This window comes from Peromyscus leucopus, chromosome 5 (genome assembly GCF_004664715.2).
Source record: "Peromyscus leucopus breed LL Stock chromosome 5, UCI_PerLeu_2.1, whole genome shotgun sequence".
In the NCBI taxonomy this organism is placed as follows: Eukaryota; Metazoa; Chordata; class Mammalia; order Rodentia; family Cricetidae; genus Peromyscus; species Peromyscus leucopus.
This window is the reverse complement of record NC_051067.1, coordinates 109,117,637-109,252,771: the sequence shown is the minus strand read 5'-3', so window position 1 is coordinate 109,252,771 and position 135,135 is coordinate 109,117,637. Positions and strand designations below refer to the sequence as shown.

At 40.5% G+C, this 135,135-nt stretch overlaps 2 protein-coding genes and 1 pseudogene across 2 annotated transcripts in view; 2 read left to right on the top strand and 1 right to left on the bottom strand.

The window, feature by feature from the left end:
• Nqo1 (NAD(P)H quinone dehydrogenase 1) overlaps positions 1 to 4,881 on the top strand; it is a 15,667-nt gene extending 10,786 nt beyond the window's left edge. Inside the window, exons 4-6 of the mRNA XM_028889220.2 lie at positions 92 to 205; positions 1,418 to 1,519; positions 3,983 to 4,881. Of these exons, the coding sequence (XP_028745053.2) occupies positions 92 to 205; positions 1,418 to 1,519; positions 3,983 to 4,288 (522 nt within the window). The 3' untranslated portion in view covers positions 4,289 to 4,881. The remainder of the gene's footprint in view (positions 1 to 91; positions 206 to 1,417; positions 1,520 to 3,982) is intronic.
• Positions 4,882 to 14,890: 10,009 nt separating this feature from the next.
• On the bottom strand, positions 14,891 to 106,601 carry Nfat5 (nuclear factor of activated T cells 5). The gene is made up of 12 exons (XM_037206478.1): positions 106,143 to 106,601; positions 104,335 to 104,388; positions 73,022 to 73,147; positions 60,191 to 60,801; positions 42,005 to 42,197; positions 41,827 to 41,879; positions 39,426 to 39,558; positions 33,917 to 34,000; positions 27,868 to 28,016; positions 24,422 to 26,945; positions 23,325 to 23,568; positions 14,891 to 22,843 (listed from the first exon to the last, which is right to left on the bottom strand). Exons 1-11 carry the CDS (start codon positions 106,213 to 106,215, stop codon positions 23,333 to 23,335), a joined length of 4,236 nt encoding a protein of 1,411 aa, XP_037062373.1. The 5' UTR covers positions 106,216 to 106,601; the 3' UTR covers positions 14,891 to 22,843; positions 23,325 to 23,332.
• On the top strand, positions 74,843 to 75,851 carry LOC114706730 (annotated as a pseudogene).
• Positions 106,602 to 135,135: the final 28,534 nt, after the last annotated feature.

Here is a 135,135-nt window from a genome sequence, read left to right as displayed (position 1 = left end):
GCCTGTGAGCTCTTCCTGGCCGGGGAGAAAGGGAGGGCAGGGGAGTGCCCTGAGCTGACCCCTTGGCTGTCTTCTGTCCTCTGTCCCACAGTTCCCGCTGCAGTGGTGTGGAGTGCCCGCCATTCTGAAAGGCTGGTTCGAGCGAGTGTTCGTCGCAGAGTTTGCCTACACATATGCCACCATGTATGACAAGGGACCTTTCCGGGTAGGTAAACATTGGTATTTCCTGGGTAGACTCTGCCCTGAGAGCACAGCTGGACTCTGAGTCCAGGGAGGGATGCACTGTACAGCTCTTATAAATCAAAAGATGTTTTGGATTTGATTTTTTTTTTTTTACATTTTCTTATTATTTTTGTATATGGGTGTTTTGCCTGCTGGTACGTCTGGGTACCATATGAGTGCAGTGCCCCAAGGAGTCCAGAAAAGGGCATCAGATCCCCTGGAACTGGAGTTACAAGACAGTTGTGAGTCACAGTGTGGGTGCTGGGCATTGAACCTGGCTTGACTGGACAGCAGTGAGTGCTCTTAACCCCTGCACCATCTCCCCAGTCCCCGTTATTTATTTATGTGGGAGGGGCCTCCGTGTGTACGTGGAGGTCAGAGGGTTGCAGACTGAGGGGTAAGACTCAGGTTGTCAGTCTTGGTGGCAAGCCCCTTCACCAGCTAAGCTACCCGACCAGCCCTAGGACTTTGTTTTTGAAGTATTCCAGGAAAAACAAACAAGTGAGTGGTGAGGGACCGATGAGCGCCGACGGCTAGGTAAAACCAGACTTTAAGATGTTTGGTGGACACTTCGTTGTGCTGTTTTTCTCTTCACGTTTGAGATTTTTCCATAGTACAAGTAAAATGAAAGTTTTACTGACATGGTGGTGGACACCTAAAATCCCATTTGGGAACTAGAGTCAGGAAGATCAGGAGTTCAAGGTCATCCTCAGCTCCATAGAGAGTTTAGGTCAGCCTAGGATACATGAGCTCCTGCCTGGAAAAATAAAATAAAATAACTAAAAAAGGCCTTTGTTGTTTGGAGGCCAAATAGTTGCCAAAAAATAAAATCTTGTGACTTTTTTATTTATTTAAATAAAAAAAATTGACACAGGGACTCACTGTGTAGACCAGGCTGGCCTCAAGCTCACAGATCCTCCTGCTTTTGCCTTCCGAGTGCTGGGCCACCATGCCGGGCCACCTCCTAATGTTTTCAGTGACTCTGTGGTTTGTGCCGCAGTCAGGGCTATCCACAGCCACGTGCCAGTCACAGCCACAATTGGAACTTGTGCAGAGTCACGCTGAGGCCGCAGCGGAGCTGAAGTCTGAAATAATAGCGCCAGTAGGATGGACTCAATCGGGCCTCTCCCTGGAGCCCTGTTCCTTAACTCACTGGGACCCAGGAGAGGAGGGTGATACTTGTTTTCTCTTTCAGAATAAGAAGGCCTTGCTTTCCATCACCACCGGGAGCAGCGGCTCCATGTACTCTGTTCAGGGTATCCACGGGGACATGAACGTCATCCTCTGGCCCATTCAGGTACCTCGTTGTCAGTGAACGTCCAGGGGAGTTTGTTAGCTGAGCATCCCTTGGAGTCCAAACCTCCAGACGGAAATGGCGAACTGACCTGAGGTGTGAGGCGGAAAGCCTGGCAATGACGTAGCAGCACCCAGGCTTCCTTCAGGAGCTTATGACATAGATGACCTAGGCCACTGGGGTACGGGGTCAGTCTCTCCTAACCAATGTGCACCCGCCCCTCAGCGTGTGGAGCCAAAGCCTTGGGCTCCCCAGTCTTCCTGGAATTGTATCTTCAGCTCCAGAACAACATTTTGTTTTTCCTTTTATTTATTTATTTATTTTAATTTATTTTATTTTTATTTTATGTGCATTGATGTTTTGTCTGCAGTATGTCTGTGTGAAGGTGTCAGATCTTGGAGTTACAGACAGTTGTTAGCTGTCATGAGGATGCTGGGTATTGAACTCGGGTCCTCTGGAAGAAGTCAGTGCTCTTAACCGCTGAGCCATCTCTCCAGCCCCATGTTTTTTGTTTGTTTGTTTTTGGTTTTTTTGGTTTTTCAAGACAAGGTTTCTCTGTGTAGCTTTGTGCCTGTCCTGGATCTCGCTCTGTAGACCAGTTCATTCAGCTTGTCTTAGGGGTGGGCATTGGGGTCATCGGACCCTGAGGATGCCGTCTTCTGAAGAAAGGGGATTGGAGAAGACAGCGAGTGAGGCAGGTGGTAGGAGGACCGTTTGTAAAGACGAGCGCATCATGCAGAGAGGCAGGAAAATGCACATCGACATGCCCTCCCTGGCAGAGCCATCGCCAAGGAGCAGCGCTTTCCCTAATGTAATAGAACTTCCGGCTCTTTTGGCAGAAGATTTGGCAGAGGATTCAGGTTGGCACAGTTCCAAGATTTTATTCATTCCTAGGAAAGCTCCACCAAGGAAGGCTGAATGGGGTGACAGAAAGGACGGGAGGCAGAAGGGAAGGGAAGGAACTGTGATATCTTCCCAGGGCTCCTCAGGTCGGACTGGACTGTCTCTCGCTGGCAAGCCCAGATCACCCTTTGACAAGATTTTAAAAAATTTAGCCAAGTAGTGGTAGGGCACACCTTTAATCCCAGCACTTGGGAGGCAGAGACAGGAGGATGCTGTGAGTTCGAGGCCAGCCTGGTCTACAGAGTGAGTTCCAGGACAGCCAGGGCTACACAAGAGAAACCCTGTCTCAAAAAACAAAAATGATTTTAAAACTTTAATTTAAATTTTATTTTATGAGTTTGGCCTGCATGTGTCTGTATACCGTGTGTATGCAGTGTCAGCAGAGGCCAGAAGAGGACATTGGATCTCCTGGAACAGGTGTTGCACCACCATGTGGGTTCTAGGAACCCAAACCCGTCTTCTGGAAGAGCAGCCAGTGCTCTTAACCACCGAGCCCTCTCTCCAGCTCCCAGACAGTTTTGTTTATTTATTTATTTTTTAAGATTTCTATTTGTTTATTTTATTGCTCTGTGTGGGTATGCTACATTTATGTAGGTGTCCGCAGAGGTCAGAAAAGGTCATCCATTCCTTAGAGCTGGAGTGACAGGTGGTTGTGAGTCACTCCACATGACTGCTGGGAACCAAGGTTGGGTTGTCTGAAAGAGCAGCAAATCTTTTTTTTTTTTTTTTTTTTTTTTTAATGCCAGATGCCATTTATTGAAGGAGGGAGGAGGTCTTAAATACAGGCTTACAGCACAATGGGAGAACCCCGAGGGCAGAAGTTAGCTACAGATGTTTTACAATCTTGCATCTAAGCTGTTAACGCCCATTATGCAGGATACACAGACAAGGAACTTCCCTTAAGCATCCAGGAGGGTGGAACCCTGCAGGGAATTAGCATAGGGAGGATATCAAGGTCAAGGTCAGCAAGCAAGGCAACAGTTACCCAAAATGGGGGCCAGGGCCCTACAGGTCCCCCTTTTACTAATAAATGAGCTTCTGACTTGAGTTGCGTGGGACGTCAGCAGGTCACCTTACCTGTCATGGAGACGCCTGCCCAGGCCACACAGGTGCTCTGTCTTAGGTTGGTGAGAGCCCCCCAGGCATTACCTGTAAGAGCAGCAAATCTTAATGATTGAGCCAGATCTCCAGCCCCTAGACCAACTTCTTCTTCTTCTTCTTCTTCTTCTTCTTCTTCTTCTTCTTCTTCTTCTTCTTCTTCTTCTTCTTCTTCTTCTCCAGCCTTTTTTTTTTTTCCTTAATAATTTATTTTGTTTTGTGTGCATTGGTGTTTTGCCTGCATGTATGTCTGTATGAGGGTGTCAGATACGGGAGTTACAGACAGTTGTGAGCTGTCATGTGGGTGCTGGGAATTGAACCCAGGTCCTCTGGAAGAACAGCCTCTTAACCCTCTTAACGGCTGAGCCATCTCTCCAGCCCCCAGACCCACTTCTGATGCTTGTTTATATAGTACAGCCTGCCAGACTGCTCCTGTGACTTAGCTCTGTGTTCTGTGTCTTGCAGAGCGGCACGCTGCATTTCTGTGGCTTCCAGGTCTTGGAACCCCAGCTGGTGTACAGTATTGGCCACACCCCACCAGTTGCTCGGAAGCTGATCCTGGAAGACTGGAAGAAGCGCCTGGAGACTATCTGGGACGAGAAGCCACTCTATTTTGCTCCAAGCAGCCTGTTTGATCTAAATTTTCAGGCAGGATTCTTACTGAAAAAAGAGGTTCAAGAAGAGCAGAAAAAGAATAAATTTGGCCTTTCTGTGGGCCATCACTTGGGCAAGTCCATTCCAGCTGACAACCAAATCAAAGCTGGAAAATAAGATTTTTTTTTTCCTGAACAGGTAGCTAAACCTAGTTATTTTTTCCAGCTTGTCTGACTTTCTTTTGTTTTTCCCTTTATTCCACAAAGATAGGAAAAGAAGTAGGCTCACTACATACATTTTTGGATAGTTCTATCATCGAGTGTATGGCTATGACTGCAGTATGACCGAAATCAGATTATGTGCCACAGGTTGCTTGGGATATGGAGCAGGAGGGCTGGAAGATACTCCTCTAGGTCATCTACACAATATAACCCCTTTCTTAGGGCTAGCCCTGGCTACATGGCATCTAACTCTCCAGAAATCTGTTTCTTTTAATTACCTCTCTGTGGTTTAGGGCAGAGGGGAATTGCACAAAGAAAATAATGGCTGAGGGACTGACTTGCTTAGCAGTTAGTAAGCTAAAGCCTGTTTATGAGACATCCTGGTTTCAATTACTGTGCACTGGCTGACATGCCTCCCAGGGGGCTTTCTCTCCAGCTCTTCTCGGTCTTGTACACAGCACACACATGTCCCTGGAAAATGAATACTAAAACAGGTCTCTGCCTCATTCTTCGAATTCATTTTTTGCAGAAATAAATGAACACACAAGGCATGGTGGTACAAGCCTTTAAGCACTTCAGTACTGAAAAAACAATAGCCCCCTACTGAGCCGGAGAGATGGCTCAGCCCTTAAGAACACTTGTTGCTCCTGCCCAGGACCTCGGTTCAGCTTCCAGCTAAGACACCTACGTAGAAGCTAACAGCTGTTTCTTACTCCAGTTCCAAAGGATCCAGTGCCCTCTTCTGGCCTCTGCAGGCACCGCAGGCACACAGTGCACAGACATACATATACATCCACACACATAAAATAAATCCTAAATGCCAAAATAAAACAAAAAATCATAGCCTTGCACCAAAACAGTCTCATCTATACAAATGTCTTGAAGGTTTTTCTATATTGTGAAATCAATGACATTCGTATTTTTAAAGATGTTTTATTTTTAATTATTTGTATTATAGGCATGTCTGCCTGAGGGTTTGTGGACACGTGAGTACAAGTGTCCACAGAGGTCCGAAGAGGGCCTTCAGTCACCCAGAGGTAGGGTTACAGGTGCCTGTAATCCCCTGGAAGTGGGTGCTAGAAACCACACTCAGGTCCTTTTCAAGAGCAGAAAGTGCTCTTTAGATCCTAAACGATCTCTAGAGCCCTGATGGTGACTTTCATTTTAAGAGAATATTTGGATCTCATGATTTGGGGGATAAAATGGGTCTTATTATTTATGGTGAATAATTTTAACACTGTGTGTGTGTGTGTGTGTGTGTTGTGTGTACACGTGTGTTGTGGAAGTAGCTAAAGAATAATCTCACAAAGGTGAAGCAAGCATTCTTCCCTTGAACTACACTCTCAGGTGCTCATTTTGGCATAACAATTTTGGCATGTATTTAATTTTTATTTAGGCATGTATGTACAGAGGTGAGTGTGGATGCCTATGGAGACTAGAAGATGGAGTCACAGCTCCTGGGGTTACAGGCATCTGGTTGTAAGCCACTTGATGCAGGTGTTCGGAATTGAACTCCATTTGGGCCCTCTGCTAGAGCAGCAAGGGCTCTTAAATGTTGAGGCATCTCTCTAGTCCCCACCCTACCTCATTTAAATTCTTGAAATGCGAGCTGGCCATGTTGACAGGGTTATGACTGTCATCTCAGCATTCAGGAGACTGAGGCAGGGGGTCAGAAATTTAAGGTCTCTCCAGCCCTAAAGATGGCTCAGAGGTTAAGAACACTGACTGTTCTTCCAGAGGTCCTGAGTTCAATTCCCAGAAACCACATGGTGACTCACAACCATCTGTAATGAGATCTGGTGCCCTCTTATGGCCCGCAGTCATACATGCAGGCAGAATGCTGTATATATAATAAATAAATCTTTAAAAAAAAATTTAAGGTCATCCTGAGCTACATAGTGAGTTTGAGGCCATCTCGAGCTACATGAGATCCTGTCTCTAGAAACAAAGAAATCTTTAGGTGCATCTCTTTCCACTGTGGGTGCAATTATTATAATATAAATTATAATAGTATACCCTCTTGTGACAGATGGCAAGAAAATATGCAAAGCTAGGTGGCCAAAAATTCTGCATACCTGATTTAGTGCTGGACGCTTTGGAATTTTTAGTGGGAATTCACTCCACCCATGACCTTGGGCTATCTGGTCATAGGCGGTGCTTCTTACCTGCCTATGTGACAGTTTAAAAGGGAGAAGAAAGGGGGTCTCACTCTTGGGTGGTGAACACCGGATCAGGCAGTGAGAAGCAGCATGTGATTGGTCCCCAGCTTTCCAAGGACTCTGCAACTGGATTTACCTTATCCCATTGAGGTTCTTGTTACAAGTGGTGCAAGCTAAGGGTACGAATAAATGACGTTCTAATTGAAGGCCGCTGGCCACAGGAGTGAATTCCCACTACTGGAATTCATTTCAACAAATAAACCCACTTCACTGGTACCAGTGGTACAGGCATCCAGGTTGATATACTCAGGGTTCTCTAAGAGGAACAGAACTTTAACAAAATGAATCCAGATAGATAAATAAAGGGGATTTATTGGGATGGTTTTCAGACTGTGGTCCAGCTACTCCAACAATAGCTGTCTAACAACAGAAGAACCAAGAATACAGTTGTTCAGTCCCCAAGGCTAGAGGTCTCAGCTGTTCTTCATATATGCCAGAATTCCAAAAAAAGTCAGCTCTAGTGCCAGTGAAGGAATGAATTTGCTGTGGAGAGTGAAGGCAAGGAAAGAAAAAGCTTCCTGCTTCCAAGTCCTTTATCTAGGCTACCAGCAGAAGGCGTGGCCCAGATTAAAAGTGGTTCTTCCCACCTCCAAGATCTGGAGTAAAAGTGCGTCTTCCCAGCTGGTTGGTGGTGGCACATGCCTTTAATCCTCACGTGTGGGAGGCAGAAGCAGAGGTCTCTGAGTTCCAGGCCAGCCTGGTCTATAGAGTGAGTTCTAGGAAAGCCAGGGCTACACAGAGAAACCCTGTCTCAAAAGATCAAAAAGAAAAAAAAAGTGCATTTTCCCATGTCAAAGGATTTAATTAAGAAAACATTCCCTCACAGGTGTATCCAGCCACTTGAGTTTTAGTTAATTCCAGATGTAATCAAGTTGACAACCAAGAATTGGCATCACATAGGCCAAAGGGGAATCTCTTAGGAAACCATTTTAGAGATTCAGAAACAAGTGGTGGCCAGGTGATGTAGACTGAGCTGGCCCAGAAAGGCTGTTTCACATTGAGTGGCCATGAAATCACCTGCACTTGGTACCTACATGGTGGAAGGGGGGAACGGACCCCTGAAAGCCATACTCTGACCACACACGCGCCATGCGCACATGCGCACACACACACACACACACACACACACACACACACGTGCAAACATACATGTGCAAACACACAAATAAATAATGTAATAGTGTTGTGTTTTGTTTTGAGACAAGGTTTCACTGTGTAGCCCTGGCTGTCCTGGAACTCACTCTGTAGACCAGGCTGTCCTGGAACTCACAGAGATCCATACCTCCCTCTGCCTCTCAAGTGCTGGGATTAAAGGCACCCACCTCTGTCCTGCTGTAATTATTTTAAGAGCATTAGGAAAGAAAGTGGTGTAGGAATTACAGCACACAGTGGAAATGGGGTCAATGGATGCCTGGGGGTGGGGGCAGTGTTTACTCTGACATACCCAACCAATCGGCCACTCTTCTGAGTGCTAAGCACATAGCAGTATGGGAACACCTACCCTTGCAGAATTGCTTTATTGTGGAAAATGACAGATACAGGAACAGGTATGCTGGGTGTTGAAAACGCTAGGAAGAAGAATTAGAAGGACAGAACTGGGGCTGAGGGACTGTTTCGTGCAGGCCAATAAAGAAAGCTGTCCATTAAGTTCATGCTTGTCAGATAAAGTGCTAAGTGAGACTGCATATCAGGATGTCTTTAATAAACTCCTGGGATAGGATCATGCAAATAAGGAACTGGAAGTCAGCTAGCAGCAGAAACAGAGGATGGGTCAGAACAAACAGGCCTGTGGGATCACTGCTGTAAGGAAAGTCCTGGGAGGCTTTTGAGCAAAGGTGTGCTAAGGCTTCTTTGAAAAGGGTAATTCTGTGGCCGAGTGGTGGTGGCGCATGTCTTTAATCCCAGCACTCGGGAGGCAGAGGCAGGCAGATCGCTGAGAGTTCAAGGCCAGCCTGGGCTACAGAGCAAGTTCCAAGATAGGCACCAAAGCTACACAGAGAAACTGTCTGTCTCAAAAAAAAAAAAAAAAAAAAAGTAATTCTGGTTGGTATGTGAACAATCAAGTGTGAGAGACTGGGGTGGACCAGATCAAAGGTCAGGGTTAACAGGATTTGATGATGGATCTGAATTAGGTGGGGTCCAAAACTACAAAGGTGTATTGGTGTAAGCAATTGAAAGGACAGAGATTCCATTTGCAAGGCTCTGAAAGGAGCATTTTGGGGTAGGGATGGGGAGTGGGAGGGGCGGGATTAGCATCTGCCTTCCCTCATGTTATGTTTGAGATTCTGAGACAACTGAAGTGAAGCTGTCGAGCAAACAGCAGGGTCCCAAGAACGTATGTGGAACTTAAGGAATTTATCAGCTAGGTACATGTAGGAACCTATGTCTTAAAATGGATGAAACTGGAGGCACTCTCCTAGAGCTGTGTATGGAGGCCTGCCGACCGATCTCTGAGGCTCTTCAATACTTGAGGTCAAGAGGAGTTTGAAAAGGGGTGGCCAGGGCTGGCACAAAAACACAGCTCTCCCCTCAAGATTATCCTAGTGCTGAACTGAGTGGCCATGCCTCGGGAACATGGATTTAGGTTATCTCAAATTCCCTGTTCCAGTGTGTAAGCACTTTCATAAAGTACAAACTTATAGATAAAATACATTGGTGGAGACATCAGAGAGGTGCGTTACAGCCAGGCAGAGGAGATGCTGTTTTCCTTGGGTTGGTAGAGAATAGGATTAATACATTCCAAACTTTGTTTGTTTGTTTGTTTAAATCTATGTGCTGTTTTTGTTTGTTTGTTTGTTTGTTTTTTGCCAATCTGACAATCTGGGAAGAGAGAACTCAATTGAGGAATTGCCTCCTTCAGATTGAGCTGTAGGGAAGTCTGGGGCATTTTGATTAATGATTGGTATGGGAGAGGGCCCAGCTCACTATGGGTGATTCCACCCATGGGCAGGTGTTCCTGGGTTGTATAATAAAGTTAGTTGAGCGAGCCAGTAAGCATCTTTCCTCCATGGCCTCTGCTTTAGTTCCTGCCCGAGCTGTCCTTCCTCTCCAGGGGGCTTTATTACAGCAACAGAAAGCAAACCAAGCCATTTGATGTCAAGATCTTTGATCTGACACAGAGGTGGGTAAGGAGTGGCTTTTTAGGGAGCTGAAGAAAGCCCAAGAGAAACTAATTGGCTCCGGACCTGCAGCATCCCAACTTTCCACGGTCACTGAATTGTTGGGTCTGGGGTCTCGAAACAATGGGGAACAGACTCACCAAAGTCTATTACACCAGAAGCAAACTTTATTCCCGAAAAATTAAAAAAAATAATAATTAAAGAAATAGAACATGGCAGGGCACAAAAGCTTATCCACTTCTGTTCATAACCACTCACCCACAGCTCTGTAAGTAAGCGTCAGATTCATTGTTTTGCCCCAGTGAATGCTGGAGGAATCATACATGCCAGGACCTTAGGTGGGGTGGATGTTGTTGACATCTTACCAAGGGAGGGGATTTTATTATTTATGTTTGTTTTAGAGAGATGTTGATTATAGATTTCTAGGTAGGGGAGAGAGAGAGTCATGCCATTTGAGTTAAGCATGGAAGTCAGCCATGACATGAACTGGATGGCAAAGGGGAGGGGAACTTCAGAGGCAGAGTAAGGAAGGCGGAGTATTAGGAAAAGTATGCTTAGGCTCTGGCCAGCATCTGGGAGAAGAGGGCAGGACAACAGAAGGAAAAGGTATACCTGGGTCAGGACTCAGAGAGGAGGCTGTGCTGGCTAGTTCTTACGTCATCTTACCACAGGCTAGAATCATTTTGGAAGAGGGAGCCTGAGAAAATTCCACCAGACTGGCCAGGAGGGAAGCCTGTGGTGCATTTTCTTGGTTAATGATTGATGCGGCACACCCAGCCCGTTGTGGGTGGGGTCACCTCAGGGCTGGTGGTCCTGGGTTCTGTTAGAAAGCAGTCTGAGCAAGCCATGACCAGCAAGCCAGTAAGCAGCACACCTTTGTGGTCTCTGCATCAGCTCCTGTATCCAGTTTCCTGTCCTGTTTGAGTTCTTGCCCTGACTTCTGGAACTGTGAACAAAATAAACCCTTTCCTCCTCCAAGTTACTTTTGGTCTGGTGTTTTATGACAGTAACAGAAACACTAACACACATGGTGTGGATTAAACAGAACCTGGCTCCTGAGGACTGCACTTCTTCTTTTTTTTTTTTTTTTTTTTTTTTTTTTTTTTTTTTTTTTTTTTTTTTTTTTTTTTAAGATTTATTTATTTATTATGTATACAGCATGCATGACTGCAGGCCAGGAGAGGGCACCAGATCTCGTTACAGATGGTTGTAAGCCACCATGTGGTTGCTGGGAATTGAACTCAGGACCTCTGGAGGAGCAGTCAGTGCTCTTAACCTCTGAGCCATCTCTCCTGCCCTGAATTCTTTGTCTTCTATTTAAAAAAATTTACACACCAATGGGATAACAGAGAGCCTTGGTGCTAACGACAATTAAAAGACTGTATCTTTTTTTAAAAGTTAATTTTATTCTTGAGGATTTCACACACATACAATGATGAAATATATCCACTCCAACTCCCCCTTCCAACTCCATCTCCAACAAGCCTCCCTCACAAACTTCCTGTCTTCTATTTTTGTGTCCAATTACTGCTATCTGTGTGGGGTGTGAGGCCTTCCACTGGAGCGTGAGGAATCTTCCAGTGGGTCCCCCTTCCCTCCCTCAGCAGCTATCAACTGCTAATAGCACCACAGTAAGGGGTGAGCCTGGAGAGTACCTCCCCCATCTCTGGTAGAACTTTGGCTGACTTAATCTTGTGCAAATAATCTTAGCTGCTGTGAGTTCATGGGTATGATTATCATGTCTTGGACTGGATCTTTCGATAAAGTAAAGGGAAAAGGTACCTAGCATATGAGACAATAGAACAGGGTGGCATCAGGACTAGTAAAGTTAATATTGTGTATTTACTGTGAACCAGGAACTAAGTTAACTAATACATATCAACTGGCTTAACTCCGGTGACAGCCCTAAAGGGACAGTCTCTTTTACAGAAAAACAAATTGGTAAATGGTTGTACAGTGAAGTATAGGGAGTCAAGGCTCCACACAGGACCAAACTTAAGAGCCCTTGTTTTTATTTTTACACTGATTTGTGTTTTGTGCATTCATGCCATGGTGATTTTGTGGCGGTCAGAGGACAACTTGACAAAGTCAGTCCTTAATTTCCATCTTTTTCTGGGCTCTGGGGATTGAGCTCGGGTTGTCAGGCTTATGAGACAATGAGTCTTGTTTTTGAAAGACTAATTATACTTATAACTATATGTGCATATGCATGTGTATAAACATACACATGGAGGTGCCTGCAGAGGCCAGAAGAGGTTGTCTGATCTCATGGAGTTGGAGTCACTTGCTCTGAGATAATCCTTCTGTACATGTGAATGTATTATTCTCATTGGCTAATAATAAAGCTGTTTGGCCTATAGCAAGGCAGGATAAAGTTAGGTGGGACAATCAAACTGAGGACTGGGATGAAGAAGGGCAGAGTTGGGAGAGATGTCATTGAGCTGCCCAAGAAGCAAGATGCTAGAGAACTAGTAAAGCCATGGGCCATATGGCAATACATAGATTAATAGAAATGGGTTAATTTAAATGCAAGAGTTAGTTAGTAATAAGCCTGAGCTACTGGCCAAGCACTCTGTAATTAATATATAAGCCTCTGTGTATTTATTTGGGACTGGGCAGTCAGGACAAAAAGCGTGCCGTTCAGAGTCACTGGCAGTTGTGAACTGCCTAATATGGGTGCTGGGAACCAAATTTAGGTCCCTCTGCAAAGCAGCAGGTGTTCTTAATGCTGAGCCATCCTTCCAGCTGCCTTTTCATTTTGGTTATTATACCTTTCCCGTGCTCTTTTAAGCTTATTAATGCCAAATTAACATTCTCTGATTTTATGTGTACATGTGTGGTGTTTGTACATCTGTGTGTGCATGTGTACATAGTGGTCTGGGAGTCCAGCTCCCATGGTTACTCAGAGAAAGACTTCTCAAGAGCAGGGAATAGAAAGATTTCTTATCTATAATAATTCACACATGATCTGAGGGTATTTCTCTTTTTCTCTCGTTCTAATTCTGTAGTTCTAAATCTTTAGTTCCAATTCTATTCCAAATCTTTGGTTCCAATTCTCCTTAGTTCCAATTCTCACACCTACTCTCACAATACTCCTCCCCCCCCCCCAGACAGGGTTTCTCTGTAGCTTTGGAGCCTGTCCTGGACTAGCGCTATAGACCAGGCTGGCCTCGAACTCACAGAGATCCGCCTGCCTCTGCCTGCCGAGTGCTAGGATTACAGGTGTGCGCCGCCGCCGTCACCACCCGGCTCACGATACTTCTTATGTTTCTTACACTTCTTCATCTCTCACACTTTTCTCTCTGCCCATTCAGCTACATCCCTCACTCAGCACACACACACTTGCACACATACACTTCACAGTGGCTCTCTATACAGCTCTACACAGGCCCCTTTCCATGCCAAACTCAGGACATTAATATGTTACATTTTCAGGGTCTGACCCATTCTCATAACACATGATAAATTCACAGTTTCTCTCAGGCTAGGAAGGTCATGTTGACTGGCCAGTGAGTAACACTTGGCCATGCACACAGCTCTTTCCCAGACAGACAGAAAGTGACATTCAGGACTTAACAATAACAGTTATTTGGCTGAACCCTACAACACAAACTGAGGCTGGGAGTATGTGCAAAAAGTCAATTACTTCAGAGGGTTGTGTCTACCAAAGTTGCTTCAAGTCTGACCTTGATTCAGCAAAAACCACGGGGAATTTGTCTTTGTGTATTTTCTGCAGGGGCAGCCCATCTATTTTGAATTTGTTCTTAAGGTCTTAGTTAAATGTGTAAAAGGCTGTTCTTTGTAACTTTCCTATGTCTGTTATGAAAAATATTCTAGTATTATTAGAATTATAAGCATAAGCAGAAATCATCTTCCTGACCATCCATAGTTATATGTGCCCAAAAGATGTAAAACACTACCAATGGGCTGTGGAAGTTCTTTTTAGGGAGGAGGTATTGTGGTAGCACATGAGAAAGTTACAGACAGCAAACAACCAGTTTCCATAGCCAGTGACCCCTCTGACTTTGCCTAGTGGGGTTTCCCAATAGAGTGTTATTCATCTGGTTAGGTCAACCTGTTGAATACTAGTTGTCACCCGCTGTATATTCCCACGGTCCTCAGCATGTGTACATGCAAGTACACCTACGTTTGTGTGTGGAGGGCAGAGGTTGACTTCAGGTGTCTGTTTTGATTGCTCTGCACCTTAATTCCTTAGTTAGGTTCTCTACTGAACCTGGAGCTCAGAGATTCAGATAGGTTGGCTGGTGAATGAGCTCTAGGGATGCACCTAGAGCTGTCTCTCCAGTGCTGGGGTTAGATGTATGCCACATCTAGCTTTTTCTCAGGTGGTAGGATCAACTCAGTTCTTCATCTACTGTCATACACGTTACTGGCTTGCCTTGAAATCACGGACTTGTGCCTGCTTCTGCCTCCTCTGTGCTGGGATTAAAGGCGTGTACCACATGTCCTGCTGAGGCAGTCTGAGGTTGTCCTTTACATACTATGTTCATAATACCCTTGTATCACCTATATTACTAATTTATTGTTCTTCTTTGATTCACCCTTTCCCTCATCATCTGGTTAGTGGACACATTAATTTTTTGAGATGCTAGGAACTGAAACCAGGGAATTGCACATGCTAAGAGAGTACTCTTATAAGCTACATGCTGAGTCCCTCACATATGAACCCTTAGAACTATCTGTGCATATCTCATGGGAGATCACAGAGATCTACCAGTAGCTACCTATACTTGGCACACTGTGATAAATACTAGTTCATACAAGCAGAAGCAACTAGCAGAATAGAGAGACTCTGTGTTATCTACGCACATATTCAATATGAACAACTAAAGAGAAATCTGGCCACACTAACATACTGAGTATTCTGCCAGGCAAAATGGTAAGTACAAAATAACAACTCAAAAAGTTCCTCTGGGGCTGGAGAGGTGGCTCAGTGGTTAAGAGCACTGGCTGCTCTTCCAGAGGACCCAGGTTCAATTCTCAGCACCCACATGGCAGCTAACAACTGTCTGTAACTCCAGTTCCCTGGGATCTGACATCTTCACACCAATGCACACTAAAGTTTAAAAAAAAAAAAAGTTTTTCTGCTTTCTATCACCTCCGTAATAATCTCAAGTCTTAGCCACTTCTCTCCACTGCAGATACACTCAGGCCAACAACACAAAGTCTGAGGAAAAAAGATGGCAACACACTACAAAATGAAAACTTTCAATGTTTTATTTTTGACTGCAGCTGTTTACAGAAATATAATTGCGAGTATACAAATGTTCCAATAGAAGCAAAATATCTTTTTAATATTTAACAAGTTATCACAGAGAGCTAAAAACATAGATGCAAATGAAAATTCCCCCAGAGAACAAACTGAGAATATCTGGTGTCAGTGCTCTGAAATTCCAACTATGAAGTCATATACACAAATGTCACTCTTACATCATTGCAGGACAATGCAAGAAGGCAGTCAGTGGTTGATCAGTGTGCTCAAGCAGATAAAATTAAATAAAAACTCAAAATGGCAGAATGGCAGCTAAATCACTTGAGAACAGGTTAATGAAATAGTCCAAATTACTCATTAGAACACAAAGTAAAAGAAAAGCGTGAAACTCAGTCAAGTTGCCAGGAAAGCGGCAATCCCTTGGAGCTTATCCTTGGAAGAAATAAGGTGAGCAGTCATCAGATAGAAGGAGTTAGTTCAATTGCGCTGCAGAAGGTCTCTAAGGAGTGAAATTGTGATCACTTCAGTGCAGGACAGTTCCTTTTTCTTTTCTTTCTCTGTCTCTCTCTCTCTGTACTGGGGATTGTACCCACCTTGGGTTCTAACTACCTAGCTCTAACTCCAGCCAGGACAAGTTTTATTGGTCACAGAAGTTTGATTCTAACCCCACTCTCATGCATCTGGGATTATGTGTGAGTGTAAGCTGTCCTGAGGTCACCCCTACAAACCATACATTACTCCTGGGGTGGGTTCTAGGTTGGGGGAGGACCGACATGAAAGAGCAAGTAGGGGTGACATGGCTGAATGCAGGATTTTTAAAGGAGGGATTATAAACTGGGGCTTGCATAAACTGTGTAGAATGCTCTGGGTCCAGGAACAGAGGCTGTAATCCAGCGGGGGTGAGGGTGGGGGTATACAGAGGGTATCTCTAGAACATCCCAACAGTTTGCCTACTTACTTTCCAGCACCAGTTTGTATAATAAGCCACTTAGCACTGCTAGTGTGGGACAGAGAGCAGTGATTCTCAGAAAACAAGTATTCATTTAGTTTTATTCTGAAAAGTGAATCTTTCATGAGTTAACTCATCAGTGATTTGTAAACAGTAGAAGGAAGATTAATGATAGAAGTGCTGAATTATAAAGGAAAAATATGAATAAATCTGCTTATTTGTTAGGATGCACACAACTGAGAAGAGAAAAATAGCCAGGTTATAAAATGCACTCTCTTATGTTATTGAGTATTTTTTCACCTGAAGCATGAGTTCCAAAGAGAACCATCACTCTACTGCAGCATTCAAATGCCAAGTAAGCTACTTGAAAAGAATCCTTATCTACTAAGAGAAGAAATCAACTAAGAGGTGTTATGTTGGCCTGGCCAGCCATCTGATTTACTATCTCAGATACAAGAAAAATTATACGGAATGGTAATTCTGTTCTGAGAGCTGGTCCAGCCAGAGCAAAACCGTGGTCTGCTGGTAAAGTAAGAGGAAATGAAGAGGAAGCTTGTATTACACTGCCCACAATGTACCCATATTATGCATAAACAGGAAACTGTAGCACCCATCAATTATTTTAGCTAAGTAAATGTCACACCAATTAAAGAAATACAGAACATTGCACCTATATATTGAAATCAGTCAGTTAATGTAAACTTTTTAGTCAGTGGTAGGAAAATGCCAAACTAAGTTAAATTAATTATTAGCAACTACACTGTATATACATAAGACATATGCATTCCTTATGCAGTACTGAGAATAAATCACCATTGTTGATAAATGATCACAGATTACTATGTAAGGCTGAATATATGTAAAGAAGGAATCTCTAAGAGTGAAAGTCTCTCACTTTCACTAAGCTATGAAACTCAGGTGCATTGGACTCACCTGAGGGCTTGGGTCAGACAGATTGCTGGGCCCAACTTCAGATTAATTCAGCAAGGCTGGGCTATTGCCCAAGAATGCACACCTCTAACTAGTTTCCTGCTCATACTGATGCTAGCTGCCGGGGTGGAGGACCATACTGGTTAACATAAACCACAGATAGAAACTATACATTGTAGCGTTCTTCTATAAGGTACATAAAACACACAAGAAAGGAAATGGTTCTAAGTAGCTCTCCAATCAGCCAGTCAATCACTTTACTATTCTAAAATGATCTGCTACAGTGTAGGCATTTCCTTCCACTACCTTTCCAAGTCTTAAAAGTCCTTTAGAAAATAGCAACTTCACACTTATTCCGAGTTACTTTAAAAAGCAGTCATCAAATACACCAAGCCAGCTATCCAAAATAAAAATGGATGCAGTACTCTGAATTTGGAATGATTAAAGTGCACAATAGGGTATTAAGAATATTGCATAAAAGTTTGCCATCTTCCGTCCAACGGTCACAAAAGTACTTCCATGGGAAACATAGCTCCACTCCAGTGTTTAAGTTACCACTGTCCTTAGTTTGTGGCTGATGGCCCTTTCTTCAGGTACCACCATTTGATACGGAGCTAGAACAGCAACAAAATGGACAAAACCAGGACACTCAATCCAACTGCATCTAACACTAAAGAAATTACCTTAGCTCTCCCAGGACTCAAATGACTTCTTCCTAATTTTTTTCTGATACTAAGCTTTCCAAGGCCAATTAACTAAAGTTCTGATAGAAAAGAAATATAATAAACTACTTTGTCATGTTTAATTAAAAAAAAAAAATCAACATTACCCCCAGGCCTTACAAAACCTATGTTTTAATGACTGCTTTTCACCCAGCTAATTAGGGTCAGAGAAGATGCTATAAGCAGTGTCTTCATAACATTTAACAAACACTTGTGTGCATGGAATCTTGCACACAGCCAAATTTTCATTACTGCTCTAATAAGACCCAGCTCTAATTGGTTGGGATGAGAAAATTGAAGAGTTGATTCATGTAAGCCTCAACAGCATACACTTACTCTCCAAGCAATTCTGCTAAAGCACTTTCTCTGTTATTTTCAAGTCAAAGGAACTAACAAAGTTTTCTTCTATTGTGACCAAGAAATGGAGAAAAGAATGGCCAAATGAAAAAGTCTAGGTTGGGACCTGTTAAAACCAGTTGTTCGTATATTTCTGGCAACAGTGGAAGGTGGAATTATAAGAAGGGTACACTGGCATGGTAAAAAAGGCACTTTTCCATACACATGTAATCTCTATATAAAATGCTAATGTAAAAAGTTGCCTGAAAGAACAAGAGCATTAAAAACAGAATTTTATTAATATACAAGGCTTAGAATGGCATGAAAACAGAGTTCAAAAGTAATGAGGGCACCAGGACAATTTACTAATGACACTGTAGAGAGTCAATCTCCTGCATCATGAATGCCACCTCCACTAATAGCTCTAGTAACAAAAGCAGGCAGACAGGGAAAGCTCTCAGTGTGTGATGGACCAGTGCTCATCCTCTTGCTAGTGTGGATACCCAGGTCCTTTTTCTCTCCCTTTTGGTGGTGCTAGGGATCAAATTCAGGGCCTTACACATGAGATGTAAACTCTGTACCCCTGAACCACACCCCTAGGCCTGAATTACTTCTCTAATACATATGCTGAATTAGTTTTTCTTTTTCATTGAGTCCCTCCACATAACCAAAAGCATGCAGCTATAAAAAGGAAATCTTGATTAGAGAAGGAACCTATGCTCCAGATGCAGAGTGAAGCTGCAAGGTCTCCCATAACTTTTAACTAATTAAAAATCAGGAAACAGGGATAACAGAAAATTTTACTAGGAAAATTCTCAGGCTAACCCCCGAGAATATGTACAACTATACTGAGTTTAGGAATCAGTCAGTCATTTTTCATTGTGGTTCTTATTTGCTGACAGATTCCATTTTTTGCAAACAAACATTTACAATGGCTTAAAAAGGCCAAAGGGACCCAGAGAAGGTGCTTCATCCCTCCAGGCCCAGTACTTGGGCAGCGTAGTGCAGCCTCATTGAAAACAAATAAAAACAAACATTCAAAAAGGTCAAAAGGAATTATTTTCATTCTAAAGGGACATGTGCACAATTTCTTCCTTCTATTTTTTTCTGGGTATATTAGCTAAAACTCTGGTAGGCAATAAACCTATGATAATGAGATTCTAAACTATAACTTACAATATTATATAAAGGTGGGGGGCAAGGAAGGATGGGAGAATGGGAGGGAGGGAAAGAGGCCTCTCATTAATACTGCTTTGATAACAAACAAAGCCCTTTAAACACTTGTTCTAAGAAGACAGGGTGGACATACCAAAATTGGCTAAATAAATAACATGATGTGAGAATTAGAAAAGCCTACAGCAAATTTTAGGAACAAATTATCTAAGCTGGGCAGTGGTGGCGCACACCTTTAATCCCAGCACTCAGGAGGCAGAGCAGGCGGATCTCAAGTTCAAGGCCAGCCTGGTCTACAGAGTGAATTCTAGGACAGCCAGGGCTACACAGAGAAACTCTGTCTCAAATCAAAAGATCTAATTGTCTGCTCCCTGGTGTGGAATGACAATAAGGAATAACAAGCACACATACATGCATGCACGCATGCTCACCCACAGAAAAGAGAGAGAGAGAGGGAGAGAGAGAGAGAGAGAGATAAGCTCCAAGCATTTCTATGAGTTGCTGAAAGCAAGAACTGAATGTAACAAAGGAATAAAATGTAGTTCACAGTTTATTTAGGTCCTTCTGCCAGATATAAATTTAATAAGTCCTGATTCCCAAGGTCTTTACTGGCTCACTGAGTCTTCCCACAGGCAGTTGTAACTGTAACAGGAACTGAGAAGCTGCATTCTTAGCACAAGTATCAACCACTGAGCTAACTCTTCAATAAGAAGACAAAGACTTCTTGTAACCAAATCATATATTCAGAACATTGTACTTAACACGGACCTTTAGGGGCAAGGAACATTTAACAATGTAAGAAAACAAATAAACTTCCATCATTATTGAACAGGAATATGGTAGCACAGCACAGCCCTTGTATAAATAACCACAGAAGTGATGAGACTAAAAATGAGGGGTTTTGCCTCCATCCACTCAAACCACTACAGTTCAGGTGATGTTCTGTTCTAAACTCAGACATTATAAAACAGAAATTGGTCCCAGTGACTTGGCATTGCCAATCAGCATTTTATAAGGATAAGCTTCTAGTACAGAACAAACAGAAGTCACCACACAAGCCAGACTTCTTGCTGCACTTCATCCATGGTGTGGTAGTAACATTTTAATTTGATTTTAATCAGATTTCCTGAGTCTCCTACATGATCTCAGAAAGTAACTCAGAAAACTCAGAAATAAATGTAGTTTTAAACGCTGACTCCTGTCTCTTCTAAGACCTGCTAGGTCTGCTTTCCATGATGCTCCAGACAACACGCTAGTGTCTGTTGTACATCTGAAAGCTGAAGCACTGAATTGTGTGGCTGACTCTTCTCGTAACCTGAACTATGCTGGGTGATTCTTCCCTGTAGGGAGTGGGGGAGAAGGGAGACATTGAGGAAAATACTTTTGGTTTAGAGAATTTATAAAGTAGTTCTGGATATTAAAAGATGGGAAAATGTTATTAAAATTACAAACATGGTATTTTTAGTGTCTTTATAAATAAAAGGCATAGGATACAGAAAGCCAATTAATAACAACAACAATAATAAAATATTAAATATATAGTGAACAAAGACAGAGTGGCTCATTCTTGTCAAACACCATTTGACACTAGCTCAGAAGATTCCTTGCTCTTTAACACCTTGCTGAGTGGAGATCCAGCAAACACACAGTATTGCCTTTAGCTCACTAGTAACATCAAGGAAATGCCTGATGGAATGGCTACAGATAAACAGGCCATTTGTTTCAAAAGGTACTTAAATACTCAATAAAGACATAACAAACCCCTCACTGTTATCAGACGCCACGTTGTGGTAGAACATCAGACAAACTCACAAATTTACCACAAAAATGTGTGGCAAAAAGAATAGTTTATATATGTATATATATATATATAAAAATTTCTATATTTATGCCAATGTACTCACTCAGTACAAATAGCAAAATAGTATACCATTTCCTAAATATAAAATATAGCTTTCCAAAAAAATGAAACACACATTAGATATAAACCATCCAAAACTTGAACGATTGAAAACTGTTTTCAAAATTAAATGACCAGAGTAGGTCTCTTTCTGGAAAGTTCCCTTCATATCGGCAAGAAGCCTGTACTACTGAAAACGTAATCCAATGCCTCTCAGAGAGAGAAAGGAAGGGTCAGGGCAGAGGAAGAAGAACAAAGAGAAAGCAAATGACAAGAACAATAGTCAAAGAACAAAGGAAGATCACAAAAGGGGGAATCTGACCATATGAACAAAACCAACACCACAGCTCCACACAGTTCAACAATTGTGTAGGACAGGAAGAGAAAAAAATGGAAAGAAATCTAAGGTTAAGGAAAAGAAACTACAAACTGGCTAATTTTTAGACACTTAAAGTAAGTAAAAGAAACAAACAGGATACCAAAACATATCAACACACAGAAGCCACACATGTTGGCCTTATGCTGCATTGACACTTTCCACATGCCAGAGATAAATGAGACATAAGCATGTGTCCAGATGTAGGCGGGAGTGAGAAGCAGGCACCACACTGGTGGCAAGAACACCCAAAACACTACAACTAATGCTACAAATGCAAGTTCTGGAGTGTATAATTTTGCTCTCTGTAGCTGTAACGTAAGTTAACTCTTCCTTTTAAATCAATGGTGTGACCCTGTAAAGCCCAAGGCTTGTGGGACCCATCAATTAAGTGACCACTTCAACTGTAAAGCACTGAGGTGACAAGTGAATTATCGTCACTGCAGCTCAGGGAGAAGTAGTAGTTTGAGAAATGTTTGCTTGCCTCATTTGTAAAGTGAAATTTTATACTGTTTTTTCATTAGAGGGAAAAATTTGAAGACTTCAGAACAGCACCGTTCATGGAAGAAAAAAAAAAGAGAGAGAGAGGGAGAATTGTTTTTTTCTCAGGAATCAATTCCCAATAATTCCTAAGAGTATTCCTGGCCCAGTGCTGCAGACTGCCAGGTCACTGGATCAATGTGGCTGCCTTCTCTAAATTACTACAGGGTCATAAAGCCAGGGGTATATTAACAGCTATCTAAAACTGAAGAGGAAAATGATACAGATGCATATAAAGTGGGAACACTAGCCTAACGCTGGGTAAGAAGAAAACAGACTCAAATGACTCTGTCAGTTTAAACTACTGAAGGTGAATATGAGAACATAGTGTCATATATTACTCCCTTCATTTTCATAGAACAAAGTATTTGTATGCAGTTATGGCTAAATCCCTTAGTAGAAATACAGAGAACTAACAACTCTCTAAAAATGACCTCAGTAACATTCCAGCTGTACCCAGTTTGAAAGCATGCCATCTGCATGTATGTGATGAGGAGTCCTCCTATCTGCAGAGTTCTCAATACAGCTTTTTTGTAAGTTATACCTTCAGCTTCTCCATGAAAACTGAAAGAAACTCCTTCACTTTGGCCAACATCCATGCTTTTTACATCAACAAAAATCACAGCCTTAGTCATTACTAAACTTTACTTTGTCCTAAGTCATTACTTGACTAAAATAATGTAGGAAAGAAAATAAGAATGTAAGTAAACATAACAAATATGATTTTCTAATAGCAATAATAACTGAGAGGCCCAGCCTTGCATTTAAAAAACTAGGACAAAAGCAACAATTCTGTCAGCTGGAAAAATCAAACAGATTCTCAGTCATCACTGTTACTAGAAACAAAAAGCACATTGGTGGCGAATTACTGCAACAGGCAGCATGGGTATGTTCTCACAGTCAGGAAATCTACCCATTTACTCCAATATAGTTCTTTAAACAGTTCAGTGATCTTCATAGAACCACAATTTCTCAGGACATCTTGGAATCATCATTACTTTCTTCATGGAATTTCTGTGGGGGAAAAAAAAAATCACTATTTCACTAGGGAAGAAAGGCATTTGTGAAGTGTCTTGTCACCTTAAATGATCCCAAAGGACACCGTGTATATAGGAAACCTTATCTATCATCTTCAGTCTCTCTTACTTTTTTGGTGGTGCTGGGTATTGAACCTATGGTCTCAAGTATGCTAGGCAAGTGCCCAACTTAGATATACCCAGCTTATTATTATTCTATAGGATTTCCTCTGTCTTACTCTCTTTTCTCTACTATGATTGAGTCTAGGGCCTTGTGCTAGCTGGATATTCTAAAGCAAAGAAGCTTCCAGCCAGAAGGAATGCCCAGTATTTCCTACATGACTTAAGCTATCATTCAGAGTGATGTGCTCAAAGTAATGTCCTATTTTAAAAGGGTAAAGTCTAAGCAATGCTATTAACCCAAATCTGTTATGAACAAATTAATACTTTTCACTAAGAAGCCAAAACGTAATACTTACGCATCTCATTAAAAGGAGCCAGTTAAATTGTTCCCTTGGCTTTGCAATGAAACAAGCAAATCTATCTTCTCCATGCTCTGACTGCTGTTCACAGAGGAGGCCAGTGGGGAAGTCTCTGGCATTTGCTGAGAAAGAAGTGTTGTCACAGAAGCCTGGCCCTCATTTTGTGTCTGGCCTGGCTGATTTATGGCCATCAGCTGATCTGGCAAGGTACCTGGTCCAGAGGTTAAAAGCTGACTGCAATCTATAGAGACAATGAAATCAGAAACATCTGATTAGGTAAGATTCATGAAAAAATACCTTTTAGTTGACAGAGGAAATCCACTCCTATGCTGATCTAGTACATTACTTAAGCCTAAGAAAATGGTTTTCACAGGATGACATTGGAGTTTATCTTGGGATTCCTCTAATTTATATAAAATTACTACTTAGGCTGGGTGTGGTGGAGCACACCTTTAATCTCAGCATTTGGGAAGCAGAGCAGGTAAACTTTTAGGTTCAAGGCCAGCCTGGCCTACACAGTGAGTTCCAGCATAACCACAGCTACATAGTAAGAACCTAATTCTAAATAAATAAAAATAATACTACTTAGGTATCATCCAACTCCTATGTAATTACTTGACATAACGTGAAAAACGGGTGTCTACCTATCTCCTTTAAAAAAATTAATTGGCTGAGATATTATCTGTCCTTATTTTATTTTCCTTTCAAATTAATAGCTTAAAATGGCAAATGTATTTTTATACACCACATTTACCCCTCCAAATATCTTTGTGAGGTATAAAAAATTATCTCCTTTTTTGGTTTCTGTTTCTAAGACAAGGTCTCACGTATCCTAGGCTGTCCTCAAACACACTACCAAGCCAGATGATTTTGAATTACTGATCTTCCTGTCTCTAACTCTGAAAGGCTAGGACTACAGGCATGTACCATCATGACTTGTCTAAAATGATCACTTTTGAAAATATGGAAATTTAGGCCCATGAAGGCCTCACTTTTCAGTTGGTGGAATTCTACTCTGCTCTTAAAATACTGTGCTTTGTGCTTCCTTATAATAATCTGAACATCAACTGAGTACCGAGAAGTTTGTTTCTTACTATTTTGAATGCCAAATAAGAACATTCCCGAAGTCTGTTGAGATGAGCCAGGAGAATTTTGTAGTTGGTTCATTGTGCCTCCTGTAGTGTTGTGAAATAAAGTAGCCTGTGACTGGGGTGAAGAAGTGGCTCCTTGGATTCCAGGTATGTTGTTCTGAGGAGAATAAAGAGGAGACTGTTGCATGTCCTGTTGGTTTATACTGGTCTGCAGTGCCGACATGGATGCCGGAGAGAGGAAGAGTGTTACTTGCTGCTCTTGAGAACTAGGTGACCCTTGTACCAACTGGATCTGAGAACTATGAAACAAGGAGGTCTGTGGTGACTCAGACTGCGTAGGACCTGGGTTCTGAAGTGAAGAAACTGTAGGCTGATTCTGAAATTGCATGGGCTGCTGATCTTGGTTCATTGGGGCCATATTACTTTGCTGGTGAAAAATTGACTGGTTCTGCTGCTCCTGACTAGCCATTGGGTTTTGGTTTGGGCTAAATATCATGTTTGGTGGTGGCTGCTTCTGAGATGCCATTGTAGCCATGGCATTCTGATTATTGAATAAAATGCTCTGCTGCTGCTGTTGCTGCTGCTGCTGTTGTTGTTGTTGTTGCTGCTGCTGCTGCTGCTGTTGCTGCTGCTCCTGAGATGGAGAGTTACTCTGCATGCCAACGATTGAGCGCTGTGTTTGGAAAATTGCTCCTTGCTGGCTTTGAGGCATTGGATTAGATGGAAGGGAGCCAAGGGCCACCTGAGGCTGAAATAAACCTTGCTGAGTGGATTGTGCCTGTTCCTGGGAAAGAATAGGGGTTGAGATGTGTGAAATTGGAGGCTGCTGTTGAAAAGCAGCTTGCTGCTCAGTGTTTGATGTTGACTGAAGTGGAGAAATTGAGTTCTGTGCTGCAAAAAATGAAATCTGTTCTTCTTGGGCTACTGTATTAGTTTGTAGATTATTCATAGAACTTTGGGAAAGAAATATGTTGGGTGATTGCTGGTCTTGTGGAACTGAAGAGCCTTGTAATACAGTGATGGTATTCTGTGAGTGAAACATTGAAGGCTGCAATTGTTCAGAGGATGCTGTGGAAGTCTGACTGTGGACAATAGGATTTGGACTGTGAAAAATTGAACCTTGAGTTTCCTGGGAAAGGTTCTGAGCATCAGCAATAGGATTTTGAGGATGAAAGAGTTGAGCCTGTGAATGAGAAGACTGCTGCAAAAAGTTCCCAGACTGAAGTGATATCATCTCATTCCCTTGCTGGAACAAGCTATTCCCTTGTTGCTGGGTACCACTATTCTGAACACTCATTATATTTTTTGTAGACGAAAAGAGGTTTACTTGAGGTTGGCTGTCTCCACTGTGCTGCATTTGAACCATGGTCTGAAAGACACTGTTCTGAATTTGTTTCGCCTGTGCTCCAGTTTCTTCTCCATCTCCTGAACTTGGTGCCTGAAACATAGTGGAGCCAGGGGTTGTAACCTGTGGCGTGGTGGTTGTGGAAGTTTCATTTCCAGAAACTGCAGGGGAAGAAGAGAACAACTCACACTGCATTTGCATGTCCTCGTTGGTAGGCAGTGCACCCATCATATGAGAAGGCTGCTGGTAAACTGGAGACTGCTGAAGGCTTCCATTTGCTGAAGCAGCTGAAGGAAACAGTTCGGCAGCTGCTTGGCAAATGCTCTGCTGCATCTCCATCACCATTGCAGCTGATGACTCCATCACTTGCTGTTGCTGCTGCTGCTGCTGCTGCTGCTGTTGCTGTTGCTGCTGATTAGACAGTGTGTTTTCAGTCGGTTGATGGACACTGTCAGCCCTCCCAGGTAGTAAGTTATCCGGTCTGGTGTGAACTACAGGCTCTGTTGAGGAAAACATTCCAGGGCTTACACTACCTTGAATTTGACTGACTTGGAAAATGTCTGCATTAAGCTGTTCTTGGACATTCTCATTACCATCTGGAGTAGAAAACAGCACAGAAGATAACTGCTGTTGTGCCTCTAAAACCTGCTGGACCAAGTCAACACTTCCACTGCTGCCACCAGCAGTGGCCCCTGTAAAACTTCCTGCTTGCAGATGTTGAATGGTACTCTGGAGCTGGCTCACACTATTTGGCGGTGGAAAAATATTTGATGAGATCTGCTGCTGTAACGTCTGTGCTTGTTCTTGCAGCGGGGACTGCTGCTGCTGCTGCTGCTGCGATGCCTCAGTCAACTGTGACAAATTAACCACGGTGCCATCTGACTGTAATGTATCTCGGGACTGAGCTTCTCTTGTCTGAAACTGTGTAGCCTGCTGCAGTAGTGCATCATTGCTGGGCAGCTGACTAGAAGCAGAAACTGCTGGAAAAGTCCCAGGCTGTGAGATATCCTGTGTTTGGATAGTTGTCAGGGTCTCTGGGTTGTATGCCTTGGGCTGAAGCTGCTGCTGACTTTCATTTTCAGAAGGTAAGTGGGAAGAGGATGGTGACGAAAAAGATGCATTTCCTGCTATGTTAGGAATAGTTTCTAAAGCTTGCTGAGTCGAACCAATTGTCTTTGTAGTCTGAAAAAGTCACAAACAATATGTACATATAAACATTAAGTAATCACATTTATTACTTCAAAAATGTTTCTACAAATGCACACAGAATAAATTTTCTACTCTACACTATCAACTAGAAGTTGTTATTAAGACTGATTTTCTATGACATAATTAATGTCTGACATTCAGTATCATAATCAGTTTTTGGTATGTTTAACAAGATTAAGAATAATAAGAGAACGTTAATCCTATTAATCCTATGGTTTGTGTGTAATCAAGTTTAAAACACTTCTATATTGTGGATCATCAGTAATATTGCAATGGGGAAAAACAACTGAAAGGGGGAATTAAAAAGAGAGCCGGGCGGTGGTGGCGCACGCCTTTAATCCCAGCACTCGGGAGGCAGAGCCAGGCGGATCTCTGTGAGTTCGAGGCCAGCCTGGGCTACCAAGTGAGCTCCAGGACAGGCGCAAAGCTACACAGAGAAACCCTGTCTCAAAAAACCAAAAAAAAAAAAAAAAAAATAGTAGAGAAGAAACCATAATCAAAATGTTTTTACCTCTGAAAATGCTAAAATCAATCAATTTTTGGGGCGGGGTCTTCTTTCTATGTAACCAGGTTGGCCTTGAACTTAGAGCCTTGGTACCTTAAGCCCCAAGACCAACTTACAATACCTTTATAAAAGTCCCTCATCTCACAGGTATTAATTCCTCCTCTTGTCAAAATGTGTATTGGAAGTTACTTTGCAAACAATTTTACTGAAATATAAAGCATTTGCTCTGAAGAGCAGAATTTAATTCCTAGCAACCACATGGTAGCTCACAACCATCTATAATGGGATCTGGTGCCCTCTTCTGGCCTGTAGTCATACATGCTGTATACATAATAAACGAATACATCTTAAAAAAAAAAAAGATATGGAGTACTAGTTAATATAACTCACCTGAAAAATAGGGGAAGATCTTTTCTCTGCTGTTACTTCCATTGGAGTAACATCTTCAGTCTTAATCATACTGCTTGACATGAGTGGAGTGATCAGGGCATTAGGAAGAATGTTTACTTTATCTAGGTTACAACCAGACGTTTTCATTGCTACATACGTAAAAAAAAAAAAAAATTGTAAATCATCAAAATAATCATAAAAACTGTTTACTATAAGCCATTGTTTAAATCTATTTTTTTGTTTGAAGTAGTCTCTATACAGTTTAGACTGGCCTCAAACTTGTCATCTTCCTGCTTCAACCCCCAAGAGCTCAAAGTATGGGTGTGCTGTATCACCATACCTGGCTTAAATGCCTATTATATTTACTTATTTACTTAAATTTCTATTTTTTGGTGCTATAATGTATGATGCATTTATCCCATTTTTGAGAGACTCTTGTGTAGTCCAGGCTGGCTTCAAACTAAATATGGAGTCTAGAATGACCTCAAATTTCTGACTCTCCTGCCTTTACTTGGCACTGCATGTGTAGGTCACTATGTCTGATAAACGCAAAGCCAATTATTGAGCCCAGGGTTAATGCATCATAGGTAGGCACTCTGCCTCCTCTGCTACATCCCCACCCCTACCTGGCTTGAAGATCCTTGGTATAGGCTGAGAAGGCATGCCAGGTAATCAAACCTTGAGACACCTGCAAGCTAGAGAGCGCCACCACTAAAGAAATGCCCCTGATTGTAGGTAAATAATAAACTGAAATGGTTCAACTATTAAGCTGTATCCCACAAGCCACATCTAAGTGTCCTGAGTTATATATACACAATGCAAAAAGGATCACATTTAGCTTATTTTAGCATACAGACTGGTAATCTCCAAGCATTCCAACCTTTTAAAGGCTATGACTACTGAAGTATCTCTCAAAAATTTAAGAAACTCGGCCGGGCAGTGGTGGGGCACGCCTTTAATCCCAACACTCGGGAGGCAGAGCCAGGCGGATCTCTGTGAGTTCGAGGCCAGCCTGGGCTACCAAGTGAGCTCCAGGAAAGGCGCAAAGCTACGCAGAGAAACCCTGTCTCGAAAAAACAAAAAACAAAAAACAAACAAAAAAAAAATAAGAAACTATCAAGTAATTTATAAATTTTTATTCACTGAATCAATGCTTTAGAAACTTGAACAATTAAAGGTGGTACATTACTAAATGCATTTCTCAACCACTTTTTACCTTTTATCACCTTCCACTTCCAATAGCTATCAATTTACAGCTAGGAGAGGCAATTACTACCTTCTCACTCTGTTTTTACCACCACTCCCTCCCACCCCGCCCCGTCCCACCCCCATCTTTGATTCTTTTCTTTTTACTTTTACTTGAGTTTGACATTGGTACTTTATGGAGGCTACTGTGATTGCTAATGGCAGTCTCTGAATTGATCATGCCGCTAAAGCCCAAGCAACAAGTTTGAGACTCTGGAAAAGAAATACAGGGGTTTTTTGGTTTGTTTTTTTCAAGACAGGGTTTCTCTGTGTAGCCCTGGCTGGCCTTGAACTCACAGAGATCTGCCTGCTTCTGCCTCCAAGAATGCTGGTACTAAAGCATGCGCCACCACTAGCCCAGCAGAAATACTGATTATTAAGATGGGTTTTACTAATATGCAGCTCATGCTGATATCTCAAACATTTCATCTTTCCTTCTCAGCCTCAGGGTGCTAGCATTACAGGTCACATGCCACTATGCCTAGCAGCTCACAAACTTCCAAATGTCATTATTTTCATTTTTATTCAGTTTATTTTTCAATTTCCTTTTGATATCCCTGCTCTTAAAAATATTTATTTTTACATATGTGTATGAGTATTCTGCCTGTTTGCAAGTATGTGTACCATGTACCCCTTGAAGGTCAGAAGAGGGCACTGGATCCTTGGAACTAGAGTTGTCATCTCTCTGGCCCCTTCCACTTTTTTTTTTTTTTTTTTTTGAGACAGTCTCATGTTTCCCAGGGTGGCTTAAACTCAAAGCCAAAGATCTGAACTTCTTCTTCTTCTTTTTTTTTTTTTTGTTGTTGTTTTTTCGAGACAGGGTTTCTCTGTGTAGCTTTGCGCCTTTCTTGAAACTCACGCTATAGCCCAGGCTGGCCTCAAACTCAGAGATCCGCCTGCCTCTGCTGGGATTAAAGGCGCCACCACCGCCCGGCTTGTTTTTGTTTTTGAGACAGGGTTTCCCTGTGTAGCCCTGGCTGTACTGGAATTCACTTTCTTTCTTTCTTTTTTTTTTTTTTCTAGTTCATATATTTTTTTAAATTTTATTTTATTTTATAATACCATTCAGTTCTACATATCAGCCACGGGTTCCCCTATTCTCCCCCCTCCCATCCTCTCCCCTTACCCCCAGCCCACCCCCCACTCCCACCTCCTCCAGGGCAAATCCTCCCCTGAGGACTGCAATCAACCTGGTAGACTCAGTCCAGGCAGGTCCAGTCCCTTCCTCCCAGACTGAGCCAAGTGTCCCTGCATAAGCTCCAGGTTTCAAACAGCCAACTCATGCAATGAGCACAGGACTTGGTCCCACTGCCTAGTTGCCTCCCAAACTGATCAAGCCAATCAACTGTCTCACCTATTCAGAGGGCCTGATCCAGCTGGGGGCCCCTCAGGCTTTGGTTCATAGTTCATGTGGAATTCACTTTCTTTATTAAAATTTTCTATTTTTACTCAGAATTACTTGTATTAATTATGGTCTAACTTTTTGTTAGAGAGCTCCAATACTTATCTTAATATTCACATCACTTTTCTTTTCTCATTTAAGTTGTGATTTTTCTTGGTTCATAATATGACAAATGACTTAAAAAATTATTTCAAGGCCACTTTGGATTTTGTATGGAGAACTGACTCCCTTAAACTGACTTGAGCAGATTTAACTTGCTCAGTCAGGTTCTGGTTTGCCTAAGTAACAGTGACAACTTAGTTCTATTTTGGGTTATCTGGTCTGGCCATTCCTAACTCTACCCAGATCTTGCTGTGATGCTGTCTACCTAGTGGAAGGTGCTTCCCTGGGCTATTGATGTCTTTGGAGAAGTAAGGAAAGCATTTCTCCTGAATGTTTTCTTTCTTTCTTCTTTTCTTTCCTTTTAAAACATAATTATGAGTTCTAGGTCAAAAACAGTATAACCTAAGTTTTCCCTGCTTCTCTCCTATATACTACTACTAAATAGCTTATAAATAAGTTACCTATCATAAAAATATTTGAAAAAGAAAAAAGTCATTGGAGTGACCAGGGACTTTGAAATGACTTCTCTGCTCAACAAGCACACTAGGAAAGTTTAGGAGCCTAGTACCTCCACCACACATGCGCAGCAACAGCAGAACCTGAAGGAGCCAGTAACCTAGTACCTCCACCTCGGCAGCACTGAGCCCACAGTAGACCTCAGGAGAGCTAGTGTACACCAAGCTATGCATATGAAGCAGCAAGTCAGTCTGCCTTCCAGAAATGGCAACAATGGATCCCAGTGCGTCCCTTGTGCCATGCCACACAAGAGCAAGTCAGTTCTCTCCATACTGATGATACATGCAAGCTCAGTATTTCCTTACCCTTAGGAAGCCCCAATGGCTGCTAGCATTCCACCCAAGTAGAACATCTAAGCTAGGAATCTTCTAACCCTCTACCTAGTGACAAAAGTCAGTGTCAGCTGACTAGAGCTGGGTGTGGCCCATGCTTTTAATCCCAGCACTTGGGAGGCAGAGGCAGGTAGGTAGATCTTTGTTGAGTTCTAGGCTGGCTTGGTCTACATAATAAGTTCTAGGACAGCCAGGGCTATGTAGAGAGACCCTGTCTCAAAATAACAAACAAAAAATGTCAGCTTGGTATCAGAAAGCCAACCAGTTCCATCCCAGTTTGTCACATGTACCCAGATGGAGTAGAGGCAACCCACATAGATGATTCTTACCCTAGCAACACCAGCAGTTATAGATTAGAAAGCCTTCTGTAACTGTGATACCAATCTCTCTCTCTCTCTCTCTCACACACACACACACACAATTTTTTTTTCAATTAAAAGGCTTGAATTATTACTAGTATTTTTCCTTTCCCAATTTCCAATGTGCGTGTACTGAGTTCTATAATGTTCTAGGAACTATTCTATGTTCTGAGGGTCCAGTGATGATTAGGATAAAAATGTATCCATTTCCTGAAAATTTTATTTCAGTGAGGAATAAAAAACTCAAAACATAAAGTCTGTGTTACCTAATGCTAATGGCTAGTAGGGTATCTTTTAAAACAACTCAGAAAAGCTGTAGACGGTAGATAATAAAGACATATTTCATTATTCCAATAATGAGGTAAACTTGGGAAGAACATTGCTATTGTCATTTATATGAAACTTTAGAAAAATAAGTTTTTAAAAAGTATGTTGTCAGCAAGTAGAATTCACATCAAATATAAATTTTATCTCAAGTATGAATGAACCAATTCCAGAAGTCTGATGCTTTCACATGGCCTCCATTGGCACCAGGCATACAAGTGGTGTACATACATACATTCAGGTAAAATACTCATACATATAAATCTAAAAAAATACAAATAAGTATGAGTGGAGATTTACAAGAAAGCTAAATGTGGTGGCATATGCTTGCAATCTAAGCTCCTGGGAGGTTGGGGCAGAAAGATCACAAGTTTGAGGTTAGTATGGGCTACAGAGCAAGACTCTATCTCAAAATTATTTCAAATCAAACCAGCCAGGCAGTGGTGGCATATGCCTTCAATCCCAGCACTTGGGAGGCAGAGGCAGGGGGGATCTCTGTGAGTTCGAGGCTACCCTAGTCTACAAATCAAGTTCCTGGACAGCCAGGACTATTATACAGAAAAACCCTTCTCAAAAAAGAAAAAAAAAATTTTTCCCCCAAATTAAACCAAAATGCTGAGGACATCTTGCTTAAATTTCAACTTCTGTCATTTACTATCTGTGTGACCCCCTACAGTTCATATTTCAGTATCAGTAACAAATATGATCTCTTTAAGAAGGAAGATTCACAATTGCTGCTTTACATTTTTTTTTTGAGCAGGGGGGTGGGGCTGGGGTTTGAGACAAGGTATCTCTGTGTAACAGCTCTGGCTGTCCTGGAACTTGCTCTGCAGGCGAGGCAGAGCAGGCAGAGATCAGCCTGCCTCTACCCCTTGAGTATTGGGATCAAAGGTGTGCACCACTGCCCGTAGGCTTTTGTTTTACTTTTTTGTGTGATTTATACACATTACTTTTAAGGGGTTTGGTTTTTTTTTTTTTTTTCCTATTTATGTATTTATCTGTGTGTATGTATGGGTACCCAAGTGCCACAGTATGTGTGAAGATAAGAGGACAACATTTAAGAGTTGGTTCTCTTCTTCCACCATGTGTGTTTTGGGGACTTAACCCAAGTCATTGCCTACTGGCAAGTGCCTTTATCCACCGAGCCATCCTGAAGGCCCTTAATGGTTTTTCTTTCTTTGAATTATATATATTTTTATGTACATTGGTGTTTTGTATACATGTATGTCTGTGTGAGGGAGTCTGATCCCTGGAAACAGGGATTAGACAGTTATGAGCTGCCATCTGGGTGCTGGGATGGAATCAGGTCCTCTGGAAGAAGAGTCAATGCTCTGAAGGGCTGAACCATCTCTCCAGTTTCCCTTGAGGTTTTTTGTTTTTTTCTAAACTGAAGAATTTAAAAACAAACTCCTCTACTCTAACATATTTGTTGTCATTTGATATAAGGTCTTGCTACATAGCTTATGGTGGTCTTGAACTCATGATTCCTTTGCCTCCCAAGTGTTAGGATTACAAATACACACCATCATGTTTGGTCCATTATGTTTTTGTTTAGTTTTTAAAGGGTATCAATATGCTAAATGAAGGAAAAATATCAAGTTGAAAAAGTCTCTGCATTAGTGAAGTTAAACATATCTATTTTATAATTTGGAAAACACCTTGCTAAGTACCACAATACATCAGAGAAAACAAAGCACTAACTAAGGTTTACTAGTGAACATATAACATAGGATGGCCAAATTAGTATCTGAGAAATATCAACTTGGTACCTTTCATGGCTTCTTCAAAAGAGCAAGGTCTTGCTGGACTAGATATCTCCTTTTTCACATTTACATTCAAAGCACCAGCTGCTGCTATTAAAAATAAAAGTCATACATTTATTTCAATTTATTGATCCTGGTAAAATACATATTCTAATACTCGTTAACTGGAATATTTTCTCAGCACATCATTGACTTACTTACTATAAATCCAAGGATGATGTAATTTTTTTATTGCCAGCAGACTACCCTCTAAAATATACTCATCTCCAAGTAGATAGAACAAATGATCACTTACCAAAACAGAAAAATTTAAGAATTCTTTTAACACCGTACATGTTGGTAACAAGAGATGAATGGAAGACTGACACCAAATATTAGACATTTAAAACTTAACACCCATATTAGAGCACTAGCAAGAAAAATATTTATCATTTACCTATATGAAAAAACATCTGTCAATATTTAAAGTAAATTAAAATATGCATGATGAACACACTACATCTCGTTACTAGCATTAACGGAGAACTCCAAGGCTACTATTAAATCTTCTATAACAGCTTTTAATTTAATGCACTGAAGAACACAGGTCATTTCTAAATAATGTTGAACTGCAAATGAATATTTGGCTTCAAATGGTAATTATTCTATGTTTCATGGATTCCCCTCCACCTTTTTTTGAGACAAGGGTTCCTTTCCTCTGATATGTTCTCTCCTCCCCACCCCCATCTCTTTTGGTTTTCCCAGACAGGGTTTCTCTGTAGCTTTGGAATCTACCCTGGAACTCACTCTGTAGACCAGGCTGGCCTTGAACTCACAGAGATCCACCTGCCTCAGCTTCCTGAGTACTGGGATTAAAGGGTGTGCCACCTCTGCCTGGCCTTTCCAGTGGTTCTCAACTTGTGGGCCACGACCTCACAGGGGTCACTTATCAGATATCCTGCATTCCAGGTATTTATGATTCATAACAGCAAAATTACAGTTATTAAGTATCAAAGAAGTAATTTTATGGGGGGGGGGTCACCACCACCTGAGGAACCGTATTAAAGGACCAAAGCATTAGGAAGTTTGAGAACTACTGTCCTAGTTAAAGCAGGAGGTCATGGATTTAGCTAGACTGCCTGGCTACCACCCAACAGATCTTCCTGCCTCTACCTCCCCAGTGCATATGGGTGCTGGGAACTGAACCTGGGATCTCTGCAAGAGCAACAAGTGCTCATATCCACTGTGTTGGCTAGTCTGATGTCAACTTGACACACAATCTAGAGTTATCTGAAAGAAGGGAACCTCAAGTGAGGAGAGGCCTTCACAACATCCAGTTATAAGGCATATTATTAATTAGTGACTGATGGGAGAGGGCCCAGCCCATTGTGAGTAGTTTCATCCCTGGGCTGGTGGTCCAAGGCAAACAAGTCAGTAAGCAGCACCCCTCCATGGCCTCTGCATCAGGTCCTGCCTCCAGGTTTCGGCCCTGTTTGAGTTTCTGTCCTGACTTCCTTCAGTGATGAACAGTGATACTGAAGTGTAAGCCAAAAAAAAACCCTTCTCCCCCAACTTCTGTTTTGGTCATGGTGTTTTGTTGCAGCAATAGAAACCCTAACTAAAGAACCACCGGCCCCTTTCTCCAGCATGCACCACTGTAGTCAACTTTTTGTTGTGTGGGCCCTGGTCATGAGGGTCCTTACCTGTGTGCAGCAAGTACTTCACTGATTGAACTACCTCCCTAGCCCATACTTTTTTTTTAATTCCCTTTCTTATATGGATGTGTGTGTTCAAGTATGTGTAGACAGATGTGCATATGTGTGCCCATTTGTGTAAGAGGCCAGAGGTAAACCTTAGGTATCTGTCCCTAGGAACCACTGATTTTGTCTATTAAGACAGGGTCTCTCATTGGCCTGCTTACTAATTAGGGTAGTTTGGCTGGCCAGCAAGTCTCAGGGACTCTCCCATCTCCAACTCACTGGCTCTGGTACTTACAAACTCACACCACCACAGCTGGAAAATGTGTTCCGGGAGCAGGGAGCAAACTCAGCATTCCATGCCCAAACACTTGAACACTACAGACTGAACTCTCAAATCTATTAAAAATGTTTTTAGGGGCTGGAGAGGTGGCTCAGAGGTTAAGAGCACCGGCTGCTCTTCCAGAGGTCCTGAGTTCAATCAATTCCCAGCAACCACATGGTGGCTCACAACCATCTGTAATGAGATCTGGTGCCCTCTTCTGGCCTGCAGGCATACATGCAGGCAGAAATGGTATACATAATAAATAAATAAATAAATAAATATTAAAAAAAAATGTTTTTAACGCAAGATGGTAATGAAATACACCTTTAATCCCAGAACTCAGGAGGCAGAGGCAGAGGCAGAGGCAGAGGCAGGTGGATCTCTGTGAATCCTGTCTTAAAAAATCAAAAGTTAAAAAAGAATTATTTATTTACTGTTTATATGCACACATACACATGTACAACAGCACATATGTGGAGGTCGAAGGACAACTTGTGGGAAGTGGTTCACTTCTACCACATGGGTCTCAGGGACTGAAGTTGGGCTGCTAGGCCGTTACGCACTGAGCAAGCTTGCTGGACCCAGTTACTTTTATCTAAAATGCATTCTAATTTCTATTTGTCAAGGCTCGTTTGTTTGGTTTTGAAGTACATTATTCCTATGTAGCTCAGGTTGGACTCAACTGGCAATCTTTTTTTCTTTTAAACATTTTTCTTTCTTTCTTTTTTTTTTTTTTAACATTTCTTTCTTTAATTTATTTTATTATGTGTATAGTGTTCTGTCTGCATGTATGCCTGCAGGATAGCAGAGGGCACCAGATCTCTTTACAGATGGTTGTGAGCCACCATGCGGTTGCTAGGAATTGAACTCAGAACTGGAAGAACAGCCAGTGCTCTTAACCACCTAGCCATCTCTCTAGCCCCTCAACTGGCAATCTTAATGCATTAGTCTCCTGAGTGTTGAGACTACAAAGTGGAATCACCTACTCTGGCTTTCAGTGCTTTAAGCATTTTTTTTTTTTCTTTTGGTTTTTCGAGACAGGGTTTCTCTGTGTGGCTTTGAGCCTTTCCTGGAACTCACTCGGTAGCACAGGCTGGCCTCGAACTCACAGAGATCCGCCTGCCTCTGCCTCCCAAGTGCTGGGATTAAAGGCGTGCGCCACCACCGCCAGGCCTAAGCATTTTTTTAAAAAATTATTAATAGTAAAAAATTATTATTAGTGCCGGGCAGTGGTGTGGCGCACACCTTGAATCCCAGCACTCAGGAGGCAGAGGCAGGCAATCTCTGTGAGCTCGAGGCCAGCCGGTCTACGAGTGAATCCAGGAAAGCATCAAAATACACAGAGAAACCTGTCTGGTGGGGTGGGTGGTGTATTAGTAGTAGTATGAAGAAGGTGGACATGTCATGACCCTCAATTAATTTATTTTACCTTTATAAACATATCCAAAATGAGATTTGAATTGGTTTCCTTTTTTTTTTTTTTTTGGTTTTTTGAGACAGGGTTTCTCTGTGTAGCTTTGCGCCTTTCCTGGAACTCACTCGGTAGCACAGGCTGGCCTCGAACTCACAGAGATCCGCCTGGCTCTGCCTCCCGAGTGCTGGGATTAAAGGCGTGCGCCACCACCACCCGGCCAAGATTTGAATTGGTTTACTTTTAATGAATTATTTCTCATAACAATATCAAGAGTTATTTCTAATTGAATAAAAAGACAAAATTGGGGACTGGAGAGATGGCTCACTGATTAAGAGCACTTGCTACTCTCATAGGGGACTCAAAGTCAGTTCCCAGAATCCACATGGCAGCTCCCAACTGACTATGTAACTCCAGTTCCAGGGGTCCCAACACCCAGGCCAGCAAGCTCCAATGATCTATTTGTCTTGTCTCCCCAGAGCTGGGATCACAAGTCTGTCTGGCTATTTATGGGTTCTAGGAATCAATTCAAGTTCCCATGCTTACGAGGCAAGCACTTTACTGACTGAACTATCTCCTCAGCTCTGCCTTGATTTATTGGAGCAGGAGCTTTCTTTCTCTATCACTTTTCCTCACCTTCTAGCTCACTGGGTCCTGAAGTATGTGGGAATAACATTATCAATCAACTGCAGATGCAGAACTTCATTCTGAAATAGCACTCATTAGAACAAACTGAGCCAATAATAACTACAGCAGAAACTGAGCCCCCAGGCAATGCAACAAGCCAGTAACTTTCATTTCCAAAAAGCTCTTCCCATTTCTATCAGAGGCTTTAATTCTTCAGGTAACTAAATAAAATAGGCAAATAACTCATAAGTCATGTTTCAGCTAAATATCGTCTATACTTTAAACATTTCAGTTGCTTTTGTGTTCTGATGTTGGAGTCCACTAGGTTTCCTGGTGGCTATACTCAGCACGACAGCATAAGAGGGTCTACCTACCTAAAGGGTCTACACTTGGCCGTACCTAGCTAGGGGGAGGTCCTTAGCCCCTCCCCTTGGCACTGTTATAAAAAGCCCTTTGGAATAAAGCTCTGGGCCGGTGGATAAAGATCTAGGCCCACTTGAGGCTATCCTGAGTTTCTCTGTTTCTCTCCCCTCTTTATTTCTAACTAAGTCTCTAATCCCTCATTGTCCCAGTCTCTGGGGTAAATAAACATGGGGGTTGGTCTCCCACACTCTGATCACCCCCCCCCCCCCCCCCCCCGCCCAGATAGGGATTCTCGGTTTTTCTAACTGTTCTGGCTATCCTGGAATGCAGAGATCTACCTGCTGGGATTAAAGGCACATGCCACCCTGATTTCTAAATCATGAAGTGCTTAAAATTATATTTGAAACATTATTACGGGAGGTGGTGGCTCATGCCTTTAATCTTAACATTCAGAAGACAGAGGCAGACAGCCTGGTCTACATAGAGTTCTAGGACAGCCAGGGCTGTTACACATAGAAACCCTGTCTCAAAAAACCAAACCAAACCAAACCAAACCAACAAACCCACCAAAACATTTATCATCAGTCTGATAGTTTTTGTGTTAATTATCATTTCAAGTTTCTCCTTTTCACCTTCTCAGAATGCACACTTAGGGCCAGAGGTATATAGTTTAGTGGTCAAGCATGTGGTTAGGATACTAAGGCCCTGGAATCAAACCCAATGTGATCAGGAGGAGGAGAAAAAAAAAAAAAAAAAAAAAAAAAGGCCTCATAATCCTGACAAACTAAAGTATTAGCAATTTCCAGCTGTGAGTTTCATCTTCTGCGTTTAAAAGGGACTCAATGACTAGTGAGGGGACTTCACTAGGAAGCAAGCTGTGACTAACTCTGGAGCACCTGAGCTCAAGCACTGTCAGCTTCTTTATTATTGAGAACAGTGGAAATGATTCTAAGAGTAACAGTAGTATCTTACAGCTGTATTTTTAGAAAATACTACCTATCTCCAAATCAAATTAGTAAAAATTCATACTTACAGTTGTCTGGATTTCAAACTTTTTCAAAGGACTAAAAATTAATTATTCATTTTAGTTTAGAATTTTTCATTTTGACATACCTGGGTCTGGAGTGTAAGTAAATGGCTGAACATCATGAGATCTTCCAGCATTGGTCACAACATATATTCCCACTGATACAGGCAAAGTTATATGTTGGTCATGATACGGGGGGACTTTCACAATAAGATGGTTCTAATTAGAGAAAAGTGTAAGAATCAGAAAGGAAGCCAATGTTTAAAAGAAAAAATAAGTATATTACCTGCTACCCGTACAGTTTTTAAAAGTTTGATTAGAAAAAATGCACTAGATTATTACAGCCTCAATCTGTAGATCTTCCTGCTTCATTCAAACCCCACATTCAGGGACTACAGGTGTAGGCCACTACACCAAGCAAAAAATGATGATTTGAAGGTTGATAGGCATCATGTCATTCATCTTAATATTTTTTCATGGTAAAGCCCAAATGTTTTACAACACATCACAAGGTCCCTGCTTGACCAACTTCATTTCATTCCTACTTTCCAAATGGCTTAATACACTATAGCTAATTGACCTTTTTTAAACTTAAATGTTGTCTATCCTTTTAATTACTAAACTCAGCTTTATTTTAGACTCGTTCTCTCCAACTGTAGTATTTTCATCTTCTCAAATGGCAAGTTTCTTACCCATACCCAGGTCTTACATACATATGCCACCTCCTCAGAAGTCTTCCCTTCCCTGCCCATTCTTTAGAAGCAGTATTCTTCCCCAACCCAATCACATTTATTTTCCTAACAGTACTTTTTAACCATCTCAAACAACAAAAAGTAGAAGGTCCACAAAGATATAGAGTGTTCTGCTCACAGTCTGTCAGGATAATAGTACCTACCTTACACAAGATGCACTCACGTCATTTGAAACATCTTGCCAGTCTGGCCTGTAAGTCTTACTCCTCCCCGCTCAACCTCTAAATGCTGGGTCTTACAGGTGTGTGTGCACCACCATGCCCTGCTCCAAAGTTCTGTTTATTTCAACACCTCTCTCTAATACTTCATTTTTGTTCTCCATTTAATACGAGTTCTAGGTCAATTCTCTACGATACCAGATCTTACTCTATTCTAAGAAAATGTTTCCCAGAAAGGCACTTCTCTCTCTCTCTGAAAGAAAATTTTTTTAGAAAAAAATGAGCAAGACCACAGAACCAATGACCTATCATGTTATGATTTAGTTTGTTTATAAACTCATTTGCAGAAAGTCCAAGACAGGGCCGGGGAGATGGCTCACCAGGTAAAAATGCTTGCTGAAAAAGCCTAATGACCTAGTTTGATCCCGGAACCCACAGAAATGTGGAAAGAAGAGAACTTACTCCACAGAGTTGTTCTTTGACTACTACATGCACACCCTGCCCACCCCCCCATACAATAGTAAGACAACAATAAATTCACAACTCTCTAAAGACCGCTGCATTACACCTGCCACACAAACCTGATAACCTGGATTTGATACCTGGATCATATGGAAGAACAGAGCCAAGTCCATAAATCTGTCCTGACTTATACACACACTATATGCTACGCGTGCTCTTATATACATCATATCTATTTTTAAATGTAAATTTAATTATTGGGCCGAGGATGGCTCAATTGGTAGAGTGCTTGCCTAGCACGCATGAAGCCCTGGGTTCCACCCCCGGTACTGTAGAAACCAGGCAGGTTTGTGGTCCCAGCACTTGGGAAGCAGAGGCAGCGAAGTTCACGGTTATCCTCAGCTATATAGCGAGTTCACAACCAGCCTAGACTACACAAGAAAAAAAAAGGGTGGGTGGGTGGGTAACATCCCATTTCTCAGAAGGGAAGGAAGAATAAACAAATGCATGGAAGAGGAGGAGAGAAAAATGATACAAGTGAGAGAGAAGAGGATGAGTAAAGGACGATAAAGGGGGAGAGAGGGAGGGTAAAGGGGAGAGAGAGTACTAAAATAGAGATTACATTAATCTAACCAGTATGTCAAATCCCAAAACATGTACATAGTGAGACCCTGTCTAAATTAGTAACAATAACAACAGAAAACCAAAACATGTTCACAGCACAAGAAAGTATTCTATGGAGTAATAAGGCTTCAATTACTAGTAAAACTAGGTACATAACAATTAAATTAGAACGAGGGGTTGAAGTGCCCTCAGAAAAAGCAGACTTTAGATCAAAGTTCACTTTTCCTTCTGGGACAATGAAATGAACTGACAAGTCTTCCATGGGTATCTATTACAAGCTTGGTATGGCAAGGATCCCACTTATTCCTGTCAATAGTGCTCTGGAGGACATTACTGCTGGTCATGGAGAATGGGGGTTACCTGATTATGTGACAGAAGAAATAAAATGTCAGAATTGGAAAGAACCTCAAGTAACTGAGTGAAGCTTTTCAAATAAAAATGAATTGCTCAGAATAAACAACAAAAATATTTAAAAAGTTTAAGTTACATACCTGATGAAATAATTCCATGTCTATTTCAGCTTCTGATTTCCAAGAGTTTTCATCTGATGGAAATAATAACAGTGATTTAAAATTTTTTGAACTTTCTCACTCTGTGGCTTTAGCTTTAACTGTATTTTTATAACAAGTGAAACATGGAACACTATCGACCAGTTATATGCCTACTTACCAGAAACATTTTCCTGAAAAATAACTTTAGTTCCTTTTAGAAAGTTCTTCCCAATTAAAAACACTTCTTCCTCTCCTTTTACTGAACAGCTATGCAAGCTTTTCTTTAAGATTTCAGGAACTCCTGCTGGCTGAGCTGTGGACATACATACATAAACATTCCATAAGAACAACCACCAACACTTAATTCTTATCTACAAACAACTTATATCATGAATCCAGTTTTATGAGTTGTTTCTGTTGATCACGAATTTTTTTTTATTACATTTTATTTACTTTAGACTGTGTGTTCACCTGTGTCTCTCTCTGTACATGCATGCATGTACACATGCCACAGTGGGTGGGTGGTCTGAGAACAACCTACAGGAGTCAGTTCTTTACTTCTACCATGTGGGTCCAGACTATCAAACTCAAGTTGTGAGGTTCAATTCCCAGCACCTACACGGCTCCAGTTCCAGGGGATCTGTTATCTTCTTCTGGTCTTTGTGGGCATCAGACACAATGTGGTAAACAGATATGCAGGCAAAAACAGCCATTTACACTAAGTAAAAATCAATTTTTTAAAAAAGATTTATGTATTATTTATAGTGGTCCTCCTCCATATATACCTGCTGGCTAGAAGAGGGCACCAGATCTTATTATACATGGTTGTCAGGCAACATCTAGTTGCTGGGAATTGAATTCACAACCTCTGTAAGAGCAGTCAGTGTTAACCTCTGCGCCATCTCACCAGTCCCTAAAAACCTATTTTTTAAAAAATTAGTGTTTGGGTTAGTGCCATGGCTCTGAAGACTTGATTAGAGTGCCAGAATCCACATGGCAGAAGCAGAGAATCCATTCCTACAAGCACCGTGGCACACATACATCTAAACACATAATACATATTCATACATACATACATACATACATACATACATACATACACAAACACACAATAAATAATAGGTGTAAAATTTGTGTGTTTGCTAAGTTAAAGGATACCTGTGGTAATTATTTGACAAAACTAGTACAATAAAAATAAAACAAAACAAAAAACCCAAAAAGAAAACAGGTCATAATACCTATAATAAGCTAACAGGAAATTCAACAACACGTTTTTTCTGTTTTGAAGTCAAATATGAGTTATAAAAAGCAGTGCCAAGTCAGGCCTATAATCCCAGCACTTAAGAGACTGAGTAAAGCTAGAAAGATGCTCAGTCGGTAAAGTGCCTACCACTCACATAAAAGTCAGTGTGGCAGCACATGCTGGAAGGTGGAGAAAGGAAGGTCCCTGGAACTCACTGGCCAGCCGCCCTAGACAAATCTATGAGCTTCAGGTTCTGTGAGAGGCCCAGTCTCAAAATAAGGTGGAGAGTGACTAAGGAAGACACAAGCTGTACACATGCACTTGTATCCATACTTGTCCATACCAACACAAACACACTCACACACACAAAACAAACAAACAAGAATCTGGATGATCTTCACACAGAGATAGTGTTTCTCTGTGTAGCCATGGCTAACCTGGAACTCTGTAGACCAGGTCGGCCTGGAATTCAAGAGATACACCTGCCTCTGCCTCCCCAGTTGCTGGGATTATTGCCCGAGTATGAATGACCTTTAATTGTAGGCTCCCTATCAAGATCCTACCCCCACCCCCCAAAAAGTCATAGAAAATAACCCAAGTAATCCACAGTAAAAACCTTGAGAAATAATAATGTATTAAAAATTCTCAGAGCTGGAAAGATGGCTAAACAGTTAAAAGCACTGGCTGCTCTTGCATAGGTCCAGGTTTGGTTCCCAGTACCATATGGTGACTCATAATTGTAATTCCAGTTATAGGGGATCTGATGTCCTCTTCTGACCTCCTCAGGCACCAGGCAGGCACATAATATACAAACAAACATGCAGGCAAAACATATATGCACATAATATAAAATTGACCTGTATTGATTAAACAAGGAAGAAATTTATTTATTGGTGTAATAATTAAAACTATAACAATAGTAAAAGGCACATAATACTATCATTGAACTTAAAGGGACACTTTTACATGTTTTCTATTTTTTTATTTTATTTTTTTGGTTTTTTTGTGTAGCCCTGGCTGTCCTGGAACTCTCTCTGTAGACCAGGCTGGTCTCAAACTCAGAGATCTGCCTGCCTCTGCCTCCCAAGTGCTGGGATTAAAGGCGTGTGCTGCACCCGCACCACCACCACCACCACCACCACCACCACCACCACCACCACCACCACCACCACCACCACCACCACCACCCAGCTTCATTTGTTTTCTTTCTATACTAAAGTTAGAGGTAAGAGTTTCATTTCTCATTCACAAGCACTGTGCTGTACTTGCTACTTGTAACAAGAAATGGACATGCCATTATTTACAAAGTTATTTACAAAGCTTGTTTCACTTTAATGTTCTAACACATGGTAAAGGTGCCTGGAAATCATGGGGGTTGGCAACTGCCTTCTGGCATCCTATCTATTTAAGTGACTTATTAGGGGGCACATTGCTGGGAAATATTTTAAAAACTACATTATCATTTATTTATTGTGTATCACAACTTGTGGGAGTCAGTCCTCTTGCCATGTGGGTTCCAGGGACCTGACTCATATCACAAGGCTTGACAACAAGTACTTTCACCTGCTGAGTCATCTTGACAGCCCTCAAATTACTTAAAATATTTTTTTAATTTACCTTAATTTTATGTGTTTTACCTGCATGTAAGTCTGTGTACCACATGCACGCACTGCCTATGGAGATGGAATGGAGCATCAGATTCCTGGGACTAGAATTCCAGACAGTTGTGAGCTACCCTGTGGGTGCTAGAAATCAAATCAAGGTCTTCTGGAAGAGCAACCAGCACTCTTAACTTCTGAGCCATCTCTCTAGCCTTTTTACATTTTTTTAAAGATTTATTTACTTTATGTATGAGTGCCCTACCTGCATGTATGACTTTATGCCAGAAAGGCATCAGATCCCACTATAAATGGTTGTGAGCCACCACATGGTTGCTGGGAATTGAACTCAGAACCTCTGGAAGAGCAGCCAGTCCTCATAGCTGCTGAGCCATCTCTCTAGCCCTTTTTAAGATCAGTATATATGATAACAGGAACCTATAAATAGCTAAGTACCTTTCCAATGTATTTTAATATTTTTATATTCTGAGATGGATTTCTAGTAGCTCAGGCTGTCCTTAACCTCAGTAAGGAGCTAAGGATGACTTGCAATCTGAGACATACCTTGTCTCTCAGAAGACAAGGCTGGCCTACACTCATGGCAGTCTTCTTGCTTCTACTCCTAGTTACTAGGATTACAGTTTGTGCCACCATATCCAGTTTACAACTGTTATTTTGGTTTTCTTTTGTTTTTTGGTCAAAGAGACAGTGACTTGTTATTTTCTCCAGTCTGTATTTTTAAAAAAATATTTATTTATTATGCATTGATGTGTGGTTCATGTCGGTTCTCATAGGGTATGTGCGGTCGTGCCACGGACTGTCCATGAGAAGATGAACTCCTAGATAGTGTTCAAATTCATTATACTGCATGAGTGTGTTTTTTGATGAGTGCTAGCTGCATGCAGCGGGGACATTGAAATTGTCGTGTTTTTCTCTATATGCTCTAAGGGGAAAAACCTGAACTTGAATGTCCTTTTCATTTGTAGTAGAGAACATTCAGGCTTGTAGACAAAGCTTCTAATCTCCAATGTAGACCATATGATATCGAAACCCCTTTCTCAGATGACTCATAGATATAAACCATATGCGGTTTCAAGCTTCTTCACTAGTGCTTTGATGCTTTCCAGCACGGAGGCATTAAGTGATTGCATTGTGGCTCGGGTTTTGACTACGATAAAATGTCTTTTGCAGAGAGTATCGACTAAATAGTTTTTCTATTGTGAGTTCATATGCACAATAGTGTGTCCTTGAGCGGTCGCCAGATGAAATTACACATCAACCACTCTTAACACATTTATGACAGAGACATTATGGAATTGTTGCTTAAGAATAAGTTATGACGCAAAGAGAGCTATTGAACAGACTATTTTCATATGTATCGCCTAGGATCATCTCTCTCACATTATCATGTAGTTAGCTACACGAGACTACTTGTCGTGTAGAGGGATGTGTATTTTAACAGTCATCTGTGAGAGTGGAAAGGCCATCTTTCACTTGTGATCATTAAACATGCATTAATAAAAACACAAATATCATGGACAACTATGATAGGACTGATTGCTCTTTCTTGGTAACCGTAGCAATTCTATATTCACGCTGCAGGCTAAAATCTAACATTAAGCATTCTTAGCAGCTTCAAGATTGCTAAAAAAGCAGTCGACCGAGTCTCCCCGAAAATTCACGAATAAAAATGTTAGTAATCGTGGCACTGTTACTGTCTTAAAATAGTACATACTTCTTGGGGTGAGGGACGGAAGAGTTTGAGACAGGATCTTTTTCGTGTAGCCCTGATCTGTCCTGTGAATTAGGTTCTAGCCGCGGCTGGCCAGAACTCAGAGATTCTCCTGCCTCCTGCTTCTGGATTAAAAGTGATGTGGGCAACGCACTGCCCAGCATAGCACATTAATAAACAAGTTTCTTCTCTTTAAATGCTGATTTTGCTAATTCTCTGAATATGTAATAGTCCATAAGGCCCCAAACTTTGACAAAGATAACAAGGATAAATTTTAAATATTCAAAGCTCTATCTATCAATCTTCATTTAAATGGAAAAAACAGTAAAAAAATAACAATAAAAATTATTATTTAAATGTGAGCATGAAGTAATGACTACAAGAGACTTTCTACTTTCTCGTGACATAATCTAAAATATATATCGTGCTGACGGCGAAGTTGCGCACAGGCTTCAATTTGCTTAGTCTTCTGCAGTCAGAACAGAGCGCGGAGTACGCTAATGAAGGTGGAAGCAGAGGCAGCGCGGCAGCGCTCGCAGATAGTGGCTAGGTGCCAAGAGGTGTGGGAGAGGCCGACGCGTGTAGCTTATCTTATTTCTAAGTTCTAAGGACCCACAGCCTGGTTACAGATGCAAGCTGAGGGCTAATCACATTAGAAAACACTGCTTATATAAAACCATAAGACAGAAAAGAGAGATGGCCTTTCACAATATCCTAGTCTTTCATTCATCTGGATACTCAGAATGATTTATATTCTTGATTAATACATAAAAATGCATTATAACATATATAAAATAAAAAATATGTAGGAGCTAGAGAGATTGGCTCAGAAGGTTTAAGTGGGTATTAAAGACTACTTTCTTGTTCTTCTATCATCGAGGTATTTTTGGGATTCGAGTTCAAGTCAAAGGTCAATTAGTGAAGGTTGAAGCTAAAACTCAACTCTTTGTGCTCTATACGCATGTCACAGGAGATTCAGCAGTAATCACTCTATTGCATGTCACTAGTACTACCTTGCGCATCATAGCATGCACATCTGAGAGCAAATCATACAACTCAACATGACAAGTGTATGATCATCGAACATATGGTAAACATGGGTATCTCAAAACTAGATGACCATGAGAGGCAAGAGCGAGCTAGCCTGGACTACATAGAGTCCATTGCTCGAGGAGTGGCAGACCATAGTGGTATGCAGACGAATCCTGTCTCAAAAAGATAAATGACCAATTAACTAAAGAATGCGCACTAAAAACTCGAACTCGAAAATTTCTACGAAAAGATTATAGATATCCTAAAAATTTGCCTTATGAGCAAAGATGGTGCACGAAAAGGTTAAGAAAAAAATCTGGAAGTCAAGAACTTTACCACTTGGCTTATTTTCATGCCAAGACGATAAGTTTGTTTATGTTCTTGTGTGGCCCAGTTTGGAAAAAGATCTTGAGATAATGTCAATGAGAAGAATGAAAAAAAATGCAGTCAGAGTTCACGACATCTGAGATTCGGTGCTGATGCCATGGATCCGAATTACGGTGAGTCGTGTAGAGCACGTGGTTCTGATAATAAGTGAGGGGAGATTGGCGAGCCAGAGGAGAAAGGGCAAGCAGGTACACGATGATGACAATACAACTACAAACCAATCATACATAGACACACTAACACAATTACCATCTACACACAATCATGATTCATGGCAATTATAATTGAAATATACACCAACAAAAATAAAAATAATCAAAAAGGAAAAATATTAATTCTCAATGCTGCTACATATTACCAGCTCACAATGACTGTTCATTTCTTTACATAGTTTGTGCTTGACTAATAAAAACAGAAATACAAGCTTGAAATCTAATTATTATAATTATCCATGGTAGGGCGTTTCCAATATCTATATTGTCTAACTAGCCAGTCTTTCTTGTCTGGCAGGTGATCGGGTATTATCGGCCGTTTTCTCTATACAGCCTCTATATTGTAGAATGATAGATATACAGACATAGTGCGATTCAGACGCACTACGGGAACAGTTGAATATATCGTGTATCTGCACACTAAAAAGCGCTTTGTCTAAATGGTAAATTTTCTCTCATAGGTCCCACTATAAACCCTATATTCAAACGAGTTTCCTGCTGAAATTGAACAAGTGATATACATGCACAGAACATTGAGAGCATCTCTAGTGTAGCCATTATTCAGCAAATTAAGGTCTCTACTCATTTAATAGTTAAGAGCATATTTAGAATACACAAAGTCCTGCCTGGGCAGTGGTGGCACACACCTTTAGAAACCGAGCACGTCTAGTAGAAGGCAAGGCTTGTGCGAGATCTTGGTGTAGTTCAAGGTGCATGGTGACGAAGGCATCTGCACAGAGTAACCAAAAATTCAGGACATGCTAGATGGCTACACAGAAAACGTTGTTCAATCAAAATCATGCAGGCGGCTGGTGGGCACAAGCGCTTTAGATGGCCCAGCACTCGGAGGTCTAGGGCAGCGTGTACTGCTGTAAATGAGATGGAGGCCAGCCTGGGCTACGTGCAGATGGATGGTTGAAAGACAACTGGCAAAGTTCTTCTATCAGTGAAGAGAAAGATTGTGTCCCCAGTGTGCTTCAAAAAAAAAAATCATCAAAATGTGAATTTGAGTCCACTATATTGTTTAAAAGTATGAAGAGGAAACTGCACTTGGGATGGCACAAAGGCAAGCAATCCCTGTGATCATCTAAGAGCAGAGCAAACGCTCTCAAAGAAACCTGTCTGGAAAAATCATAAAAAAGAAAAAAAAAAAAAAACACGACAGCCCAACACCTCGTAAAAACTAGGAATGAAGAATAAATAGTAAAGAACTGATCTTGAGTATTGAAGACTGAACTCAGGTACTTCACCAACACGAGAGCACACGTCCACGTACAATAAAGCTTATTTCTTGATAACAAAGGAGACTTGCGCATTCAGACATTAGGTGGCGACATCGCGCCGTGGCAGGAGAGCGGGGAGATCACTGTGAGATTTCAGGACGAGCCAAGGACTGATCATGGATAGACAACACTTTGGAACTGCGTCCCAATCAAGAAAATAATGGCGTAACGCGCGGGGAGCTGAAAATAGAAGGCCAAGCTCTCAAAATGAATAAATTTCACTAGAAGAATAATTGCGGGCGGATACTAAATAACTGCTATAGATAGGCTTCACTGATACTATTTATCTTTAGAATGATTCACTAAAGAGCTTAGATTCACATCTCTCTTACAATGAGTCCTAATCTCTGATAGAAAATGGAATGGGGAATAGCAATACCAATGTTCCTCACAGGTCCCATAGTAATTCTACCTACTCAGTGGGATCAGGCGAGCATAACCGATCACGACAATTGAGGATTTGATTACGCATCAGTATTATGCGACTCGCTACATATGAGCATATGATAATATTCGTATGAACTCTTAAGCAAATTGAGACTACTGTATACATGCAAGTTAAGCGAGAAAGGCTATCTTAGAGAATGTGAAGCAATAACTAACGATACAGAAACAAATAGCAAGTTCATTATGAATACACACTGTCGAACTCGAGGTCCACGTCATTGTGTTCGAAACAGATGTGGGTGCTCATGAGATGAGGAACTTGCATTCAGTTACGCGTATGATTAACTGGGATTGTATGAATCGCCGTCCTGTTGAGGCCATCTGCCTGTCTTCAGTAACTTATGCAAAATTGATATTAGTTTGCGCCTGGGCTGAGCGGCTCAGCTATTATGGTACACAGACATAGTTCGCTTGACTAGTTCACGTGAAAACTCTTCATAAATAAATATAAGTTCATTAGATAGAGATTGTATCAGATAAATAAAAATGCGCATCGAACCGATGTCTTGATTGGATAAAGAGGATAGGCTCGAAAGAAAAAGATTGTACAGAATATCAGGTGTACATGTCCTATGTATATCTCATGAGCTATTGAGAGCGATGTTGTGGCGCCAGTCTCGACTATCATACTAGGGAATAATTAAAGAAATAAGCGAAGTGTGTATCCTTTATGATCTCCTTTTAAGAATGGAATTATGTTTAATTGGTTGGCAACGAGTAAAGTTTAGAAATTGGTGCAAAGCTTTTTGTTGCTGGGTTTTTCGCTCTTGTTTTGAATATTTGTTCTTTTGGGTGTGAGGGTGTAACGCCGCTGAGGTGCCGCTGAGTTAATTATGGACTAATCACTAGTCCAGGGTCAGTGAGTACTCCATTCACCTATCATAGTGAGGCAATAGACTACATGTGAGTGGCTGTTGTATATATGTCTTGTTACGCATGTATCTACACATAGGATAAATGTTCTCGAACTGCTAATATTGATCGATATAATCTACTCATCTTTTGGAGAGAAAACAAATTATACAGATAATAATCGTCTAGCAGCCAATGGTTTGCACTAAGTTTAAACAGTTTGGCATACGAAGTAGAGAAGGCAGTTAACTGAACTAGCTATAGCTCAAGGGATTAGTGTTTGAATAGTAGTCGCTAGAAGGGACTCCTGTCTCCGAGTTGCTCGGTGTGTATATGTATGGTACTGCTTGTTGCACACGTAAGATGCCTAAGACTTGACCGACTGAATGTATGACAGAGTTTCAATTCGGTTGTCACATTGAGATGGCTTGCAGACATTGGTTCATAGTACAATGATAACTGATAAATACACACATTATGCTAACAGATAGAATAGTACTCGGGATTTCAGGTGTCTAGAAAGTTTTTAGTGCTATATAGCGATAGACATGAGTGTTAAAAATCGGTTGAAGCTCTTACAGATATTGTCATATATTAAGAGAGAGGTTTCTATAGTACAAGGGAATCTGAGATGTAATATATCAATTTATAATAATATTATTTTCTATCATCGTGAAGTCACATAAAGATTAATGAGAGAGAGTAGTTGTGACTGGAGGGTGGCTATAGAACTCAAAGAGCTCTTAGCTGCTGTTTGCAAGAATGGCACGAATCAATGGAATGGCTCATTCTCTCTTTCGCGGGGTGTACGGCCTAGACGGGTATTCATGGGAATTTTGTAGTACATTTTCTTCTTAATTCGCGAGACCAGTGCGACTGTCATATTGTGAGCGAAAACATCTGAATGCTACAACATATGATGCGCTTTCTTTCTCTGGTTTATATTCGTTTTGGAGACCAGGCTCGTAGGGCTCAAGGGAGTTTCTCTGCACTGAAGAGTCTTGTGCTTTCTCGCATGGAACTCCCGAGTGTGGTGTTAACAGGCGTGGGCGCTGGTCATGGCCACACTGACATCGAACAAAGTGTAAATGCATTTGTGCAAGGTATATTGCTTGTACAACCGATTGTTGAGAGAAATATATGTGCTGTGGTCTTATGTTTTTTTTATTTGAGACAGGTAGTCCTGGCTGGCCTGGAACTCTCTATGGAGACCATGCTGACACGTGCCGACTCATTGAGATATGCTTGTCTCTGACTCGAGACTTGGCTGAACAATTAAATAGTCATTTTAATGACTAGATGCTAGAAGAGACTGCTGCAGAGGAGTATTGCGTGAGCTCAGCTATAATTTTGTCGGAATACCTCTAGGTCAGTTTATATGTATCTAGGCTCAGCTATTTCGCTATATATAGCTCGCTGGGATGGAGATATTTGTTTTATGATCTTGCGAGAGTAGCTGCTGCAATCTTGTTAATCTATGTGGGTTTGCCGAGAGCTTCTAATCGATGTGCTGAACTCTTGTTATGATGTCGTAAAAACTAGTGGGCACCAGGCTATAAAACCCATGTACGTAAATATTAGCTACAGCGAATGTCCCATTCACCTAACAAAGTACAGCAGAAGTAGAAGTGAACATAGGTGGGGCTGCAGGAGAGATGAGACATCAAATAAAAGAACTGAGAAGGCTAAAGAAAATAAAAATCTATTGAGAAAGATGAATGAAAGATGAGAGAAGAGGAGACAATAGAATGGCCTTGAGGAACACGACAACAAGCATGAAAGCTGAGCTAGAGTAAGAAATGATGATGTCTAAAAGTGGGAGAGAGGGTTCATCATTACGAATAGGAGAAAAGGCAGAAAACAGGCACACTATAGGTTTTCAAAAGATATAGGGAAAAGATAACTCAGGCGATAATCTAGGTGTCATATGAATTAGGAAAAATAGGAGAGACACAAACAACCAATTCATATATGCGCTATGTAGATGTCAATGTCATCCTGGGAGTGTGGCCTGTGCTCAGCAGTTTGCCACAGACGTGGGAAAGAGCTAAGTGTCACAACAAATAGACCCCAACACAAAAAAACAAAAAACCCCACCAAGCTAACAGTTAATAGAAGTACCGCCTCTGACACTGAAAGACTGCGAATGCGCAGAGGTCCTTAGTTGCAATGGTATCCAAGTAAGGCGACAGCATAATATGGTGGCGTCAAAGATCATACAGTGGAGTCTGATGCGGTTCTGGCATATACAGTTGTGACGATAGTTGATACGTCGAACATCAAGATTATATTTAAACGAAAAAAAAAGCTATAATAACAGGAAAGTGAGGAGATGGTTAAGTATGAATAGGTGAGGGAAGGTATTGAGATAGGGGGGATGTGGACTATGTTGTGGTATGGGAGACGAGTTTAAAATGTGTCTGTGAAGTAAAAGTGTATTGCTGGACAAATCTGCTACCACTACCGGAAAACAAAGGAGGAAGATAATGATGAAGGAAAGGATGACAGATAATTGTTACTTTTCCAGAGAGAAGTGGATACTGCTCATATTTCTAATTAAAATTTTCTTAGGCATAACAGGCTCATGCTATAATTCAAAGCACATCAGGAGACTGAGGTCAAGGAGCGATGCAGACCATGTAATTCAAGCTGGCCTTGAGTATTATTCATATTGAGTTCCCTGGCTAGCTTATGGTGTTTAAGTAAATAGCACTCCAAAAAAACCACAAACAACCAGCTCAAACAAGAACAATAAAATCAAAATATTATCCTTAAGTACAGAAGTCTCTGCTATGGCTCCACACTAACATTTGTTCATTCCTATTATAGTCCCTGAAGGCTTAATAATCTTTATCCTTCTATTCCCGCTGAACTTTTTTTCTGTGTTCACAAATAATTACTTAAAAAATTGATAGGAAAATTCACATTCTCACTATGACACATGCACTCTACTTTTACAATTAATTTTTTGGATGGTTTGTGTGTTAGGGAAATGATCATGTGGGCACTGTGTGTGCCAATGGTGTGGGTGAATAGTGGAGGTCAGGAAAACAACTAATGTACGAGCTAGTTCTCTTGGGTATACTTGAGGAGAGCGCGGAATGAAATTTGCAGCTAGGCTTCAGTCTTCACACACTACTAAAATAAAATGAGGTACTCTGATCAACTGTCTGGAAAGTCCTTGCTGTTGTTTCTGTCTTTCTCACTGAGCCTCGGCTCGCCTCGTTGTCATGGTACCTAATCATCCTCAGAGCTCGGATAGACGTCATTCCTGGACAGTTATACAAGTAATGTAACAAAGTCGGGTTTGATACGGGCTTGACTCAAACTATCCTCTCAGTTCTCCTCACTTTTTAACGCGATAATGTCCACTAGGGGTGTGCTGGGGATCAAGCCTCTTCATTTAGCTGGAAACATAATTTCATCTGGGACTATGTTTGGGGCAATAGTCAAATCTTTAATTGACAATCATAAGCATGAACAGTCCAAAGGACAATATGCTCAACATAGGCGCTCTTCTTTACGCACAGTTCGTCTTCTTGTGTCCAAAAGTAGAAGTAGAAACAAACTGCGAGCAGGGCAAATGAAAACATCAAAAAAACAGTTTTAATAAAAGGTTCGTATTGCAAAGGAAAGAACACAGAAAGTAAAGAAAACTAACATGGGAGAAAATTACCGACCATTTTAGATGTTTCGAATAAGAATAGAGGAGACATGCTAGAGGAAAAGAACTCCACTAATAAGAAACAAAAAAGTATATATCGTTTTATAAATTGAGATGATAGAACAGCTGTTATGAGAAAATAGTATTTATCTGACATGAGAGAAGAGAAGCTGTCAGGACTCAGGGAAATTAGTAAAAAAAATTAGGTGGGATTGGAAGAGGAATACATTAATGCAATTGACCAGTTTTCAAACTGCAATTACGATATAAAAAACAAGGATAGTTAAAATCTACTATGTACGCATTAATATTAAGACACACATAGAGCAGAGGAATGTCTAGATTTTTGCAAAGGGCAAAAGAAAAAGAGCAAATCGGACAGAACTATGTAGCTAAAAGTGGCGTCAGTCACTGTGGAATAGAAGACAATCTAAATTCCAGCAAACTGGGAAGCAGTTTGTCGTTTCACAACCCTTTCTTCTCATTCATATGCACGATAGAGAGCAGGTTCCTACCGTGGGAAGGACTGGGTTCTAGATCCAACATAAGAAGGTATGAGTTCATTGATAAGTATAGGTAGCAAACCACTCTTGTTGGATTTCTCTACTTACGCGTCACGACTAAAATAGCGCGTGAAATGAGAGAGTAGCTCCTGAGTCAATAAATATAAATAAATATAGGATTAAGGCTAGGCTACGATCTTTTATTGGAGAAATGAAAGTTTATTTAAAGTATCATATACCGGGTGTAGCAAATGTTTTGTATTCCAGCTTATTTTGTATCATGATCTGACTGGATTATATGAGAACAATACAGCTACTCATATAGGAAATGTTAAAGTCTCCTTCTAGATTTGAGACATCGAGACAATCAGGTAACATAGTTGTATGGCGAAGAAATAAGACGTAAGATTTGTAATGGAGAATCGTGTAGTAAGTTCTTTGAGTTTTTTTGGCAGACAGGGTTCCTCAACCATATACCCCAGGCCAGTCTCTTCAGCCTGCGTCTTAGATGAGGACGGCCCTTATAGTGTCACCCCAACTACCTCAGAGCACATGCTTGGCTCTAGGACTATGTTTTAAGTATTTGTTTATAATATTAAGATGATATCCAAAATTGTGACGTAGAACTTCTAACTTCCACAGTGAAAATAATTATGCGCTTAAGTTGGATAAAACGAAGAATTATAACCGCCGATCGAATGAATATATCTAATAAAGAGAAGAACGAATAAAACAGAATCATTACAAAATTCAGTTCCTTTCCCCTTTGGAGACATACCATTGGCTAAATATTTAAATAAATTAATCGGTCATTTATTTGTTCTTAGATTACATAAAGTTTCAGTGCCCTATCTTATGATGCTTAAGTACTTATCACAAAACCAACATCGCCACATTCAAAGTAAAAATGTGAGATAACTTTCTTTTGTGAGTAAATAAAGGAGTATTAAAATCTATTGTTTGTTAGGGGTTTTTTGTATGTAATATGTCTTGGTTGTGGTTTGAGATTTTCTTTGCAAGACAAGTCTTTCTGTGAATCATAGTCTTATCTGTATACTGAGTCGCAACAAATGACATGTGTATTGTTTAATTCTAAAGGAATTCTGATAATAGCTCATAAACTATACAGGATGAAGGGTAGATTATTGAATCTACTTTTAAGAGCAGCAACACATATTCGCCGCATACAGAAAGTCATCCCACAAGCAAGGTTCACTTTGTAGCTTGGCTGGTCATATAACAACTGGCACTAACCATCAATGGTAAAGAAGCTGAGCAGGAACATGGAGCTGCTGAGGATAAGGTGTAAGCACTGACACAAATGTCACTAGATAAGTATCACAATCCGAGACCTTGCGTGCACTGAACATTTCACATGAGACTGTTGCCTCGAAGTGATAGGTAAACAGTGAAGGAAAATTAGAAAAAAGACGAAGGAACAGGCAAGACAAGACAAAACTTAGGAGCTCTTCTCGTAATGGACTTTTATATAAACGAATGAGCATAGGCCATCTTACGATATATGTCTGTACAGATCTAAAAGTAATCAAGAAAAGCATATAAACTAGACTATTGTGACTGAAGGCATCTTGCCTAAATCTTGTTAATTGGGCCTCTAGATGTCTATTGATATAGATAAGTATTATCTCAATGGGAAAAGTGCTGTAGTAGAAATAAAGTTGTAGACATAACTGTCAAGAAAATGTGTGTTATGTGTATGTTGTGATCTCTCTGAGTGAGACTTACAAAGTATAATTTTCCACGAAACTGATACTATAGACAGTAGAATGTGAAATTGACACATCAATTTAAATACATCATAGAGATATTCCCTGTGAATTCCACATATTACTATGGTACTCACTCACACTTCTTTTGTGATAAACTAATATAAAAAATGATACTACATTATATAAATGAGGGGAAGAGAAATAATGATTTTTGTAAAAACTACTTACCTGACAATCAAAATGTAGAATCTCCACTTACACAGTTAAAGCGGTCGAATAATAGACAATATTAATATACTAAGCTAAATTAATGAGTCTGGCAATGCAACTAAGACATTTATGATATATAATTAAAGCCTTGAAGATAGTATAGAATGATATGGTTTAGTTATACATCTACTTATCACTAATTAGATATAATTGTCAAAATACTTATAGTTATAGGATGTATGCTATGAATACATAATAGTAAATGAAAATAGATTTTAGATGAAGTACACGAAAGAACTTGAGATGATATGACCCAAATAAGTTTTTGTAAAGGGTGTTTACTATATTGATATGTGAGTACTTATAACTACGTAATTTCTTGAGCATTGTTGAAAGGCTAATGAAGACATGATTTCTATAAAACAAGTATCTTGTTTGGAATGAACATCTGTTGAATGAGTTGATATATATGCTAAAAAATATATATTTGATACATATATATCAGATATATATGTATCAAATATATATTTATATATACACACTAAAAAGATCACAAAGAATTAAATAATTTCTAAAATACTGAAAATAGTTCTGCTTTATTTTATTTTTTTGAGAGAACGCTCTTACCACACAGCTCAAATGACCTTGAACTCACTATAAGCCAGGCTTGTCAACCTCTCACAAGCCCATGGCCTCAGCCTCCCATGTGCTGAGCTTACACAAATTTACCACCTACCATGCCTGTTCTTGCAACTATATTCTAAAATTCCCTAGGTTTAAATGTAAAAATGGAAAACATGTATAATTACATCTACAGACATGTAAAACAATGAAAACATCAACTAATTCTTAGAAAAGTAGCAATTCAATTTATAAATTGTTAAGGTAAAACAGTTTAGAAAAAGGAAGCAAGTAGCAATTTATTACATGGGGAGTGGTTGATTGATTTTTGCAGGGCTGGGCATCAAAGCCAGGGCTTTCCTCATTTTAGAAAGGGACTCCATCACTGGAGTCTTACATCTAAATGACAACTACCATAGACAATGTGATGTGGCATGTTCTACTTAGAATGACATTCAGGTTCTGTGCTAGATATTCCTTCAGGTTGTCTATGTCATCAAAATAATTTTTACTACAAAAAGGCCTCGTATGACTTTCATATCCACATGATATCACATCTAAACTTATAGAACTTTAGAAGAAACAGGGCTGCTAAGTCTCAGGACATTAGCTGAAGAATTTAAGAATGATACAGTCAGCAATATTTACATATAAGCAGCTTTTTAAAAAGATGTTTCCTTAATAAGCTCTAACTTTTTAGTTGTAAAAGTAACTGTTTTTCTGTCCATCAGTTATCAAGACTTCTGGCATCATGAAGATAAATGAACTGCTATATGCAACACACTCGAAAGTTCATTTAATAAATATTTAGCATTATATAAACTTCAAATTATGTAACCTCATATTGAAGACTATATTACTTATCTCTCAAAACATTCAAAATTTCATGTTTCTAACATCTTTCTCATCATTGGAAAAAAAACAGGCAATTAGCTAGAACTACAGATTAAGAACAGTTGTCCATGTATTTTACATTTGGTTTCATCCTTTCCTCAATGTATTTCTCATAAATTCAAATTTTAAACTTCTTCATCATTTCCATATACTATTGTCAAATAATTTTCCATTACCTAAGAAGATGGGCATTTCTTCTGCTGCTTGATGGAGTTTCTGCTTCATGAATTATTTCATGAAAGTTTTGTCTTGACCAATGTCATTATACTTTCCCTGGTAACCTCAAATCATTTCTAAGATATATCTATCATACAAAAGCAGAAGCAGAAAAGATGTAGGTCAAGAAATCTTTTCAATCAGCAACAGTAAATCACTGTTTGACTTTGACTATCCCTAAGTCAAAACTTTACTGTTCTTAACTGGAAACTTTAATAATTATTTCAGTACAAATAGAAAAATATTTTCCTCTGAAACTTTATTAGGACCTTTTCCACCGCAGCCCAAAAAGCACACATTTATTGACATCCACACACTTTTCAGATCTGTTCTATCAGTCACACTTCCTTAGAGGACTTGGGGTGTTCACTGTGTTTCAGAGCCTTTTACCTACATTTTATAGTTGAATAAAATATTCCTTTTTCAATTTCTGGACTATTAAACTGTGACATATTAGGAAAGGCTGTATGCCATGTTTTCTTTTGGAAATTGCCTAATGTAGACTTTTTGAAACTGTAAAGCATTTAAATTATTTAACTGTATCATTCTAAAGGAATTTATTTATTTATTTATTTTAAAAGTATAAAGGAAAAAAAGGCTAAATTTTTTCAAATTAATTTTTAGGTTAGAATATAAGGAAATGAGTTTCATTATGGGATTTCAAACTTGTGAGTATAGACTTAACTAATTCTTGCTTAAATGACTGCTACTAATTTTAAGATGTACACAGGGGATCATTTACGGACATATTTAATATTTATTACGGCAAATATATTACTGAGTTGGATTTTTAATGTAACAGATCAAAGATGTCATCATGGAGTACACCAATCTATGCTTTTTTGGGGGGCAACAAGTGGGAATTGCAAGCGATCCTGGGTTACCTAAAGAACCATATTCTACCTCCTTAAAAACTAATTCTCAAAATCTAATGAGTTAAATTTTACTGAATATACTGTAGAAAATTTACTTTCAAAAGTCCAGCAACTAATTATTACAATTAAAATACTAAAGGAATCCTAAAGTAAATCACGTTAATCTGTATTATAGCATGGAATATTCTGTAACATAACCATTGAAATGGATTTGGTGAGTAGTGTACCAAGGGCACAGATGGAACAGAAAGCTTGAATATGCACCCATGATCCTGTTTCATCATCCTTCAAGTAAGAAACAGAATCGGGGGTTGGGGGGAATGATAAAAAGAGTAACAATTTTTAAAAAAATTCCTAAACTGGAACTATGTATCAAAGGAAAAAAAATTCAAACAAAGGAACCTATATGAGAATAGAGTCATCTTTGTTTTTTTCTTGTTTTCATCAAGTAAAGATGAAAAACAAAAATAAAACATAAAATTCTTTAAAAAAATATAATGGAATGAACCATATGAAATAAACTGCTACAAGAACAAATTAACTTCTGGAGAACATTTAAGTGTTTTAGCTAGCATCACCACACTATTACTTATTTCTGCAGGTAAATATATTTTTAAATCCTTTTAAAATAAGTCCATTTGAAGTTTAAAAGTTATTTCAAAACAGATTATCTTTTCTACTACACCTACTACTAAACATACCCATAATAAAATTCATTTGCTATAATCTACTGCTATTTTAAAATTATTTTTCTAGTAAAATTTGATTTTAAGTTGAAAATTTCATGTACTTCAAGGATAAAATTAGCATTTTTGCTTTATATGCAAATTTGAACTGAGAATTAAGAAAATTTGGGAATGATTTACGTTTTTGCTTTGCATAATGGTGATAGAACTTTAAAAAATGTGGATACCAACCCATTTCCAGCTTTTGAGTTGCCTTTGTTGTCCGTGGTAAGCTGAGAAAGCACATAGTGAGGTGCTTTGGCACTGTCGGCATCAAATATATCCATATTAGATTCTTCACAATCTCGTCGTTTGACCCCCGGCCTCTGCTTTGGATTTCGTTTTCGTGATTTACGAGGTACCTCAGTGTTATCATTGTAGGAACTGGTGCTCATGTTACTGAAGTTGGAGGGGGAATCCTCCATCCACATACTGCAGCTCTGCTCAGATTCCAATCCACACCCCTCATCCTGGCAGGACATCCGACTGTTATCCAGCAAGTCCTCAGGTGGTGGTGAGATGTACAAAACTGTGTGCCTCTTCGGGGTTGATGGATGCTGCTGAACTGTGTTACCGGTTAACTGCTTTTCACTTACCCCTCTGTTACTTACCCCCACGGCTGAGGAGCAGCTCTCCACTTGCATAGCCTTGCTGTCGGTGACTGAGGTAGAATAAATGGTAGGGCTGGAAGAGGTGGTAAAGGAGCTGCAAGCACCGCCCATGGAGGAAGAGGAGGGAGCTGAAGAAGCATCTGCAGTGTACAATCCAAGAGTAAATACACTATACATGTTTTCACCTATGCTGGCTAGCAGTCCCAATGAAAATGTGATTTGTGAACTGATTTGTTTTCCCCAAAACAAATAATTGGAATTTGGTTAAGTTTTAGAATATAAATGCTTTAAGCAATACAAAGCCTAAGAAATACAATTTTTAAAAAATGCCCAAATAGCATTTTTACTTTTGTTATAATTGATAAATTTTTAAAAATCTAATTTAGTGTTTTAAGCTGTAAAGCAAGAATAAAGCTTTTATTGCCTCAGCTGAATGTTCTGTTGAATTTTAATCATTTAAAAGTAATACAGAAAACCCCAATATGAAATATATGTTTGTGGTCCACATTCAATGCCAATTAAATAATTCATTATAGAATTTGAAAAGTGGGACTGTGCTTAGCCACAAAATATTAAAATAAGTTTCTAACCTATGAAGCAGAGAACTACAGGTCATTTTTAATGCAGACACTCCCTGCTTCAGAGGCAAATCCTGGAATAAAAATATGAGAAAATAAATGAGAAAAGAGCTTCTGATTATTCCAGATACCAATTATAAAATGAAAAATAAATAGAGGAAAAAAAAGATAATCAACTGAACTGGAGGCAAAATGGAACTGGTACCATCACTATAACTCACTGTAAAATCCATGAGAATAGAGGTGAGAAAGGTTTAATGGGAACATGCTTGGTTGTAGAAGATAAACAGGCTGCTCACTGAGAATCTCAAAGTTGGAAACAGCACATCAAAATCATGAGTAATAAAAAACATCCATCCTTTAAGAATGAATAAAAAGCAGAAAAGGGTGGCTACTAGATGGACTTTTCTTATAAAGTCTTATGTGCTCAAAAATTAGTTTCTTTCTATTAGCTCTCTTTTTAAAAAAGGCCTGCTAATTGTGTATGGTAGTGAATAGCAAATCGTACTGTCTAAAGCCTAACAAAAAATTAAGCATGAAAATTTCTAGAACACAAGAATTCCTATAAAAATATCTCAAATCATTTATCAAGTATGCATTGCAAAATTTAAGTAAGTCTCTGCAGAACAGACTGTGTGTCAATTAGCAGAAGCACTGAGAACACTTGTACTCTAGCCTTTAAAAGCATAAACTCAGACATATTAACACTGCTTAGGCTGGAGGTTACCTGTAATTCAAATTACTAATTTATCGTGTACAAGATATAATTGTACACATAAATAAAAATCGGTATGTGCTTAAATTTAATTTGTGTCTACAACCATTTATGCCACAGTTTTAAAACTGCACAATAAAAATTCAAATGTAATGCACCATTATTTAAATGTACCATTATTGAAATCATTCATTGTCAATTATAGAGCTAAAATGTAAGAAAGTCAGTGTTTAGATAATAAAAAGCTGTGCTACTAAATTAATTGAACCCAATTGAAAGCATGTATCAAAACATGTAAATTACTTGAAAGAATGACAACCACCCCCGAATTTTTCATTGTTGTCAAGGCTGAAGTCATGTTAGCTATCTGTAATGTGATCTACGTAATGCCACACTCAAAAATTTTCTCCCAACTACCATAAGTCAAAGAACCTGAAGGAGTTGATGATACCAGTTCCACTTTTTAGTTTGTATCCTGTCAAATGCAGTAGCTGAAATTAGAAAATTCAGTCACTTTTAAACTGCATTCCAATTTAAAGAAAAATTTATCAATTTTGTATCATGCATTAATGCAATGTTTTCTTGGTAAATAAATATTCTTAAAGATCTGTAAAAACTACAAAATCTAGATGCTAATGTCAATGACAGTTTAGGAGCCGATTTGTAGCCACTTTGGGTTTAAATACAGTTTTTTCTTTTCCTTTGGAAAATACTATGGTGCTCATTTTGGACCAAATAGAAAAGATATATCTAATGTTACTTCATCTGTTCCAACTATTGGCTATAATGAAACTAAAATCCGTGTTTGTGTGTGTCTATATTCTTGACTTTCAGAGAAATTCTTTAACAGCATGCATTATTTGCAGTGGATCACACAAAGCATGTAGCATGAATGCTGTGAACTTGTATTTTTCTAAAGCACTTACTCCTGCCCTCCTTTCTGAGTCTATCATGCGCACAAGAATGCAGAATACGAGCATCTCAGAGATCCCTGCTAAGGACAGAGGGAAAGTATATGTGCAAGGCCATAATGAAGTCAACCGCCAATTATATAGTTCTGATATTCTGATATATGTGTTTTGTTTTTTGATCCAGGGTTCCTGGCTTACAGCTCCAGAAACCTCCTAAATTGAATAGAGCAATAAGTATCTGTGGTTAAAATTTTGGCCTTTTGCTTCAGAATGATCAAGATGGGTTTTTTGTTGTTTTTGTTTTGTTTTTTTAAACAGTGTCTCTCTTGTTTTCTGGTTTTAATTTATAACAAGCATCTTTCAACCGCCTGAGACTGTATTAATAAGGTGGTTTGGGGGAAGTTGCTAAATAACACAAGATGGGAGGAGGGGCTGGGTGCCACAAGAATAAATTATGTCCTCAAGTCAAAGGGTTAGTGCTCACAGCCCCGTCCTCCCACTTACAGAGCCTGGAGATTAGGGAAATAAACAACACCAGAAATTTAGTCAATCATATCTATATAATGAAGTCTCTTCAAAAATTTTTTCTATATAAAAATTAAAACAGACTTAATTCAGGTATCCAGGAAAGGGAACAAGAACACACCATGTTCCAAGAAAGAGGCACAAATTCCCACTGGAGACTGAGGCTTCTACATCTTGTCCTATGCATCACCTCATTGGTCTATTCATTTCTGTGCTTTAAAATACTCTTTTTAAGATTTATTTATTTATTATGTATACAGTGTTCTGCCTGCACATATGCCTGCATACCTGAAGAGGGCACCAGATCCCATTAAAGATGGTTGTGAGCCACCATGTGGTTGCTGGGAATTGAACTCAGGACCCCTGAAAGAGCATACAGTGCTCCCAACCTCTGAGCCATCTCTCCAGCCCCCTAAAATACTCTTTGTAATGAATTAGAAAATGTGTTTCCTGAGTTCTCTTGAGTTGTTGTACTAGAAAATTAATTGAATTCAAAAAGGGGATCATGGAAAGTTCAATTATAAGCAGTCAGATGAATACTGAATTCTATTAAGTTAAACTGGCAAACAAGTTGGGTTGGAGATTTAAAAAGGATTTAGTATTTAAAATGCAAAATCCTTAGATTGTATAGGTACAGGAGTAGTACCTGATACAGGTAAACTACTGAGAGTTTAGAGATAACTATTTGCCCTTTACCTAGAGAGTACTACAACAGTCTTCCCTAAAAATATAATGTAATTACTTATATATTACTTATTTACATGTTAACCCTAAATTTACTATGAAAAAATTTCTTAATATTATTTCATTAAAATATAAAGATAAAAACAATGATAACAAGGACATTTTAGATTGCTAAACACTAACCTGTCAATTTCAAGCATTACTAGAACAGTAATACAGAATATTTCTGGGAATACTATAAATATTCTTAAATTACCTTTAAAGACCTTTCAGGCAATGATATAATCATTCAAAAACTTAATTGGCATTCTATAGAACTGAAGTGATAAGAAAAATTCTGCTTGTTTTTTTTTTTTTTTTTTTTTTTTTTGGTTTTTCGAGACAGGGTTTCTCTGTGTAGCTTTGCGCCTTTTCCTGGAACTGGTAGTCCAGGCTGGCCTCGAACTCACAGAGATCCTCCTGGCTCTGCCTCCCGAGTGCTGGGATTAAAGGCGTGCGCCACCACCGCCCGGCTCATGCATATTTTTTTCCATTTTGTTTTTTTTTTTCATTTTGGGGGCATGATTTGTTTGAAGCAGAGTCTTACTATGTATCTCTGGCTGGCCTGGAACTCAGAGACCTGCCTGCTCCTGCCTTTTCAGTGCTGGGATTAAAGGAATGTCACTACGCTCAGCTGTTTTGTTTTTTTGAGGCAGGCTATGTAGCCCATGTGGGCCTTGTATTCACAGCACTCTTCTTGCTGCATCCTCCTGAGTGCTGAGATTGCAGGTGTGCACTACCATCCTGGCCTTGTATATCATTCTTATTTGTAAGTTCCTATGAACAGAATATGGTAACTACTTCCCTGACCTGTTTTCAGTACAAAGACCGTATTTTTATGTTAGGAATGTTCAGTCTTTGTTAAATAGCTGCTTATTAAAAATACAGAACCCCCCCCCAATGTTTTAATAAATGCTTTTATCTCTTTTTAAAATGATTTATTTTTGCTCTGTGTTGGGTTTATGTGTACAGGTGTTTTGCCTGTCTGAATGGAATTGTACCATGTGCTTGCAGTGCCCACAGAGGTCAGAGGAGGGCACTGGGTTGCGTCAGACTGTAGTTATAGACTGTTGTGAGCCACCATGTGAGTGCTTAGGACTCAAACCCTGGTTCCCAGAAAAGCACTCTGCTTTTATTGTCTTATAGAGCAAAATAGCTACAATATATTTTCATGAATAATTACACAATTTTATTTGTTCCTTCAGTTGCTTACCCATCTTTTATAAGCATGGAAGTTTTTTCTAAACTTATTTACTCATCTAAGTAGTATGTGAATACATCTTTATTTTCTTTTGTGAAATAACTGCTTTTGAACTTAGCTTAATTTATATAAGCTAACTATTTTTCCATAAAACTTTCTGTGACCACAGAGAATATCACAAATAGGAAATATCCAGAGAAAAACTGACAATCTACAACTTATTAGTAAAAATTTATTATCTCAGAAGAATATATTAATTTTAAATTTTAAAAATGAAGGGAATCAGCCAGGCGGTGGTGGCACACGCCTTTAATCCCAGCACTTGGGACGCAGAGGTAGGTGAATCTATGTGAGTTCGAGGCTAGCCTGGTCTACAAAGCCAGTTCCAGAACAGCCAGGGCTGTTACACAGAGAAACCCTGTTTCAAAAATCAAATAAATAAAATAAAATAAAGAAAATGAAGGGAACCTGGGTATAGTGGCACATGCTTTTAATTCCAGAACTTAGGAGGCAGAGATAGGTAAACCTCTGTGAGTACAAGGACAGCCAAGGCTATGCAGAATGACTGTCTCAAAAAAACAAAAAACAAACCAAACAAAAAAGGAAACATCAGCTGGCAGTGGTGGCACACACCTTTAATCCCAACACTCAGGAGGCAGAGCCAGGTGGCTGTGAGTTCGAGGCCAGCCTGGTCTACAAAGCGAGATCCAGGACAGGTGCCAAAACTACACAGAGAAAAGCCTGTCTCAAAAAAATATCAAAAAAAAAAAAAAAAAAAAAAAAGTAAACATCAACATGTCTCCAGTGTCCTATAAGTTCTATTCTATTCTTTGCAAATTAAATGTCACCCATGATGATGAACTTGAACTGTCCATATGGCTCATTTTTCTTGTTATATTTCTATATTTACTTATTTTGTCTTATAGAGCAAAATAGTTACAATATATTTCGTGCATGCGTGCGTGTGTGTGTGTGTGTGTGTGTATGCTCACATGTCATTGCACACATGTAGAGGTCAGATAACAAATTGTGTGAGTCGGGTTCTCTTTGTCTGCTATGTGAGTTCCAGGGATCCAACTTAAGTTGTTGGGTATGGTAGCAAGTGTCTCTACTCACTGACCCATCTCACTGGCTCTCACTGGCTTCTTTGAATTGATGGAGGGAGTTAAGAGCACAGCTTAGTAGCAGAGCAATGCCTACCACTCATGAGGCCCTGGCTTCACTTCCCATTACAAAGAGAATGTCGACACATCACTAAAGGTCACTATGAATGTTCAAAGTACCTGGGATAAAAAAGATTGTCAGTTAAATATGCCAGCATATACATATATCTAATTTGTTAAGAAAAATAAAAACTAGATTTTAAGTTTTATCATATACAGAAACCTAAGTGTTATTTTATATATCCCTTGCTTAAACAACACTTTAAAATATTTGTACATTTTCAATTATCTATGCAAATTAATTGAATTTTCTAAAAGGTCCCTACAAAGGCCATGAACTTTTTGTAGTGTACTATGTAAGCCAATAGTGGAACAGAGAAGGAGGCAACTACTGCCTACTCAAAAATATTTCTGAAAAGCAACACAGGCACTTGGTACACACTTTCTGATCTATTACACACCAATGAAACTTAGTTATTCTTGATGAGGACCATTATTTGTCTTACTGGTAAATATCTTGTCTCATAAAAGTCATCAGATATAAGGACATATATATTTTCAGATCAAAGAAGAAAGACACAAGGTTTGTGTTGCCAAGAAACTGAAACACAGAAGACACAAAGTGGCTGCAAACCTGCTTTTTCAACACCTTACATGCCAACCTTCATTTTCTACTTTTCTTATTATAATATTAATGTAAAGTTTAACACTTTACAAACAGATTTAGTTTCAATCAGTATCAATCCACTATTTAGAAACAAAAAGAAAAGAAGAAAGAATGAAAGAAATAAGACTTAAGAAGAAGTCTGAAAACGAGACCGACCTATACCCTGGGTGAGATTGGATGGGTTAAGTGTCTCTGGTACTATTTGTCTTCACTACTGACAGACACTGTCACACAACCCACCACACGAAGCCTGTCTTTGAATGGCGAGGCTAGAATGCAAGTTAAGTGCATTAATAGAAAAACAACTAGCATCCCAGCATATAAAATAAGCAATCCAGATTACTTCACAAAAAAACAAAAAATTGTAGGACTGATCAATTTACATGTTTAAAAGTTTCAACTTCCCACATGTACTTTTCCGACCCAAAGTAAGTTTACATGCTATAATAATCAATATTTTAGGATAAACTTTAAAAATTAACATCAGATAAATGCATGTAAAGAAAAACTTTTTACCCAAAACTTTGGTTAACTCATATTCACCAATTTATTTTCCTGTTTATAAATGCAATCTAATCCATAAGCCAGAATGCTCTCTTTTATGTGGTTGTTTTAAACTTTTAGGCTGTGCCTTTACCCAAACATTCTTAAGAAGTAGAAGGAGCCAGGCAGTGGTGGTGCACGACTTTAGTCCTAGCTCTTGGGAGGCAGAGGCAGGAGGATCTACATACTAAGTTTCAGGACAGCCAAGACTGTTACACAGAGAAACTTTGTCTCGGGGGAAGGGGGGACGGAGAAGAAATAGGAGACATATTCTGAACAAAGCATTTAAGGCTATATATAACAAAGATCCTATCTCAAAACAAAACAAGAACATACCAACTATCTTTAATTTCTTTGTCACACCAAATGGCCACATACTTTCTTACAGCACCCTCTAAAAGTTACCAACTGGGGGTGGTAGCCCATGCCTATAATCTGAATTTTAGAGGCTGAGGAAGGAGGACTGCTATGAGTTAAATGCTAGCCTGGACTACATACCCTGAATCCAGGTATGCTGACAATACGCTGTAATCCCAGCTCTTGGAGGGTCAGGAAGGATCAGGAATTTGAGATCATCCTCTGCTACAAAGCTCAAGTTTATCTGAGATCTTCTCTCAAATAAATAAAAACACTAGGCCATCAGATGGCTTGGACAGGTTAAGGAACTTGCTGCCAAGCCTAATGATCTGAGTTTGATCCTAGGCCATACAAAATGAAAGAACTGACTCTGAAAAATTGTCCTCAAACCTTCACATGCACACTACAGAAAGTACATTCCTCAATAAACAAATAAATAAGCCAGGCGGTGGTGGCACACGCCTTTAATCCCAGCACTCAGGAGGCAGAGGCAGGCAGATCTCTGTGAGTTCACCTAACCTGGTCTACAGAGTGAGATCCAGCATAGGCACTAAAACTACACAGAGAAACCCTGTCTCAGGAAAAAAAAAAAAAAAAAAAAGGAATACATAATATTATAGAACAAAAAATTACCAAACAAAATAAACAAACCCAAACCAAACCAAAGTAGAACAGAATAAAAACCCTACACTGATTTAATAATGGAAATATACAACAGAGACTGTGTACATATGATGTATTCTGTGTGTGTGTGGGGGGGGTGTATTCACTTATGTGGGAATGTATGGAGACCAGCCAGGATAATCTTCCTCAATCACTTCTCCACTTTATTTTCTTTGAGACTTGTTTTGTGGTTATTTTTGCTTGTTTTTTTGTTTTGTTTTGATTTTTTTAAAAACTAAACCTGAAGCTTGCCATTTTTGACTAAACTGGATGGCCATGGAGCCTTTGAGAGATCCATCTGTCTTTGCACACACACACACACACCCCACCCAGTCAAGGTTACAGAAATGTACCAATGCAACAAGTTTTACATAGAGTCTGCAAATCTAAACTAAGGTCTTCAAGCACTATTACCATCCCTAGGCCTCAACAGAGATTCTATTGTATTCTGGAGTTCCAGGCTAGGTTTGTCTATATAGGGAACTGGAGATTCAAAATAAATACTAACAATGAAACCAATGAATTATACACTAATTATTAATTTTTGTCACTGAATTATAAAACCTATAGTTTTATCAATTCTTGGTATCTTTTTGTTGCTTTTTTGTTTTTGTTTTGAGACAGTCATCCTAAGTAGCTCAGGCTGGCCTCAAACTTAGCAGCCATCCTTGCAGGCAGGTATGGACTCTAGAAAGATTTTTAACTCAAATTCTTGAGCTATACAATGAACTGCACACTGGATGTAGTAGCACATACCTATAATCCCAGCACCCTAGAGGCAAAGGCAGGGGGAATCCCGCTGTTTGAAGACAATCTGTTCTAAATATAAACTAAGAAATATAATGCCCATCAAATATCCCCCAAATGAAAATAGACAAATTAATTTGCCTTTTTCCCCCCCTGAACTACTTTCCCCCCCATTTCTCAAATGCTGGTATTATAGGTATACTACCTGGTTTCTTTTTTCTTTCTTTCTTTCTTTTTATGTTGATTGATTGATTGTGCATTGGGGTTTTGCCTGCATGTATGTCTGTATGAAGGTGTCAAATCCCCTGGAACTGGAGTTTATATAGACAGTTGTGAACTGCCATGCGGGTGCTGGGAATTGAACCCCGGTCCTTTAGAAGAGCAGTCAGTGCTCTTAACCACTGGGACATCTCTCCAGCTACTACCTGGTTTCTTAAATTGAGATAATAAAGGTTAATACTGATTTCCATGAAAGATTTATTATTATAAACAAATCTCAGGATTTAAAACTCTAAATGTATAATTGAAAAATAATATTCGGTTGCTATAACTTTTATTTCTCTTGGTCAACTCATTTTGCTAATACTATTAATTCATTGACTTTTTTTTAAAAAAAGAAAATAGCCTCTGTCATAACTACTTTTTTATAAAATTTGCAACACTGTCTAAAATTTTCATTTCTGAATCTATCATTTATTGACATATAGAACTTCAAATTCTTAACTACTTTCCCAAGAGAATTCTTAAAAACAAGCAGGTGAACAAATTTCAAACTAATGAAAGGTTCTGACCTTGTCTTCATATAGGAGAGGAACTGTGCCTCCTGTCCTCATCTTCCCGCATCCTAACCCTGGGTCTCACAAAGCAAAAAGATACTACTGATGAGAGTATGTAAAGGAGTAATAGTACAAAGACCAAATCTTAACAATTTAAAAGGGGCTGAGAAACATCCTTTTACCCAGGATTCTGGATTCTGGATCAGCAGCATCACATTTATTTATGCCCTCAGTAATAAATGAGGAGAAAGAAAAATAAATCTGCATTGGTGAATCTGAGAAACACATTTTTAATAATTAATAAAGAATGTCATGAACACACATATTCCCAGTCTCTAAAATTTTTTAAAATTTAAACTGATTTAAAATTTGTGAAACACAAACCTTTATGGCAGAACTAGAAGTCTGTTCCCACCAGGCCCTCATACCTGATAGCAGCCAATCCAGCTCCTTCAAAACTCTGAAGAATTAACTATATCAAGAGTCATATCATTTTTATGCATTTCACATGTAAACAGCAAATGCTACAGATTTTTTGTTTTTAAAAAACATCAGATATTTAAATTAATGTGCATTTTCCTAGCTATCAAGCTTCTGGCCAAAAGGACATTGAGTAACTTGGTAATATATTCTCCGTTTTTCTCTTTGATAGTTGTATCACCAAGGCTATCAATCTGATAAGTAAAATTGTGACTCCAATGATGTCACATATAATAAATACTGATGTCCCTACAATTACTACTCTGTAATTGAAACTCGTATCTGTAACAGTATATAATAAAGGAGTCTTTTCTATTAATAAGACATCAGAAAATAAACTATATTGGTTACTAAAAAAAGTAGATATGCAAATTAAAAGATCATTAATTACTTGGATTTAGATCACAGAAACTTTCTGTGAGAAGAAAACTTTCAACGTTACCTTTTTATTCTCTTTACCATTTTTATAATGCCAATGATTTCAAGATAATTTACTGGGATGGAGATATGTTTTGGTGGTAGAGCACCTGCCTATCATGCATGAGGCCATGAGTTTAATCCCCAGCTCCACAAATGTGTATATATAAACACACACACACACACAGATAGCTTTAGAATATTTCCTTTGGTCACTTCTTTTATCTTCATGTTTCAACTCACAGCTTTTAATCTAATTTACCTGGAAAGACTTTCTCAACTATACAGGAAGTGAAATTTTTCATTAATGACCCCAAATCAAGGGCTTTAAATATTTATTCATTAGAATTTTTAAAACATGTGGCTATTTAAAGGAAAGTGTTCTTTTTCTAAACTTAGCTATCTTTTTTTTTTCAGCTTTTAAAAGGAACTGGATCTACTGAAAACAGATGTTAAAAAGCACAGAAGAAACAGACTTGTAGTTCTATGCAAATTCAAAATGTCCTTATAAAAACAATTTCAAGACACAAAAGAAATCAGTTAGTCAATTTCTACATGTGGATTTAAAGTGAAACAATACTTCTTTAAAATATTTTCTATTTTGTTTTATGATTCAATCTTTAAAAACCAGATTTAAAGCTCCAAATTAAAAAAAAAATATTAGAGTCACTTTAGAATCTGGTAGATATGAGAGATCATCTTACCAAATTGATCACTAAAAAGCTCACTAATTCACAGTTAAATCCACAGAAACTGTTAGAAAATGTCTGGCCACACATGAACAGTGAGGAGGGCCAATATTTCCTTATCATGTTTGAAGTTTTCCTGCGTTCAACCAAGAAGGCTTCATACTGCACTGTTTGGTTTGAGAAAGGTTGGTACACAAGGCTAATGGTATATAAATTAATGCATATATGAAATTAAACACCTGCTGCTAGAACACAGTACCAATACTGTCATTTAGACTCAGCCTTCCCTTTTGATTTCTCCTTGTGAATGTTTTGATAGACTTTAAATTCTATTTTAAAAGATGACATGTATCACAAGGCAAGAAACCTCTATAGCACAGATAAAACTTCAGAAAAGACATAATGTATTCATTTTTCTAAAGCAAATACATTTAGCAACCTATAATCCCAACTTTTTAAAGTATTATAGTTGGGCAAGCTAATATGGAAATCATTCACACTAATTTATAACTAATCAAGACTTTTTTCCTATTAGTTTAACTGTCATTTTTTATCGTAATTCAAAGTAGAAGTCTGAACCAATTTAACTGTAGTTACAAAGTGTATGATTTGAGAGCTGAGTAAAAATAAACTTAACAAATTTCAAACATTTTTAATGCTTTTCACTGATACAGGAGAATGTATTTAAATAAAAGATTGTATTCAATTTTGTGATTATTTTCCATAAATTTAAAATAAATCAGGCCATATGTATATTCAAGTGTAGGAAAAAGGTTATAGTTATATCCTTATAAACAGAAAAGAGACTTCAGAACTTGAGTCCTTTTTCAGATCATATAACATTTTTCCCTTTGGGCAAATCTTTAAAAATATTTGTTAAATAAAAGGTCAAATACAATTTTCTAACCATAGCTTGATATTTAACCTTTGTATGTGCACTCAACAAAGTCATTTTAAACTGGTTTCCATATTTGAAGACAAGGTCCATTTTAAGAGATAGCATTCTAATGTGCCAAATTAAAGATTTTATATATATTTTAAAAAAAAAATCACTGAAAATCTTTCCATTTAAAGGGTATAGTCTTCAAACTCTTCTAAAACAAACCCTCAAATCATACTCTTTTTGATATGAACTTTGCCAATACTGTTCATGTTGGCCAGATAATACGCTAGTTTTTGTTAATGAAGTAAAATGAAATGCATACCAGCAGCAACTACAGCTGGAGGAGGCGAGCCTGCCTCACCACCACTTGTCTGACTCATTGATGCTACAGAAGTTTCTCTAGGTGGAGGTAACTGTAACTCCTTTGGGAGAAGATCATAGACAGATTCTGTAGGGAGGAAAAAAAAATTGATGGAAGGTCAGTCAATATTGCTAATACATGTACATGAAATAAGTATCTTTTCTCTTTTGAGAATTATATATTCACAAAAACAACTGTATCATGAAGGTTGTGAACAGTTACTAGCAAGTATTTGTTCTTCTAGTATATAATTTTATTAAAAACCTGAAGAGTGAATTTTTCATTGGTTCTCTGATTTTGGTTTTTACTTTTACTCTTTGTTCAAGACAGTCTCTTATATTTAAAAATATAAGAAATATATTTTTAAAATTATCTAAAACTAAAATCATAATCCAAAAACTCACAAAGGTTTACAGACACAAACACATCAATTTAAATGCAAAGGCAAGGTGAAATCCACCTACAATCCTAACACAAACAGCCAAGGCAGGACCACAGGTTTGAGGCCAACTTGACTCAAAGTTAGTTCTAGACTAGCCTGGGCTATATAGGAAGATGCTATCTCCAAAAATAAAATAAAAACTACCCCCCTCAAAGAATGTTTCTGAGCTGGGCAGTGGTGAAGCACATCTTTAATCCCAGTACTAAGAAGGCAGGAACAGGTGGATCTCTGAGTTTGAGGCCAGTCTGGTCAATGGAGCAAGTTCCAGGACGGCCAGGGCTACTTACACAAAGAGACCCTGTTTTGCAAAACAAAAACAAACAAAAAAGTGTTTCTGAGAGAAAATGATCCCTCCAATATTGCAGACCAAACCCAGGGCCCTCAGGCATGCTGGGCAAGCACTTTACCACTAGACCCCTACTAAGACTTCTTATACAGAAGTAAAAACACTATAGGGAGATGGGTGGTAGTGGCACATGCCTTTAAACCCAGCACTTGGGAGACAGAGGCAGGTGGATCTCTGTGAGTTTGAAGGCCAGCTTGGTCTATCTATCTACAGAGCAAGTTCTAGGACAGGTTCAAAAGCTACTCAGAGAAACCCTGTCTCGAAAAAACAACAATATTATAGGGACTGTGTGGAATGTCAGAGGCTTTTTTTCAGGATGCTAAAAATGTTCCATAATCAGATTAAGGTGATGATATTCTGTAAATATACTAACAACTATTAATTTTATTATTTTAAATGTACTCTTGTGTGTGTGCATGTGCATGTGCAATTAAGTATTGTTGCTTAGAAAGAGAACTAGAGGCTGGGTGGCTCACACCTTTACATTTAACACAGAAGCAAAGGCAGGCAGATCTGTTAGTTGAGGCCAGCCTGGTCTATGGATCAAACTCCCTGCTAGACAAGGATACATAGTAAGAGGCTGTCTCAAAAACAAAACAAAACAAAATTAAACCAGGAAGAAAAGGAGCCTGGCTTAAGTATTGTCAGGTGTATGCTTAAGTAATTTTAAGCATTTTCAAATCCCAAGGCAGGAGGAATATTTAGGCCAGCTTGAGCTACACAGTTCCAGGCTGGCCTGGACTATAGAGTAAAATCTTGAGTAAAAAATCTAGAGTAAAATTCTCTCCTGATGGAAGAGTTTTTCAAGATGAATACGCTATGAAGGTTGTGGAAAACAGTACAGCTGTTGGGATCAAATGTAAAGACAGTGTTAAGTTTTGTTTTGTTTTGTTTTTATAAGATTTATTATATACACAGTATTCTGCCTGTAGGCCAGAAGAGAGCACCAGATCTCATTACAGATGGTTGTGAGCCATCATGTGGTTGCTGGGAATTGAACTCAGGACCTCTGGAAGAGCAGCCAGTGCACTTAACCTCTGAGCCCCAGTGTTATGTTTGAGGTAAAAAAATTAGTCCTTTCTAAACTTTATGAAGGCTCCAATAAGCAACTTCTTAATGTTGATTGACATGTTAGAATGACAGTCACAGATCTGTTGGCAGATGTTCATCCATTAGCAGACAGAGCAAGAAGAGAAGCATCCAACTTTAGATCTAACTCTGGCTGTAACACTCCTCTTAAACATCTTGCAGAGTGGCCATGTACACACGTACTCTAAGGTGCTGTTAAGACATTTTGGCTGCAGTTTCAAGTTAGGATCTTACAGTGTAAAAGAGGATGCACAGCTCTATATGTATTGACCCATTGGTTATTTCATATATTTATTGGGGCTATACCATTAAAGCCAGAAAGCTGCAAAGAAATAAATAGAAATGCTTCAGATGAAAGAAATGACTTGCTGTGGAGTAGTTAAAAAAACTGCAAAATATTTTAAGGATAAAGCTTTTGAACTAGAGCTCAGCTGGGTTGAAGAAATGAACTAAAGGAAGACATGAAATTGTTCTAAAAGATATAAGGAAGGAAGCAGAGAAACAGGCTGAGGAATCTTTGAAAGAAGAAGATGAATCAGATGATGACAATATGTAACATTTTCTTCACTCTCTCTTCTGTTTTACATTTCTGTGACAGCTCCATATGACTAGCACCATGGATCATATATACCCACTGATCAATTTTCAACAAATTTTTGTCTCATACACACATACACAAAAGTGGAGAAGCACAAGTGAGAATTATGGAAGAACAAGTATGGCTCCTAAAAATGTTCCTAATAAACTTCATGGACAAAATTGGCTTCTATTTGTGAGAAGAAAATTATGAAGCCCAAACAGCAAACAAGTTTTGTTGTTGTTGTTTTTTTTTTTTCTTGTTTGTTTTTGGCTCTCCTCCAGATCAGGAAAATGCTACATGCACAGTTATGCTTAACTTAGTAATTTTTAAGAGGGAGGGGAGGGGAGGGAAAAGAAAGAAGGAGGCAGGAGGTGGTGGCACATTTAATCCCAGCACTCAAGAGGCAGAGGCACATGGATTTCTGAGTTAGAGGCCAGCCAGGCCTACAGAGTGAGTTCCAGCTAGGGACAGAGAAACCCTGACTTGAAAACCCAAAAAAGTTCCTATGTACATGATGAAGAAATATCAACTTTCTACCAACCGTACCCAAGGATATAGGAAGGAGGTGGTCATTACATCAATAACTTGAATATTTCTAATTTGCAAATGACAAAGGTTTAAGAGGGATATATTCATCATTATAATTCATCACCGATAATGAAAAATTAGTGCAAACACATTCTGATCCCTTCCCTGGCTACATGAGCAGGCTGCTTGGTTCACTTGGTGACTTAGTTGGGAGACCACCCTGTGATACATGTTCCAGTATTGCAACACTAAGCCCAATACAAAATTTTTTCTCTAGCAGTCCTTTCTTGCTGCTTTTAGTTATGAGGGTTGAGCTGCTAACACAAGAAGCAGAGTCAATAAAAAAGCAAGAATGGCAGCTTGCAGGCCAGACTGCAAAAAGTGGCAAGGTAGCTGGCTGTTTGACAGCTGAAAAAGAAGGAGCTGAGGAGTTCCCAAAGATGGCCAGGTTAGGATGAAACAGAGAAAGCAGACAAAGAGCAAGAACAGAGGCTGAAGGATAGAAGGCTATATACTATCCAAGAGACATCCCAGACTGGGGTTATTGAAGACTTCCAGAGACTTGTCAAGCTTTTGGAACTGAGGGTCTCAGATACCTCAGGGTCTGGAGCTGTAAAACTGACAACTGTCAAGGGCTAAGGAATCTCCATATCTTGACATACCCAGAACTCAGCTTCTGCCAAGGGCTAAGGCATTCCAACTTCCTAGGCCTACAGAAGCACTGTAGCTTTACACTTTGTAGGGCTAAGGATCTTACCAGAGGTCTGCACAGGAGCTGTAACACTAGAGGGTGCCAAATGCTACTGCACTGGCCTGCCTGTGGCTACTTCTCTGCTGTCAAACACAGGTTTCTTCCTATCAAGGTAAGACAAAAGGTTCCCACAGTCTGACAACTGGTACAGGGCACAAAGAAAGAAAATCAGCAGAATGGGGAGAAGATTCAGAAGACTTAAGAATTTGCTGTAAGGGCCCAGACCCATCAGAAAAGGAGAAAGAATGAAATCAGCATTTTTAGGTACTCAAAACAAATTAATGTCTCTAGGTACAAAGACAACAATGTCAAAAATTTAGCTGGGCAGCGGTGGCGCATGACCTCAGCACTCAGGAGGCAGAAGCAGGTAGATCTCTGTGAGTTCCAGACCAGTCTGATCTACAGCGCTAGTTCCAGGACAATCAGTGCTATTACACAGAGAAACCCTGTCTCGAAAAGATGACCCAAAAAAAAAATTTTTTTTTTTTAAAATATGTAATGAAACAAAGGGGGAATGGTGATAAAATCTAGGACAGTAGAGTTTTCCTCTGATAAGAAACTTGGAGATAGGACAAGGAACAAAAAAAAAAAAAAAAAAAAAAAAACCAAACTGGATCAGACAATGGATTCATAGGTGTTTTTTTTTAAGGAGATCATCATTAAATAAACACATACAATAAAAAGTGGTATTAATGAATGGGGCACAGCTCACAGAGCAGATGTAGTTTAAATAGGAACATCTGTTCCTAAGAACTACATTATTATTAGTTTTTGGATTATTAGTCTCCACTTCACCTTTATTGACTTGAGAACTGGAATTCAATTGCTTTGGGGTTAGACTAAACACCAAAATTGTCAGAAAGTTCATTTCCTTTATAACATTTCTCAAGAATCTCCTCTGATTTACTTTCAGGTAATCAAGCTGAACACAACTAATATTGACTTATGCATATAAAGAAATGAAAAAGAAAAAAAAAAGCAGCTTCTGTGTGGTGTTTCTTGGCCAGGAGGCCATGCACATACATGTACATGTGCATACACACAAGTATTTTTGTTTGTCAGGCAAGTAACTAAATAAAAATACTTGTGCTAACAATGATATCAAGAAATTTACAGTCAAATGGATGGAACTAGAAAATATCATCCTGGGTGAGGTAACCCAGACTCAAAAAGACAAACATAGTATGTACTCACTCATAGGTGGATACCAGATGTGAGGGAAGGGATGGCCAGACTGCAACCCACAGCTCCAGAGAGGCTAGCTAACAAAGACCCTAGGAGGGACATATGGATGACCCAGCGAAGGAGAAGTGGATGAGATCTACATGAGCGGACTGGGTGTGTGGGGGTGGGGGTGGCAGAGGACAAGGAGTGGGGAATGAGAACATAGGGTAATGGGAGGGTCAAACTGGAACAGGGACAGAGTGGGAGGGCAGGGAGGGAGATACCATGATAGATGAAGACATGGGAAAAGGAAGAGCAAAGATGACATTTTGTGTTGAGAATGCTTTAAAAATACAACAATGAGAGATGGCTCCAATGGTTAAAGAGCTCTGGCTGCTCTTACAGGGGCCAGGGTTCAATTTCCAGAAACCACATGGTAGTTCAAAACAGACTATAACTCCAGTCCCAGGAATCCAATGCTCTCTTCTGGCCTCTGTAAGAACCAGGGAAACATGTGGTGCATAGACACACATAGCACGCAAAATACCATACACATAAAAATTTTAAAAGGCGTGAATTAATGCCCCAAACAGGTACTATTACACAAATAATAAAAGTTCCCTTGATTATCAGGTATAGACACTGTCTATAGCCATGCTATCTCCAATGCCCAATAATCAAGTATGGACACAAACTGAAAACTCCACTTGTAAACACTTTCATCTTGTTTTAAATATGAAAACAAAAACAAGACCCGACAGCCTTGTTTTTTGTTGTTGTTGTTGTTTGGTTTTTCGAGACAGGGTTTCTCTGTGTAGCTTTGCGCCTTTCCTGGAATTCGCTTTGGAGACCAGGCTGGCCTCGAACTCACAGAGATCTGCCTGGCTCTGCCTCCCGAGTGCTCCCACAGCCTTGTAAATATGACTACCATATGGCACAGAAAGTTTCCTTAATGCACCCCCTCCAAAAAGGCTTGGAAAATATTTGCCTTATTTTTCCCCTCCTCTGTTCACTGCCTCAATAAGCACGTGAAATCCCAAGCTAAGGTTTCACATCAGACATTCTACAACGAAGTCCTGACATCTCCAGTGTGCCAACTCAGTTCTGCACTGAGGAAACAGCATTATTTTTGTTTAAAAAACAAAAAACAAAAACACTTCAGCCTTGATAGTCATCACACTTGGCATCTCCGCTGGAAAAATGTACTGGCTGCAGGTCCACTGGATATTTTGTTTCTGAAAGATTATAGAGTTCCAAGAGTAACTGGTAGGCGATCCTTTGTTTTAATATATTTTTCTGTTCTGAAGTGTAAGCCAACTTACTCATTTGCTATCAAATATGTATTTATTCAAATTATTTTCCAGATTGTATTGTTTTCCCCAAACATATTAGTGTTTTAAGGTATTTAGGTAATATTCACTGTACACATTATACCAACTAGGGGAAAAAGGAAACTAGAGAGTTTCATAGACAGTATTCAGTTATTTAATTATCTGTTATTTTAGGACAGGGGATGTAGCTCAGTTGGTAGAGTAATTGCCTAGTGTACAGTCAATGCCCAAGGCAGCATAAACCTGGCCTAGTGACACACTCATGTAATTCCAGCACTCTGGAAGTAGAAACAGGAAATTCAGCAGTTTCAAGGTCATCCTTGGCTACTCATGGAGTTCAAAGCCAGTCTGGATTAGAAAACTACGTCCAAAAAAGACCACCAAAAAAAACAAACAAAAAAAAAAAACCTACACTTTAAATTTCCTATTATTTTGTATGGTTGGGGAAGGGGGATGTTATAGTACATTTAAAGAAAAAAAAAAAGTAGGGCTTCAAGATGGTAAATATACCACTTGCCTACCAAGCCTGGTGACCTGAGTTTGATCCTTGAAACCAACACAAAGGTGGAAAGAGATTGCTTACTCCACAGTTTTCCTCTGGCTTCCACATTGGCATTGTTGCACACACACATGCGCGCGCGCGCGTGCACGCGCACACGCACACACACACGCACACACACACACTCTCACTCACTCACTCACTCACTCATTCATATGCACACATCATGTACCACAAAATAAATTTTTAAAAAATGTAAACAGATGAAAATAGGAAAAGCAACAGGGGCAATAAAATAGAGAGAAAGGAACTTTAAGAATACAGAACCAGGGCTGGAGAGATGGCTCAGAGGTTAAGAGCATTGGCTGTTCTCCCAGAGGTCATGAGTTCAATTCCCAGCAACCACATGGTGGCTCACAACCATCCATAATGAGATCTGGTGCCCTCTTCTGACATGCAGGTGTATATGCAGACAGAACACTGTATACATAATAAATAAATAAATCTTAAAAAAAAAAAAAAAGAATACAGAACCAGACTGAAGAGATGGCTCAGTGGTTAAGAGCACTGGTTGCTCTTCCAGAAGACTGGGGGTTCAATTTCCAGCATCCACATGACAGCTCACAATTGTCTGTAACTCCTGTTCCAGGAGATCTGACACCCTCACACAGACATACACGCAGGCAAAATACCAATGCATATAAAGTAAAAATAAATAAATTTAGAAAAAAAGAATATAGAACCAAGCTGGGGCATAGTGGCACATGCCTTTAATTCCAACACTTGGGAGGCAGGGGCAAGCAGATCTCTGTGAGTTCAAGTCCAGCCTGGTCTACATAGTGAGTTCCAGGACAGTCACACTTACTACATAGTGAGACCCTGTCTTGAAGGGGGGTGGGGAAAGCCCTAAAGCCCCTAAACAAAACAAACAACAACAAAAATAAATAATCAAGAGCTGAGTGTGGTGGAACACTCCTTTAATCCCAGCACTCAGGAAGCAGAGGCAGGTGGATCTCTGTGAGTTTGAATTCAGCCTGGATCTGAGTCTTGATGATTTTGAGCTACCATGTTGATGCTGAGAACCAAACTAAGTCCCCTACAATAGCTGCAAATGATCTTAACCACTAAGTCACCTCTCCAGTTTGGTTTTCATATCTTAAGAAAAAACTAAACAATAACAAACTAAAAATATCAGAATTCCCAACCATTGGGAACTAAAACCCAAAGTGACTTTATTTTCCCTTATACTTAAAAAAATTATTTTAAATACATTTTACTTATGTGTGCATGTATACCTGTGGATGCTGTGGAGGCCAAAAGAGAGCACCAGCTACCCTAGAGCTAGAGTTATAAGAGATTGTGAGCCACCTGACAAGGGTGCTGGGACCCAAACTCTGGTCCTCTGAAAGAACAGCAAGTGTTCTTAACTACTGAGCCATCACTCCAGCCCCATTTTTTTCCTTTATATTTTCATGAAAAAAATTTTAACTAGGCCTTTTTTTCCCCAGATTTATTTATTTAATGTATATAGGTGTTTTGTCTGCACAGCTGAAGAGGGCATTGGATTCCATGGAACTACAGTTATATTTGGTTGTGAGCCACAGTGTGGACATTACCATTTGTATTTTGATGGCATTTGAGTTCCTCTCTTTTGGCTATTGTAAATAATGCTGCTATTCATAAGCTTTGAACATGTGTGTACACATATTTGGGGGTAGATAGAAGCAGTACCAGGAACTGAATCTAGGGCCTAGCACCTATTAGACCAAGTGCTCTACATCACTGAGACACTGAGCTATATCCCTAACCAGTCTATTTTTGAGACGGGGTCTTATTTTTTCCAGGCTGGCCTTAAATTTATTTATGCTGTAGCCTAGGCAGGCCTTGAACTTGTGATCTTCCTGTTTGGGCTCCTTAGCAGGTGATATATTAGGCCTGAGTCACCAGGCCTGGCTAATATGAGTACCAAATTTTAATGTTCTTAAGTATAAAAAGTTTTTTTTATACAGGGTGTCACGTAACCTAGTATGAAACTGTCCATGTGGCCAGATATGACCCTGAACTACTGATCCTCCTGCCTCTGCCTCCCAAATTCTGGGATTATGGATCTGAGCCACATTTGCTTTTTAATTAAAAAAAAAAGCCTTTATTGAATTCTTCAAAACTCTTCATGAACCTGCTAAGTCTATGAAAGTTTAATTCCTTTTTTAAAAAAACAGGAAGCATTTTTGTTCTTGTGTTGAAGATGATGGAAGTACTCATGACTATCACAGGTAGTTTCTTTTAAAATTTACCTGTGGCATAAGGTGTTTAATCAAGAAAATTGACATCTCGCATGACCAGAATCCGTGACGTTACATGGCTACGTAAGCGTGCAACGTGATCATGTGATCAACGCACATGCGTGGAGTAGTGACGTGACCTGGCCACGCCCCCAGCCGGTTTTTAAAGCGGAGCGCCATATTCCCGGCCCTCTTCTCCTCTTCCTCTTCTCCAAGCACGTGTCTCTCCCACAGGCCTGCGCACTCTCTATCCCTGTATCTCTAATAAACTCTTATAAGCGGAAAAAAAAAAAAAAAAAGAAAAGAAAATTGAGACCACTCATTGTTCTGGTCTTTAAGCATGAAAAGTTTCATTAGGAAAGAAATCTTTTGTCTTTCTTTCTGATTCCCACCCACACACACACACACATATTATTAAAAATAAATGAACTGCAACCCAAGTCCAGAATGAGCTTCATAGCTTCCTAATAAAAACTTAAGCATTAGGCCTGACGGTGGTGGTGCACACCTTTAGTCCCAGTACTTGGGAGACAGAGAGAGGCAGGAGGATGTTTGTGACTTTGAGGCCAGTCTGATGTACAGAGAGAGTTCCAGAATGGCCAGGTGTCTGGGGGGGTTGGGGGAGGTGCGACAAAAAACCTTAAACATTCAATCATGAATATTTTCTTCTATCATTAAATATTCTTTTTTTTTTTTTTTTTTTTTTTTTTGTCTTTTTGAGACAGGGTTTCTCTGTGTAGCTTTGCGCCATTCCTGGGACTCACTTGGTAGCCCAGGCTGGCCTCGAACTCACAGAGATCCTCCTGGCTCTGCCTCCCGAGTGCTGGGATTAAAGGCGTGCGCCACCACCGCCCGGCCATTAAATATTCTTTTAACAAATGATGTTTATTTAGTTTTGCTTGAGGAAGGGTTTGGTTACATATGTAGATCACACTGGCCTTAAACTCTGTTGCCTCAGCCTTAGTAATCCTGGGATTACAGATGTATCACTACACCCAATTAAATACATTTATAATAATCATAGTATTTAATCTAAGAAGGTTTATTACACAAAAGATGATAATGAAGATTCCCTTAAGATAAATAAGTCAATTATACCACGAAGAATTTTAATTAGCTAAATGAAACTATAATTATTATTATTATTATTATTATTATTAACATTATGAGTGTATACATGAAGTGTGCAAGAGTGTGCACAAGCCACATTGCCCATGTGGAGGTCAGAGGACAACTCTATAGTGCCAGTTCTCTCCTTCTACCTTTATATGGGTCCTCACAGGTCAATTCAGACTGCCAGGATTGTTTAGAAAATGCCCTTACCTGCTACTGAGCTATCGTGTGAGCCCAACAAACCTTTTTTGTTTTTGTTTGTTTGTTTGTTTGTTTGTTTTTTTCCCGAGACAGGGTTTCTCTGTGTAGCTTTGGAGCCTTTCCTGGAACTCACTCTGTAGACCAGGCTGGCCTCAAACTCACAGGGATCTGCATGCCTCAGCCTACCAAGTGCTGGAATTAAAGGAGCATGCCATTAAGCCCACTCCAACAAAACTTTTTAAAACAGCTATCTTAGTTATAAACACTCTCCCAATGAAATAGGAATCATGCTTAGATTTAGATGTTTAGATTTATACAACTAAAAAAAGTATAGATGAAGAATTTGAATTCAAATTTGTTCTGACTCCACAAAGTCTAAGAATGAAACTACAACACTAGATTACAAAATGATCTGGGTATGGTCTTACCTAATAACACACAAGTTATCTTATTTATGTACTCTATTCTCTATTCTCAAAGACACAAGCCTGCACCATTCACTGGGAAATACAACAGCAGAAGAAATTTAGAAACACAAGACAAAAAGTGTTCAGGAATAGTGATCACGATATACAAACTCTTGCATGATCAGCAGCATTACTCCTCACAGAAAATAACCACACTGTGTTCATTACAGTGATCTATAAGTTGTATTAAAAATGAATTAATAGTCCATTATGAAAGGATTGGCTGAGTAAATCTTGTTATTTAAACAATATAATACTTTGTAGCCACTGTAAATTGTAACAGATCTACATTTAATAGCAGCAGTAAGCTGCTACAACAGGATGTATTCTAGAATTCTATTCATGAGGCAACATATAAATGGAATAGAGGTATATACATGAAAGAATCATCATGAACTTATTAATGGTGGCCACTATCCAATTATAGCAGAATTTCATGTTGATTTATTTTTGTTTTGTACTTTCCCATATTTTAAAACACAGTGTAATATTGTATGTTTACAAATATATATGTACTTACATGTGCATATTTAAATTCTGACAGATCAAACATAAGGCAGTATCATCAGAGAAAAGTACAAAATCAGTGGTAAGAGGGTACTGTAGATCATACTTGTTATTCTCAACATGTCCAAGCTGAGGCAAGAGAACTACTGTGATTCTGAAATCACCTTAGCCTACAGTGGGAAAACTGTCAAAAAAGAGATGGAAGCCAGGTGGTGATAGCACATGCCTGGATGGATGGATGGATGGATGGATGGATGGATGGATGGATGGATGGATGGATGGGATAGGGGATGAAAGGAAAGGCAGGCTAGAAATGAAAATCAGTTGAGAGGGCTTGTTTATCATTCGCAAAGCCTGGGTTCAATCAAAAAAAAAAAAAAAAAAAAACCCTAAACTGAGATTATAGGGGTGGGCTAAATAGCGGCCCACCTTTATAATCTCAGCATTGTGGAGGTGAAGAACAAGGATCATAAATTCAAAGTCATGAGATCGTGTTTCAAAAAAGCAAAGCAACACAAGAACCAGTCCTACCACCACCACCAAAAAAGAAGGAAAGAAAGCAGAGAGAGGTAGGGAGAAAGGGAATAACTAAGAAAAAGATAAAATGTGAACTTGTGTCCTGAAACACTCCCATACTCTGCCCATACTGTTTTTCATCCAGTTTATAATGCCCGATCCATGGGGTTGGGGATTTAGCTCAGTGGTAGAGCGCTTGCCTAGCAAGTGCAAGGTCCTGGGTTCAGTCCTCAGCTCTGGAAAAAAAAAAAAAAAGAAAGAAAGAAAGAAAAAGAATGCCCGATCCTGGAAAAACTAACCACTCCTCTTCAACATTCCTAAACCCATAGCTTCAAGGTTGTGATGCAGAAAAATCAAAGCTTACACAGACTAGTACTTCTATGAATTCATGTCCTTCCTCCAAGCATCCTAGAAGCCTTTTATTAAAGGTATTGTCATCCTGTCAGCTTTCCCAGCAATTCTTTACAATGGTTCTTTGAAAGCCACGCTCCTGTCTGTCACTCATGGAGAAATCAGACCACGGGTCATGTTTTCAAACTTCCTTATTTTCATCTCTTTCCCTTTATCATCTAGCTAGCTGACTATTTTTGAGAGAAATTCTCATTGTGTATCCTTGGTTGGCCTTAACTCACTTCATAGACCAGGCTGCCTCAAACTCACAGAGATCCACCTATCTCAGTGGGATTAAAGGTAAGCATACACATGCATGACTATTATCTATCCCTTTAAATTCAAGAGAAGCACCAACTCTTAAATCCCAAATCTGTTTTTCCCTTAGGTGCCAAAACTTTCTTATATTTGTTTATCTGTTTGCTTTGTTTGTGGCACTGAGTGTTGAATTTAGCATCTTGTACACGCTAGGCAAGTGGTCTACCAACAAGATATATTCCCAGATCTCTTTTTTTTCTTTCTTTTTTCTTTTGACAAGGTCTTATTTTATCCCAGGTTGGCCTTGAACTAATTCTTAGACTAGGTAACTCTTAAATTTGATTGAGAACCTCATGCCTTGAACTCCAGAGTAGCTGGGACAACTAGACCTGCCCCATCTTTTTGTCATTCCTTTCATCAACTCCTTTACCCCAAAGATTCCTACTGATGTTGCTATTGCATTTTTCTACCTTCCCTTAGGGGCTTCTTGTCATAACTCTTCACAAATGCTTTTAGCAGTTAAGTTGTCTGTACTATCTGCCACTACTTCCTCTTCTCACATTTATCACTTAACTAACTAGGCTTTTGTTCATAATGCTGCAATCAAATCCCAATTGACTTATTTCTCACCTCTGACATAGAGGACTACTACTTTCAGAAATGTATTGGTAGCTAAAAGCATTTGCCACCCAGCCTGACGACTGGAATTTGATCCCCAGAACTGATACAGTAGAAAGAGGAAACAATTTTTTTAACCCCAGAACTCACACGGTAGAAAGAGAAAACTGATTTTTTTTTTTAAACAAGTTGTCTTCTACCTCCACATGTGTGCCATGGCATGCTTTCTTCCAAATATAACTTAAAAATATTTGTATGGTCAGGCGGTGGTGGCGAACATATTTAATCCCAGCACTCAAGAGACAAAGGTAGGCAGAACTCTGTGAGTTCAAGGCCAGCCCGGCCTACAAAGCACCTGCACACACATATGGACATACATTCACACAGATACACACAGACATAAATAATAATAATAATAATAATAATAATAATAAATCTTAAAAAAAAAAAAAGTGTCCTTGGATGTAGTGGCCTGTACCCTTAATCCCAGCACTTAGGAGGCAGAGGCAGGTGGATCTCTGAGTTTGAAGCTAGTCTGGTCTACAGAGTGAGTTCCAGGACAGCCAGAGCTAAACAAGTTAACCCTGTCTCAAAGTCCCCTCCCCCCAAAAAAAGAAAAGTGTCTTTGGGGTTAGAGAGATGTTACACATTTCTCTTCCAGAAGACTGAAATTTGGTTCCGAGCACTTATTATTAAAATTGGTTCCGAGCTCCAGGAAGATCTAGCATCTCTGACCTCTGCAAACATACACACATGTGCACATATCCCCAGACACACAAATAAAATTTAAAAAATTAAATCTTAACAAAAAAAGATTAAAAATGCTGGGTATGGTAACACACACCTTTAGTCTCAGCACTAGGGAGGCAGAGGCAGGTGGATCTCTGAGTCCAAAGACAGACAGGTCTACCTGGAGAGTTCCAGGACAGCCAGGGCTATACAAAGAAACCCTGTCTTAAGTAACCAATAGAAAAAAAATAAAATCTTAAGTGGAAAAAAGTCAGAGCTGTTAATTATATTTCCCCAGAATCAAATTTGATCTGAGTATCATCTAAAAAGTCATTAGATGACTTGTGGCTTGAGATTAAAACAATTTCTAACAATTTTGACATGGCACTAAACATACTTCTGTCATTTTGTACTATTTATTTATGCCAAGCTATATTTTCAGCACTGAGGTTTACAAAATCAAAATATCAGTCAGCTCTGAAAAACACTGAATATGGCTCTACATCTGTGGTATCAAACATTTAGCCAAGATTTAACTTTTATGTAAAGACAATCACATCCATCTCATTAATAAGCAAATATGCTTTTGTCCTTAATAAACAGTAAAATTATACATACATACATATATATACATATATATATATACACACTCCAAACAATTATTTTAGAATAAACCTATTTATTGATTTATTAACCATAAATGTTAGATCTGTATATTAACTTTATATACCTATGGTATGTGGGGTCATGTAAAAACTCCTCAGGCCTGAAAAGAGGTTATGAGTAGAAGTTTTAGAAGTCCTGATCTAAACAATCCTACTTGTTAATGCAAAGTAACTTCTCAAAACAAAATCAACTCATTTGGCAGATACACTAGAAACCAAATAGTTATAATTCCAACTCTTGGCAGTTTCAACTAACAAGTGATAAATTTCTGTGAACTTGTTAAAGTAGTCAAGTACAAAGAGGTTAAAGATCACTAGGAAGACTGAAGTAAATTCAGTAGTTAATTAATTATAGCTAAAATCAGCATCAAGAGGGGGAAATAGCTCTAATAAGAGACTAGGTTACAACAAAAATTTCTGGGCCAGCAAGCCTGACAACCTCAGTTTGATCCCCAGATGTCACATAAAAGGAAAGAACTGATTTCAAAAAGTTGTCCTCTGACTTCCACAGTGTGCCTCCCAACATTATGCACATAAAATAATAACAACAACTACTACTATAACAATAACTACTACTACTACTACTACTACTACTACTACTACTACTACTACTACCACTACTACCACTACTACTACTACTACTACTACTACTACTACATTAAGTAAATTCCAGTAAGCATGTATTCTTTTTCAGGGCATTTTGTTTGTAACAAGGTCTCATACAACTCAGACTGGTCTCAAACTGATAACATTGAACCCTTGATTTTCCTGTCCCAGCTGGGAATATAGGCATGCACCATTAAGCCTGGAAAGTTTATGCTCTTTCACTGTACAAAATGGAGTATTTTGGGGATTGGAAAGATGGCTCAGTAACTAAGAGCACTTGTTGTTCTTCCAGAAGAAGTAGGTTCAATTCCTAGCACTTACATGGCAGCTCATAACCATCTGTAACTCCAGTTCCAGAGATATGAAGCCTTCTTCTGGCTTCTGCACGTACTGTATGCACATGGTGCACAGGCTTACGTGCAGGCAAAACCATACATGTAGTAGTAGTACTACTACTACTAGTAGCAGCAGTAGTATCAGTATCAGTAGTAGTAGTGCTGCTACTGCTACTAATAATAATCTGTTGTTGTTTTCGAGACAGGGTTTCTCTCTGTAGTCTTAGCTGTCCTGGGACTCACTCTGTAGACCAGGCTGGCTTCAAACTCAAGAGATCCGCCTGCTTCTGCCTCCCAGAGTGCTGGGATTAAAGTTGTGCATCACCACCAACCCAACTAATAATAATTTTAATGGTGTATTTTCTTCCAATAATGAATTTATATCAGTTTACCATCTTTCCTTCTTATCTCTCTCATACTATATATATACCAGTTTGGGGACCAAACCAGTCTTAACTTGAATTCTCTGAGTTACTGGTGGCACAGGCCTCTGTATTCCTGGATACTCTAGAGGTAGAAACAGGAGCACTCAAGTTCAAGGCCTGACTGGGTTACACAGTGAGTTCTAGAAGAGCCTGGACAATTTAGTGAGGCTATCTCAAAGAAACAAGTAAAAGAAAAGGAAAGGTGGCATCTAAGCCAGAGGTAAGCACTTGCAACAGTTCCCAGGAACTGTGCCCACAATACAAGTGGTGAATTCAAGTTATTCATTTGGCAAATGTCATTTCATTTCAGCTCCCCCTTCACATATTTTACTGTAACATGGGAAGAAAGGACTAGGAAAAGGTCACATTTTTAAAAAGTTGACCAATAAAATAAAATTCTAACCTCTGTTCATTAACCCATGTATTCATATTTAGGAAGTGCATGCACACCCACACACAATGTTCAAATTATATCAAAACTCAAGAATTAATTTGGTTTGGAAAAAAAATACAACTAGAAAAAAATATATTTAAACCTGCAATTTTCTTTTCCTTTTTGTTTTTTTGTTTTGAGATAGGTCTCACTCAACAGCTGAGGCTCCCTGGAAACTCACTCTTAGGCCAAGCTGGTCTTAAACTTTCAATCCTACTGTTTCAGTCTCCTGAGTAGTTATATAAGCATATGCCACCAGATCTAGCCATTTATAAATTTAAATTAAGGAGAATTAAATACAGTTAAGTACACATTTAAAAAAACTGCTCTCCCCCACTGTTAATGAAAGTAGAACTGGAAACACCCTAAATGTAAAGGCAGTCAATGCAAGAGTGATAAATAGCCAGGCGATGGAGGTACACACCTTTTTAATACCAGCACTTGGGAGGCAGAGCCAGGCGGATCTCTGTGAGTTCAAGGTTAACCTGGTCTACAAAGCAAGATCCAGGACAGGCACCAAAACTACACAGAGAAACCCTGTCTTAAAAAACAAAAACAAAAACAAATCCCAGAAAAACAAAAAAAGGGTGATAATCAAACACATCATGATACAATGCAGTTGTTAGAAACAGATATTTGGACCACATCAAATGTCTACACTGTAACATACTGTTTAGCGAATCAGGCTATAAACAGTGTAAGATCATAAAAAAAAAAAAACCTAGAGTTGGAAAGATGACTAAGAGGTTAAGAGTACTTGAACCACATACAGCCCTTCCAGGGAATCAACTCTGGTTCCAATGTAACTCCAGCCCCAGGGGATCTGACATCTTCTGGCCTCCAATGACACCTGCACAAACATGCATATACCTCCACACACATGCACAAAACTCTGCCCCCCACACAAATAATGATTAAATATAAACTAAATCTTCTTTTAAAAACTTCTATTTAGTGGGTCTAGAGAGATGGCTTAGTGGTTAAGAGCACTGGCTTCTCTTCCAGAGGACCCAGGTTCAATTCCCAGCACCCAATGGCAGCTCACAACTGTCTGTAACTCCAGTTCCAAGGGATCCAACACACTCACACAGATATACATGCAGGCAAAATGCCAATGCACATGAAATAAAGATTTTTTTTTTTTTAAAGAAATCCTATTTAGCTAAACATAGCATAGTTTATGTGCCATCCCAGCGCTTGGGAGACAGAGGCAGGAGGATGGCTACAAGTTCAAAGTCAACCTGGTCTACACAGTTAGTTACAAGCCAGCTAGGACAACAAAAAAATATATAAAACAAGAAGCCAATGGTGGTACATGCCTTTAATCCTAGATAGAAGCAGGTGGAATTCTGTGAATTCAAGACCCGCCTGGTCTATAGAGTTCCAGGACAGCCAGGCTATAGAGAAACCCTGTCTCGGAAAACAAAAACAAACAAACAAACAAAAAAAAAATCCTTCTTATATACACAGAAAATATATGTGAGAAAAGATTTTTAAAGATTGTTTTGTTTTGTATTGAGACAGGGTCTCATTATGCAGCACTGGTTGGCTTAGACTTGCTTTGTAAACCAGGCTGGCCTCAGGTTCAGAGATCTCCCTGCCTCTGCCTCTCAAGTGCTAGGATTAAAAGTATATGCCAGTAACCAGGCGGTGGCACAGGCCTTTAATCCCAGCACTCAGGAGGCAGAGGCAGGTGGATCTCTGTGAGTTCGAGGCCAATCTGGGCTACAGAGTGAGTGCTAAGAAAGACGCAAAGCTACACAGAGAAACCCTGTCTCGAAAAACAAAACAGAACCAAACAAAAAGGTATATGCCAGCATGCTCAGCACATATAAAGGTTTATAATCTTACTTTTAGAATAAAAAATACAGCTAAGTTATACTCCATTTATGACTTAGAGGATGTTCAAACGTACAAAGAAAAAACAGCTTATAGAATTCAGTAATTTAGGAATAAAAACTGGAGCTGGAGAGATGGCTCAGAGGTTAAGAACACTGACTGCTCTTCCAGAGGTCCTGAGTTCAATTCCCAGCAACCACATGGTGGCTCACAACCATCTGTAATGAGATCTGGTGCCCTCTTCTGGCGTTCAGACATATATGCAGGCAGAACACTGTATATATAATAAATAAATCTTAAAAAAAAAAAAAAGAAAAAAAAACCAGTATATAGCTATTAATGATCAGAAATAAGAGAAAGGTATAAAATGAGCTATCTTAGAAAAGAGTTAACAGTAGTTATTTCTATGTGATAGGATTACATATTTTCTCTTTTACATTTTTATGCTTTATGATTTTAACAATGGCTTTTCTGCAATAAAACAAAATGCAAAACTCAAGAAACTGAAGCAGGAGGGCAGTTTCAAAAAACAAAACAAGACTGGAGATACAGCTCAGTGGTAGACTGCCTGCTTAGCATGCATAAGGCCCTAGGTTCAGTCTTCAGTACCAAAAAACAAAAACAAGTTCAATTCCTAGCAACCTTCCAGCCGCCGCCTGACCCCCCTTCAACCAAAAAAAAAGAAAAACACTTTTTAGGACTGGGAATATAGCTAAATGATAGATAGAGCACTTGCCTAGCCCCTCTAAGGTCCTAGGTTCAATTCCAAGCACGCACACACACACACAGCATTTAAAAGTTTAATTTGTTATAACCTGAAAAATAAGCTTCAAATTTTTGAAAGAATTTTCTGTAAAAAATATTAACCCGGGTCTAGAGAGGTGGCTCAGTGGTTAAGAGCACTGGCTGCTTTTCCAGAGGACCTGGGTTCAATCCCAGCACCCACATGGCAGCTTACAACTGTCTGTAACTTCAGTTCTAGGGGGCCTGACACCCTCATACCAACATACATGTAGGCAAAATACCAATGCATATAAAATAAAAACAAATAAATTATAAAAAGTGTGGTGGTGGCACATGCCTTTAATCCCAGCACTCGGAGACAGAGGCAGGAAGATATCTGTGAGTCCCAGGCCAGCCTGCTCTATAGGGCAAGTTCTAGGACAGCCAGAGCTACACAGAGAAACCCTGTCTTGAAAACAAACAAAGAATAACATATCCTAAAACAAACAAAAAGACTCTATTTCCTCTGAATAGATTCAACTTTTCTTCAAAATTCTCAGAGCAAAATAGATTTTCAAAAAATATTCATAGGTATTAGCACAATGTACAAACAAAATTTCACATATATCAGACACAGTAGCACATGCTATAATCTTAGTACTCAGGTGGCTAAAGCAGGACAATGAGTTAAGAGGCCAGCCTGAGCTAAAAAGTGAGGACCTGTCTCCGGAAAAAAAAAATTCATATAAACCCTCATATAAAATTATCTCATATAAACAACAATTAGTTTAATGTTTATATAAAACAAGCATTAAACCACCCAACAGTGCCCTTTAACCAAGCCCTTCAATGAATATAATTATATCAATTTAACATAACAATTATCCAAGGTCTTCATTAACCCCATCATGTCTAATTAATGATACAAAGATAAGTACAAGAACATCTTTTTGAGACTCAGTAGAGCTTAAAGTTTCCATAGCTACAGAAGTATATCTCACTTGACTAATGGAGATTTTTTTTTCTTTCTGGCTCACTGCCACAATTCTGTGACATTTACTGGATAACTGCAATCCTCCTGCTATTATTAAATATAAACATTTGCTTTCTACAAATCAACAAAATGAATCAACCATGCAATAGTGAAAAATATTATTTCATCCCATCTAAATGAAACTAATATACCTACTCATAAATTTTTCACAAAGTCATCTATCTGGCTTCTCAAATTTTAGTTTTGATTATTATGGATACAGCATAGTAGCCAAAGCTCATGCCTGCAATACCAGGAATTAGAAGGCAGAGGCAAGAGAATGGAAGTTTAAAGTCATCCTCAGTTACACAGTGAATTTGAGATCAGCCTTAAGGTACCTGAAACCCTGTCTGTCTCAAAGAGAAAGAGAGAATCAGCATGCCTCACTTAAATTTTAAAAATTATGAACATTTTTGTAGTAAAATATATATCAAATTTATACCATCTTAGCCATTTTTAAGTACATAATTTAATGGTAGTAAGTAATTAGTAATAATATACAAGCATAACTTTTAGCCATACGTTCTCTCTTTTTGTTTGGTTTATTTCACTTTGTATGTTTTTTGTTCGTTTTGGTTTTCTGAGACAGGGTCTCATGTAGCCAAGCCTGGCCCCAACTCACTATGTAGCCAAGGCTGACCTTGAACTTCTGATCCTCTAGCTTCCACCTTTTAAGTGCTGGGTTTATAGGTAGATTCCAAGACTGGCTTACTTTCTATGTTTTGAAAATTATTATACAATATGGGAAGTATCAAAATTTCACTTCGGTTTTAGGGTGAATAATACTCCACTGTTCTAACACATAACATACTTTGTTTAGCCGTCATATGTATTCATGGAGATTAGTTATTTCCATCTTTATTTTTTAATTTTGAGCCAGTCTCAATATGTAGTCCAGGTTGGCTTCAAATTCACAATTTTCTAGCCTGCTGAAATTACAGGTGTGTGCTACCTTCCCAGGCCTGTATGAGTGAATGAAGAAGGGGCTTGTGTATGCTTGGCAGGCACTGAGCTACATTCCCATCCTTCCCATCTTTTGACTACTGTAAAGAATGTTGCTAGCATACAAGTATCTGTTCTAAATCACTACTTTCATATCTAACTATGAGTAGAATAGATGGATTGTGTGAGAATTATGCTTAACCTGTTGAGGAACTGCCTGTTGTACATAGCAGCTACACCATTCTACATTTCCACAGTCAATGTATTTAACATTCCACAATCAATACTTTATTGTTAGAGCTAATCTTTTACAATAAAAAAAAAACAACCCACGTACATAAACCGTAGTTTTTATCATACTATTTCAACTTCTCCTGTATCTGTTATTCTTGTATGTGTACTAATATAATTCATATACTACACAAAAGTCACCCAAATTGAATAATGGCTTTTAATATAGTCCAAGTTTTTATAGCCATTATTAGAAATTACAAAACACTTTTATCACCCCTAAAAGACTCCCATATCTTTTCTGAACTATGTATGCCCCTATTCCTCACTCCCAACCCTTAGGAAACACTAATCTACATGTCTCTAGACTTACCTAACTTTTGTATAGTATTAGGAATGGGACTATATAATATGTAGTCTTTTGTGATTAACATGTTTTCAAGTCCACATTATAGTGAGTTCTTTATTTCTTTTTATGGTCAAATAATACTCCATTTTGTGGATATTCCAAATTTTGCTTACCCGTTTATCCATCAATTTATAGACATTTGGGTTTTTCTATACATTTTAGGCTATTTATGAGTAATGCTGCTATAAACATTTGTGTGTGGACATATGTATTTATTTCCCTTGGGTACATATCTAACACCACAATTTCTAGGTAATAGGGTAATTCCATGTGTTTTACTTTTTAAAGACTTATTCTTGCAGGTGGTGGTGCACGCCTTTAATCCCAGCACTCGGGAGGCAGAGCAAGGCAAATCTCTGAGTTCGAGGCCAGCCTGGGCTACCAAGTGAGTTCCAGGAAAGGTGCAAAGCTACATAGAGAAACCCTGTCTCAAAAAACAAAACAAACAAAAAGACTTATTCTTATTTCATGTGTATGAGTGTTTTGCCTACATGTATATCTGCATCACATGTGTGCCTGATGCCCTTGGAGGCCAGAGGAGGGTGTCAGATGCCCTGAACTGGAGCTGCGGATGGCAGTAAACTGCCATGTGGGTGCTGGGAAAGGAACCCATGTCTTCTGGAAGAGCAGCCAGTGCGCTCAATCACTGAGCCATCTCTCCAGAACCCACATTTTAACTTGCACGATTTTACATTCCCAGCAGTATATTGATCTCCACATGATCGTAAACAGTATTTTGTTGTTGTTGTCCTTTTGCTTCTTTGAGACAGGGTCTTACAATGTTACCCAGGCTGGTTTCAAACTCCTGGGCTCAAGGGATCTTTCTACCTCAGCCTCCTGTGTAACTGGGACTACAAGTATGTACCACAATGTTTGGCTCATCTTTTTGATCACAGCCATCCTAGCAAGGAAGAGAAGTATCTCTGGTGATTTTAATTATATTTCCCAATGTTAACGATGAACATCTTACATGCATTTATTAAGTGACTTATATAATTTTATTGTATGTTTTTATGCTAAAAGTTATGCTTAGTAATATTTATGAATTTTTTAATAATGCATATTTCCTTAAATATAGTTTACTAGCATTAAAGTCAGGGTGTTCTTAAATAAAGGTACATTTACTAGAACAAGAAGGATTTTGCTGCCTTAATATATAGAAATAGTTGTTCTAATCAATGAAACAAAGTAGTCAGACTTTACTCACTCTGCACTGATAAATGTTTGTCTCATTTGCCTGACATTTTTTTTTTAAATGATTCAATCCTATGGTGCAGCTCAGTGGTAGAGTATATGCCAAACTTGCAAGCATGAGGACTTTAATTCAATACTTGGAGCAATACAAAAAACATCAAGCAAAGGCTGTCGTGGTGTCCCACGCCTTTAATCCAGGCACTTGGGAGTCAGAGACAGGCAGATCTTAGTGAGTTCAAGGCCAGCCTGGTCTATAGAGGAAGTTCCAGGACATCCAGAGCTACACAAAGAAACTGTCTTGAAAAACCAAAAAACAAAAACAAAACCAAAAATCAAGTAAGTTCCTTCAGGTTACTCTCTTACTTCCAGACATGTATGCTATGGCACATGCCAGCCCACATGCATACACAATTAATTAATGTATAAAAGAAACAACATATTCCAAGACTTCTCATCACTACCCCATGTACATGATTGTGAAGAACAGCAATTTTTTAGTTTAAGCCTACATTTGGTTTATAGCCTCTGTCACAGGACACACATAAACATGTCCTATCTTATTAATTTGTAGAGATGACTGTAATGAAAACTTTAAATAAACATACTTGTATAATAAAGCCTCTATGGTCAAGCATGGTAGTGCATGCCTTTAATCCCAGCACTTGGGAGGCAGAGGCAGTTAGATCTTAGTGAGAGCAAGGCTAGCCTAGCCCAATAAAAACCAGAACAGCAAGAGCTACGTAGAGAGACTCTGTCTCGGAATAAATAAAGCCTCTATCAACAAACTTGTTTTCTCATAATGTTAAAAAAATCATTTTAATCTAACATCCTAACTAGTAATGTAGAATTTAGTATGTATGAATATTGATTAAAATTTGATTTTATTCAAAATCAGCATTTTCTACATAAAGTTAGGCCAAAGAACTCACATTCTATGCTGGAGTTGGTGCAAAGCACGCCTGGCTTTCACAAGGCCCTGAGTTTGATCCCCAGCACCACATAAAAGTAGCTTTGGGGACATAGGCCTGTAATCCCAGTACTTGGGAGATAAGACAGGAGAATCAGAATTAGATCAAGGTCATCTTCTATTATATAACAAGTTCAAGGCAAACCTGGACTGTAAGACTCCTGTTTCAAACACAACCCCTTCATACTGTTTTAAATTTATGAAAAGAAGCAATTTAGTAACTCCAAAGTAAGTACCCTGGGTGTTTTTAATGAAGAAAAGTACTGTGCTTTCCCTCAGGTAGGTTCTCAGGGCCACACTGAAATATTCTAATTCCTAACACAGAACTTTCAGGAAGTTCAGGAAACAAAATCAACCCCAGCAAGATACAGACTAATTCCTGAGGCTACTATTGTCACCCATCTCTTCTCAATTTCATTTTGTCTCTGAAACATACCAGCAGAAATAAGAAGCAGCAGAAAGAGATTCTATGATGTCATAAAAGTACTTCCAAAAAAATCAAGTGCCAGCCAGGCGTTGGCACACGCCTTTAATCCCAGCACTCGGGAGGCAGAGCCAGGCGGATCTCTGTGAGTTCGAGGCCAGCCTGGGCTACCAAGTGAGTCCCAGGAATGGCGCAAAGCTACACAGAGAAACCCTGTCTCGAAAAAAAACAAACAAAAAAAAGAAATCAAGTGCCCTGGGTCAGCAAGAATAACAGCTTGATGATGTGAGTCCCATCTCTGGAACCCATGGTGGAAAAAGAACCAACTCCAGAAAGTTGTCCCCCAATCTCACAAGTATGGTGAGCAATACATTCACATCTCACTTCATACACATAGACAATAATAAACAAAATTAAAACTGAGAGAGAGAAAAGTCTGGCTTCTGCTTTTCTTTTCCTTCTTTCCACTTCTAAGCATTATTATCAGCCAAGACAGAGTTTAACCTATAATATGCTACAACTACCTCTTAAAGATACTCACTGTACTGGCTGGTTTTTGTGTGTCAACTTAACACAAGCTAGAGTTATTAAAGGAAGGAGCCTCAGTTGAGGAAATGCCTCCATGAGATCCATCTATAAGGCATTTTCTCATTAAGTGATCAATGGAGGAGGGCCCAGCCCATGGTGGGTAGTGCCATCCCTGAGCTGGTGGTCCTGGGTTCTATAAGAAAGCAGACTGGGGGCTGGAGAGATGGTTCAGCGGTTAAGAGCACTGGCTGCTCTTCCAGAGGACTTGAACTTCCAGAGTTCAATTCTCAGCACCCATATAGCAGCTCATAATTGTCTGTAACTCCAGTTAAAAGATAGCGTACACACTCATGCAGGCAAAACACCAATGCACATAAATAAAATTTAAAGAAAAAAAGAAAAAAGAAAGCAGACTGAGCAAGTCGTGAGAAGTGAGCCAGTAAGCAGTTCCTCTCCATGGCCTCTGCATCACCTCCTGCCTTCTTTGAGTTCCTGTCTGAACTTCCCTCAGTGATGAACAGCAATGCTAATAACCTTTTCCTCTCCAAATGCTTTTTGGCCATAGTGTTTCATTGCAGCATTAGAAAACCCTAACTAAGACACTCACCTAAGACAACAAATGATTTGTTAATTGTGAACATTAAAATATTTCCCCAAAGTGGACATGGGCTCCTATCCCTAACCAAGAAGCTATCTTCAACTGACAACCACACAAAAACAAAAATCATCAATGGAGTCTCACTGAGTATGAAAAAAATTATTTTCAATAAATAAAATAAGCCAGGAGGTAGTGACACACGCCTTTAATCTCTGCACTTGGGAGGCAAAGGCAAGCAGATCTCTAGGTTTGAGGCTACCCTAGTCTACAGAATCAGTTTCAGGACAGCCAGGGCTACATACAAAGAAACCCTGCCTTGCCCCTGCCCCCCCCCCAAAAAAATAAATATTGCTGCAAGAGGATATTATGTTTCTACTGATTTCTATTGTGTAACAAGTTGAATTTCTTTCATTGCCTTATGGATGCTTCCTAAAGAATACTATATTGTTGTAATTCCCACGCTGGATAATTATAGCACTTGGGAGATAGAAACAAGAGGACAGGGAGTTCAAAGCCACCCTCTGAGACCAGCATTGGCTACCAAAAAACAAAACAAAAACAAAAACAAAAAACAAACAAAATCTTTCTCTAGAAACAAATGGGTAACAACAAAATACATGATTAACAAATCATTGGGAGAATGAATTAACAAGAAGCTGTCATGAACTAGTCAAGACTTCTGACATGTTTTAACATCATTATTTTCATAATGATGATATTTAATCTTTAGGTATGACCCAGATCAATAGAAACTAAATAAAAATTCAAAACAAAAGAAGAATCCAATAGTTTTTTTGTTTGTTTTCTGTTTTTTGTTTGTTTGTTTGTTTTGTTTTTCCTCTCTCTTTTTTCAAGATAGGGTTTCTCTGTATAGCTCTGGCTGTCCTGGAACTCAATCTCTAGACCAAGCTGGCTCTGAACTTAGAGATCTGCCTGCCTCTGCCTAAATGCTGGGATTAAAGGCATGAGCAACCACCACACTTTGACCTTTTTCTTAGTCTGTTTACTTTCATTTCTTAGGTGTCTGTTTGTACTGAACATTGGACCTAGAATCTTGAAAATACTGTACTAATGCTGTAATTCCTAGATCATCTTGAGACAATGTCTCATGAAGTTGCTCAGACTGGCCTTGTCATCTTCTGGCCTCAGCCTCAAAAGTCTACACTACCAGGTCTGGCTATTAGTTTTGTTTGGCAAACAAGATAAACCAAAACAAATGTTTTTCAGTAGAGAATGTCTAAGAAATGGTGACTTTTTCCTCCAGATGATTCTCAGCTTTAATAATGGAATTTGTACATAACTAGAAATCATGTTATTTTTTAATACATATATATTTTTTAATTATCTGGAATTTATTACCTAAGATGATCAACATTGTAAATATGTAAATATTAACATTCTTACAGACCTTTGGAAGGCATTCTTTGGTTTTGACTGATAACTGCATCTATCTGTACATACTTTAATGTAAACTCAGGATTGTACTAATGTAGTGCTACTTTCTGCTTTTCACTTAACATAAAATACATATGTATTATATACATTTCACACACACACACACACACACACACACACACACACACACACACACGCACACACACGAATGCTAGTGCTCATCAATTAAGAGCACTTCTGGCTCTTGTATCAGACAGGGGTTTGATTCCCAGCACCCACACCCACAGTTCCAGGAGCTCTCACATGCCCTATGGTCTCCTGGGTACTGCATGTACATGGTGGACATGCATCTAAGCAAGATATTAACACTTATAAAGTAAATCCTTTAAAAACAAAAATACAATTTTTTAAAGATTTATATATATTTTAAATTTATGTGTATATATACCATTATGTGAGGGAACCCTTTGAGGCCAAAAGACAGCACTGGATCTCCTGCAGTTGAGGTCATTTTAATACTTGTGCATTATTGTATTAATTAGTTAAGACCTTGTACCTATTGTCAGGCACTCATCACATTAATTAAAATCATGGTAGCAAGAAGGCTCAGCACTGTCTTAATAGGCAAGCTAAAAATCAAACTCTGCTGAATGGCAAGGATATTCTTTTAATCTATTTATCAAGTTTAATAATTCCCAATTTCAGGGTTTATAACTTGTTTTCTTAAAAACTTAAATTGGCTGCACATGGTGGGGACTACCTGTAATCCAAGCACTGAGAGGCTGAGGCAGAAGGACTGAAAGTTTAAAACAGGGAGAAGGAAGAGGAGTAGCAGCTGCAACAGCATGACTCTATAACTTATTATGTGACTCCAGGCAAGTCACTAAAAGTCCATATGCCTCCATTTCCTCATCTCTAAAGTGGGATAATTGCTATTTAACATCTCAGGGTTATACAAATTCTGTGAATCCACTGATCCACTAGGATGCAGTAGCTAGCAACAGCTCTAATCCCAGCACTCCAAAGCATGGGACAGGAAGACCAAAAGTTCAAGTTGTGAGACCCTGTCTCAAAAAAAGAAAGACGGCTGGGAGAAGATGGCTCAGTGGTTAATTAAAAGCACTGGCTGTTCTTCAAGAGAACCCAGATTCAATTCCCAGCAACAATATGGTGGCTAACAACCATCTGTAACTCCAGTTCCAGGGGATACAACTCCCTCTTCTGGCTGCCTTGTGCATTACATGCATGTGATGAACAAGACATTCACACAGGCAAACCACCCATCCACATAAAATAAAGACAAACATCTCAAAAAAACGCCAGCCTTTATTTAATCCCAGCACTCAGGAGGCAGAGTCAGGCAGATCTCTGTGAGTTTGAGGCCAGCCTGGTCTACAGAGTGAGATCCAGGACAGGTACCAAAACTACACAGAGAAACCCTGTCTACACACACACACACACACACACACACACACACACACACACACACACCAAAAAGAAAAAGAAAAAGAAAAAAAACAACCCAAAAAACAATTAGAAAGAGAAATGAATGAATTCAGTGGCTGCGGAAATGACTCTGTGGGAAAAGTGCTTTCTATGTAAGCATGAAGACCTAAGTTCATTCAGAGCCCTAGCACCCATATAAATAGTTACCTGTAACCCCAGCACCAGAGGGAGGCACAGACAGAAGGTTCCTTGGGGGCTTGCTAAATTAGTTAATTCCAGGCTCTGTGAGAAACTTCAACAGAAAGGCAGAGATAGACTGAGGAACCTCTGGGCTCTACATGGAGGGTACACACATGCATACACACATACATGCACACACACAAAAATAATTCAATGAATTATGGGGCCTGTAAGGTAGCTCAGCGGGTAAAGTAAAGGCACTTGCCAACAAGCCTGTCAACTTGAGTATGATCCCCAGGACCACATGATGGAAAGCAAGAACTGAATCCTGAAAACTGTCATCTGACCTCCACATGTGTACTATGGCACAGGTTTTTAAAGAATTCAGTGGCAAGCTCTTGACATACAGCCCTCTGCAGAGATTTATGTTCAACAATTTTTCCCACTGTGTGTGCATGCATGCTTGTGTGTGTGTAAGTTTCACATCCTGTAGCCAGGAACTCACTGGCTTTGTTTCCATCTCTGCACCCCTCCTGCCTCACCCACCTCACCTGCTGGGACTGCAATTTTGACACATATTACAAGATACTGATACACCAGAAGCATTGGTCTCCTAATATACTTCACCTTGCAAAGATGGCAAAGGAGAATCAAGAGAACGAAGAAATGAACTAGAATATACTCTTCTTAGAATAAAACAGAGTATTTAAAAAATTAATACAAAGCCATACATTGATGGCGCACACCTTTATTCCCAGCACTCAGGAGGCAGAGGCAAGCGGATCTCTGTGAGTTCCAGGTCAGACTGGTCTACAGAGTGAGTTCCATGACACTTAGGGCTGTTATACAGAGAAACTGTCTCGAAAAACCCAAAACAAACAAACAAAAAACACTTTTACACAACTTAAATCCAGCACTTGGGAGACAGAAGATGTGAGTTTGAGGCCAGCTTGGTCTACATATTGAGTTCCAGGACAGCCAAAGCTACATAGTAAAATTCAGTTTCCAAAAGAACAAAAAGCACAACAAAGCAAAACATCCCTTCTAAAAATGTCTCTCTGTAGTTTAAAAAAAATCCCCACACTGGTGCGCTTCTTATAGGTACAATGTAAGAGAAACTTTTATAAGCTCTAAATTATATTGTTAAAACAATATAGTTGGTGCTAAAGTTAAAAAACTAACTTTTAGGGGATTGGAAAGATGGCTCAGAAAAGCATTGGCTGCTCTTCCAGAGGACCCAAGTTTGATTCCTAGCACATACATGACAGTTCACAACCATCTGTAACTCCAGTCTCTGAAGATCTAACACTCTTTTCTGGTCTCTGTGAGCAGAAGGCACACACATGCTACACAGACATACAGGCAGGCAAAACACCCATACACATAAAAATAATCAAACAACAACAACAAAAATAAACAACAAGACAATCCTTAACATTTATAAAATACATCCTTAAATAATTAATACATTTCCCCTGTCTTTCTCCTACCTGATAATCTCTCTAATTATAATACTCCCTGCTAGGGCTATATAGCTCAGAACATTTGTCTCTCATTCTTGACCCAGGTTAGATCTGGGTCCAGTACTGCTGTGCATTGTCGCACATCCTGTAATTTCAGCACTCAAAGCAGAAGCAGGCAGAACTAAGTTTCAGGCCAGTCTGGTCTAAATAGGGAGATGTTCCAGAACAACGAAGAGCTACATAGTAAGACTTGTCCCAAAAAAACAAAAGTAAATAAAAAAAAAAAAATCCCCAGTACTGTCCAATAATAAAATAATTAATAAAGCCAAACACTATAACTAGGCACTTTAATACACATTAGTTAACTAAGGAGATACCTATGTTTTATAGAAGGAATAGTAAAGTTTAGAATAGTGAAATCACTTGCCCCAGGTCACCGAGCTGAAGAAGTTGCTAAACTGGTATTTAAACTAAGCTCAATTACAACACCCTCTTCCCCCATTGTATCTACAGGACTACCTGTACTCTGAGAGAAAAAAAAAGCTATATTCAAGACATAACAGAAATATCCAAGGCCCTTTTCAAAGAGGTCATAAATACTTGTTACTGGATACATGTATTTATTTCACAGTAGCACGTGGCTTTGGGTAAGGAGTACTGACGACAACACAGAAAGGATTGTTTCTGCTGCTGTTGACCTTCCCCCCACCCCAAGTCTCTTACTTTCAGTTTGTTTCCCATTTCTAAATAATGGAGAAATAATTAATATCCTTGCTATCTAAAACAAGACTCTAAAATTCAAAGATGCTAAGTGTAAAGTCTTAAAAAAAAAAAAAAAAAAAAAAAAAGAAAAGAAAGTAATTGTCATCTGTTTAAGGTACATAGCCTGTTAACTTTTTCCAGAACATTCTATGGGCTTTTTTTTTTCCAAGCATAGTTTAATTATCTTGATTACTTAGCTTTTTTCATTTTTAGATATGATGATATAGAAATCACATCTATAATTGGTAAATAAATTATATAACATTTTGTGCCAGGCGGGGGTGGTGGCGCAAGCCTTTAATCCCAGCACTTGGGAGGCAGAGCCAGGAGGATCTCTATGAGTTCGAGGCCAGCCTGGTCTACAGAGATCCAGGACGGGCTCCAAAACTACACAGAGAAATCCTGTCTCAAAAAACAAAAACAAACAACAAAGAAATTATATATCATTTTGAAATGCACAATATCCAAAAGTTTTCAATTTGGAACTTTCAAACTAAGTATGTGTTTGGTGTCACTGCTTTATTTATTAATTTATCATCTTTATGTTTGAACCTTTTCAAATTCAGTTTGTGTTAAAAGAAAAATTAACTGACATTCTAAAGTAGAACACCCAACACATAATTTTAAATGATTATGAGGGATTTCCCCAAGGCCTCTCAAAGCAGATACAATGGCCTACAAGCACTGCAAGTCCAACAACGCAATCCACTGAAACATTTAGCTGCTCTAAAAGAAGGATCAGGCTCCTTAGCAAAAAACTACATTGTGTGAGTCTGCAAAGTTTCCCACTTTTCCATTCCAACTCCATCTCAGAGGAAGCCTTTGCATACTGACACAATATGCTGTAAAACGGTACTTTGCTGACCTTCCAATAGTCCAGCTCTATGAAAATTCTGTGATGGGTGTAACTTCAGAGAATCTGAAAAACACAAAAAGCATTAAGTACTTTTTATGCTGAATGAGAAAAAATGCCAAGGATAGCATACATCTCTTATATAACTATTATGTATTTTTAAGAGTTTAAGCCCATATTAGTCTAGTTTATTTCCTGCAAAAGGAAGGTTGGGTTGCTTCTACACTGGTCTCTAAGCTAAACTTAGATTTTGATAAAGCATTTGTTTCATGGAAAATTATCTGACGATTACTGCCCAAATGGTGTTACTGTCTTGACTATTTTTAGCATCCAATTGTACCTCAGCCCTATTCTAAGGAACACCTCTTGATCTTTTCTTTTCCTTCTGACACTTCAAACTACAATATTTCTAAGCTATTTCAGGTAATATCTGAGAACCATCCTCAGGATAGTGTCTGCCAACTAAAGTCATCAGAGCAACGGACAATGGCCTAACAGTTACTAAGTGGGGCTCTGTGTACAAACTCAATAGTCTATAAAGTCAGCAGCACCTTCCAGGGTAAACCACATCCCTCTGATTCAATTAAACATGAATGCACTAATGTCAAGTTTAAGTCCCCTCCTGTCCCCTACCCACAAGAGGTGAAATTATCCAGTGGATTTGTAAAACTAAAAACAGAAGAAATGCTAGATTTCTCGGGCAAAGGGTTCACCATGGTATATGTTTTAAAATATAAATGAATCGTTAAGAACTTTTGCCCCCTCCCACTGGTATTAAGTGGTGATGAGTGCAAATGTGGGTATTTTGGGTTTAATACCCGTTGCAAAGGGAACCTGTTCTGACACATTCTTGTGGTGTCCAGTGTAGGAATTTAACCCCAGCAGAGATCACCTCAAGTGTTAATGTTTTAGATGCTGGGAATCCCCTGAAGGCCTTGGCCAAAAAATAGTTTTAAATGAGAAGCTCTGTTCATTGCCTCCTCTCTGCAAGAAGCCCTTGAACAGCAAAGAAGAGAAATTTCTCAAAGGGCAAGACTGTGCCCGAGCCTGGTACTCCAGGGAGAGGAATACAAGTAATCCAGAGAGGGCATCCCTATCTTTGTAAAAGAAGTAATTAGAATGCCACGGAGATGAAAAGAGAGAAGAAAAAAAAAAAAAAGAAAATTCGGGCCTTTTCCAGGCAAGAAGATGACGAGGAAAGGAAGAACGCCTGGTCGAGGGGGGCCGTCCCGACATGGGGAGGGAGTGGACTAGGCCGGAGCGGGGGGGGGGGGGGGGGGATAGGACGACCGCGCACAAACAAGCCGAAAGAGGGAGGAAAAAAATGGTGACCCCGGGCTCGGCAGCCACTTGGGACCACGCAGCCCGGCGTGGGGCAACTTTGCCGGGGAGGAGAGTCCGGCAGACGGGAGCCCCGGCGGCGCCCCGACCCCCCGCGCGGCCCCAGCACCGGGACCGGTGGGGTGATTGCCGAGCCGGGGGAGGACTGGGCCGGCAGCCCGCCCAGGGTGGCGGAGCCGGGAGCGGCCGACCGTCAGGTGGCGAACCTCGGGGGGCCGCGGGGGACTCGGGGGTGGAGGGGTGTGGGGGGAGCGCACCACCCGAGTCCCCGACCGCCCCGCGCCGCGCCGGGGAGGGGCCGCCGCTCGGCAGTTCCGAAATCACCCCTGGCCCTCCGGGGCGCCCCACGGCCGGCCCGGGACAACTCTGGAGAGGGGCGAGCCGGGCTGAGCCGGGTTCCGACGGGGACCCCCCCCACACCCCGGGACTCCGCGCGCCCGCGCTCCCCGCCCCCACGCCCCACCCCCCATCTGACTCACCTCGCGAGTACAGGGACTTGGGCGATTCCAGGTCTAGGTCCGCGCTGAGCAATGAGATGAAGTCCGAGGGCATCGCAGCTCGACCCAGCCCGGCCCGAGGGCAGCGGGAGGGGGGGAGCGGCGGTGGCGGCGGCACCTCCTCTCCGGGACCGCGGGCACCGAACCGGGGGCGGCGAGGCGCGGGCGGCAGCCGCTGCCTCCTTCTCCTCCTCCTCCTCCTCCTCGAGGGCAGTCACTTCCCACCCGGCCGAGCGACGAGAAGGGCGGCGTGGTGGAGAGCAGCTCTGCGGAGTAGAGACCTGACTCCCGGCGAGTCCAGAGAGAGAAGATGGTTCGGGGCGGCGGAGAGGAGAGGGAGAGAGCCAGAGGGTCCGTTTCGGGCTTCTCCTCAGCGCACACTGACGGCCGCCGCCACCGCCGCCGCCGCTGACAGGAATCTGAGCCCCGCCCCCTCGTGGGGCACTGCGCACGCGCGGCGGGGGGAACTCCAGCAGCCCGGAAGAGCCGAGGGGCCGCCGGAGGGCGGGCAGGCGCGCCGCGGAACAGCATCAACAAGGGCCTCGCTTCCTGCCGTCGCTCCCGCGGCCGCTGCTGATCCCGGGCTGGGAAAGGGCCCCGCCAGCCGCGAGGGAGGGAGGGAGGAGGGAGGGAGGCGGCCTGGCTTCTGGGGCCCCGAGGAGGGAAGAGATTTTTTTTGCCACGACCTGGTGGCGGCGAGCCTGAGGCGGCGGGCCCTGCCCCGTGGTGTACGCAGGAGGACACCGACCCTGGGGGACCTGGCTGTCTGCGAGCAGGGGAAAGACCTCCAGAGACTTGCTGCGACCCAAGGCCGGCAGGCTGGAGCTCGCACGGGGGAATGGAGTTCCATGGCTTGGACGGCAACCCAGCCCTTCGGGGGTTTTTCATAGCAGTTTCTGCAGTGAGCTGGCCAAGGACCATCAGACTCATTTTTAATTAAGAAAGGGCAGACCGTACTCTAATCACCACCACCACCCCGGGTTATCGAGTTTTTGGAGGGGTTTTTCGTTTGCTTGTGGATTTTTTGTTCTTGTTCATGTTGATTTTTTTCTTTTCTTTTTTGGTCCTCCCTGGCCTGAAGGAGCTCACTATGTAGACCAGGCTGGCCTCAGACTCACAGAGCTGTGATTGCCTCTGCCAGGCAGACACCACCATGCCCGGCTATTCGTTATTTTCATTAAAATAATTCCCCCAGGTTACCCACATCATATTTATGGCGACTGCATTTATTTATTTAGATACATGGTATCGCTAAGTAGGTCTAGGTGGCCTGGAGCTCACTATGTAGATTTAGACTGGCCTCAAATTTAGGGCAATCCTCCTGATTCGGCCTTCCGAATGCTTGTATCACCGGAGAGTACCACGAAACTGGCTTTGATCTTTTTAATTTTATTTATAATGATGTCTCTGGTAGTGAACGCCCAAATTTATTCAAGAGTGGAAAATAAAAGACAGTTTGAAAATTGGATCCTGTGAGTCCACCTGGCTGTTAGAGACAGAGAGAGAGACAGAGAAAGAAGCAAACCTCAAAGCCTGTTCTTCCAAACAGGTTTTCACTTTTTATTGTTCATTCAAGTGAAGATGGAGGATAAACATGTAAATGAGGGGTTTTGGCTCGTCTGTTCATGGGGGCTAAAAGTTTCCGTTGCAAAAAACAAATCCTCACCTATACCACAGACTGTTTCCTGACTCTAATAGACATCTGGGAAATTTTTAATCAAGTTATTAAAATATCAAATGGAGCACAGGGTGCACATCGTGGGAACTAATTTTTGATTTTGTGTGGAGTATTGATGCCAGCAGCCACATGGGCAAGGTTTTTTGAGGTATTCAAGATGGTTCAGTTTGTGTTTCTGTGTCTGCAAAGCTAGTCACAAATCCTAAAACCCTGCCGATTTTAAATGTGTAAATCCTTAACAAAGCTTTGCCCGCCCGTGAATTCGGCCACTTCATCAGGCCTTGGAATGCTGCTGGTATGGGGGAAGACTCTCCAAGCAAAGGAGGCCCCAGTATCTCTGGAGTGGGCATTTACAGAGTGTCACCTACAGACCTCGGATTTACATTTGTGTCATCAGAAACTGCCTATCCTTTCATCTCAGCATCTGATAGAGGTTGCCCAATTTTCTTCAGTGAATTCTTAGTGATAATTAATCAACCCTGTGAGCATTTTCTCCTGTCAGAGGGAAGAAAGGTTTTCAGAGCCACCCCGAGATACAGCAGCGCAAAACAGGAAACTACCCTCAAACTTCTATGGCCACTGCCCTCTGTTGTAACAAGTCCCAAGGGAAGTCCCTTGTAACTTCTGAGAGCCCCACTCATTTGATAAGAAAAGATTCAGACCTCCTATTGCCCAACAGGCTGAGGCCAGTTGAAATCCTATAGCTTTGAGTTGGAGTGAAGCATTGGTTGGTGGCCTAGCCCTTCCATTAGTCACTACATAATACATGAAGAGGAAATTGCAATGCACCAGGCCGAGCTGCAGCACTGAGAAAGCGGGGTGAATCACTGAGCGCATATTCCTTTCGCCAAACCTATGAGACCGAAACACATTTAGGGTATAGGAAATCCCCTTTCTGACCCTAATCAACGAGTCACGAAGTGCCCAGGCCTCTTCCCTTTCTTCAGCTCTTCTCTGCCCTTTGTTGGCTTTTTTCCATTGGCCTCCCTAGTTTATCAAATTTCCTCTGATTAGAGAAAAGCAAAATGAAGAGGATCCCCAAAGTGTGACTTGGCTTTGACAGTTAATTCTCCAGACTGGGATTCCACAAGTCCAGGACCCACCACCCCAGCAGGCCCTGCACTTAATTGTGTGTGTGTGTGTGTGTGTGTGTGTGTGTGTGTGTGTGTGTGTGTGTGTACATATATATAATTTTTGAGACAGCATCTCTCTGTAGCCTAGGTAGGCCTGCTATTCAGTATGTAGATCAGGTTGTCCTCAAACATAGAATGATCCTCCTGTCTTAGCCTCCAAGTGCTGGCTGAGATTATAAGCATTTGCCACCATGTACAGCAAGCATTCCTTATAACTAAATGAATGCAGATACATTCTTTAAAAAAAAAAAAAAACTATTTCAATTTTTTTTTTTTTTTTTAATTTTTCGAAACAGTGTTTCTCTGTGTGTAGTTCTGGCTATCCTGGAAATTGCTCTGTAGATCAGGCTGGCCTTGAACTCAGGCTGGGCTGCCTCTGCCTCCCAAGAGCAGGGATTGAAGGTGTGTGCCACCACCGCCTGGCTCAATTGAAATTTTCAAATGTATTTATTATTATTGTATGTGTATGTGCATGTATGTAGGCAAGTGTGCCATGGTGCATGTTTTGAGTCAGAGGACAACTTGGTAAAGTGAGTTCTCTCCTTCCACCTTTGTGGAGTTCTGAGGCTCAAACTTGGGTCTCCAGGTTTATGGGGCAAGTACTTTTACTCATTGAGCATCTTACCAGCCTGAAAAACTATTTAGTAGGAGAATTTTTGTGTCCATGCTTTGTAGCAACGTAGGAACCTAGATTCATGCCAAGCGTGGCTCACACCTGTAATGCAAACACTTCCTAGGCTGGAGCAAGAGGATCAGTACAAACCTGGGGGCTTCTATCTGGACTACAGTTTGAGACCTTCTCTCAAACAACAACAAAAGCAAAAAAACAAAACAAAACAAAACACTTTATTCTTTATTTTTCATTTTATTATTTTCTTTTTTGGTTTTTCGAGACAGGGTTTCTCTGTGTACCTTTGCGCCTTTCCTGGATCTCGCTCTATAGACCAGGCTGGCCTTGAACTCACAAAGATCCACCTGCCTCTGCCTCCCAAGTGCTGGGATTACACCCCCATTGCCCGGCTCACTTTATTCTTTTCAACTTCAGTGACTTAATTCAAATGAGCCAATGGCGGTGACTCATGCCTGAAACTTTTTTTTTTTTTTTTTTTTTTTTTTTGGTTTTTTCGAAGACAGGGTTTCTCTGTGTAGCTTTGCACCTTTCCTGGAACTCACTTGATAGCCCAGGATGGCCTTGAACTCACAGAGATCCGCCTGGCTCTGCCTCCCGAGTGCTGGGATTAAAGGCGTGCACCACCACCGCCCGGCCTATGCCTGAATCTTAACACCGAGGAATGTTTAGCAAGAAAATTGACGAGTTCTGGACGGGCATGGTGCCACACGCCATTAATTCCACTTGGGAGGGAGAGGCAGGAGGATCTCTGTGAGTTCGAGGCTAGCCTGGTCTACAAAGCAAGTTCCAGGACAGACAGGACTCTGTTACACAGAGAAACCCTGTCTCAGAAAAAAAAAAAAAAAAAAAAAGAATATTGACAAGTTTTCGAAGCTGACTTGGGCTATGTAGTGAGTTCAAGGCCAGCTTGATTACATAGAGAGCCTCTGTCTCAAAAACTCAAAAACAAGACATAAGACTACCGTAGCTCAGGAAAGCGTTTGTCTAGAATGGACTAGGATGGACGAAGCCCTGGTTTCAATTGTCCTGTATACACTGTGATGATGTGCACTTGTGTACCTACGATCCGAGTAGAGGCAAGAAGAACAGAAGTTGAAGATCGCCTTGGTTATAGACCCAATATGACCCTAGCCTGGGTTACAGGACACCCTGCTTCAAAAAAAAGTAGTAAATAAATAGTGAACTGTAGTGGGGATACATGCCTGTGACCCCAACATTCAAGACATGGAAGAAGGGGAATCAGAAGTACATGGGATCCTGTATCAAAAAGAAGAAAACAAAAAAACCAGGTAGATGTGGAAGTGTGTGCTATCAACCCAGTGCTTGGGAGATAATCAGAAGTTCAAGACCACCATGAGCCACATGAAACCTTGTTTCAAAACAACAAAATCAAAAGCAGCTGGGTGTGATGGTATATGCCTTTGATCTCTATACATGAGAGGCCAGGCAGGCAGATCTCTGTGAGTTCCAGGCCAGCCGAGGCTACATATTGAGACCTCATCTCAAAAACAACAAAAAATGTGTGATAATTGTATCCTTCGTAAATTATATTTCTCATGGTATTTCCCTGTGTGTTCACTAATGTCTTGGTTGCGTTCCCTTTTATCTGGAATTCATGTAATGATATATTTTAGACACAACCCACAACCTGTACTTCTTCATAAAATAGTGAAGACAAACAAGAACAACAAAAATTAAATCATTTAAACATCTAAAACTTGGAAATTGCTGCTTCTTGTCAAAAATCACAATGGGTTCATAGAACAAAATGTACAGATATGGTAGTATGTGTAATTCTTTTATATTACTTCCCAATCGTGTATCATATTCCTTAGTCATTTGAAAATTTCACACCCAGATTCAACTACAAGATTGCACAGATTACATAAGAGAGTGGCAGTTTTTAGATCAGCAGTGCATTCTTTAACCCCTCCTGGACCTGCTTAGGCACTTTTGTGAACTGTGTAGCTGGATCTACTGTAAATGAAAGAGGTTCAAATATCAACCACTGAAAAGAAATTAAATAAACTCATACAGAACAGAGGAATGTGTTGTCACAAGATCTACAGAATCATTGCCCTTGTAATGGAATTAAGGCTGTTAAAATGATTTTAGTCACACATATATTGTAAGGAACCTGCTAAACAAATGCAAAACCTGAAAGGAAATTTTCCAGAGCAGTTTAGGTAATAAAACAAAGAAAGTTTGGACTACAGATTACTTTTGCCCCACCTTGGGTGCACTCCTTTATAATAATAAAAGAGAATTGATAGTGGTGGGAAATAAATGACCTCATTGTCCGGAAATTCTAATTAAATTATATTTGGTTATATTTATATATCAGTATCCACACTGAAAGCATGTTCTAGCAAATATTCCTGAAGGCAAAATTAGACTGTATACTATTTGCATCAGATCTAGACTATTCGCTTTTCTTCCAAAGTGCCTACCTCTTATGATAACCAGACATTTAATTCTATAAAATACTTCCGTATGTTGTTATGAGATTGTCCCAGTCACTTTAGATCTGAAGTCTTACAGTCATCAGTCAAGTCTCTCAAGGTTTTGCAGGGATGTCCAGCCTTTTGACATTGGGACACAAGGTTGTCATCTATGACATTGACGTTCAGAGGTAGGAAACAGATGGCTGAGTGAGTAAAATGCTTGCTGTGACGAGCATGTGGACTTGAGTTCAGATCCTCAACACCCTCACTGAAGATTGGACACTAGGATGAGTAACCCAAGTGCTGAGTGGCAGAGACAGAAAGATCTGCAGAACACACTGCCCAACCAGTCTAGCAAGAAGGGTGAGCTCTAACATCAAGGAGAGACCATGTCTCAAAAAAAATAAGGTGGAGGGCAGCAGAAGTCTCCAAATGTCAATCTCTGGCCTACACACACACACACACACACACACACACACACACACACACACACACACACACACACCGGTGAGCAAGTGTATCCAAAAGCAAATGTAAGCACACCTTGTCATATTGTTATGTCCACCAAAAGACAAAAGACCACCACAGAGACTGAATCCCGTATGTAAAAGCAAACAGCCTTTATTTTCAAGCTCAGAGCTTGGGCTCTCTGTCCAATGCAGCAGTGAGAGTAGAGAGCCCAGAGCACAGGCAGGATGGGGTTTTTATTATAGCAAAGGTTGGAGGAAAGGGATTCCAGGGTTCAAGACCCTGAGTGTCTGACATTTGTCTAGAGGTATAGGGAATGTTTGGAATGTCAGGTATTTCCTCTTAGATACAGGCCCATTGGGTGGGGTCAGCTTATGGCTTTTCCTGGGTCCAGGTGTTGCTTGCCAGAAGATGTGTCTGGCTCTAAGCCTGTCATGGCTGCTGTGTGGTCAATCTGTTTTGGGTCTCCCCACACACACAATATACCATACACACATAAACGTAAACATCATCATCATCATAATAAAATTTGCTAGATGTGGTGGCACAAGTCTTTATTACCAGCATTCAAGAGGCAGATGGTCTCTGTGAGTTTAAGGCTAGCCTGTTCTACATAGGGAGTCCTAACCAAGCCAAGGCTATGTACAGTGAGACCCTGTGTATATAACAAATAAACAAAAAATAGTAATAATTTTTAAAAGTTCACACTTGAAACCTATGTGGTTTAGATACCAAAAAAAGCAAAAAATATTTTATAGTGTTTTAAGTAATTTTATAATTGTGTTAGTTGTCTTCACAGCTGTCTTTGCTCACGATGCCCTGTGACCTTGGGTCAGACTTGCCAAGTAGGGAGAGAAATTCTGATTCTGGAGATCCATTCAATCAGCTTGGATCTGAAAGACAGGTGAGCAGTAGGAAAAAAGTTAAATGCTCAAGAAAGACAAAAGATGGATTAGGAGGGAGAAATTTTAAGGAGAAAACAGACACTCACGGGCTCATTAAAGTAAGAAAGGAAATAATGTCTTTAAATTCTCCCAACTCTAGGCCAGTCAAACATATGCAGATTGCAAGCAAGTTCTTATCCCTACTGGCTTTGAAAAAGGCCCTTTCCACCTTTAGTTATTTATCAAATCTGGCTAGTACCCTCCTCTCAGCAGGGACATTAGTTTGAGCAAGCTTAGGAACTGGTAGAGGACTTACAAATCCCCATTACTCTAGCTCTTCATACCATGAGTTTTACCCAGAGGTCCACTGGTATACTTCAAGGCATTGGGCCGCTCTCTAAACTGGTATGTAAAATTTTGCAAGCCTGGGACAAACAGCTTACTGAGGTGTCTATTTAACAAATCAAAGCAGACCTTGCCACCAGGTTCTGCCAGCATCCCTCAGTCCCTACCTGGTACAGGGTATGGCTGGCATACCCTGCCCCCCTACCCTAAAAACTCCAGCCCAGGGACTGGCTGTTCTTACCCCAGCGGTTCTTCCCTATATAATCCAGCCATTTTGGCTACACCGGTCCTTTTTACCCTTTGCCCTCGGGCCTCTTGATCTCCTGGTCTCCTATCTCTCCCTTCCCCGCTCTCCCCAATGACCGGGTTCAGGTTTCTGTTCATTCGGGACTCTCTCAGATGTCTCTGCCTCTGGCTATGCTTTCCCTTTTATCTACAATAAACCTCGTTCTCCACCATACCTAAGAGCAGTCATGTCTCCTTTTATTTCTTTTTCTTTTTTCCTTTTCATTCAGTACCTACATGTATCCTACCCTTGGGAAACAAACAAGGGTTAAAAGTTTGGCCTTAATAAGTTTTCTGCAAGAAAGATATATAATCCAGAAAATATGGAAAAAAAAAATTCCTCTACATGAAGCAAATCCATTCTCTCTGTTCCACAAATGGATGTCAGGGCCACACTAGGGGTGGGAGATAACAAAGATCTAAGATATGGACTCAGCCTTGTCATTTACCCTGTAAACAAACCCGTGCACTGTGATAAGTACTGGGCAAGAAATCCTTAGTGGCATCTACAATCAACTGTCTATTTGCTTTTCTGTCCACTTGATAGAGGGATAAAGAAAGGAATGCCGCCGTCTCCACACACCAAATTCTTTCTTCTCCCACTCTCTTCAATGCAACTGCCGCTTCCTAAGGTTGAAAGAAGCTAGATATTTGCAGGGCAAAGTCCCAGCACACTCATGTTGATAATGTCATGCACCAGAGCTATGATGTCTTGATGCAAATATTCCAAGAAATACCTGAGCTTCATTGGACTTTGTCAGTGTCTTTTTTTTTTTTTTCCAGCTTTACTGAGGATTATGGCTAGATGCTCAGGTTAAGGATGCAATGATAAAATAGTTGAATTGGTCATCCACAACTAAGCCCCAACTTAAGGGCTAAGTTGAAGTTACTGGATAAACTAAGCTGACTTTAGAAATAACATATTCTGCCAGAGAGGCATTTGTTTCAGCTGAATAAAAAATTTAGAAAACTGGGACTGCCCCAAACATGGGAAGAGATTCACAAGAGATCTGTAAATAGTCTTAAATTTTCATTATAAAACATAAAACTTGGAATATTTATTTATTCATTCACTTTCTCTGCCTATAAAAATTCCCTTTGAACTCAAAGTCCAGCTAGGGTAAAATGGCCTATGAAAATTCATCTTGAAAGCTTCAACATTTTAAAACATTTTATTTGTTTGTTTGCTTTGGTTTGTTTAAGACAGGATGCCCCTATATAACCCTGGCTGTCCTGGAACTCACTATGCAGACCAGGCTGGCCTCGAACTCAACAGAGCTCCACCTGCCTCTGCTTCCCAAATACTAGGATTAAGGACCTGTGCCACCACACTCAGCCACTTTATGTGTGTGTGTGTGTGTGTGTGTGTACATATATAACTTTTGAAGTCACAAACTTGCACACGCCCACATGCTCTGGCACAAGAGAACAACTTTGTTGAGTCAATTCTTTCCTTTGACCTTCATACGGGTTCTGCAGATTGAACTCAAGCAGTCAGGCTTGTGTGGCAAGCACCTTTACCTGCTGAGCCAACACACACACACACACACACACACACACATACACACACACACACATACACACACACACACACACACACACACACACACACACACACACTTTTTTTGAGACAAAGGCTTAATATTAGCCCAGGCTGGCCTCAAACTTGACAAAATCCTCTTTCTCAACTCAGCCTCCAAAATGCTGGAGACCTGGGTGTGAGCTCCCAGGTCTGGCTTCCAAGAATGTTAATGATTCTGTCTGATAGATTTCTGTAACACTGTGCTCAAATTGCTAGCACAGCAGCATGCATACATACACCCTTCAGATGGGGAGAAGAGATAAATAAAACGTGGGTCTGGAGGGTAGAGGGGCTCAGAGGAAGAGTGGAAGAGTTCCACTTAGTGGAAGTGCCTAGCATATCCGAAGCCCTGGGATCAACTCAGTACCAAAAATAAATAAATAAATAAATAACAGACAAGCCTTTCCTTAAATAGCTTATCACTGATGGTGAGCACATGGTTTCAGAATCCAGAGAGAATGAAATAAGTCCTCTAGTAGCCATCTGTTGACATTTTGGTCAAGAGTTTAATGTTGGGGCCGGGGGATATAACTCAGTTGGTAGAGTACTGGCTCAGTTTCCACAGAATCCTAGGCTCTCTCCACAGCACCCCAGAACTGAGTAAAGTGGTCAGGCCTGAAAACCTGTCCGAAGTTCGGGGTCCTCCGTAATGAGTTGGTTGAACTTGAGAACCCTGGTGGGGGGGGGGGGAGAAGGAAAAAGAAAGAATTTCTATTGGGTAAGAGATTTCCAGCCTGGAAGAAGGCAAGTGAGAGAAAAATGCTGAGGAGAAGGCCTTGAACACAATGCCAGGACTTTGTTCCTTATCCTAGAAGCACTCACTGGGAAGCCTGAAGGTTTTTCAAGAGGACAATGGCTGACCACAGGTTTTTTTGTTTTTGTTTTTTGTTTTTTGTTTTTTTTTTTTTTGAGACAGGGTTTTTCTATGTAGCCATGACTGTCCTGGAACTCACTCTGTAGACCAGGCTAGCCTCAAACTCACAGAGATCCACTTGGCTCTGCCTCCCCAAGTGCTGGGATCAAAGGTGTGCGCCACCACCGCCCGGCCCAAATTACATTTTTAAAAAGTAATAGTGGCAACAGTGTGAGGAAAGACCCAGTAGTTTCAGGTTTGAAATGAGCCAATGGAGTCCTAGAGGAGAGAGGGAAAAAAATGAGAAGAGGAAATTCTGTATACAAGCAAGACATTATGGAAGTAGCATTGGAAGAAAAATCAGAAGTACCTGGCAACATGCTGAGGGTGAGGGAGAGAGGAAAGTCTGTCTGATAAACTAAAGGTTCTCTTCGATGGAATCCAGTAGCTTCATCTACCCCCTCACCCCCCAAAAAAGCAGAGGAGCAAACAACAGTGAAGGTGAATCATTCAAGAGACTTTCTACTGTTATCTGGGATGATAAAGACCAAACAGAAAATTAGTGATCTTGGACCTTCTCCTCACTAGTAGGAAATCCAAGTAAACATCACTCAGGAAAAGAATAGGTTGATAAGAAAGAATACATGCTGACATGCATACCCAGTGTTCACCCCAGGCCTGCTGAAGCATTAATGTTTAAGCCATTCCACGCCCATTTTTCTTAATAACTGAATGGGGAAGAAGTTCAGGAATTCCAAAGACCAATAATTCTGATGAAAAGTGGGGGTGGGGACAGCAGGAGGAAAGCAGGGCTACGGGGGCCTCAGAGAGGATCGATAAGCGTGCCAACCCTTGAGGGAAGACTTAGGTAATAATGAACCCAGGGTTGGCTCTGTAAGCCTGGACCAAGGTTCAGTGCATATAGAAAAAAGGTACAAAATCAGCTGAGAAACTCTGACCTTCCTTAGCCCTGAGCAGCTGGAGTAAAGTCATACAGAATGAACAGACCATCTATATGAGCTGTGTCTCTATTAACACTGTTTTTTGTTTTGAGACAGAATCTTGTGTAGCACAGGCTGGCCTCAAATTCACTTTGTACCCAAGGATGACCTTGAACAGATCTTCCTGCCTTTGCCTCCCAAGTCCTTGAATGACAGGCACCCAGTTTATGTGGGTGTTCTGGACCCACGGCCTTGTAGATACTCAGTCAACACTCTACCAGCTGAACTACACCACCAGCCAGACAGCTTTTTTATATAGAAGGATATGAAAAGAAGGAATTCTGAGGGAAAAAATTCAGGCTTACTGTATGTGAGGCCTGGAGTCAATCTCAGACCAAAGGAAAAAAGACAGGGAGAAAAAGTAAAACAGACCCATGGAGACAGTTACACCAGTAAACCCCCTCTAGAACAGTGTGTCTCAATCTTCCTAATGCTACGACACTTAGATCCAGTTCCTCATGTTGTGGTGACCTTAACCATAAAAGTATTTTTGTTACTATTTCATAACTGTAGTTGTGCTACTGTTATGAATGGTAATGTATATATCTGTGTTTTCCAATGGTCTTAGGCAACCCCTATGAAAGGGTCAGTCGACCTCCAAGGGGATCATGACTCAGGCTGAGAATTGTCACTCTAGAAGGAAGAAAAAGATGTAACCTGCATCTTTTTTCTAAAGCAGGTCAACCCTAAATCCCAAAGCAGTCTTGGCCTTCAGTGTTGGGACCACCTTTATTCAGTTTTAGTTCCTTCTAGGCAGATTTATTTTTCTGTTACATTTATATGTTTCAGAAACTAAAGCTTACTGTTTTAATTTTTTTAGATGTGCTAGAACACATAATCATTTATAGGACCCAAGGAAACACAAGACCATCCTGCACTGACTGGGACTAACATGACTGGCCAACGTGACCCATACTAACTTTGCTTCAGAAATGGCAAACCATATCATTAACTTTGCAAGTTTGTCTGTTCCCATCATGCACCAGACACCATGCCACATCAGGTAAGCCCCATATAAAAAGAGAAAGGAGGATTAAACTTTGTTCCAGGAAAATCCCAACCACTTCTGGAATTTCCCTCTTTTTCTATACCTTACCTCATGGGTCATCCCCTCTCTGTTACAGTAGAGCCATAAAACTGAGGTGCCCAGCATGCACAACACAGCTCTCCCTAGAAGACCCCGTGCTTACCCATGGAGTAGGAACTTTGGTTTTTATAGGGTTTTTATTTTCAGGGAAAGGTTGAGACAGGCTCTCCTGGAGTCCTGGCTGGCCTCCTGAGGTAGTCAAGCATAACCTGAACTGTTGATCTTTCTGCCTCTACTTCCTAAGAGCTGAGGTAACAGGTATGTTCACCATGATGGGTCAGAAAAATCTTAACTCGATACAGTCTGCCCATAGGTTTATGGAACTTGATCGGGTCAGTCTCTCCTCTATGAAATAAGCAGGTTAGGTTATCGGGCAGGGACTATGTTTGACTGTTAGTGACAAACACCAGTGGCTCATAGGTTTGTCTTTTTCTTGCCCACGTCTGGAATCCGGTTATCTGAGGCTCGTCTCACAGCCCCGCCACCATCAGGGACACGGGTGTTCTCCTGTCCCGCCGTTAGGAACTGCCTTCTTTTCACAGGAAGATAGCTCTTGCCTCTAGGTCCTGCCATGTGCAGTCTAGACAAGAGGAAGCAGAAAGGACAATGGACAAATGAGACGGCTCTACATGGTGGCCTCAACTCAGGTCTCTTTGGCCAGGACTGAGTCCTTCCAAATGGCTGGGTGTGTGTGGGTTGTATCTGAAGCTCTAAACAAAACCGGAAGTTAGTTGGTAAGGAAATGGAGAAAATAGGTGTTGGATAGATGGTTATAATATCAGCCAAAGGTTGCATAATAATAAAGGCACCTTCCTTTATTTTCATTTTATTCTCTCTCTCTCTCTCTCTCTCTCTCTCTCTCTCTCTCTCTGAACCAAGGTCATGCAGACATTAGGCAAGTGCTCTACCATTACACTACACCTCCTAACTCCCCAACATGCTTCCTCAAACTCACAGAGATCTGACTTCCGGTCCCCCTCACCCTCATTACTGGGATCAATCGTGTACACCACCCTGCCTAGCTTAAAAATCTTCTTTGTCCTTTCATGTGTATGTGTGTGTGTGTGTGGTATGCATGGATGTGTATATGTATGTTTGCATATGTGTAGACTCACATGTGTGTGTTTGCAGATGCAGGTGCACATACTTATGGTGGCCCTACACTGATATCTGGAATCTTCCTCGATGGCTCTTCCCCCTAGTTCTTTCAATTAAATCCAGAGCCTACAAACATGACTACTTTCACTAACTAGCTTGCTGGAGGAAGAGGAAAGGGTAAGAGAGGATCTCTGTTTCCACCTTCCTAGACTGCAATTACAGGCAAGCTGCCGTGTGCACCTGGCCTTTATGTGGGTTCTGGGGATTTGAACTCTGGTCCTCTTGCTTTCAATGCAGGTATTTTAACTGCTGAGCCATCACCCCAGCCTCTTTCTGAAATTTAAAAAAAAAAATTATGTGTGTGGGTATTTGGCTTGAATGCATATTTCTACATGTCACATGCATGCCTGGTGGCCTCAGAAGCTGTAAGATGACATCAGAGCTCCTGGAACTGGAGTTATAGAAAAGGCTGCAAGGCACTCTGGAAGAGCAGCTGTGAGCTAACACTCAGGCATCTCTCCAGGCGCCCTCTCCTCTTTCTTTTATTTGTTTGTTTGTTTGCTTATTTATTTATTGTGCATTGGTGTTTCGCTTGAATGTATGTCTGTGTGAGGATGCCAGATCCCCTGGAACTAGAGTTACAGACAGTTGTGAGCTGCCATGTGGGTGCTGGGAATTGAACAATTTAACCAGGGTCCTCTGGAAGGGCAGCCAGTGCTCTTAACTGCTGAGCCATCTCTCCAGTCCCTATTTCTTTCTTTTTGAGACAAGGTCTCTCTACATGGTCAAGGCTATACCAGAGCTTACTATGTAGACCAGGCTGGCCCCAAACTGACAGAGATCCTCTTGCCTCTGTCTCCCTAGTGCTGGGATTAAAAGAGTGCCATCATGCCTGTCTCCTTTCTATCCTTAGTAAAAAAGATTTATTTTGTTTTATGTGTATAAGTGTTTTTGCTTACATGTATATATGTGTACCATGTGCATGCCTGGCACTCTTGGAGGTTAGACGAGAGGATCAGATCCCTTGGAACTGGAGTTACAGATAGTTGTGAGTCACCCACCATGTGAGTGCTAGGATCAGATCCCAGGGCCTCTAGAAGAACAAGTGTACTTAACCACTGAGCCATCTCTCTAGCCCCTAAATTTTTTATCATTATTTTATGTGTATGGTTGTTTTGCCTGCATGTTATTTTGCCTGAATGTTTCATTCTTTCTTTTTCTTTTCTAAAAAATAATTCATTATTTTTATTTTATGTGTATTGGTGTTTGTCTGCATGTGTGTCTGTGTGAACCTGTCAGATCTCCTGGAACTAGAGTTATATACAGACAGTTGTGAACTGCAGAGAACTGAACTTAGGTCCTCTGGAAAAGCAGCCAGTGCTCTTAACCACTGAGTATTTCCCCAACTCCTTTTCTTTTTTTTTTTTTTTTTTTTTTTTTTTTTTTTCTTTTTCTTTTTTTTTTTCTTTTTTTTTTTCTTTTTTCTTTTTTTTTAAATTTTCTGGAGCTGAGGACCGAACCCAGGGCCTTGTGCTTGCTAGGCAAGCGCTCTACCATTGAGCTAAATCCCCAACTCCAATCTTTTTAGGTTTTTCAAGACAGGGTTTTTCTGTGTAACAGTCCTGGCTGTCCTGTAATTCACTTTGTAGACCAGGCTGGCCTCGAACTCACTGAGATACGCCTGCTTCTGCCTCCCAAGTGCTGGGATCAAAGGTGTGCGCCACCACCGCCCGGCCTCCCTTTTCTGTTTTAAAGATTACTACATTTTCATTTATTTTGTGTGTGACTGTGTCTGTGCGGATGAGTGACATCAGAGGACAATTTTGTGGTAGTCAGTTTTCTCCATTCACCAGATGGGTCTTGAACTCAAGTTGTCAGGTTTGACTGCGGCACCATTACCTTGCTAAACCATCTTCCCGGCCACGGGCTCCTTTCTTAAATTTTAAAGTTCCAATCTTCAGGAAGTTTATTCCCATCAACCCCAGACATTCTGGTTCCTTCTCTGAGTGAACTAAGCTGCTTGGCTTCTGAGGTGATTTCATATCCTTGTTTCGTCTTTCCTGACTGAGCTGTAAATTGTCAAGAGCAAAGCCGGACACTGCACAATGCTGGATTTGTAATGAGCAATCGATAATGTGTGAATAATGAATGAATGAAAGGTTGAAATCCACGTTTCTGTTTCTTCCCTCCCCTCAGAGCCCTGTCTTCATGTGTGTGTGTTAACTGACTGCCCTCGGAGTCAGTACCAAGGCAATTTGTGTCCTAGGTAGCTGACTGCAGAAAACCTTTGCTTTCCCACCTTCAAATCCTCTCCACCATCACACTTTGCACACTGCCCAGCTGAGTCCACCCTGGCCGCTTCCTTTCCCACTTTAGTGGATTAAAAAGTCTTACCGTCAGGAAGTTCTTCTATGTCTAAATTAAATTCTGGACACAACCGTTTTCTCTTCCTTGCTCCCTCAGTTGACTGAGTGCAGCAGGGAACACGTTTACCAGTGCTTTAGGAAAGTAGGAGGGAGGCTTGGTGGGAAGAGGAGTCTCAGAGGGAGTGGAAGGGGGGATCAGAGAGAGGAATGGGGGTGATCATATTTATTATATATATGTATGAAACTGTTAAATAATAAATTCTTAAGAATTGAAGACTGAAGGGTAGCTAGGCATGGTGTTACATGTCTTTAACCCCAGCACTCAGGAGGCAGAGGCAGGCAGATGCAGTTAGATAAGTCAGTCTGTCTACTCAGTGAGTTCCAGGCCAGCCAAGGTACACAGAGAAGCGCTGTCTCAAAAACAAACAAACAAACAAACCCGACAACAAAACACCCACCTTTAACAATACCACTGGAATCCTTGCAGCTAAATTTGACTTTTAAAAGTCACTGCCTTGGTAGATCTCTGTGAGTTCGAGGCCAGCCTGGTTTACATAGTGAGTTCCAGGACAGCCAGAGCTACTCAGTGAGACCCTGTCTCAAAAACCAAACAAATAAAAAAAGGTCACTGCTGTTGCAATATATATACACTCCCTTTAAATACACTCCTCAGTAAGATTTTCTTTGATGACTAATACAAACATCAGATGAAATAGAAAAGCTAGAGAGCTCGGCCCAATGGCATAAACCTGTAATCCCAGCTACTCAAGATGATGAGGCAGGAGACTGGAAGTTCAAGGCCAGCCTGGGTGTCTTAGTTGGGTTCTATTGCTGTGAAGGGACAACATGACCACAGTAACCCTTACAAAGGAAATCATTTAATGGGGGTGGCTCGATTACAGTTCAGAGGTTCAGTCCATTCTCATCAGGGTGGACCTGGTGGCGTGCGGGCAGACGTGGTGCTGGAGAAGGAGCTGAGAGTTCTACATCTGGATCTACAGGCAGCAGGAAGAGACTGAGACACACTGCCTAGGTTTGAGCACGTGAGACCTCAAAGCTGGTGACACGCTTCTCCACCACGCCTACTCCAGCAAGGCCACACCTCCTAACAGTCCACACCCTATGGCCTTTGGGGGGCCATATTTATTCAAACCACTACACGGGGCGATCCATATCTCAAAACAAAATTCAAAAGAGGACTTGGAATACAGCTCAGTTAGTAGTGTTTGCCTGGCATGTACAAAGCTTGATCCCCAAAACCATATACCCAAGTATGGTGGCCCAGGCTTGTAATCTTAGCATTGTGAGGTGAAGGCAGGAGGATCATTAGTTCAAGGCTATTCTCCCACACATAGTGAATCTGAGGCCAGCCTGGGATACGTGAGACCTTAATAATAATTGTAATAGTGATGATGATGATGAGGAGGAGGAGGAGGAGGACATAGGCCAATGGTAGAGCACTTCCCTAGCATGTACGGAACCATGGGTTCAATCCCAGTACCACACACATACACAAAGGAAATGGGAAAGCCAGGCTTAATCTTAATGCTACTTGCCTGTAATGCCAGCAATCAAAAGGCAGAGGCAAGAGAGTCTGTACAAGTTTGAAGCCAGTCTGATCAACAAGACAAGTTCTAGGCCATTCAGGGCTACGCAGGGAGACTCAAGCTCAGTAAAACAGCATATGCCATGGTAGGGAGGGAAGCAAGCTCACGAGAGCATTTTGCCACTGTTGGGACCTAAAATGCATTAGGCTCGCAGGTTCCAAGGCTTACTCAGCAGAACCCAGCGTTAAAATGTGTTTCCATAGCATAGCACGACACCTGGAAATCGGAGTTCTCCGCAGAACGTTGCAGGATCGCCGATGCCAAAACTTAAAAATCACGGAGCACAGAACGTCATGCTAACTTAGATGCGATCCTACCTCTCAGTGACTGGCCCAGCCCAGCGCGGCATGTCCAAGAGGATGTCAGCAGGGCACAGTTCATCAGCAAGAAAGTCTGACCCGTCAAGTACGGTTTGGTTTGAAACTGCCCCCGAGCGAAGTCAGCGTGTAGGGTCCACAATGAGACCCCGTCTCACAAAGCAAAACCAGCCGCCACGAGCGAGCGCACGTGGAAAAGGTAAAACACCCGTGTCTCCAGCCTCTCCCTTTCTCTCTCTCTCCATCCCTCCCGGCCTCTCTCTCCCCTCTCTCAGGACTGAGGACCAAACTCCGCCCTTGTCCCCAAACTTTGGAAGTATGTTACCACTCAGCTACATTCCAACCCAAAGTCACTCCATCACTCTGAAATTCCACCCCCTCCTCTGAGATGTGGTTTTGATAACAGCACTTTCTGTCTTAAGGAGGAAAAGTGAGCTGCACTGTGAGGGAACACGTGGTAACGTGTACTGCCCATGACACAGAGGTTCCCAGGAGTTGCTGCTACCGTTGATGAAGTATTGAAAATCCCAGCCTTTCCTCACACCCAGGTTATCACAAAGATTGGAAAGCATAGCTGCAATCCTAAATAGAAGAATTTAACGATGCGGAGGCTGGGAGTGTGGCTCAGAAGGTAGAGGGCTTGCCTGGCATGCAGAAGGCCCTGGGTTCAATCCCTAGCTTGCACAAAACCAGGCGTGATTTAAATAATAATGCTAGTACTTGGCGGGGGTGTAGGCAAAGCCATCCCGCACTACATACTGGCTTTGAGGCCAGCCTTGGATGCGTGGGACCCTGTCTCAAAACATACGCACATATAGACATGAATGCATGCATCTATTCATACGGACATCAGACATACGTACATTTTATAATAAAAATAACTTTATGATTTAAAGGCCAGGTGTGGTGGTATACACCTGTTTCTCCAGCACTCAGAAGGAAGAAACAGAACCTGTGTAAGTTTAAGGTCAGCCTTATCTGCACGTGTGACAAGTTCCAGGCCAGTGAAAGTTTTCTGGCCACAGTTCTCAGCATATGGATTGCGACCCCTTTGGGAGTTGAACGACACTTTCACAGGGGTCGCCTAAGATCATCAGAAAACACAGATATTTACATTACGGTTTATAAGAGAAGCAAAATTACAGTTATGAAGTAGCAATGAAAATAAATGTATGGACGGGGGTCACCACAGCATAAGGAGCTATGTTCGAGGGCGTGACATAGAAGGCTGAGAACCTCTGCTTTATAGGGAGACCTTGTGCCGGCAATGTAAAACCAAACTAAACAGAGCAGAATTTAGTGATCTGAGAGCATTTAAAACAAAACAAAAACAAAAACAAAACCCTACCATCAAATAGCAATCCTACAGAAACAAAGGCTTGGGGTTGGGCATTTAGCTCAGCAGTAGAGCACTTACCCAGCAAGCCCAAGGCCCTGGGTTCGATCCTCAGCTCCACAGAGGGAAACAAAAGATAAAATAACAAAAAAGAAACAAAGGCTTGAATTATTCTGGAAGATTGTTCTAGGATTGAGGTGAGAGGAAACAGATTCTGTGTACTTTCAGTTAGGATTCGGTCCTTAATTATGTCACCAGCCTGTGACAGCGTCCCAGCCTAAAAAGCAGGCGGGCCTTCTTCACGTCCCTCTTCTCGTCCCCCTCTCTTTCCTTCCATCTGTCCTCTCTCTTTCCCTCTCTTTCTCCCCTACCCCATAAAGCTCTAAAAAGGTAACCATGGCTTGTGATTCTTCCAATCAGCACTCTCCTCCGGCCACGAGCAGCGCCGATTTAACCAACACTTTCCTTGTCATGCAGTGTCTTTTCAACGTGGAGACTTGGTGTGGACTGCGTGACGACCATTGCTGCCCGACGAAATTCCAGCATTTCAACTTTGCAATCACAATTCCCCAGCACCCTTTTACTTCCTCTCTCTCTCTTTTTTGTTTTTGTTTTTTCAAGACACTGGATGTCCTGGGAACTCGCTTTGTAGACCAGGCTGGCCTAGAACTCACAGAGATCCGCCTGCCTCTGCTTCCTGAGTGCTGCTGGGATTAAAGGCGTGGGCCACCACCTCCTGGCTTACTTTCATTGTTAGTGATTCTCACTATTATGCCTTTCCCTTTGGGAAATTTTGTGTGGGTTTTTGGTGAAGGATGAAATGTGTACAATGGTAGCCTCTCTAAACAAAATAACTCTTTGGAAAAAATCCCGCCATCTGTGGAACCATATAGTATGATAACTCTGCCTACTCCCACACAAGTTAACACCAAGCTACTAGAAAATTTAGATAAGTAACACGAATTTGATATTTGATAGTCAAGATTTACAAATTTCTAAGGTCTACGGAGGTTCACAGTGGTATTTGTCTAGTTTCGTCTTTGCTCACTTTAAGCTTTAGCTATTTGGATAAACTGAGTCATGTAAGAAATTTCAATAATCTATAATGGAATGTCTGACACACACACCCAAGTCCTTTTCCAAGTCAGCCTTAGACAAGTCTCAATTTCCTCAGGGGCTTGAAGAATGTTCCTGCTTGCTAAAAAGGGAGACAAATTCTTATCTCTGGCAAGAAGAACTTGTGGCCCTTCCATTAACCTATGATTGCTATTTGTCAATGCTAGACCTCTCAACCCCTGACTCAAGCCCCCACTCAGGGCCTCTTTCTCCCATTTACTCTATGTGCAACTGTAGAGGTGCTTTTTCAATAAATGGCCGCAGACATCAGATCGTCCCCCCCCCTCCATCTTCCTCAGGAGGCTGTGAAGAATGTTCCTGCTTTTGTCTGCTTTAAATAAGAGGGCCTAGGACAAATTACTCTTATCTCTGTCGCAGAAGGTGAGCACCACCACTGCTAAACCCAAATATGAGAATTTTCAAAATGCAAAAAACTGTGTTACATTATCACATTATCATCGTAAGTGTAAATGGATATATGAACAAAATTTCAACAGCAGTCAGGAGTTAGGAGTGGGAAGATCAAGAGTTCAAGGCCAGCCTGGGCTGTACAGTGGGACCCTGTCTCAGAAACTCAAGGGCAGAAGATGGAGCTCAGTGATAAAATGCTTGCCTAGCATGCCAAGGCCCCAAGTTTGAACCCCAGGACCAGAAGAGGTAGAGGTGGTAGTGGATGTGGAGGAGGAGGCTGTGGCAGCGGCGGCGGCAGCGGCAGCGGCGGCAGCAGCAGCAGATATCTGAATAATAGTGTATTCTGTCAGGGCTGGCCAGACAGCTCAGTGGACAAGGGCACTTAGCTACCAAGCTTAATAACCTGTGTTCCATCCCCAGGACCACGTAGTGGGAAAAAAGAATTAACTCCTTCAAGTTGTTCTCTGGCCTCTACAGAGTACACACACATGCACACAAAGTAAATAAACAAATAAAATAATAAAAATATTTCTTAAAAAAAAAATAAAAGAATAAGCTGAGTGTGGTGGTGCACGCCTTTAATTCCAGCACTCAGGAAGCAGAGGCAGGCAGATCTCTGAGTTTGAGGGCAGCCTGGGCTACACAGAGAAATCCTGTCTAGGAAAAAAAAAAAGGGAACAGTGTTAGCCAGGTGTGGTGTGCACTCTTGTAATCATCCTAGCACTAGGGAGAAGCAAGAAAATCAGCAGTTCAAAGTCATTCTCTGCTACATGGTGAGTTCAAGGCCAGCCTGGGAAACTTGAGACCCTGTCTTAAAATCGAGGGGGAAAAAGAGTATTGTTAAGCCTGGGGATATTGACTGATCACTGAGAATTTGCCTGGTAAGTCAGGTCCTAGATTTATAGCATTATACACACTATGTAGTACTGGCTGGTCTTGAACTCTAGACCTCAAATTTTCAGAAACGATTGCCTCCCAAGTGCTGGGATTACAGGTATGAGCCACTGTGCCTGGCTCTAATCTGTATTTTAGAATCATAAAATCAACCTCCCTCCCCAGTTAGATAACTGTTACATGTGAGGCAGAAAGATAGGAGAGAAAAGTTGTAATCATGCCGCCAGTACAAAAAGAAAGTACTGTGTAATACTAGCCATGGTTTTGAAACTCTAAGCAACTAGGAACAAAAGCTCCCCCCACTTTTTTTTTAACTTATTAAAAATTTTGTGTGCGTTGGTGTTTTGGTTGCATGTATGTTGTGTGAGGGTGTCAGATTCTCTGGAACTGGAGTTACAGGCACTTGTGAGCTGTCATGTGGGTGCTGGGAATTGAACCTGGTCCTCTGGAAGAGCAGTCAGTATTCTTAACCACTGAACCATCTCTCCAGCCCCCACAAGAGTTTCTTAACCTAATAGAAATTTAATTAAGATAGAGTTAGCTGCAAACAGTTTAATTTCCTTCCTTGTGTGAATGTGAGCGATCTCTAGCAAGTAGGGCAGCTCAAGATCCTCATTACCCAGATTTGTCCTATCTTGACTTCCTTCCCTTTAAGGTCAAGGGTCACTCCCAATTATGTCAGCTTACCCAGACTTTAGAGATGCAGTCACACCTACTAACCGTCAGGGACGCAGAACAAGATTGGTATTTCAGACAGCCACACAATCACTTAACAATTTGGACCTCTCGGGGCTGGAGAGATGGCTCAGTGGCTACTGAGTATGCACTGCTCTTCCAGAGAACCTGAGTTTCATTCCTAACTCCAGCTCCTGGGGATCAGACACCGTCTTCTGACTTCCACAGGCACCGCATTCATGTGTACAGACCACCCCCCCACACACACACACTTTAAAAATAATAATATATTTCTAAAACCTTGATTTCTACTTTACTATAAGGAGACCAGAACGGAGGATAGGAGGCAACCACCTACCAAAAATCTACAGCGAATCTGCAAAAGCATGGAGTAGAAGAAGAAATTTTAAAAGAGTTCATTACAGTAAGAAGATAAGCCAAGAATGGTGGATCACACCTGTAATCTTTAATCTCGGCAAATGGAAGGCCTTGGTAAGATCATTGTAAGTATGAGGCCAGCTGGGGCTACATAGTGAGTTCCAGGCTGACCTAAGATACGTTAGTGAGACCCTATCTGAAGAGTGAGGTAAAAAAAGCCCCAAACCTCCAGCGCTTGAGAGGCAGAGGCAGGCAGATCTTTGTGACTTTGAGTCCAGACTGGTCTGCATAGCGTGTTCCAGGACAGCCAGGGCTACATAGTGAGTCCTTGTATCAAAACAGACAAACAAAAATAGATAATAAAGAAAAGGAAAAAGTTGGGTATGGTGCTGCACACGTATAATTCTAGTACTTGGAGTGGAGACATGAAGTTCAGGAGTTCAAAGTTATCCTTGGCTACACAGTGAGTTTGAGACCAGTCTAGGAAACCATTAAGTATTGTCATAGAGGTTCTAGTAAATACAATAAGAAAAAAAAAATAGAAGGCTGAAAATGAGAAACTAAGAAAGCACTGGTTCCAAAGAGAGCTATTCAGTGCAGTGACCTCATACTTGCTTAGAATGTGTAAGGTTCCGGGTTCAATCTTCATTGCCTTGGGAAGGATAAAGAAAGAACACGTGTTTGTTATTTGTAATTGAAATTTTTGTTTGCATAGGAAACCCAAGAAAAACGTTAAAATAACCCAACAACTTGCTGTTAAGGAACACATCCACAGACTCTGCGGTGCTGGTGGAGAAGAGCACATGATCACGAGGGCTGGGAGCCTGATCAAACCGAGGCAGCGCCCACTGCAAACAACAGAAGACAGACAAGACTTCAAAGAGATCTGTTCTTCAAAGAGAAACATTGCTGAAGAACTTGGAAAGATTAAAGATTAAAATGGAGACTATAGGGCTGGAGAGACGGCTCCGTGTTAAGAGCACCAGCTGCTCTTCCAGAGGACCAGGGTTCGATATAGACAACAACCATCTGTCACTCCAGTTGCAGAGGTTCGAATGCCCCATTCTGACCCTGCAAGCATGTGATGCACAGACATGCATGCAGGCAAAAATGCCCATACACATGAAATAAAAATGATAATAAAAACAACCTGGAGACTGTAGTATGTCCATAAATAGGATTTAGTATTATAAAGGTAGTTTACAAATTCACTATCACACCAATAAAAATTCTGAAGAAGAAGCCAGGTCGGGTGGCACAAACCTTTAATTCCAGCATTTGGGAGAGAGAAGAAGGAAGATCTCTGAATTCAAGGCTAGCCTGATCTAGATAGAGAAGTATCGGCCAAGCCAGCCAAGACTATGTTGTGAGACTCTGTGCTTTCTCCCCGAAAAAAATTCTGAGAAGAATTTTTCATTTGTTTTATTTATTTTTTTAAAGATTTATTTTATTTGTATTTTATGTATATGTTTACCTGCATGTCTATATGTGCACCGTGTGTGTGCCTGATGCCCTAGGAAGCCAAGAAGTGGTGGAACCAGAGTTATGGATGGTTGTGAACTATGTAAAAGTAAGTTTGCTTAATCACTGAGCCGTCTCTCCAGACCATTTGTGCGTGAGTATGTGTGTGTTGTGTGTGTGTGTGTGTGTGTGTGTGTGTGTGTGTAACTTAAGAGTCACTCCTGTCATGTGAATCCTGGAGATCAAACTCAATAGGTCAGGCTTTGTGACAAGTTCCTTTTCCCGACAAGCCATCTAGAAGTCCCCATGTTGGCATTGAACTCACCTTGATTTTCTCGCCTTCACCTCCCAAATGCTGAGGCTAAAGGCATTTAACACCACAGCCGGCTCCCATGGGGACTTAAAAACATAAAAAAAAAAAATTATTAGTATTGGTGTTTTGCTGTATGTATGTATGTGCACTACATGCCTGGTGCCCGTGGAGGCCAAAAGCAGATGTCAGATCCCCTGGAAATGGAGTTACAGATGGCTGTGAGCCACCACATGGGTGTTTGGAATTGAACCCGGAGTCCTCTGGAAGAGGGGTGGTGCTCTTAGCCCCTGAGCCATCTCTTCAGGCCCCAAGGGTACTTTTTATAGCTCTTGATAACTAATCCTAAATTTTATATGAATTGACCAAAATAGCCATAAAAACCTCTGAGGGGGTGGGTGGGGAAAGGAACTTCACCCATCAGATAAATGTACTCATCTTATAGTCTTATTTCTTTTAATGCGCTGTTTGTTCAGGGACAAATAGCCCAAGGAGCAGATGGGCCAGAAACAGCCTTAAATACACATGGGAACTTACCATAAAACAGAAACAGCACTATAAATCAATGGGGAAAGATGAGAAACTCAGTGCTTCTCAAACTATTAGCTATTTAAACAATAAATTAAATTAAATTAAATGAATTAGTTTCTTACTTGTAGATAAAAAGAAATCCAACTTAGAAAAATACTTGGAATGAGTCAGGCGGTGGTGGCACACACCTTTGATCCCAGCACTCAGGAGGCAGAGGCAGGTGGATCTCTGTGAGCTCAAGGCCAGCCTGGGCTACAGAGTGAGTTCCAGGACAGCCAGAGCTGTTATACAAAGAAACCCTGTCTCAGAAAAAAAAAAAAAAAAAAAAGACAGATCATTTTTATTTTTACAGTTTTTATTTAGTGTGTGTGCATATTTGGGCATGTGCACAGCACGTGTGTGAAGGTCAGAGGACAACTTGTGCACATTGATTGTCTTTACTGTGTGGACTCCTGGAACTGAACTCAGGTCATCAGACTTGTGCAGTGAGTGCCTTGCTGATCCAGAATCATTTTTCAAAAAAGAAAAGTTGGGCTGGAGAGACAGCTTACCATATAATATTTAATAATACTAGCATATAGTATTATTATATAGCTTATATATTATTATATATCTATAGCTTAGCATAGAATATTTATTTCCTGATCTTCCAGAGGACCCAAGTTTGGTTCCTTCCCTTCCCTTCCCTTCCCTTCCCTTCCCTTCCCTTCCCTTCCCTTCCCTTCCCTTCCCTCCCCTTCCCTTCCCTTCCCTTTCCCCATTGACCAATCACCCCAGGCCCTATTATTTATCTATTCAGTGAAAAATTAAAAAGCTTCTCCTCCTGCTCTTTAACAGTGCAGCATTACGGACTCTACTCAGCCCATCATGAAGCACGATACCAGAACTTATTTCTCCTCATCACTAACCTCTCCCTTTTCCACCCTGCTGTCCTCTTTTGATTCCAGTGAATGTCATTCTACTCCCTTCTCCTATGAGATCGATTGTTTTAGATCCCACCAATGGGTGACATCATGTGCTATTTGTCTTTCTGTGTCTGGATCAATTCACCTAGCATAATGTACTTTTAGTATTTTTTCTAGGAACGGTAAATCAAAGGTTAACTGGAGCTCCCCAAACTCATTTGACCATCAAACATCTTTTCCACTGATTCATGTTCAGCTATTGACATCTACTGAGAGGTGAGTATGGTGTCACTTGCCTGTGATCCCACTGGAAAGGAGAGGCAGGAAGATCAGGGATTAAGGCTAACTGTGACTACATTGCAATTGTGAGGTCAGCTTGGGCAACATGAGTCTCGGTCTTCGATGGCCAATCTTGGTTATCAAGTTGATGACATTTGGAAGTAACTAAAACCTAAGCAGCTGTGCAAACCTCTGAGGCATTTTTTCTTGGTTGACTTATTTGAGGTAGGAGACTCTCTCTAAACTTGGATCATCTGAGGTCAGAAGGTTCACCCGACATCTGGGCCACACCTTTGGTGGCAGCCCACATAAAAGGAAGCAGAAGAAGGGAGCCTGTGCTTCTCTGTCTACATGTCCTCACTCTCACTGACAAGTTCATCTATCCTATTACTGAGTCAATCCTTTGCTCTGCTAGAACTTCCTTCTTCCTGATTCCAACATGGACCGAGAACTGACAACTCTCTAGGACCTTACTTACCAGGACTCCAGCACGAGATTGGGATTACTGAGACATCCAGACTCATGAACTGAAAAAGTACCAGATCCTTGGCCTTTCTGTCAGGAGACAGCCATTGTTGGACTACGCAGACCACAGTTTATAAGCCACACCAATGAATCCCGTGTGTGTGTGTGTGTGTGTGTGTGTGTGTGTGTGTGTGTGTGTGTGTGGTGTGTGCATTTTTGCTTACTTATTAGTAAGAACCCTGAGAAACAAAGAAGACCGACAAGATGGCTCAGTTCATAAAATTGCTGATGACCTGAGATCAGTTCCCAAACCCCACATGATAGGAGAGAATTGACTCTCACAAGTTGTCCTCTGACTTCCACATGCATATGTACAATGATTGATTAATTAATTTTAAAATCAAACGAGTCAAATAAAAGGATAATTGTTAAGGACATAATGACAGTACAGTTGCTCTTAGTTTCTTTGTGCTTACAACATGCCAGCCCCCCAATGAGTGAGAGAGACAGAGAGATAAAGACAGACAGGCATGCAGAAACACACACACAACACACACACACACCTGCATCATAAATACAACAAAAGCATGCTCAAAGGGGCCAGGCCTGTGACTCAAGGTCACATAAGTAGTTAGAACCAGAGTTCTACCACCTGGTCCCAAGGTCTCCCTGGGAGGGAGGGAGGCACAGAAAGAGTTCCTAGTGTTCATATCATCATGATCTCTCACTTAATCATCTCATCCTGTGTGTGAGAGTCACACGCACTATTCTCATTTCGTGTGAGCCACCACACTTGACCAACCTTCCAATAGAAAGCAATGGGGTAGCGACAGTACACTACACATCAAAACACCACTATCCATCACTATCTCTCCATCTCACTGTGTAGCTCTGGCTGTCCTGGAGCTCACGATGTAGACCAGGTTAGCCTTAACTCACAGAAATCCACCTGCCTCTGCCTCCCAAGAGCTGAGATTAATGGTAGGTACCACCATTCCCTGTAGTAAACAGATGATGGACGAGCCTTCGTCACCCCAATGAGACTCTCCCACCCTGACAAATGAGCTAGAATCCTCTCGTGAGCTTCAGATCATGTGGCCATGAGTCATGGCCAGGATGTCAAGTCTATTGTGTCTTTTAATCCCAAGAAATAGAATATATGTTTACCCGCATGTGTTCATAGTCTTACGTACCGAATTGTAGCTCCTGCTCAAAGACAACTGGCATACGAAAAATTCAAAATGAGGCAGTTACTGGAATTAGAGAGGGGTCCCCTTACAGTCGGTGATGTCATTCATTGAGTTGATAAAGTTGGGCAAGAGCAGGTGTGAATGGGTAAAATGACCCCAAGTCAGTCACGTGGGGGAAGTGACAATGAGTGTGTGTGACATGGAAACCTTTCTACTTTTGTAGCCATCTGACTGAGAGATGTTTGGGTTTCCAAGGCTGCTGACAGGTTTATTCTAATGAAATTGAATAACTGGAGTTTTCCACTGGCCAGAATCCTTGATTCACTTCGTTACTCAGAGGATTAAAAGAAAATCTGATCTGATGCTTTATGAAGTTTTCTCTTCCCAGGACCCAGAGAGGGAACAACGGGGAACATGTGACTCTGGATAGTCCCCGTTTCCGCTGTGCCTGAAGGTGGCCTACACGAGATCATTGCTAAGAGCTTAAAGTTAGCCTTATTGTTCCAGAAGCATTGGGTTTTAACACTGTGGGAAGAAACCTTAGAAATCATTGGATCTCACTCCTTTAACAGGTGGACAGATTAGGGCACAATTTCAGCAGGAAATGATGAAATTAAAGTAACATGTACACCATGACAAGCAATCTTCTCGAGAGAAACTGGGTGGGAGCTTAAAGAGCAGAGATGGTCACCGAGATATTGTTTTTGATAGGAACGTTTCAAAAAACCCATTGGAACAATCACAGGAGGACGGTTAATTAAAGCATGAAAGCAACCATGCAGAATACCTCTATATAGTAGACAAAAATGAAAACCAGGTTGCAGAGTCTGTGTATGTATATGAAAACTTGCGGTATTGTTTTTATATGGGTCAGTACATGAGGTATGATACTGAATGTAAAATTCTTCTAAAAAGTTTACATTGCTCTTACATGTACTCACTACTAGCCACTGGCTATTACAGTATGCTAACTGCACTCTGTGTGTGTGTGTGTGTGTGTGTGTGTGTGTTTGTGTGTGTGTGTGTGTGTGTTTGTGTGTGTGTGTATGTGTGTACATGGACAGACTGGGCAAGTGTAATTTCTCAGCTCCATTCCAAATAAATGCCTTTCCTATGGCAGATGCTGTGAGAAACCAGCAGTCAGTGTTGACAGTGTTGAACCTGTCCTCATAAGCCTCAAGATCCTCAACAGAATTTCTCACACTGTAGACATTCTGTGTCTCTTTTTTTACACTCACTATTCAT

Coding starts and splice junctions, on each gene's coding strand:
- Nfat5 (XM_037206478.1), bottom strand. CDS start 106,215: ATGCCCTCGGACTTCATCTCATTGCTCAGCGCGGACCTAGACCTGGAA. Junction 41,880..42,004: donor TTTTCAGGAAAATGTTTCTG/GTAAGTAGGCAT, acceptor TATTTCCATCAG/ATGAAAACTCTTGGAAATCA. Junction 28,017..33,916: donor TTTTGAAGAAGCCATGAAAG/GTACCAAGTTGA, acceptor TTACGTATGTAG/CAATGAAAACGTCTGGTTGT.